The sequence below is a fragment of the Magallana gigas genome, chromosome 2 (assembly GCF_963853765.1).
Source record: "Magallana gigas chromosome 2, xbMagGiga1.1, whole genome shotgun sequence".
Lineage (NCBI taxonomy): Eukaryota > Metazoa > Mollusca > Bivalvia > Ostreida > Ostreidae > Magallana > Magallana gigas.
In genome coordinates, this window is record NC_088854.1 from 45075212 (window position 1) to 45197107 (window position 121896).

General features: G+C 33.0%; 11 protein-coding genes and 1 long non-coding RNA gene across 15 annotated transcripts in view; 7 read left to right on the top strand and 5 right to left on the bottom strand.

The window, feature by feature from the left end:
• Positions 1-3851, bottom strand: part of LOC105338676 (uncharacterized) — a 6253-nt gene extending 2402 nt beyond the window's left edge. Inside the window, exons 1-3 of the mRNA XM_011443900.4 lie at positions 3262-3851; positions 647-817; positions 399-519 (exon numbers count right to left, since the gene is read on the bottom strand). Coding sequence (XP_011442202.3) covers positions 399-519; positions 647-817; positions 3262-3782 — 813 coding nt within the window. The 5' untranslated portion in view covers positions 3783-3851. The remainder of the gene's footprint in view (positions 1-398; positions 520-646; positions 818-3261) is intronic.
• A 3110-nt stretch (positions 3852-6961) lies between these two features.
• LOC105338677 (ras-related protein Rab-30) lies at positions 6962-12765 on the bottom strand. Its single transcript, XM_011443901.4, has 5 exons — positions 12609-12765; positions 11190-11282; positions 10204-10287; positions 9262-9445; positions 6962-8268 (listed from the first exon to the last, which is right to left on the bottom strand). Exons 2-5 carry the CDS (start codon positions 11274-11276, stop codon positions 8015-8017), a joined length of 609 nt encoding a protein of 202 aa, XP_011442203.1. The 5' UTR covers positions 11277-11282; positions 12609-12765; the 3' UTR covers positions 6962-8014.
• A 187-nt stretch (positions 12766-12952) lies between these two features.
• LOC105338678 (pre-mRNA cleavage complex 2 protein Pcf11) lies at positions 12953-30102 on the top strand. Its single transcript, XM_011443903.4, has 16 exons — positions 12953-13231; positions 18242-18370; positions 21534-21716; positions 22000-22185; positions 22295-23628; positions 24392-26676; positions 26811-27080; positions 27360-27434; positions 27589-27722; positions 27818-27885; positions 28175-28358; positions 28467-28509; positions 28623-28744; positions 29312-29404; positions 29573-29608; positions 29699-30102. Exons 1-16 carry the CDS (start codon positions 13079-13081, stop codon positions 30053-30055), a joined length of 5652 nt encoding a protein of 1883 aa, XP_011442205.3. The 5' UTR covers positions 12953-13078; the 3' UTR covers positions 30056-30102.
• Positions 30103-31098: 996 nt separating this feature from the next.
• LOC105338680 (putative Ras-related protein Rab-33) lies at positions 31099-34533 on the bottom strand. Its single transcript, XM_011443904.4, has 2 exons — positions 34143-34533; positions 31099-33927 (listed from the first exon to the last, which is right to left on the bottom strand). Exons 1-2 carry the CDS (start codon positions 34377-34379, stop codon positions 33433-33435), a joined length of 732 nt encoding a protein of 243 aa, XP_011442206.2. The 5' UTR covers positions 34380-34533; the 3' UTR covers positions 31099-33432.
• A 199-nt stretch (positions 34534-34732) lies between these two features.
• Positions 34733-48778, top strand: LOC105338681 (N-alpha-acetyltransferase 15, NatA auxiliary subunit). The gene is made up of 22 exons (XM_011443905.4): positions 34733-34894; positions 35752-35836; positions 36041-36145; positions 36432-36520; positions 36662-36730; positions 37312-37446; positions 37556-37703; positions 38015-38134; positions 38475-38570; positions 38696-38802; positions 39045-39117; positions 39266-39435; positions 39652-39804; positions 39959-40087; positions 40283-40432; positions 40799-40862; positions 42054-42241; positions 42640-42748; positions 43731-43829; positions 44409-44552; positions 45357-45460; positions 45566-48778. The coding sequence occupies exons 1-22, from the start codon at positions 34838-34840 to the stop codon at positions 45728-45730; spliced, it is 2559 nt and encodes an 852-aa protein (XP_011442207.3). The 5' UTR covers positions 34733-34837; the 3' UTR covers positions 45731-48778.
• Positions 48779-51917: 3139 nt separating this feature from the next.
• LOC105338685 (malate synthase) lies at positions 51918-76426 on the bottom strand. Of its 2 annotated transcripts, none has more exons than XM_034445452.2 (15): positions 76288-76426; positions 69606-69717; positions 68628-68759; positions 68260-68475; positions 63865-63955; positions 61752-61828; positions 61516-61626; positions 58421-58480; positions 55724-55880; positions 55310-55514; positions 55124-55202; positions 54572-54664; positions 54415-54487; positions 54259-54326; positions 51918-53932 (listed from the first exon to the last, which is right to left on the bottom strand). In XM_034445452.2, the coding sequence occupies exons 2-15, from the start codon at positions 69711-69713 to the stop codon at positions 53627-53629; spliced, it is 1776 nt and encodes a 591-aa protein (XP_034301343.2). In that variant the 5' UTR covers positions 69714-69717; positions 76288-76426; the 3' UTR covers positions 51918-53626. The 2 variants fall into 2 exon arrangements, with proteins under 2 accessions (XP_034301343.2, XP_034301342.2); XM_034445451.2 differs by lacking the exon at positions 76288-76426 and adding an exon at positions 73306-73445.
• On the top strand, positions 65380-68408 carry LOC117681349 (uncharacterized). The gene is made up of 3 exons (XR_010709962.1): positions 65380-65983; positions 66918-67018; positions 68280-68408. It is a non-coding gene; the product is annotated as an uncharacterized lncRNA (long non-coding RNA).
• Positions 73417-79202, top strand: LOC105338682 (NTF2-related export protein 2). Of its 2 annotated transcripts, XM_011443907.4 has the most exons (4): positions 73417-73526; positions 74336-74422; positions 78206-78350; positions 78739-79202. In XM_011443907.4, exons 1-4 carry the CDS (start codon positions 73512-73514, stop codon positions 78894-78896), a joined length of 405 nt encoding a protein of 134 aa, XP_011442209.1. In that variant the 5' UTR covers positions 73417-73511; the 3' UTR covers positions 78897-79202. The 2 variants fall into 2 exon arrangements, with proteins under 2 accessions (XP_011442209.1, XP_011442208.3); XM_011443906.4 differs by lacking the exons at positions 78206-78350; positions 78739-79202 and adding an exon at positions 75142-77054 and having other exon boundaries at positions 73474-73526.
• Positions 79203-81127: 1925 nt separating this feature from the next.
• On the top strand, positions 81128-81999 carry LOC105322592 (putative deoxyribonuclease TATDN3). The gene has a single exon (XM_011421411.4). The coding sequence runs from the start codon at positions 81169-81171 to the stop codon at positions 81982-81984; it is 816 nt and encodes a 271-aa protein (XP_011419713.3). The 5' UTR covers positions 81128-81168; the 3' UTR covers positions 81985-81999.
• Positions 82000-84280: 2281 nt separating this feature from the next.
• On the top strand, positions 84281-85479 carry LOC105322591 (putative deoxyribonuclease TATDN3). Its single transcript, XM_011421410.4, has one exon. It carries the CDS (start codon positions 84468-84470, stop codon positions 85284-85286), a length of 819 nt encoding a protein of 272 aa, XP_011419712.3. The 5' UTR covers positions 84281-84467; the 3' UTR covers positions 85287-85479.
• A 1072-nt stretch (positions 85480-86551) lies between these two features.
• LOC105322589 (uncharacterized) lies at positions 86552-96393 on the top strand. 2 transcript variants are annotated; one of them, XM_011421406.4, is made up of 14 exons: positions 86552-86987; positions 87958-88099; positions 91402-91538; positions 91839-92593; positions 92697-92888; positions 92985-93095; positions 93240-93365; positions 93452-93621; positions 93736-93778; positions 93878-94038; positions 94126-94320; positions 94584-95529; positions 95646-95680; positions 96063-96393. In XM_011421406.4, the coding sequence occupies exons 3-14, from the start codon at positions 91454-91456 to the stop codon at positions 96148-96150; spliced, it is 2907 nt and encodes a 968-aa protein (XP_011419708.3). In that variant the 5' UTR covers positions 86552-86987; positions 87958-88099; positions 91402-91453; the 3' UTR covers positions 96151-96393. The 2 variants fall into 2 exon arrangements, with proteins under 2 accessions (XP_011419708.3, XP_011419707.3); XM_011421405.4 differs by lacking the exons at positions 86552-86987; positions 87958-88099 and adding an exon at positions 89077-89533.
• A 2029-nt stretch (positions 96394-98422) lies between these two features.
• LOC105322590 (uncharacterized) lies at positions 98423-120670 on the bottom strand. Its single transcript, XM_066071923.1, has 38 exons — positions 120580-120670; positions 119118-119315; positions 118964-119040; positions 118574-118670; positions 117533-117706; positions 114793-114920; positions 114488-114551; positions 113953-114129; positions 113553-113864; positions 113097-113321; positions 110582-110682; positions 110376-110460; positions 110137-110280; positions 109870-110052; positions 109664-109771; positions 108917-109303; positions 108714-108820; positions 108526-108607; positions 108272-108424; positions 107459-107653; positions 106552-106665; positions 106281-106337; positions 105327-105551; positions 103567-103667; positions 103359-103443; positions 103114-103257; positions 102841-103023; positions 102643-102750; positions 101571-101882; positions 101380-101486; positions 101169-101250; positions 100925-101077; positions 100598-100792; positions 100364-100477; positions 100199-100252; positions 99148-99204; positions 98844-98900; positions 98423-98520 (listed from the first exon to the last, which is right to left on the bottom strand). Exons 1-38 carry the CDS (start codon positions 120620-120622, stop codon positions 98423-98425), a joined length of 5286 nt encoding a protein of 1761 aa, XP_065927995.1. The 5' UTR covers positions 120623-120670.
• Between the last annotated feature and the right edge of the window lie 1226 nt (positions 120671-121896).

Sequence of the window (121896 nt, forward strand, 5' to 3'; positions counted from 1 at the left end):
TCTGCAGGTTTTAGTCTTAATACATGTACATGCAATTATATATAAATCTTTTACCTATGTTGAAATTTTCTCTTGCTTATCACTTAGTATATAAAGGTCAACATCTGAAAGTTGATTTGCATTAAATAAAATATTCCATGACACATCATCCATTCATCCATGAACATTTGGACAAAAAGGGTCTGAAGATATCTCAAAGTCTGGGAATGAAACCTGCTCTAAAAACTTATACTGCTCTTCAAACTCTTTCCTCATTTTTTATCCAGTAGTTAGAAATCATATTCAATATCTAAGGCCTGATTAGATGAGTGTATACCTAAGATAATCAACTTTATAAGTTGCAGCCTTCATTAACTTTTACATATACATGTAAATAGACCTGCACAGATGACAAATACCTCTGTAAGCATCAGAAGAACACGCCGCTGGAGTGGATTTGTACATGTGTATCTTATATCTGGACTGCCTGAAACCACTTTTGTCCCTATGATGAACCGCTTCACTACTTTGTTTCCCAGTCTACAATATATATCAGCAAACATCAAGAGTAAATAGATTTTATGATTTTCTAATTTTACAAAAATTTTCAATTATAATATTTTGGGCCAAGATATTGACTAAAATTCATACATTATGAAGTACTTACTCGGGTTCAAGAAAAAATATCCTAGAAAAGACCATGAACAGTTCTCGCAAGTGTAATTCTTTATCTTGTATTGCAAACCAACACTCGGTCATGCTCGAGTTCATCATTTCTAAAAACTTCTTGTAGTAGTTCAGAAAACTACGCACACTATAGGACCAAACAAAAAACATCCTGTAAAAGAAGAAATAAATCAACTTAGTATGTTAGTAGCATAGAAAAGGGATTTTGAATAGGAAGAAATCAAAGGGCCACTTAGTATATGGCATAAAAATAATTAATATGGCATCATATCCAGTTATTTTTCTACAGCAATTAGGTCCCAAATTTGGTCTTTTCCCTTTGCAATATTATATAAAACAGATATTTCCCAAATGAACCTTTGCCCCAATAATTCTAAATGCCAACAGAAAAAACATGCATTTTTTAATTTTATAAAGTAAAAGAAAAGAACTCTAAACACTTACAGTCAATAATAATTCAATGAAAAAAAGATGGAATTAGATCAAATCAATTTCATTTTAACATGTTTAAATTGTTACATGTACTTAATAGTTTATTTATAAATATCTTACTTCATTCTTACTAGTTTTTCCCAATATGACTGAAATTTCTGTGACTTTTTCCCAATTAAAAGAAGCACAGATCCCCTTTCAAAAACAAAGAATATCAAAATATCAGAATATTAAATTGATTTAATCTATTGAAGATACAGCCAGATCCCAAACTTTGACACTACTTTGGGGCACCTTTAAACTAATAATATACTATTGCTAACAAGTGTCAGCATCAATTCTTTTGAGGTCAGAAGTTTGTCCTCACATTTGAAATAAAAATATTATGGGTATATGCTTATAAATCACTTCCTGAACTTTAGATCTCTATTCTAATTTTTGTTTTTGAGAAGAATTTTTAATTAAGACATTCATCCTACTCGTACTGGTTTATCTCCCTTTCAATTTTGTTTTCCCTTTAACTGCATAACTATCTGACTCATCTTTTAGTTTCACTGTGTATACTGAGGAAATAACAGTTTTTACACACTGTCACACAATTAACACATCCTTTCATACCCTTGGGAGATTTATATTAAGGTTTAAGTCATTTAATTCTACAGCTTTTGTAAAACTGTTCATCAAAATTACTTGCAGCACTTTAATACTGTAATACGTGGGTTTAGAGTTATCGTTCTTTTTCCCTTACTCCCCTTGTGTTACTGAAATACTAAGCGCAATTTTTGAATGCTGTGTTGCAGATGATTTGTAGTTGAATACATGTATTCATTAATTAAACGGTACATCAATTACAACAACGTGTTGGTGATTGTTGGTGATTTGAATTGGCGACATGGTTGGTGCACGTGTTGGCGATTGCTACAGATTGGTGATGTGGTGAATAAGAAATGTCATTAAATAGCGCTTATTTCGACTTGGTAAACAAATCATACCTGCTAACCATAACTTAGTTATTCATATATTTCCCCATGCTGTTTTATTATCGATGGCATCCCATACCAAACGTAAATTCTCGTAAAATAGTTTTCCATGCACCGCATAAACATTGGTAACTCTGAACTTCCGGTTATGGGAGTTTGGTAAAAGTCACCAAAGTCAGTGACGTAGTTTTGGGTACTACGTCACTATTTACATTGGTGACAAGGAAGAGTATATATAGCAGGCGGATCTAACAGAGAGAGAGAACGAGCGGTAGGCTACAGAGTAAGCAGTAACCAGCAGAACTGAACAAAATGTAAGTTTGGGAACCAGTTATACACACCAAACATTTACGGAATATTAATTACTAAATCTATATACGTATGTTGGGTGCCAGTCGACATCCCCCACCCCCACCCCTTTTTTTAAATACACCCGTGTTATATTTATTTGCTGCTTTAATCATTTACCAACCATGAGTTCCAAGAGATATACCAGTTCATATTTATAATTATATTGCTGTTTAATCACAATTAAATTTCTATAACTTTTAAACCGTGTTTTACTTGATCCTTGGGCACGTTACAATACTATTAAAGTAATATTTACTTTTACAGGCAGACCACTTTGACTGCCAGCACTAGATACTACTGGTAGCTCTGTTATTGTTGGAGCACCTGACAAAAGAAAATTCAAGGGGTCATGTTTAAACCCTAGGCTCACACTCAGTGTCTGATTCGTCAATTAATTCAATGTGACTGCAAGTTTGAATCCTGGTCTATTCTCTTTTGAGAAGTGGACAGGCATAGCCTACATCCACTTCTCTTCGCAAGCCCTCATGTTTTGATTCTGGAAAACGTGTAAATGTCGGAACCAAAGACGGTTTACGCTTCGACCCATGTTTAGACTCCAGTTTCACTGAATTTTCGTAACAGACCTATTATTTCTATATTTTAAACATAAATACATCCATATATCACAAACAAATCACCACTAACCCGCTTTCAAATCATTTTCTCAACCTCTACATTCCGGGTTTAAATTATGAGATCACTCGCAATAATCGTGGATGTAGGCTATGCCTGTCCACTTCTCTAAAGAGAATAATCCTGGTCTAGTTGGACATGCTCTCAACCTTCATTTATTAATACAACTAACTAAGTAGCTAACTTCTGCAGTGCTTACGCTTTGTTGCGTTGTTCTTTCCCAAGTTCATTATCCTCTTCTTCCAATACATCATTTATAAATGCATCGAAGTTGCTTAGAATTTCTCGGACCTTTTTCATACTATCAGCTTGTTTATCTAAACTTTTCGATGCTTCATTTTCTGGTACCTCAAGAGAAAATGCAAGTCCTCTTTTGCTTAAAACATTCAGACTCGAATAAAAATCTGGCACTGTTTTTTCACACACATAATGTGCCTGAATTGTTTGTGTAAATTCGTCAATAGAAATTGGATTGTCTTCGAAGACTATTCCAAATTTATCAAGCGTTTTTGTGGTCCACTCTGACACAGATGGTACATGTTGCGTACTTTCACGTCTTGCACTGCAGCTTCCAGGTGAATTACTTGAACTTGAGTCTTGATGAAATGATGATGATGATGGTCTTTTCCTTTTGAATTTTGGAGGTTGACATAGATTACGATCATCATCATAATCAAAGTCATCGGAGTTATCAACGCAGAAATCATCTTTTGCCGCCATAATGTATTATCAGCATACCGTGCCCGATCCCAATAAGAATAAACGCACCTTTGCGCTCCCCGTCAAAATCAAAATTACAAACATTTTTAATCGAATTCCTGTAAAAGTTTTTAAACGGTATGCATTTTGTAGATTTTTAGTTTTCTAAAGCACTGATTAAAAATATATCTATTTTATTTTTACATTCTTTTTAAACGATAATTGTTTAAATGAAAATTGTTTATTTCTCTGTTTATAGATGCTATTAAAATGTCTCTTTTTTTAATTATTTTTTTTTTTTTACAATTTCATTGTTTATATTTTTATTATATTCATTTTAGCTAAAAATCACTATTCATTATATGTTTTTCAGCTGTTTAGCCGCATACATATTCATCCGCCTATTTTGCCCACCTTCTTTATTACAATGTGCTCTAATTAACAATCTAGATAAAAAAATCCAAAAAAAAAATTCAAAAAGAAATAGACATCTTTAATTACTAAGCCGAATCATCACACACTGAGTTTTGAACGATGACCGAATTGTTTGCATCAAACTATAGCAAGGTAAATCCAATTCAGCGTGAAACTGATTTGAACTTTTTCCACAACATATACCCAGCAATATAACTTGGAGCCATTTTAACAAGAGCTTGGACTTTGGGTAGTTGTGTCAAACAGAAACATGACATTTCTTTGCTGGCCACCATGGCTCTTTGAAATCAACAAGATTTGTCTGGCTCTTGAGCAAAGACTATGCAATCTGTGTATATTTCACTTGAAACCAGCATCATTTTCAACTTGTTCTGACGCAAGAAAAAGATAGTTACATCCTATCGAAAGTCGAAAGTCTTGTTAAAATGGCTCTAAATGAATTTATAAGCCCTTCGTGACAGCAAGGTAATACTGAATTTTTTTCTTCAATGTTTTATGTAGAAATGTACAACCCGTACGTGTTCAACAGGTTGTAGACAATATACCGTGCACAGAGTCAAATTTTGTCACTATCTTTGTAAACGATGAACCCTCTTTTCCCAAGGACTTACATGCGAACACTTTTTTAGATACATTAAAATCCTGATTTTCAGCAGAAGAATAGAAAGCATGAATCTCACTATGATTGAATGATGATTTCACAAAAACATTTTCATTCAGTAATTAAATTTATTACCAAGTTTTAGCATAAGGGAAAAAAACAATGGAAATGTTGAGTATTCTTAACAAATCAATATACAGCATACAATAACAGCACCACACTTACATATAATAAATCTGTGTACTCAAGCAAATAGACGATGTTGATTGATTTGGATTTCAGAATCTGCAATCTCAATTGTTTACATATAATTTTATAAGCGGATAATAACTACATGTACCATAAAACAAATGGTTATTGTGCACAAAAAATTTAAAAATGCAAATGTAATTAAAAAAAACAAAATATAAAACTTACAAACACTAAATTTAAGTTGATCTTAAGAAAATGGATGTAAAAGGCTGGTAATAAAGGGCTGGTAATAAAGCTGTAGATATTTGAAAAATACATGTAAATAAAATATAAACGAAGCCTCAATGGTCACCTTTACAACAGTGCAGATCTTACTGCGTAAATCACTGTCAGAACAATTTAACAACAATTATAAATTCTACACAATTAAATGCTTGAAAGTAGCGTAAAAATATTTAACTGCATTTACACTATAATGTTTCACATACTAAACTAGATCAGTGGAAACTTTACAATAATGGGAAAGGCTTGCTTTTTTTGACAATGCATAAATTTTTACATTCATTTGAAACTTATTTAGATTGTTTACTACCAGTACATGTAGTATTGAAGTTACATACATATGATCACCTCCATATCTTATGACAAACAATCTACGAGTATGAGTTGAGTAACTAAGTTGGTACATGTAGTATATCAAAAAAAATTTGGAGAACAGGGTGCTTTAAATAGTGCATGCAACCTGGGAACAAAAACTGTTCTCACTACAAAAAGTGACAAATAATTCCAAACCTGAGATGAAACGGCGTGGAAATCAGTTTCTCAATACTGTGTGTAGATAAATGTACATGTATTATAGAATTTATTGTAAGTTACTGTTTTACAGATTATGTAAATTTCTTTGACCCAAAACTAAACTATTTTATTAAAAGCTTTTATCCCTGTAAGTAAAGCACATGGCTCAGTGGTCATGGGCGTTAGGCCACTAACCTTAAGGTCACTGCTTCAAACCCCGCTGTGGTTGCTTGAATGTGTTGTGCACTTAGAGAAGGCACTTTATCTAAATTGTCTCAGACCACCAAGCTGAAATTGGGTACCGGCTTATGCTGGGGGTTAACCTGCGATGGACTGGTGTCCCATCCAGGGGGAGTCAATGACTCTCATCCGCTTAGCCCCACAGAAACTGGGGGATAAGCAGCAGCCTTATGCGCCTTTATGGCACAGAGAAGGATTTTTTCCCTGTATAGAAATGTTCTATATGACCCTGTACGAAAAAAGAAAACTTAATGCGCCATGGAGAACATAAATTACAGCTCATGTTTATCAACTGAAAACCAAGGATTGTTCCAACTACAAATATTTGCATGTTGCCTTCAAAAAGTATTTGTCTTGAAAACATAAAAAGTCAGATATTATGTTAGAAAGAGAGAAAAATAAAAAAGACACTTGGCACATCAAAACTAAAAACACTTGCTTTGACAGTAAACATATGTATGTAAATTTTAAGAAAAAAGCAATATTTTGAAATACTGATATAAATGGTTTCTTGACTAGAAGACAATAAACAAAAACCCTCACATCATATGATTAACAATGCAATTCACTTCATAATATTTCCTAGAAATAATGAACTATAAATATTTGATAAAAATAATCTCATACAACCCCATACAAATTCAAATAAAAATTTCCTTTATCCAAGACTAATTTTTTAAGAAAATGGCCTAATTACCAGTATTACGATCCTAAGGATTACATATCTCATAGAGGCAAATTTCACCTTGACCCCATGGTGTTACTGACCATGACCTTTTTGTTGATTTAATATTTTTTTTTATATAGAACCAATTTAATACAAATGACAAAGTATAAGTTGTGGATACACATAGACACAGACAGAATAAATCCCCTTGTTTACAACTTCAACTGGTTTGCCTTAAATTTAATATACACATCATAGGTATATACAAACAAGCCCATTCACACATACATGACTTCTAATGTGTCCATGAGAAAAGCTACAGTCATGCAATAGCATTGTGAAATGATTAACAGGTCAAAATCATTTGCAATTTCTAGTAGAGGAGTGAAGGGTGTGTGTGTGTGTGTGTGTGTGTGTGTGTGTAAGGGGTGGGGTGGGGGGGGGGGGGGGGTGGGGGTGATGAGATGGGGGTAGAGTAAAATCTATATATATTCAGTTCTTCAAAAATTCCTTACCATTAACATAATGATTGAACACATATCAAATGATGACACAGAATAAATGGCTGTACCAGACAAGAATGATGGCAACAAATGAAAGACAATAATCCATATAAATACCTTTGCACTGCAAAAGATATGGATGTACATGTTAACATATATATTTTATATACGGAGGTAAAGTAACAATTTATATTTTTAAAGCATCAATTTAAAAAACTTAGGAGCATGAATCATATCACATAAAATAATTCAAGTAATAGAATTATAAAAGCTGAACACTGCTCATAAATAGGCACCATCACAGTTACCGGTATATTTAAACCCTTCGACTTCACACCCATTGCACACCTGAAACTTGTGGCCAACATGTAGCATTCCTTACGTGGTCCTAGATTTTGTGCATTTATTTCTTGTTTTATGTGCATTTTTTGTTCGTAAATAATGTATTGACCTGTTTATTTGAAGTTATTATTCTCCTGGAATGGAAAAAGTGCATAAAAATTTGATAATTTCACCACGGCAGAGTGACACGGTGACGCAAGATTTCCGTCCACACAGGTGAGACCTCTGATCGGAATACTTTGAACTGTTAAGAGATCAGCAGCTTATATAGGGGTTGTATAGGGATAGCAGCGATGAAAGGTAAATATGGCGGACAATGCCTTTTACGAGCAGTGTTCAGCTTTAAACATGTCATCTCCTAAACACAGATCCATTCATTATTGCAATTCTGACATCTAATTCTGAAAGCCTTGCAAAAATTGTAATTGTCATTTGAAAAGTATGTGTATCAGCTAAAACAAAGATGTGTACACCATTCTTAGAATCTGAGACAGGTTGAACAGCTTGAGATTGTAGACGTGTTATGAGCCTTGAAATTGACGCCTTTGTCAGTTTCCAGTGCCTGCTGATGAGCCTGCTTCGTCAGTTCTGTGGCAATGTCATAAAACAAAGCATCCACATTTTCTGCTTCTTTTGCAGAGGTCTCAATGAATTTCATCTCATAGCGTTTGGCAAACTGTTCTCCAATATGTGATGGAATCTCTCTTCTGTTTATCTGATCTATTTTATTTCCTGCAAAGCAGATAGTTCAAATCAGTTGGCTTAAATGATTTAAAACAAGAGATGTTTGTGAAACACTTATGCCCCCCTCCCTTGGAAACATCCACAAAGAAAATGAACGTAAACTGCAAATATTTGGAATTTTACTAAGTCCAAGGGGCATAACTCTGTCGAAAATGGCTCTATCATACCCAAATTAAATTGACCTCTATATTATTAAGATAAACCTGTATACTAAATTTCATATCAATATATGCACTCTCTGCGACGAAAATGAGCGGAAACTGCAAATAACTGCATGAATTTTTCTACGTCAAAGAGCAATAACCTTGTCAAAAATTGCTCAATCGTACCCAATGTCAAACCTGACCTAGATAATATCATGATAAACCTGTATACCAAATTCCATTTCAAGATGTTCATCCCCTGCAAAGAAAATGAGCGGAAACTGCAAATAACTGGAATTTTTCTACGTCCAAGGGCCATAACTCTGTCGAAAATTGCTCGATTGTACCCAGTATCGAACTTGACCTAGATATTATCATGATAAACCTGTATACCAAATTTCATTTCGATATGTTCATCCTCTGTGAAGAAAATGAACGGAATCTGTTGGTAGACCGACCGACCGACAGACAGCAGCAAAGCAATATGCCCTCCCTTTTACGAAGGGGGGCATAACAAATGGTTGTATGGTTGTAGAGAGGACACCAATGAACCCCCTTCATATTTTTTCAGATATTAAATCATGACAATAAGTATGTACCTGTGCAGTTCAACATCTTTTCTTTGTTAAATAAAAAGACATGGTCCTGTTCTTGTATGCATACTTTTCAAGCAAAATGACAAGTAGGACTTCGTATAATTTATTGCTTTTATATCTTTTGGCAACAATTTTGGCCTGTTTCGGGCATATATAAGCCAGTTCAAAAATGTTTATACATTCTTATCCTTAAATGTACAAGATGGCTGCACATTCCCCTTAACTTCATGGCGAAAACTTACCCACTAGATAGCTGAACACTTTTGTATTGGCATACTTTTCTATTTCCTGTATCCAGTGGGGTATATTGTCAAAGGAAAGTTGACTACAAACATCATACACTAAGATAAGAGCGTTGGCTGAATGGTAGTAACTTTGTGTGATGGACCGAAATCGTTCTTGTCCAGCAGTGTCCCAGATCTGTAACTGATGGAAAATGAACAATTTGATTATCGGGTAAGTATATTATAATGCCAAAGAAATTTAATAATATACAGAATATGAACACAAGGTCATTTAATTTCTTCCCTCTGTTTTTAATTATATCATCTTAATTTATTTACATTATTATTTTAAAAATTGTAGACTGATTTTAACTTTGCTAAATGATGGTATACCATCGTTGGTGACCCACGTGTGATTCACATCGATTCTCTCCATGAGGACACCGTGTGGACTCAAGACCGTGGTTTGCGACAATGATGGTATACATGTACACAGTTTCATGATAAATTTAAACATAAAATGCATTGACTGGAATTTTAACAAATAAATCACCCATGTGGACAAACAAGTTACCACAGTCCATTTTCAGAATAAAAAAGAATGTACTATAATGTGAGCTCCAATTAGTACCAAAGTACATAGCTAGTACACAATAAGCCCATCTAGGTTCATGCAGTAACGATAAGCACCTGTGTCTCTTGTGTTATCAATAAATATTATGCCAGAATCATTTTTAAAGAATTTATCTTTATACTAGTATGTCAAATCAGCAGAGGCTAGTTGGCAGTCTCAGCATCAATCAACTTATTTAACATTTTAACAGAGTTTCCCTTTTTTAAAAGTCAATTCTTAGGAATCTTTAAATTGTAATTTCCGGTTTGAATTTTTATGCAGTGCTTTTAGCCTTTGTCTTTATTTACTTGGCTTGCCTATATATTGCTTTTGCATTAATTTGGTACCTTTATTTTTTCTCCATTAACTTCCACACTTTTAATCATGAAGTCCACACCAATTGTAGCCCCTTGTCCAGGTGGAAACAAGCCCTGAAAAATTACATCAAATTATACAAACATGGGCCAATCAAACATTTAATTTTTGTATGACCATGTTCTTGCATGCAAGGGATATCAAATCTTTGTCTAAATGTTGCAGGCAAGAAACTATGTAATATAAATCAATGTGATACTCATACTAGGGATAGTCTCTACATGTTAGATGATAGATAATTAAAGTAAATTAAAAAAAAAAAATTTGACAACAATTTTAAGTATCCACCGGTAAATCAATGTTGTCAACAATAATGTTGCTCAAACTACGGATTAGTGGTACAAAGAATGAAAGAAAAAATAGAGAGTTTATGCACAGCAAAGCTCGATCATTATAGAACTAGGAAACTTTCAAACAAGCCCTCCTGAAATTGCTGGCACAGCAGGAGAAATGGCTTACATGTATTGACCAACTTATTAGATCTTTAGGGACTGAAACTCATGATTATGCATCAACTGCAATGAGTTGGTGGGCAAAATTCCCGAATAGGGGCAATCGAAGTCACTTGAATACATTGTCGCAAACGGTATTCATGGCCAATATGTACAATCCTCTCCCATCTGAAGAGAGCTATGGACCGCCAGGACTGTGGCTTGTGACAGTGACTTGAATGTAGGTGTCAAAAAAATTCATTTTGACAGTAATATACCGAATTACTTTGCAAATAGTCAATTAAGTGAATTTTTTATTGGATAAACCTGTCTTTTATTTAGTATAAGGATAATGTATGCAATTACATAGAACTGGGGTGGGTGGTGGTGGTGGGGGGGGGGTGTGTGAAAATTTTACAGCTATACCTTAAAGACTACTTCTTTAACAAGAATATAAAGTTAAAGAATTCTTCATTCTTAGACTATCATGTATGCTGATGTTAATGATATTTTATGCTCTATTTTACCTGAGTAAACCTTCTGACTAAACACGTCTTTCCAACCCCTGCTTCTCCAATCAACACAACCTTGAACAAATACTTGTAGTCATCCATCTTCACCTGTATTATATACACAGATAGTTGTCAATAAAATCTGAATCGATAACAATCAGAGACAATTACCGGTATTACATGTAACAAGCATTTTTGTAACAAACAGGAAGAATAATACCAAATGTGTATTGTGTATGAATGGACCCTGGGGCAGCACAGTTTTTATAATGATTAGCAGATTAGCCAAATGATCTGTTAGACATTTACCCTAAAACCATAAATTGGTCACATTCACTCACACACAGTTCTTATACAAAATCTATAGTACACTCATTTATCGGTATGTCTCTAGTGTTCTTAATGGTTTTAATGTCCTCTTACATTAAACTAAATTAAAGTACGTATTATGAACTGAGTTATTTAGAAGAGGAGACGACATTAAATTACCAGTATCTTAATTTAACTGGTTAGTTTGTATCTATGCACTATAACTCAAAATTACATGCAGACCTATTGTAATTACCTTTGGAATAAAAATCTGTTTTGCTGCATAATTAGGGAATAAACATCAAGTCAAGTTATTCAGATTTTTTATCAAATACACTTGATTGTAGACTGTTAAACATGGATCAGCTGTTGATTATTCTATACTTATAATATATAAAAAATAAATGGTTACTGTCTTGAAATATAAGCTACATATGAGAGAATTATAGGCAAGAAAAGGTGACAGAGGGCAAGGCTTGCTGTTGCTGGGCCCTCTTCACTTTTTGACCCGAGTCCAAATATCATTTATAATTCAAGACATTTAATTATCATGTTTATCATGCAACATAACATCACATTTTGCGCCTCAAACAAGCTAATATTATTTTTATTTCAACAAATTTTGTTGCATCTCTGTAGTTGAACCCATGCATGACCCCATGGCGAAAACAATGCAAGAAAGATGGCGTCACAATGCATTCGAACATCGGTTAAATGCACAAGGCTATATTGGGGCATTGACCAAATTTAGCTTTGGTTTATTGGGTTAATACCTTTATTCAGTCAATGCAAGGGGTTACTAATTACATGTAGTTGCAGGATAAAATGAAATCTGTAGAGAGCATGGTCTTTTCTTTTTTTCAAAACTGGTTGTCTGCTGGGTAGAATTGCCATCAAGATTTAAATGATAGAGCCATGTTTATACAGCTGCATTAAACAGTTAATGGAAAGACTATAAACTTGGAAATGATGATATTTATATATAGGCAACTGTGCTCATATAAATTGTACTTGCAACTAGAAAATATAGAAAAATTATAATCTACGTCAATATAAATAAATGTGTAAATTACAGGAATACTTGACCATCAATCTAAACTATGTTATTTGTCTCTACTCTCTAACCTTTCATAGTATATGCTTTCACTGCTCTCGTCTGTTCATTCCGGGAAAATAATATTCTGGAATGGTTTTAAGTATTAGACAAAACCGGAAAATGATTGCGTATTAATACCGTTTGTTTTGTTTACATACAAGACTTATTAAAAGGCATTTGAGTGCTGTATGAATATAGTAGTGTCAGTAACATATATAATTTCACCCCTTTATTGTAACATACTATTTCATTTAGATCGAGTACGTGGAACTAGATTTTGAACAAGATTTATTCATTTGTTAAACTGATTTTGATTGGTGCGCATTATTTTTATTCAACCAATCAGTCAATCTTTTACAATGTATTAATTTAGGTCACACAGCCTGAGGACGGAAGACATTTTGAAACGGACAAAACTGTTATTGAAAAGTTGGGCGAGGACAAACCAGACAGATACAATGAAGTTTACGCACTAGATGGAATCAATCTGAGGAAAAAAATGGAGGAAGAGGTTATCCAAGAATACCGCTCCTCGCTGGAAGAGCTTACAGCTAACAGCAAACCACTGATCAACATGCTGACCATGCTTGCAGAGGACAACGAGCAATATGCACCTGAAATCGTTAAAGTCATTGAAACGCATTTACAACAGGTTTATTTAAATTTTATTTTTAATCGAGTATCAATTTAATGAATTTTATTTTGTTTTAATCCTCACAGCTTTATTCAGGGGTTTTCCGTTTACCTTGTACCTGGAATAAGATGGTGCCATATGGTGTTGCACTAGGGATTTCCTACAAATTTTACTCTCTATTCCGGGATCTGACAAAATGGGAATTTCGCGAGTACAATTTTTTTTTATTAACAAATTTCCAGTAAATGAATGCTTGAAATGTCAATTGTTCTCAAGTTATGTTTACTTTGTTAAAAGTTAGGTAAGGTAGCAGTCAAGTTTATTAGCCTTTCCTTTCAAAAAGGAAGAGAATATATTTGCATTACAGTTGAAGTAAATACAAATATTTAAATTAATGTCTGAAGGAAAACCCCTGTATACCCTAAATGGTAAAACCTGAACAATTCTTTATGCTAATGATTTAAAGTGTTTATTTATTTTTTGACTGTGTAAATTATTGAATGTACAGAATTAAATGTGACGAAGAGGAAGCGTCTGTCTTCTTTATAACCTTGCAAGTGTTGTAAGCATGTTTAAATGTAGGGCTGGAATGAGAGAAAAGTGGTAAAATTGCTAATAGCACTAAATTTTAAATTCTCTTTCCACTCAAAATTGATTTAAAAAAGATGTGTAGTAATTTTAATACTCTTCTCACTGAAATATATTATCATTTGAAGGGCTAAAGAAATGTTCATTTTGTACTGTCAAATGTACATCATAAAAAAAATTTATGCATTTATTGTTAAGCATAACAATCATGGCATTTGAAAATTTAAAACCAAATTGTTTTGATGAAGTTTCGAGTTTATTAAAGGCATGCTAGTAATTCTTGTGGCATCCGATTTAACAAGTTTCAACTATTGATATTTTTCGTCAACTGTTTATTGATACTGATTACTCAATATCTTTTATTTAGATATCATGTAAATTTAAATATGAGGATTGTTTTGATATTTTATTAGCCATTTTCAGCTCTATGAAAACATGCTTCACAGCACTAAATCATTCAAATACATCTTTTATCATACTTGTATTGTACTCTCAAAATGTATATTCTGTTTTCATTTACACTTTATGCAAATATTTGGCATTGTTTGCTTTGACATGTAGTGTTACAACAGCAACCATTGTTGAAAATTTTGTAAAGTTCATTGTGAAAATTCAGAAAAATGCCTTTTGTTAGTACAATAATTCATATTCAAATTAATGTACGTTTATAGTTAAACTCATTTCTTAATGCATTGACACCATGGATGGAAATAGTCTTTTGTAAAGACATCATTATAGCTGATTTTGATTGAATCAATCAAAAAGCAAGCAAACTGTTTTACTTGTGTTGGAAATTGAGACTGATTTTTGTATCGGTATGTTTCTCATATGTACCGGTAGATATATCTCATTATTTTTTTTATCATGTGTCTCTCATAAAAAAGGATTCACCAAAAATATTTTGGCTGTCCATTAAATGGAAATGCTGTTAAAATGTGAAAAATAATATTTTATGAAAAAATTCTTTCAGCCACTTTTAAAAATTGTTTGTTTTCCCTCTCTTGGCCGCCTCGTAAAAAAGATTTTTTTATTAACACCCAGCACATACCAGTAAATGTTTTTAGAAGGTGTAAGCCAATATATTTTGTGTTTGATTAAAACTGTTTCAACTTGACTTTTTCACAAAGCTTGGAATAAGATATGTATAAATGCCAAGTCTGGAGGCGAAAAACAAATAATTTTTAAAAAGTGGTCTAACGTACGAGACATGATTTACGTAATGTGGTTTGCTGAGGTGTAAATTTACACATAGCTTCGGGTCTGGTTACACCATTCAAAATGGATGCCAGTTCTTATGTCAGATGGAGAAAGGAGAATACTTGTTGAAGAAAATACAAAAAAGTATATAACCCCCATTAATTTCAAACATTTTTGCAAAACCCCCCAAAATAGAAAAATTTAAAAACGCCTACAACCTCACATTATTCAGCCTTCAAGATTTTACTCCGTCTAGATTTGCAAAATTATCCATCATGGGATATTTCACATGCTTCCGGGGAAAAACATTGTTTAGATCTTGATGTTATGAATGATATTTATAAGGTTGTAATTACTGGGCTGCAGCTTATGGGTTAGCACCTAATTCCTAACTGATTCCAGTTGATTACTCAATTGTTTTAATCCAGGAATAGTATTATGGGGATGTTATGGACAGAAAATTAAAAACTTGCTATTATAATAGAACCCTTTTGATGTTAAATAGAAAGAATACCCTAAAATCTTAAGAGATTTTCTCTTTTGATATCTAAACAGCAAAGGCAAATATTTTCTGATGAACATCTGTCACAAAGAGAGGTCTTACTTAGGAATTAATTAAAGAAGTAACAATGATACTTTAATAAACAGGTTAATTGTCTAGCTATGACACTGATCTCTAGTTTCCCCCTAATTTTTTTTTCAAACTTTGACATTGATCTGTCATAAAATAAAACTACCTGTGTATTAATGCGTATATAAAGAGGGGAAAAATGTGACTGCACCGATTTATGTCAACCGACTTTTTTGGAATTTAATTTTTACTTATCCTTAAAAATTCATGAACATTAAAATACACAGTGTTATAACCCTCTTGCCACGGCAGTTTTAAATGCTCTCTAAAACCTGCAATAAACGGCCATTTGTGACTTGTTCGCTTCATCAGAGAATTTGAAGAGAAGTTGGTTGGAACATGTACTGAAAACCTTTATAATAAATGAGTGAATCAATCTTTGGAGTTTCATTTACAAAAGAGGAAAGGCATTTGCTGAACATGCATTTTGGTGATATACCTTAATCTGCAGTTCAAGGATGTGTTGAGTTTGTTTCCAGTTTGATGTGTATCTTTGTATATTGAAAACAGATATATTGTTGAATTTGTAAAGTTTTAAACCTACTGATTCATATTGTGTTATTAAAGTGACAAGGGATTGTGTAAAGTTTGATGTTTTGAACCCAATTGTAATGCTGTATACGTAATCAGTTCTACAATCAAGATCTGTTTGAAATATAAAAGGATTATCGTCATATAAATGTTCCTTGTTCAAGGAACATCCCTGTCATTTCATATATACTGGTATACATGTATGCTTATGATTAGGAACTAAAAAAATGTTACCAATGGCCTGGATGTTTGTCTTTAGTTAAAATAGTTAAAGAAATGAATGAGAAAAAAAAAATCAAATGTACTGTGGTTTCATTAATATTCAAGGGTATCAATTTTCGTGGATATAGTGAAAATCACAGTTTCAAGGATACGTAAATTCGTGGCCAATGACCCTATCAATACTAAATGTTAATAGAAATTGCACTTCAATGAACATTTAATTTCGTGGATCAACTTAACAACAAAATCCACGAAAACTGGTATTCAACGAATATTGATAAAACCACGGTATCTGGTGAAATGAACATGGTGAATTTGTACATGAATCACAGGTTTATGATGGTACAAGTTAAACGCATTAAAAGTTGAGAACATAAGTTTATAGGTAAATTTTTTTTTTCTATTGGAACAGAACATGTTACTTTTTGGAAGTGTAAAAAACAAAAACAAAGGATGTGATGAACCAATTAGCAATGCATCGAGAATGCAAATATATGTAGTTCTACCGACAAGGAATGGAAATGTGCAAAAATATGTGCAATTGTATTAAAATTTGAGAATACATGTACCGGTACTATGCACAATTGAATCATTAGAATTTATGGTGAATTTATTCTTAAATATTTTTTTGGGTGTTTTTATGGATTTTGTTAGTACCCCTCATGATGATTTTTCATCCTCAATGAATTATAAAATAATCTTTATATATTTTGTAACAAGATACCTAATCAACAAAAAGCTTTGCGTCTAAAACCATTTGGGGATTCAAACACAGAATCTTCATGGCCGCCACAAATTCAAATGATTCAACTGTGCATTAAAAATTTACCCGGTATGTGGGATTCCAGCATAGAATCATCATATCAAGATCTAAAAATGAAAACTCTGATACACAGTAAACTAAAAAGAAAATTTCTAAAAGGGTGATGTGAAAACTTCTCTCAACAGTGGCTACAGCGCGGTAGTAATTCTGTTTGAGAAGAAAAAAAACAAGGTTTCTAACCTAAATGAAAAAGGTGAAATAAATTGTGTTTCGATGACTGAACCATTAAAGACTTCCATGAACTACGGAAGATAAGTCTTGGTTTTCTTTTCGTAATTTTTACTATTAGAATTTTATTCACGGTAATGATTGTTGCACCTTTGGAGAACATTCAGTTTTTTCAACACACTATTTAAAATATTAATTCCGCAGTCTGATCGAAGATTATTCAGTTCGAAAATAATTTTTTTTTAAATTCAAAATTATTTCAGCAAAACAATTTCAAAGCCAAAAACAAAAAATCCATCTCAAGTGATGGTAGTTGTAATACAAGTACAATTTTCAATGAATTGCAAGTCATAAATGAAAGGTTTTCTATGAAAATGGTTGAAAAAAGAAATTATGCCAAGGGAATTGCTTTATTCCCAACATTGGTATAAAGTATGCGTTTTGTGAAAACTGTTATCTTTACATGATAACATCAAATCATGAATAAATGTCATAAGTCAATGATGGACAGAAGAGAGAAGGAAAATGGAATGGCAAGAATGGTTAACAGATGAACACTGGTGAAGAAGAGAAGACGAGAGATACTAGACTTGTTCCTGTTATCAATGCAGTGAAGAAATGAAGAATATGACTTTTAATTATGAATTCATGATTATATTAGCACATACATTTGTTTTCTTTGTGTAATTGTTATATAAATGTCTCAAAAATGTTTTCTATTTCACATTTTATGTTTTAATGTTGTATGAAATGCTATTTTTATGTTGTGACTTTTACTCTCATGTTTTGCAGATCTCCTCAAGGCTATGGATGGTTGAAGTTAAAAGACTTGTGTGATGAAACATGTTTTCTTATTTTCTAATTCCAGGCTGAGGCTGCGAAGAAGCTACCGACTCTGTACTTAATTGACTCCATAATCAAGAATCTCCCCAAATCATCGTACCCTTCTTTATTTGCTCAAAACATTGTACAGACATTCTGTGCAACTTTTGAAAAGGTTAGCATTGAAAACTTGGTGAAAGCTTTTGAGAGTTTAATAGATATTGTTATACATGTATTGTTTGTTTGTACACCACAAAATCTGTGACCCTGATGAAGAAGATGCAGCTTGGTTGATGGAAAGAAAATTAATTTTATTGCAGGCCTGCTTGAATTTGATTCAATATTTGGATGTATTGATAAATTGTTTGTATAAAAAGATTAAGGAACATAAATTAATTGAGCCAAAAAAAGAGCAAGAAAGGAACATTAAAAAAAAGATGAGAAAACAGCTTGTAGCTGAAGCTTCTTTATTGCAATTGTGTGTATTCTTTAGAAGTTAGTTGGTTATTGCATGTACACATTGAGAGGTGAAGCAGGTCAGAGGTACATGCTTACCCTGGCTTGCAAAAGGAGAAGGAAAAACCTTTAAAGTAAACAGACTGATTTAGATGAACAAAACAGCTGGGGACAATTCTGATGCTGGGCCAGTTACAGACTCAGTAATTGCAGTTGTACAGTATTGTACAAAAGCAATTAAAGAAGTTGGATTTATATTTGATTGTTTAATTTGTAAAGTGTTTGCTTAGAAATTAGGATTGATCAGTAATTATTTTATATATAAAATATATAAATATATACATCTATGTGTATAATTTATGACAAGATATACTGTGTATCGTTAGTTTTGAAACCTGTCCTAAAATTCCATTAAATCTGTCTTATATTCTTGTAACATATCCCTCAGAAGATTATGAAATTCAGAGCAGGAAAAAAGCTGCAGGGTGGTTCAGAAATAATTGAGAAAAAATGGTATCAAAAATCTTCGGTCCACTTCTGAGAAGTCTTTTACTGGTCCAGCACCAGAAAAATTGACTTTTAATTGTTTTGTAAAATTGTTGCATCGAGTATGCATTGATAACAGATAAGAAAATATTTTGCTGTTCTCCTTGGTAAATACTGGTAATCAAATATGATTAGAACTTAATTAATCTGAATAAAATGAGAACCTTTGATCTGTTCATCTATAATGCTACATATTTATAGCAATTTGTTTGAGCAGATTATAGGATTGAGTTTTAATCAGATTGAAGTTGACACAATGCTGCATAATAATATTGGTTATCTTTTTTACTAACATTGATTTTTCGAAATACCTCTTTCTAATCTCTGTCTCCATTTGAGAAAACATGTATGCAGAACGAGGTTTAAATCCATATGCATATGGAAAATTATTTATGTAATTACAATGTACAGGAGATCTCCTGTATTTGTAATCTGTGTAGGGGGCATGAAGGGAGGATACAATATCACTTTAATATGGTACCATAACACCTGTATGTCCACTGCCGTCTTTTTTATGGAATCTTAATAAAAATTAAAATTCAAGATGTTATCACAATTTTAAAATATTCCAATTGTAAAAATTTCCACTTAAAAGTCATTTGAAATTTGTAATGAAGAAGTTAGTGGAAAGATCGAATTCAGTTTAAAACTCATGGATTTTGGATGAAAACAAATGTATGTAAAGTTAAAATTTTATTTTGAAAAACAGTGAGTCATAAAATGAATGTGTCCAATACCTCCTTTAATTGAAAATGCGGTTACAGGCAATAGAGTGTTAATTTTTAATACTTTTATTTCTTAAATGTAAAAAAGAAATTTAAATTAAATGAAAACTACTTGGTGTCTTGATGGGAGAATGTAATTGCCTCAAACTGATATTCCTATGTTTTTTCTGAACATGCGAACTATATTCTTTCATTGCATTAAAGCCCCTTTCATGCATAAATGTGTTTCTTATATAGAATACATATACCGGGTAGTAGATGTGTGATTTTGAGAAAAGTTTGTCGTTCATGCAAGAAATATTGCAGTCCAAGTAGAAAATTGCAGTAGAAGCAGAAATGTTCTTTGGGAACTAAATTTTTACATGTAAAAATCAGAACATAAAATCTCAAGTGATATTTTCATTTGGTGATATGTATGGTGTGGTTATTTTTTAAACAAGGAAATTATGTTCCAAAGAAACTATGATCAGAATTCTAAGTTATTATATCCCCACAAAACTTTATGCTTCTATTGTAAAAAGAGGGTTGGCAATTATAACAAAAAAAAAGTTGATTATTTTTTTTTGGGGGGGGGGGATCAGAAAATAGAACATAACTAAAGTTGCGTAGTGTAAAGAGGATGTTGTGGATAGAGAAACAGCTTGGGTGAAAGCTCTTGCACCAATATTCACTGTAAGAAAAATGGTTGGAAATGCTTGTGGTGAGGTCATCAGAATAGGCACCTGGAGTTAGATTAACTCCTGCTAATGAATTTAATTAAGGAATATGAATTCTATATACATGTAAATGTATAATGTAATTGGAGTGCTAAAGAATAGGGTTGGTGAAATTGTTAGAAGGTTCAGAAAGTTGTAGAAACATTTCAATATACCGGTATGTCTTATAAATAGATAGAAAAAGGCTAGAGATGACCAAAAGAATGAATATGCTGTGTATATGTAATGCACATACCAGCCAAAAATATATAATATTATAACAGTACATGTATATAACTTCCTGGTTAGCTGAACTCCCTTCATGTGCTTTCAGCTATTACTAATTTGAAAATGTTTAGTTAATTTAAATTCTTTCCTTTTGTCGGAAAATATGAAAAAAAAAAAATGATAGATGCTTTGTTCATTGATTTGAATTTCCAAAATTTACCTTTCCACTATATGCAATTAATCCAAGAAGCTATAGATCATGCCTGATTGGTTAATATCATTTGCAATTTATATAAACCGTACATAAAATGAGGACTCCCTGAATTTTGTGGAAATCGGCAATGTAGTCAATCTGCATTTCACAGGCTCTCGAAACGAATTAGAGGAGATGAATGGTAAAAAAGGACTCTAAAAATATATTGTAATTTTAATGATGTTATCTATCTGGATGTTTGCAATCTCTTTGAGACCTTGAGGATGGAAAACACAACCTTGAATCTCATTAAAATTAATCATAGGATATTTTTTCATATCTGGAAATTTACTAAAAAAAATCACATGAAGAACTGCATGATTTCTTGAAACCTTCTTTATTCCTCGTTATTAAACTCAATCATGGATATACTAAACACTTCTAAAATTTAGATCATTGTTTTACATGCGGACAATTTCTACCTCAATACAATAGGTTGATGAGAAGACGAGGCAATCCATGTACAAAGTCCGACAAACGTGGGGTGAAATATTTAAAAACCGAAAATTGTATGCCATAGATGTACGAGTAAATCACATGGATCCTGCCTGGCCAATTACAGCAGTCGCAGAAACGGATAAAAGCAACATATTTGTCAATCCTAAGTTCATTGCAAAGGTATAAATTGCATGGGTGGAACTGGGGTTTGCATATTTTGAAAAATCAGAATAAATTTCATTTGTTAAATGATTCCACAGTTCTAAGAAATACCTGATCACATTTTGATAATGCAATTTTGTCAATATGTTACATATTAATTAATGGCCTACGCATAATGAGAAAATAAATAACCAGCTATTTTGAATAATTAAAAAAAAAACCTAAACACAGAGAAGGGAAATTAAAATGTGGAGTGAAACCAACTGTCTTCTGTACAAATCTTTGGTGTTTATCCCAATAGAAGGAAGAGGAATCACTGCTACCTGAGCTTCCGGTTGTACCTGAAGTAGATGAGGAAACGTTGATGAGACAGCAGTTAATTGCAAAGAAAGCAGAATTATTAAAAATTCAGCAACAAAAACTTGAAATGGAGCTGAGGGAACTTGAAGAGGCCACACAACGCACATCTCAACAAAAGGGTCATAAGGTGAATACAGTCCCTAATCTTGAAGGAATTCAAACAAAAAGTCCTGAAGAAGTAATTTTCTTCTTTGTTATGTTTGTGTAAAATATATGAATTTAATGATGTGTTATAGGTAGCAAAAGTTGAGGATAGTTTATTAAGTGGAATGGGCTCCGTGAACACTACAATGACCACCATGACGAGTCGAGATCCCAGAACCAATCGTGACCCAAGAACTGCACGTGATCCACGATTACGAGATCCCAGGCTTCAGAACAAACCATCTCCTGTCAGCAATGCAGCTTCTTTTCCACCCATGTCGCAGATTGCATCATCAGCTATACCAGGAATTCCTGGACCAGAGACTTTGATGTCCTTTCATGGTATGCCTCCTCATATGATGCCAGGCATGCTGTCTCAACCCCCGCCTGGACTTTTTCCCCCAACTGTTATGAGTCAACTTCCCCCAGGAATGCCACCTACCTCTTCTATGCCATTCTCGATACCCTCTAGTCAGCCTCCACATGCTCAAAAAATATTTAGTGAAAACTTAAGCAATCAAGGATTCGGTGACAGAGTACTGCCAACAGTGCCTCAAATTGGTGATGATTCTGAAAAGGAAAAGTCTGTTGAACATCAAAGACAGTCTTTAGAAAAGGGAACTTTGAGAAGTGAACTTGAAAGACGAGCAAAAGAAAATGAAAATGAAGTCAAGCAAAAAAGTGATAGTGATTCTCATAAACAAAAAACTAAAGAATCTAAAAGCAAGGAGTCATCTAGTAGCAAAGACAGAAGAAGTGCCGAAAGTAGAAACAGGGATTCAAAGGAAAGGGCTAAGGATTCCAGATCTAGGCGAGGAAGTCCGCGCCATGATAGGGGAAGTAGCAAAGAATCCAGGGGTAGGGATGATGAAAAGAAAAAAATCCATGTGGATGAGGATGCAAAGAAAACTGAAGAGGATAGAAAAAGAGGCTCGAAAACAAAATCCAGATCAACTAAAAGCAGGACTGAGGAAGATTCTGACAGCAAGGATTCAAGGAGGGAAAAAGACAAATCACCTCTTTTGAAGGAAAGATCAAGATCACCTGTTTCAAGAAAGCACCATTCCTCTAAGGAGAAGAAGTCTCCAAAGAAAACTGAAGTAATTGAGAAAGTGGAAGTGAAGAAAGAAGTGTCTCCTGAACCAATAGAATCCGAAGATAAATTGGATGTTGAAAAGAAGCCCGGATTGTTTGAATCAGGGTACAAAATTCCTAAAAAGGAAGTTGCAGCAGAAGATAAAGATGACTTGGATGAGCGACAACAGAAGACCAATGGAAATGGCAGAGACCCTAAATTAGTGAAAGTCAATTCCAAACGAGACCTCAGTGAGTTGGGAGAAAATGCAGGGAAGACTGGAGAGGAGCATGAAGGGCCCAGCAAAAAACCACGCCTGGAGGAGAAACCCAAACTGGATAATGAACTAAGGTAACTGAACCTCCACTGTTCTTCTATTTTAATTTATAATTCAATATTTTGTAAATGATGTGAAAGTGATGTGTGTCATACTGATATTGAATACTTGTTCCTTTGTTGCAACTTTTAGCTTCACGTAAGTAATTTCATGGATTAACACTTTTTCATTTCTTCAATTGTTAGTTTCGTTTTGATATTTTTTTTCTTGTTTATATTTTCACTTTATTTGAAAGAAAAAACGAAGAGAGAAATATTCTAAGTTGAAGCCCCTTTTGAAATCCACTTGATATTGTGTTTTTGGTTCCTTTTAGTTGCTTTTGAAAATGATTTAAAAATTTATCAATAACTAAGTGTTTTGTTCTTCAATTTATTGATTATTCAGTGAATTTCATAAATGCTACATTTGTAGCCACAGTTTATAAAACTTTTATGTAAATGTTTTTTGAGTGGCAAATAGAAATACAAATGCATAAAAATCTACCACATTAGTGAACTTGTCTGATTTTGGCCTTGCCTTGCATGCATATACAAGAAAATCTCAGACTTTTGAAGGATCATTATGTTGTGCATTTTAAAGGAACAAGGTTAGAAAGTTAAAGCAGTATGAGCTGTATTTTTTAGAATTTCCTTTTGGTGCAAAAACCTACCAGTGTGCTAAGTCTGCATGTAACTTATACTTTTATCATAAATAAGAATTGAAAAAATCAGTAATATTTGTATTTTGTATTTTTTATTATATTTTATGTTTTATGTTTATGCTATATTTTATTTGCAGTGCGTTGTTTGGAAGCGAGGACCAGGATTACAGGGGCTTGATGGATGTTGATCAGAGAAAACCAGATACTCCCAAACAGAAAGGATGGGCTCAGTATAGACACGACCACCCAGGGGAGTTTTCTTATGAGATAGAGCATGAGAAGAGGGACATGGATCACAGAAGTCCCCTCGACATGGACCACAGAAGAGATGTAGATTTTCGTAGTAAGAAGAGTGATGTAGACCTACGGAGTGTTAGTGAATCTTCCAAAAATATGGACATTCCAAATGCTCTCTCCATAGAAAACAGAGAACATATTCTTGAACAGATCGAAAAGCGTAGAAAATCTGGAGAATTAACATATGAAAAGCACCAAGAACTTCTGAAAGATTTGTCTAGGCTGGATGTATTGCAAAAGATTCAGCAAGAGAGGGAAAAGTTGAAAGAGAGGGATTCTGATTTTCAGTCAGGAGCTCCAAATGAATGGCAAACAAAATCAAAAGAAAATGTACCATGGCCACCTCACAGTAAAGATAAGCCACCAGTGGAGAAAGAGGAATCAAATTTCACAGAAAAATGGCAAGAGAATCGCAGACCTCCTCCTAGAGATTACAACATTGAAGATAGAGAATATCGGTCTCCTAGAAGTGACTTTGATAATGATTCAAGAGACAGGTTTCCACCACCATTTAAAAGAGAAAGGCCTGCTCCACCTGAGGGCCCACACCAAAGGTTTGATGGCCCACCTGATGAACGGAGACCTCCTATGGATGTTGATAGAGGGGGAAACATGCATGGACCCCCACAAAGGATGGGAAGACCAGGCCAGGGTGATGAGCGATATCCTCCCTCTGATTGGCAAGGGCCTCCTGATAGAGACTTTAATAGAGAGGCTTGGGACTATGATGGAAGAGGTCCTCCTCCTCCTGGAAGGCCACCTCCAGAATTTGGAGGTCCCCCATTCACAGACTTTGATGGTCGAGGACCTAGGAGGGGAATGGGACCAAGAGGTAGAGGAACTAGAGGTCGCAACTCCCCTGTTTATCGAGGAGGACCTATGGATGAAGAATTTCCAGCTTATGATAAGGACAATCGTAGACCAGATGACAGATTTCCTCCCAGAGGGGCATGGCATGGTGGTAGAGGGTGGGATAGAGGCCGTAGGGGAGGTCCGCGAGGTGACTTTGCAGGACGTGGTGGAATGTACCATGGACCTCGAGGCCCACCCCCTCCTTGTGACATGGATGACAGAAACTTTGATAACAGACCTCCAGAATTCATGAATAAACCAAGACCTCCTATGCGACCCTTCCCTAACATGAAAGACTCTCGTTGGGCAAATCTCAGCAACTTTCTTAGGTCTGATGACACTGAGGAGTTTGTGATTGATGGTAAACCCTTTCATATCAAAGTTGGTGCTCCTCCAAGAAAGGTTAGATTTGGAAAAGGCCAGATTGAAATATTTGCTGATCCCAATCAGAGATGTATTCTTGTGGATGGACAGAAAGTGTATACTTTTGGAGATTATGTTCGAGAAGTTAAATTGCCAGGAGAAGGAACAGGAAGAACTTTCAAAGTATTTTATCATGGGGCAGCAAGACAACTTTGGATTGATGGAGTACTACATGAACTGAGATTAGATGCTCCACCAAAGATAATATCAATCAAAGACAAAGAACATACTATTAGAATTGATGGCAGAGATGGCATGATTTTATTAGACAATAAAGAGCTCGGGGTTTTTGGAGGTCCTCCTAGATTTGTGTTCATCGCAGGAAATCGCTGTGAGCTTAGATTTGAACCACCGCCAAGGCAAATACTCATTGATGGCAATTTATGTGAACTAAAACTGGACAGGAAAATTCCTTGTGTGATGATTGAGGGTGTGCCACATGGCATTCGCTTTGATGGTCCACCCAGGGAGATAATTGTAAATAACATTCCTCATATTGTTCCAATGGATAGAGCTGTCAAGATACGTATTGGCAACAGACCACACAATATTGCTTTTGGTGGCCCTGCTCATGAATTGATTTTTGATGGCAAGTGGTACGAGGTGAAATTTGATGGCCCTCCTAAAATCATTGTTGTTGGAAATCGACAAGTGGAAATTCAGCTTAAGGGAAATTCACCCGATGTTAAAATCTTAGAGCCGATTGAGGATCCACAGCTAATGTTGCCAGTGAACAATGTTGGATTTGGACCAAATGGAATGCAAGGACCAAGAATGAGACCCCCTGGTCCTGGAAACTTCCCTCCTGATATGCCCAATATGATGAATAGAGGACCCAACAGACCCATGGGTAATTATATATTTTTATAGTCAAGTTTATTTATAATTATGAAGTTCAAGGTGTGCACAGTCTGTAATGTTTTAATACAAATATAGTGCATGTATAAATCTAAGATTTCATTGGTCTGATTTTAAATTTTGCAGGACCTATGGGACCTGGACCTATGGGAAGCCAAAGACCTTCAATGATGGATGGTCCAGCAGGACCAAATCAACCAATGGGTAACCTACCAATGATGCAGCCACCCACTTCAATGATGCCAAGCCAGCCTCAGCCAAGCATGATGATGGGACCTGGAGCCAACCCTCCAATGATAAGCCAGGGATTCCCAATGGCGCAAACCACGTCAATGATGCCCTCTCAGAGTATGACCACAGGTGGAATGCTGGAGATGATGACTGGTCCTATCACAAGTATGTACTTCTTGAAAATGATAATTGAAAGGTTTTAAAATCAAAATCATTTTAAAAAAATTAATTATGTATATCTTTCCATAAGAGATTGATACGTGTACATATAAGAGGTACATTTTAATTACAGTAGTTGAAAAGTAAGAGAGAAAATTGAAAAAATCAATTATATAGTCATTCATGTTGTTTTGGGGATTATTTTGTCATTATTAAATGTATTCTGCACTCCTAATTACTAATGTCGAAATTTTTCATGAATTAATGGTGAGTGTCTTTTTGTAGGTGTTCCAGTAGCTGATGTTAATCTAACCACTAGTCAACCATTCTCAATCCCAGGCTTTAGTGCTCCAGCACCAGGTAATGGCCTGTCATCAAAAATTAAATCAAACAGCAATGATTGCCTATTTCTAATGAATGCAATATTATAGTGATAATACATACCGTATATTATCTGCCAACACAACTCTAAGAAATATTGTAGAGTAATTAGATGTTTCACATTCTTTTGCAGCTACAAGTTCAGCACCACTGGATATCAGCTCCCTGTTGGATAGACTGTTACAGACAGGTATAATATCCAAACCAGAGAAGAGAGCCGAGGAGCCTGTGGCTGAGGCAAGCAGTGTCAGCAGCACACCAGTTCCTGTGAGTATCAGCCACTGACAATTATTTGTTTTTACTCCAGATTCCTTGACTGTTATAAATTGATCAATTGTGTCTCTTTTGTTTTCGATATCTAGGAGTTTAAAAAAGAGAAGATTGATGTGGTTCCTGACTTGTTGGATCTTAAGACAGACAGCTTGAAAAAGTATGTGTTGCATTTCCTTTAAAACAAGTTATTGTTTAACCATTTACAATATAAATGATATTGACGAGATTCTTCAATCTTCATTCCATTTAGCCTAAGAAGCCTTGATGGTATACAATCACAAGTCCTTACCATAATCTTCAAACTAATAAAATTACTTCACTTATCACAAATGCCATGTTAGCACAGTATATTCCACATCACATTAAAAAGAAAACTCGATTTATTCAGAGGCTGAATAAGGTAAAAATACTTAATGAGTAAAGTAACATTTTCTGCTTAATTGTAGGCAATACAAAGGTGTGTTCCAGAGAATGTACAGTGGTATCCAATGCACGTCGTGTGGAATGCGCTTCACCTCAAGCCAGACGGAGCGGTACAGGGAACATCTGGATTGGCATTTTCGTCAAAACCAGCGAGAAAAAGATGGTGCTCGAATTATGTTACACAGGAAATGGTTCTACTCACTGGATGTAAGCATGTTTTACAAAGTTAAAGAATGGATATTTATATATATAACTCCTTAACATTAAGTTTTCTTGTATTTCCTGCGTTACTTATTTTGTATTATTGCAATTTAGGAATGGATTGATTATGAGGAGATTGACGAGTCTGAAGATAAGGGTAAGTGAAAACATCTTTGTTTTGCCCTGGTACTTGCATTTTCATTTGTATACAGATATATTAGCAATGGTGATTGAATGTTGAATAATGATCTTGAATTCTTTGTATTGTAGGTAAAAGTAGTGTGTTTGAACAGAGTAAACCTGGAACAACAGCTGAAGTTCCTACTGTCAAAATCAACATTCCAGAAAACGACGACATTCTCAGGTGTCCTGCAGCGTCAGACGGTGAAAATGTAAGTCACTTTGTTTGTATAAACCTTCTGTAAATTCCAGGAAGTACAATGTCAATCTCCTTGTACTTTGGTATTTAGAGAGAATAAGGGACATAGTTGTAATAGAGACAGCCTGTACAATGAACCCTTGATTTTAAAAGAGTTCAAGGAAGTTATTCGTCACGCTCCATGCAGTTCGTAATGTTAAGAGAATGAAGTCAAATTTTCCTGTTTGTCCAGAAAGAGTGCCCAGGTGTTTACTTAATAAATTTCCAACAGTGGGTAAAATTTAATTTGTAGAGGTTTTATTGAGGTTAAGGAAAAGGGAAATCAACAGTTAAGATGAGATTACCAAAAAATAGATTGCAGCTATAGTTACAGCTCCATTTCCTGAAACGTGTTATGTTTTAAAAACCTGAGGTGGCTGTTATATTTTATCGCTTTCTCTTAACCAAAAACTTGCAAGTTTAGGAATGATTTTGTATACATGTATAACACAATTAAATTTTTCATGCTGCATTAAGTCTAGAAAAAACAAAAAGTGAATACATAGATGTATTTTACAGCTCTGATACAATTTAATTTCAGGTTTGTGATATTTGTGGAGATCCGTTTGATCAATACTGGGATGAGGAGGCAGAGGAATGGCATCTGAAGGATGCAGTTCGAGCAGAGGGCAAGGTCAGTCAAATATTTAGTCTTCTATACTGCAGATATCATCTTGTATATTGATACTGGTAATTAGTTCCAAGTCTAGATGATACATAAACATAAATTGCATACAGACTGTCCAGTAAAATGCAGACTTAGAAGCACACTTCAAGGTTTTTCTCTTCTTATTTTTTGCAGACTTACCATCCAGTTTGTTATGAAGATGAGAAAGAGGTAAATGTTTCATATATTACATTATTTTGAAAGTTGCTGCCAAATTTTTTGGTGATTGATCTCAGTATAGTATCTTCTCTGTGTTTTTAGGGCAGCATCTTGGAACCAAGTCCAACACCTACTCCGAAGACAGCAGAAAACAATCCCCTCATTATGCAAATAAAAAAAGAACTTGGTCAGATCCCTGCAGATACAGTGATTCAGTACCAAGAGGACATGATTGTGAAACCGAAAGTGAAAATAGAGCCAATGGAAGAGGAAACTGTCGCAGAGACCCCTGAAAAAACAGAGACTAAAGAAACTGTCGTTGATACACCCGTTGTAAAACAGGAAGAAGTGGACGTCAAGCCAGAGATAAAGGAGGCAGATACTCAACCAGACCCAGTTCCTCAGGAGACTGTAACTCCAGTTACTGTAAAAGAGGAAGTTTCAGAGGATAATTCTTGATTTTAATGTGATTCTATATCAGTTGTATAAGGGCTTTCAATGAAATGCATGTGTTATCAGGGATAAGTTAATACATGTAGAACATGTACATAGATTTGGATGAATGATAGAGGTTGTAAGGTAGTGTGTGAATGCTTTTAAGAAGCTTATTTGTAATTCAAAATATTTATTTGGTAGTTTTATAAGACTACAAGTGAAGTGCTTCGAATTCAATGCACCTTTTTGAAAGTGGGCCATTGAATGTTATTTATTTTGATTTCTCTGATTGTTTCTGAAGGTAACAGTTGATTTTGAAAGGTAGTGCTTACTAATTTCTATTCTCTTCATATGAAACACTTAGATCACCATTCACCATAATACTTGAAGATATTCTTCCAGGTATTGTAAAAATTATAGCTTCATTTTACCATTTCATAGAGTAAATAGTCATCAATTTTCAAAATTTGTTACTAAATTGTATATTTTATGAAATGTCTCATTCCAACTTGATGCCCACAATATTGTTATTGTTTAAAGATTCTGTTATACATGTGTATCCTAATATGACACTGTTCAGTGACTTAAATAAAATTGAAAAAAAAATAAATAAAAAACTTGATTGCTTTTTGCATAGACCATAAAAAAAAGGGCCATGGGCCGTGTATCTAACCGGAGTGCTCTCGATGAAGTTAATTACATGTATATCCTCCTGCATATTATGCAAATGTAGCTCTTTAAGAGATCATCGATTTTACAGATTGAAAAACTAATAAACAGAGCACAATATGCCCTGAAGCAAACAAAGTCAACATAGCAAAATTTGAATGGTTTTTCAGAGAACAATTTCTTATATAAATCTCTAAGCTGAAATTGTGGTAACTGGGAGGATGCAAGATTTTCAAATTCATATTTTAATGGTATAAAAATGTTGTTCTTGCTTATTGTTCAACCAGTTTATTCCTATGTTGGCTTTTTCCAGACACCAATGGTGAGGGGTCTTAAAGAGCAGTGCCATAATATGTAGCAAAGTAGTTCCAGGGAAGAATAAAAAATAACTAACTCTGTTAAAAGTATCCCACTTTAATTGAATTGAAATATTCACAACATTAAATGAGGAGTATTTAATGACAGAATAATATTTTGTATGGAATCTTGTCCACCATCAATATAAACAAGTGTGTCATTAGTATGAATGTAATGAAAAGCATGAATTTTTTTCCCACATATTTTAAAAAAACTTACAAATAGTGGTTTGACAATAAGAACACATACAATGTTCGTACCATTAACACCATAGTCTTGTCTTGTATAAGTAAAGAAGAGCAAAGGGATAATTAATTTACATTACAAATAATAATTGTCTTAAAGAAATGTTCATGACATTAGCAAGCTTGCAGAGCTTTAATATGAAATTGAATGAATTCTTTGATTTACTTTGTTTACTCAAATATACATACATAATTCTGCTTGTCTAAATTATAATCGTGTAGAACCTGCAGATTTCTATCCACAACAAGAGTTAAATTTGTATTCTGACAATTGTCATTATTATCTAGAAGACAAAGTTATAGGACGTTCGGGGCTATAATGAATATATTGCACAATTAATGGAATGAATGTCCATACGACTGCATTCATTGCAATATTGATTTCCAATGTCACTAAAATTCAGAAACCATTCATCGATGCCATGACTTACTATAAAGCGTTCATCATCAGTGTTCATTCATACATTCATTGTGTCTTTCTCTTAGCAGCTATGCCATTCTAGCTGCTTGCCTACATTTAAAAAAAATGATGACCATGTACAGAAAATCTTTAACTTCATTTTTCTTAAAAGAAAAATAAATTATTGAATACTTTTATCAAAATTCTGGGGTAATAAACATGTGTAGCACTATTGAATCTGCTCCATTCATAACATATGACTTTGACTGCACTTCAAATGAACAAATCTAGACAATTAGATCTTGTATCCATTCAAATAATTATTGACCTTTTCCAACAAGCTACAGACATTTTTTTCTCTTTAACATCCCCCATTTCTAGATTCCTGGCACAAACAAAATAGATGCAATCGCCTTACAGTGTATATGTAATAGTAAACACTACAGCAATAAGTGAAAGACAATGTGGAAAATGACTGATTAAATAAAATAAATAATACAAACATTGAACAACAATTTAACATGTGTCTAGAAAGACCATGTTTCTAAATATACATGTAGTATACTTAACCTTACATAACAGTCCATATACCTCAAAATTATCATCTAATCTAATAATATAACTTGAAAATGGAACAATATTGCCAAACAATGTAGCTTACTAATTAAGGAAAAAAAAGTTTACACTACATAAAAACAAATCTGCCAATTACCGGTACATCTAAACATTTAATACTGTTAAAGCAGATTTAATAATCATTCACTGAGCATTAAATTTGTTTATTTGTTAGATAATATTAACATTAACAAAATTAAATCATCAACAAAACAAGTACATGTTTTTATGTTTCTTTAAGTACAGTTATTTTAAACAAGAAAATCAAAACTATTTAAGTTTATAGATCAATGAAATATATCCACACAATAATTTCTGCTTTAACAGTATTATGAATATGATATTTTTAGTAATACAGTACAATATTGCAAGTTTTTGCAAGCACAATTGAATTTCATGTCAAAATGTACACAAAAACCCCACTACATTGGAATTGAAAATAAATTTTTAAGATTATAGAAGCAATAAGCAAAAACATAATGCATGTTTAATTGAATATTTTGCATACAATATAGATCATGTATTCAATGCCTAGTAAGGACCAACCTACATTATTGTGTAGATGTTAGATTTAACATTAATTAATAAATCTTAATTAAAACTCCATTTTAGCTAAGTAGACAGATATGAACAATTTTGACAGCTGTTACGTGAAACCATAAATGAAAAATCAAAATTCCTATAAACAAACAGCCTGAGTGACTTTGTACCAGGAAATGCAAGGATCTAATTTGATATTCAAAATTTTCCTTATGTCCTTGTTAATACTGTTTTCTATGTTTCTTTACCATAACAATACTGCCTCGTACCAATATGATTAAGTTTTCAGATTTAGAACAGATGGCAACTACTATGCAATTGGCAAAATCAAGGCTGTTGTTATTAGTTGCAAATGTGACAACCCTAAAATTTGATAGGTGGATCGATTAAGTTTAACTTGTTGACTATTCAAGGTCTAAACACAATTTCATTCTTAAACATTTTAAAGACTATTGAGTGAAAAAAAACAACATGTTGAGCCTAGATCATTTCTCTGTATTTATGTATAAACTGAACTTGGCTCCAAATACAATGATCTTATACCTTAACATTTGTAACATGCATGAACAGTAAATTTAACACGAACACTGGTCTTGTTTGTCCTCTGTACTCATTTTCTGTAAACCCCGAGACTCAGGAGACTTTCCAACTGTCACCACCTGGACATTATTTGGGTAACCACCTGGACCAACAAACGGAGACATCATTGGCTTGCTGTTCTTCAACTTGTGAGCAAGAGTCAAAAATATAGCATCAATATGGTTGGCTTTTTCTTCATCTTTTGCTGATGTCTCAAATAATGGCATGGTATGAGAATCAGCAAATTTCTGGGCCAGGTTTGTGTTTACTGCAACCTTGTCTGTCATGTCACACTTATTTCCAACTAGAATGCGAGGAATTTCTAGGTTTAAGTTGTGTCTGTCACATTCTTCAATCCAGCCAGGCATGTTCTCAAAGGAAGACATTTTCGTGACATCGTATACAAACACCACAGCGTGGACATTTCTGTAGTAGTGCTGCACCATGGATTTTCTGAATCTCTCTTGTCCAGCAGTATCCCAAAGCTGCAACTGGAAGTCAAATAAGAAATCAATATCTTGTGAGAGAAAAGAATTAGAATGTTTATCAGCTAGCAGAATAACCAATACACCGTTTTCATTTAATATAAAAAAATTATTCATATCATCATTATCATCTCAGTTTTAACAACATATGTTGTTGGTGCAAAATCAAATGTATAGCCTAGAATTGTTTTAATGGATGTTGCCAATTATAGATAGCCTACCTTTATTTGTTCACCGTCCACGTCAACAGTTCTTTCTCTAAAATCCACCCCAATAGTTGCTTCTGTTTTATCTGGAAATTTCCCCGTGCAGAATCTGTATGTTAGACACGTTTTTCCAACATTGGAGTCTCCGATTACAATAATCTTGAAGATTCGTCTCTGTGTCTGCTTTTCTATGACAGTGACAGAAGGGTCTTTACTTGGAGAATTTGACGCACTGTGAGTTTCTGACATCATGTTTTTCTGTTAGTATTAAAATAACTTAATTGAACAATAATTAATGTCACAGTAAAGAATATGACATCATCAAGTATGTCCTCCCCTAGCCCAACAGTTTGTCGACCACTTGCCAGCTGATTTGTTTTTGTCAGAATTAAAATCCATGTCTTATAAATGTTTGAATTCTTATATCTACAGTCATGTTTTCTAAAACGTTTCTTTGACATTTTTTAAATTAACAAAGAAAATAGTTAAGTTTAGATTTGATTACATAGATTGATTTTCTTGAATATAAACAAAAACTTATTTGAAAACAAAATTATAATTATCTTAATTTTAATATAAAAACAGTGAATGCGAGACGATAACGAGACTTGCTTCCTCCATATTGAAATTTTCCACCTCGTGGTTTGATTTGTTGATTCCATGGGAATTGTTGCCCTCGGCAATAATTGATACCCAAAATTGTTACCAAAATGCCAACAAGCAACCCTCTACCACCCAAAGAAAATGCTCTGTTCAAAAGAATCTTGGTATGTTGTGTAAAATTACATTTGCATCGACTTTTATTTGGGGGTTGGGCTTTCCAAATGCATGTCGACCTCAAGCACCTGTATAACAATTGCACAAAGAATGCATGTGCTCTCTTTGACAGTAATTGTTACAATAAAAGATTTTATGTTATGTTTGGGTAGGTTTAAAGTTTGAGAATCCTTTGTTTCGTGCAACATAGATGTTTATGTGGATTTAACTTGTAGGACAGATCAGACATACAGAATTCAGTCATAAGTTGATAGATATTGGCTTACATGTTTTTGTAGCATTCTTCACAGTAAATTGAATATCATACATTTGGCACTGATCATCAATGTGTTATGAATGAAATTGTACTGAAAGGAACTCTCTCTCTCATAATATCTTTCCAATAAATAATTACAAATAGAATTGGTTATGAAAGGTATCTTGTTTTTCGTATTATTTAATTTGTCCAATAAAAAAATCAATTACATATCACTAAACAGAACTCTTAATCTGCTTTCACAAAGGAAGTTTACCAGGGCTTAGTTTTTTTTACTGATTAACTAACCAGTTCATCACAATTGTTTGATCTCCAATACACACCTTAGGAAAGATTCACTAACTCCTTTCTGATTATAGAATAAAATATGTATGGTGATATTCACAGAGCAAACTTTAAAAAAAATGTTAGAGGATAATTTCTGAAAAATTCATGTTTAAACAATGAAAAAGGAGAAATGTATCACAACACAGTTTTTGTCCAATGATCAATACTTAGTTTATCCATTCACTAAACAAGTAAATGAACACTCAAGTTTTTATTAATAAATTCATTTTTTATTTCAATCTTTGTATTCTTTTCACTTTTCAGAAATGCTATGAACAGAAACAGTACAAGAATGGGTTAAAATTTGCAAAGCAGATTTTAGGAAATTCAAAATTTGCAGAACATGGAGGTAATTAAATTATGCAATTTATGAATAAGTTGAACCCTTAATTAGGCTTTATATCAGTGAAGACAGGCATCAATTGTGTTATCTTTTTACTAGAGGGAACGTGATTGGAAAAAAAAATTCTTATGCATACTGCCAATTTTTTTTTTTTTTTTATTTGCATGTTTTAATGTGCAAGTTAGATTTTATGAATTTTGTTATTTTCAGAAACTCTGGCAATGAAGGGTCTTACCCTAAATTGTCTGGGGAAAAAGGAAGAAGCTTATGAACATGTGCGTAGAGGATTGCGAAATGATCTGAAAAGTCATGTCTGTATCCTTTGCATCTAAAATATTTTATATTTTACTGAATGTGCATAAAACATGTTTTTAGTACTGTTTAACATGAACTTGTTTTCACAAACAGGGTCTATTTATAAACAGGAAACTGATGATTTCCTCTCATTTTGTTGTAAATGTACAATTTGCAACTTGGAAATTGCATGACATTTATACATACTAATAGTACAAGAGTTTCTTATAACATAAAAAACATGTTTTGTTGAATTTAAATTGTTTTTAAACAAATCCCTGAATCAGTTCCTTGACAGTACAAACAGGTTGGCATGTGTATGGACTACTCCAGCGATCGGATAGAAAGTATGACGAAGCAATCAAGGCATATCGGAATGCTCTCAGATGGGACAAAGTAAGAAATTGATTTATTCTTAGGAAGGATGCTTGATTTGTTTTAAGTTATTTTTGAAAAATGTCAATATATACAGTTTACAATTAAAATATTGTTCAAGATTCAATAATTTTAAAATGAAAATGGTTTGAACTCTTGTAGGATAATCTTCAGATTTTGAGAGATCTCTCTTTGCTTCAAATACAAATGAGAGATCTGGAGGGATATAGGGTAGGTATTGATTACTGGTAAATCTTGTGAGATATTATCATGAGAGACACTGGACTGTAAATGATGCATACAATGGATCCTACTGACCAATCAAGGGGAGGGATTACTCACCCATACAGCCCCTGATTGTCATGGTGATGAATTTCTCTGATACACAGTGGTGTTTACTGGTTAGATTGATGTGATGAGTCTGTCTTACACAGATAGTTGATAAATGTTGTGCTTGTTGATCAGGCTTGTTTTTCATTGAGAGGATTATTGGTTTTAGACGGATTTCAAATTTAAGTCCTCTCTTTTACTCTCTAACACTGTATGCCTGACTGTAAAAGATAACCTTACAAATGATAATTTGGAAGAATATTTTCCTCTAATACATTTACTTCATTTTGGTGATTGTATTTAGGTAAATCATACTGTGTGTGGAGAAAAAGAGCCTATTATCTTTTCTCTGTCTCATATTGTTTATGCCTTAAAAATGCAAACAAAATTTAGCATGTTTAGAGTATTGAATTATGTGAAATCAAATCTTCTCCCCAAAACCTCAGAGTCATTTTGTTGAAATGAGAATCATTGTTTTGTAGGAGACTCGTTATCAGCTGTTGGTGCTTCGACCTGGACAGAGAGCCTCGTGGATTGGGTATGCCATGGCTTACCATTTGTTAGAAGACTACGACATGGCACTCAATGTTCTGGAGGAGTTTCGAAAAACACAAATGGTAAGGACTATTTTTACAAGAATGTAAGAAGATGTTTGAATGAATTTATTTTTCTAAGAATAAAAGAAATGCCTGGTGTGAATGTATTCTATCTGATTATATTCATCAGCCCAAGAGCCTGGACTATGAACACAGTGAACTGCTGATGTACCAGAACTTAATTATGAGGGAGGCTGGAATGATCGATGAAGCCATTAACCATCTGCAAAGATATGACAAACAAATTGTTGATAGACTGGCTGTAGAAGAAACGAAAGGTATTAAATGCTGCTGAGGTCTTTGAGGTTTTGATTCACTTTGTAATTCAGTCACAAGAAATTTTTGAAAGAAATTTGAAATTTTAATAAGTTTTTGATAAGGTTTTCAGAATTTGAAACAAAAATGAATGAGTCCGTCAACAATTACAAGGTATAATTTCTTATGGAAAAGAGGACTTGTATTTTAGTAAACCTCTACTCTGCCCAACTTGGTACATGTAAACTGTAACTGAATGTTTATTCTTTGATTATTCAATGTTGTTTGATACCAGCAAAAGTATGTAATACTGCATATTGTTCCTTTTGAATAGCTGAGTTGCTGCTACAGAAAGAAAAGACTGGCTTAGCAGGAGATGTTTACCGAGGTCTGATCAATCGAAATCCTGAAAACTGGGCCTATTATACTGGTCTGGAGGAAGCCACTAAACCAAGTGAGTGATAACTTACACAGGCAGTTGGACCCTGCATTCGTTTCAACATTAAATTGTCTTGTGAATATCATGCAAAAAAGACCACTTACATGAATTTCACATGAGAAAATTTTATTCTGAGATTTATGATTTGTGCATAACTTCATAAGGCATGATATTGTATAAACTAGTACAACTTTTTTCATTGAAAATACACTTCCTAATATGAGTTGAGTTAGATTTTGTCTATTGTATTACAACAATTATTTTTCCATTTCCATTTTTGACATGCATAAAGCATAAGAGTGTTTTCTTTCAGTCAAGCTTTAATCAACCATGGTTTTTATATATGAATTTTCAGGTTCAGAGGAAGATCGTTTGAAACTCTACAAAGATATAGAACAATTATTTCCTAGGGCTTCTGCTCCTCGTCGACTTCCACTCAACTTTGCGGAAGGTAAAACACTGTGCAAACACCAAACAGTTTAAGAAGATGTCTTCATTGGTTACTGGTACTGTACATCTCCATTAACCCATTAAATAATTGGGTTTTTTTTGTTCATGTTGCATGTAAAATTTTAGGTAGTGCATTCAGGAGCTTGGCAGACACTTTTCTGAGAAGAGCTTTACAGAAAGGCGTACCTCCACTTTTTATTACACTGAAAAGGTTATACAAAGATCCAAAAAAGGTGAGGAATAAATTAATTCAAACTGTTTGTAAATGTGAGATTTGGAATAGGTGTCAGATATGCATATTTACTGTTGATCTTTCATACCCTCAAGTGTTAATTGAAAAACTGCATGTACAATTATAGTTCTTAAATTGTGTAGTTTATTTTAGATGCTCAATACATTTTTAAGGGTATTTTATATTTTTCTACATTTTAAGACGTTTTGCATGAATTCATTTTAAGAAATTTTCATTTTGCAGATTGAGATTATTGAAGATTTAGTGTTGGGATATGTCAACTGTTTAAAACAGTGCGGAAAGTTTGATAGCTCAGGTAAGCCCTAATTTGATGCATAGTAAATCTATTTCTTGAGTGTATTGAAAACATTTAAAATGATGAAGAAATGCAGTTATTATAGAAACTTTTTTTATTAAAAAGTCTTCTGCCTCTCCTATGAACTTTACACCAATTTCTTTCACAGACACTGCAGAAGTAGAACCCCCCACAACCATTCTGTGGGTCTACTACTTCCTAGCATCCCACTACGACTACAAACAAGAAACGCTAAAAGCGCTAGAGTATGTCAACCTGGCTCTAGATCATACACCACTCTTAATAGAGCTCTATGTACTCAAAGCTAAGATCTACAAGGTAAAGAGACTAAACTCAAGTTGAAAGAGACAATATCTATGAATACTCTGTGAAGTCAGTGGTTTGAATTGTGAAAATGATAGTTGTTTTTATTGCTCATTTCTGTATACTCAAAGCTTAGATCATCAAAGTAAAAAGGCATGCACACAGGATATCTATGAACTCTCCGAAAAATATACAGTTTGAATCATGAAACTGATTATTTGTGTTTTACAGCATGCGGGTGATGTTGAGGAGGCTGTTCGGCTGATGGATGAGGCTCAGTCCCTCGACACAGCTGATCGCTACATTAATTCCAAGTGTGCCAAGTACATGCTGAAGGGAAACCTAGTTCAAGAAGCTGCTGATATGTGTTCCAAATTTACAAGGGTAAATAGATGTCATTTATAAGTTCATTTAATAGAAGAACATGCATAATTATGGATCAAGTGAAGAACATGCATAATTATGGATCAAGTTGTATAACAAGAGTTGCGTGACTTTGACTTCATTCAATGTGACTTTTCTTTCACCCTCTTCTTAGGAAGGTGTGCCTGCTGTCGACAATTTAAATGAAATGCAGTGCATGTGGTTTCAAACAGAAGCTGCAGAGGCATATAAAAGAATGGGCAAGTGGGGAGAAGCTCTCAAAAAGTGCCATGAAATAGACAGAGTATGTTATAATCTAAATATTTATATTCTGATGATAATTTACACATTCAAATGTAAAATGGTATTTATATTGTTTTTCTTAAGCACAATTTTAGTGTGTCATATCTCATTCAAATGTAAATGTGTATGGATTTGAATGGGGAAAAAAACCTTTTGTATTTGGACAATACCATTTATAAAGTGAATTTGATTTTAGCATTTCACAGAAATTATAGAAGACCAGTTCGATTTCCACACATACTGCATGAGGAAGATGACATTAAGAGCATACATTGGTCTTCTGCGATTGGAGGACAAACTCAGAAACCATCAGTTCTACTTTAAGGCAGCTATGACAGCAATTGAAGTAATTTAATATTTCAAAATATTTTTTTAAAAGTTCTAAATATTTTCAGAGATAAATGGCTAAGGACATGTTTTGTTTGCTATATTATACCCAGTCCATTTTAACGTCACTCTCAGTTGTTAAGCTTTACACAATTCAGACTATTTGACAAAGCTGGACAATATCTTTATTGCAAAATGGATCAGTAGGTCAAAGGTCAGGTTTTGATAATAGATTTCAATACATGTCCCAGGGTTCAGTTGATTTGATACAGAGTTCATGAGTATTCAACATCTTTATTTTTGTAATAGGTAGTCTGATAATGTTTAAAAAATGGAGATTTTGTGTTGAATCTTTTGAACAAAAAAAAATAATTTCCTGTTTCAGATTTATTTACATCTACATGATCATCCATTATCAGATAGTGATCAAGATAAAAACCAAGATACGGGTAAGTAATGGAGAAAAACATTCTGACCTGGAAAATGTTACCTTTTGAACTTGTTTTGAGGAGCGCAAATCCCCAATCCTATTACATGTATATTTGATCATGATGTGTGTGCACATATGTTAATTAGGGCCCCGCAAGGATTTGCGTGTGCCCTATAGTAATCACTCTGTCCGTCCGTCCTTCTGTCTGTCCGTCTGTCACTCCTCCGTCCACAAATTTTCTGTTTTTGTCTAATAACTTTTTTTATGGTTGCCCTATAGTAATCACTCTGTCCGTCCGTCCTTCTGTCTGTCCGTCTGTCACTCTTCCGTCCACTCTTCCGTCCACAAATTTTCTGTTTTTGTCTAATAACTTTTTTTATGGTTGCCCAATCAAGTTCAAATTTGGTATGGTAGTTCAGTATGCAGAAATACATATTTTGATGCTAAGTTTGGTTCTCTATGTCTTCTGGTTTGGAGCTGGGGTGGTGGGGTAGATTCCTTAACTATGCATAAGAATGAATTGGCAAAGAGAGATAACTGCTTAGAATGTTACCATTCCTGTATACTTGCAGGCTGTGCAATATTTGTCCTTTGGGATTAATTAACCTTCCACAGGAAGAAAATCCTAAGCTTTATCTTTATCTGTCACATTGAGATTAATTACTGCACTGCCTGTGTCTGCAAATGAACTATGTTTTGAAGTTAGGGTCAATTTTGAATGATGTGTAGTATTGTGTACATTCTTTGAAATATGGATTTAAAATATAATATTCATACTTTATTTTGGTTAAAATACCGTACACAATGATTTATGATAATTTTATTGAATTCTAAAATCAAGATATATATCAAGATATCCCTTTTCACTATTTTATTTTTTAATTATTTTTTATTTTATTTTTTTCTGCCTTAATGCTGTTAATTTTAACAGGTAACCGGATAATAACCCCATTCTGTCATTTCGGAAAAAAAATCTTATTGTAAATTTAGAAGAAAAGGATGAGAGAGCAGAACAATTAATCCCCTGGGATTAATTATCTTGCCTGCTGCAGAGAATTTAGAGGCTTATCTCTATCTGTCATATGAAGATTAATGAACACCTTTGTCTGCAACTGATGTATTTTTGTAGAGTTTTATAACAAAGAGTTTTGTAACTAATTGTTTAGAATAAACTGATTGGGATTAAAAACAATGCATCTATCCAATTTAGAGAATTTATCACCAAGCGAGCTTAAAAAACTTCGAAACAAACAAAGGAAAGCTGCCAAAAAAGCCCAACAGGCTCAGGAGAAACAGAAAGCTGAACATGACAAGAAAGAGGCGGCAGTGAAGAAACAGGGGGACGGTGAGCTGGATGGTCCAAAGGAGGAGGAGTTGCTCCCCGAAAAACTAGCCAGGGTAAGTTTGTAGGGAACTCATTTCATTGATGACAAACTATAATGTAAAAGTTTACAATCAATTAATTTTCAATTCATTCTTAACTTTTATAATTCATTATTCGGTGATTTTTTTCTTCATTATATGATGTGATTTGTATCTTTAAAAATACCACGGAATATAATGTGAATTTTTGACCTTATAATCTGTATAGAAAATTTAAAAAAGAAAGTTGGTAGGGAATTATGTATCAACATGTACACATACACACAGTTTTTTGTGCAACTTTGATTAATTTTCCCACTTTTCTACATGAGTACATGTATAAAATTTTCCTTTTAAACATATAGTCACGATTGATGCATGAATAAATGCCTATGTTAGAACATTGGTTGTTTGATGGGGTTATAATTTTGCAGCCTGAAGAACCCCTGGAACAGTGCATCCGATTCTTAAAACCATTGCAGACGTTTACCAGTGATAGAATAGAAACACATGTGTCTGCTTATGAAATCTACAGTAGGAAAGGTGAGTGAAAAAGGAAAGGAAAATTACTGTAACTTCATGATCTGAACATGGTCCAATCAATATAAGAGTCAAAGTTCTTACAATATTACTTTAAAAGGACGGTATGATTTACATGGGCGGTATCAAATAACATTTGAAACTTCATAAAGCGAGAGTATCTTATATGACATCAGAGAAGTTGAAGATTATCATATATAAAGTTAAACAGCAATCGAACTTGGTGCTTAAAAGTAATGATGTTTGCAGATATAAACCAAAACAACATCAAGAGAAATGGTTTAATTGATTAATCATACTCAAACTCTTTGATTGTTGTTAAATATACATTGAGGAGAAACGTATGTTTGTCGTATATCGTCATTATTAAGGCGTACAAATGGTCGATGGTTTTTTTAGCAGTGTCTATGTAAAGCAATAACATTTAAATGCATAACTGAACACAAAGTAATCAAGTTAAATAAAATCATAATAATTACTAATCCTCATGCACTTGAAATCACCCTGTGAAGTCTGACACAAGACAGGTGCATGCTTCTGACACCGGAAATTGTTAAACAAACATTGACCACGCGCCGAGTCAACAGGTGATTGCTTACGTAATGGCGAATACACTGGCGATATTTAAACTTGTTTGATACAAGGAATAGTGTTGAGAGATGATAAATATTACAATACATAGAAACAAAACTATGAATAAGGGATTTCTGACACTCCTTTCATTACTCCTGTTGTATCAAGAATCATAGCTTGAAAAAATGAGGTCTTATATACAATATGCATCCCCCCCCCCCCCCACTTTTGATCAAAGTGCGTGTTATACACACGACTTTACGGTATGCTGTTTGAGTTGTTTAGAACTCTAGAATGAATGACTGTTTTTGGTTTTAAGGGGTTGGTAGAGTTAGTATAGACTTATCAACATTATTTACAGTTGTTTTAAGTGTGAATTTCTGATGAGTTAACCATTCGTTATTTTTATCAGGTAAACCTTTACTGATGTTGCAAGCTTTGAAGAGGGGCTGTCAAATCAACAAAGATCACCCACAGATACATGTGTGCAAGACACGTTTCCTTTTAACAAGTAAGATTTTTTAAATCATTATCATCCCTTACTTATCATTTTTAAAACATTTTAATAGCTGTTAGTGTAAAGTGTAACAAATGGAAAAATGCATGCGTTTAAAAGAATGTTTATCTGAGTAAAATTCAAAAATTTTCTTGGATCTATTACAGTGGTTGAATGAGACACATTGCAAGTTATAGAGGTTACTGTATACAGGGAAATATTCACCCATGTTTTATTTTTGCCCCTTTCGCCCTTGTTGTTGACTATGTCTTTGAAAATGCCCATCAGCTTGTTTTAATGCAATATTTAAACTATAAGATTTCATTGCAACTTTTTCAAATTTATTTTAATAGCCAGGCCATTTTTGACGGTTTTCTTATCTGTAGTTTAAATAAGTTTCAAAAAAAATTACATGTACATTATTTGTAAATGTGGTTTCATCAATATTCGTTAGCATGATTAATGTCAGTTTTTATGGATTTAATGAAAATCACAGTTTCAAGGATATATAACATTTAGTTTTTGATGGAACCATTGCCATGGATTTCTCATATGTTCAGTTTTACCCTAAAGATGACTTTTCCTATTTTTTAGTGAACAAAAAAGGAGAAGTTTCAGAAAGCGTTCAAAAAGTATTAAAACAAGAAATGGATAAGCTTTATTTTGGTAAAGATGCCAAGACTCTCAACAGCGAGTTCATGGACCGCAATAACAACTCAATTCTACATAGATTAGCAGGTTTGTCAAGAAGCATTGGGTTTATGGCAAAGATATGTTAATTGCAGTTAGCCATAGAATGTGAAAAGTGTTAATTTCCTGTCATAATGATTATTTCTGACAAAACAATCCCTTAAGTAAACAAGAACTGTGCAGGATGAATCAGATGCAGATGTTCCTAAGCTGATGTGAATAAACTGAAAATACCTGTACATAGTAGGAAAACGACAACTTTTCAAAAGCCAGTGAAAGTTAATGTATGTAAATTTTCAATGAAATTATGACAGGATTATTTTCTTGGGAGAAATGTCAAAGATGAAGCAAATTATAGAGTTTATTTCCCCGTCAACTTGTTTCAGAGGGGATTTAGCATGGCTAACAGTGAATATGGGTGTTGTTATATGTTGTTAGTGTACAAATTATACACATGTACACATTTACTTCTTAAGCATTGTAAAAGGTCAAACCCTATGAACATTCAAAGTTATTAGTGAAGTGTTATTTGAAATAATAAATATAATCCATTAATGTACAACTCAAATTTTATATGGAAGTTACCGTAACAATGCAACACAATTAACAAGTGAACTTGCTTAGGTGTATTGATGTTGATTGAGAAAAGACCAAATTCTAAATGTATGATAGAAAAACGTGAGGTTGTGAAGTGCTTGTACAATGCGATGCTTTTCAATCGAAAAATATTTCCTGTCACAAGGAGAGGCCCCACTTGAAGAATCTGAATACCTTCCATGATGTTGTCTGTCCGAGTAGAATTAATTTCCATGTACTTGCACAGATAAATTAATTGGTGTGTATTCTGTCTAGGTGCTAGGATTATGTACGAGTTGGATCCCACACCAGAAGTTCAGAAGAAAAGTTTAGAAATTGCCACAAGTCTTTCAGAGTCCTACACAGGAATCACCAGATTGGTACAAAATTTTTGTTTGGTCTTATTTGAAATTTCATCTTTTCCTAATAAAGAAACTTGGTTCTACATTGAATAAATTCTATTAAATTTCCATTTGAAATTGCAGAACTGTATTGAGGTACTAGAGGCGATTTGTCGAGGAGATTTTGGATCTTGTGTGTCAGTGGCTCAGGACTACCAGACAAAGTGTCACAGACTGTTCCCTTTGTGTCCCTCCTTCATCATCCCGGCAAATAGTCATCTGGACCAGATCCTTGCCAACGGCTCATAGCAGACTGATGTTTCTCCGTCTGTCTCATTGTGAACAAGCTCGCTGTCATGTGATAGGAACAGTGTCAATCTGTCTGTGACTGCACTATTTATGGAACAGTGGTTCTCCTTAAAACCCTGAGATAGACAGGAACGGGAGTGATATTTTCTCATCTATACAGCTGTGTGCTTTGTCACTGCAACATGAAAAAAAATCTCCTCATTTGTTCCTGATCAATTTTCAGCAAAAGTGTACACAAATATTTTTCTCACTATTAAAACAGTCCTGGAAACATTGTTCTATTCAAGTTAGAAAAGAGAGAGAGAGAGAGAGAGAGAGAGAGAGAGAGAGAGAGAGAGAGAGAGAGAGTGTGTGTCTTGCAGTGATTTTATTTGTCAGAGAATATCACAATATAATCAAAACACTTAAGCAGGGGTGTGCAATTACCATCGCCCGACGCCCGGGGCTACCGATTTTAGAGGTCGGGCTAGCAAAAACATTAACTGTGGTAGCCCGTCGGGCTAGTAAATCATAACCAGAGTTGGCAAAATATGCCAGTAAATTTGCAGTGTCCTAGTAGGAAAAGTGTATCGTCATTGTTATCACTGAGGCATGATATCTGCTCCTTTTAAGTCATGATAGCCTAAAAATTTCTTAAGCATTTTTTTCTCGTGCTACATTCTTCTGAGAAAAACAATCTGCTGTAAGTTTCACACTTTGAAGTTTTACCGACAGTGTTGACCTGACCAGTGGCTAGACGAGATAGTCACGCCTCACTGCTCATGGCTTCCGTAGTTACCTGTGCAGCTGTTTCAAGTGACATCAGTGTAAAATGATTCCTTTTTCTTTGATATGTATTCATTGGCTTTTTTTAATATATTTTTTTTTACAGAGAGAGAGAGAGAGAGATGCATTACAGAGAAATAAATTTCTGCACTAACTATTCTCATGAACACATTTTAAAGTGACCTGCTTGGTGAATTAAAAAAAAATCATATTTTGCATATCATTATTTGTGCATTTTCCATTATTTTAAATTAAAATTTACCATTACTTAATTAATTGCATAGGTGTATTTTGTAAATGGAAATTAAACAGGATAAAATGCATGCACACATAGATAGTTGCAGTGATTTTATAGAGTCTGTTCACATTCACAATGTTATGTTTGGGTTTTATTATATAAACGGTACCCAAACCAATTTTGTAACTAAAATGTGAGAGATCAATGAAGTTGAATATTTTTGAACTAGTCTACCACAGAAAACATGCAAGTAATAAATATTTCGTATATTAATAATTATATACATGTACTAGTATCATACAGGGTTTTTTATAAAATGAAATGTCGACATGTCCGAAATAGTCTGGCTAGTAACTTTGAATCTTGGGCTAGTAACTTTGGTACTCCCACTAGCCCCTGGGCTAGTGGCCAAATTTTGTAATTGCACACCCCTGTTAAGGCATGTTAACCTCTTTGATATGCCTTGAAAACAATCCTAAGTTTCTTGGGCCAGAAATTTTGAACACTTGGTTTTCCTCAAAGATTTCAAATAGAAGACCAAATTATTCCTTTATTAAATGTCAATAAAATTGATAATTAAAGGAGTATCAGCAGTGCCCATGAAACTTGATTTTCTTTTTTTTTTGGCCATAATTAGCTTGTCTGTATGCAAAATAGTTAAAGTGAATGCTTGATATCCATTGAAAGAGATAACTTTTTGTCATGATAAGTTTATGTAAAGTGTTTGAAATTTTTTCATTTTATTCTTGAATGATTTTCAGTATCATAAATTTTTTTTTCTTTTTTTAAAAACCATGTTCAACAAAGATATCAATTGATACAGACACTTTATAGTAACAGCTTTTGATAAATAATTATTTTAAATTCTTCCATACTTTTTTTTTAGTTCAAAAAATTCTCTCAAAAGTATCAAAGACTGCAAATAGGCATTCCTTATTCCATCATATCTTATGATAAACATGAAAGTGTATAGTTAATTATGCAGAATTGCAGATATAATGATGCAAATATGTGAAGCATTTTTAGCTTGTTTAGTAAGTTGGAGAAAACCATTTTTACAGCTGTTTTTAAGTGTTTTCTTCTATTATCAAAGTCAACAAAATTGTTTTGTGTATTTATATACATGTAGCTTGTGGATTACAAAGTCCATATGATGTCCATTTTCTATAGGCAATGTATCTGTTCTTGTTTTTTTTTTTTTTATACATGTACCATGTCTATAGTATTGTTTGTCCTTATTTCTAAAAGTTTCCTCAGTATTTCTTGTGTGAGTGCTTCAGAATTTTTATCCATTTCTTGATGCTTCTGAATTAAACCATTTGCTTGTTGTTTAAAAAATTTACATATATCTAACAATGCTGGCAATATATGCATTAATGATTATCAAACAAATGTGCAAAAAACAGTGCCACATGTTCTCCTAGTGCATTTACTCTGAATATTTTGTGATTTAAAAATAAATGTCGTGTATCTTGCCTGATGAGCAATCGGCAAGATCATCAGTCTATAACTTGGAGTAATTAAAATAATTCCCCACCGTTTACTGTGATAATTATTACATTAAATGTATGTTTAAAATCCGTTATAAGTTTTTCTAATTCCTTAAGTGTAATGACAGTAACAAAAGAATATTTTTCCTCCCACTTCCAATTTTTTTTTTTTATACAGTTTTGGCTTCTCTGCAAATGATCAGTTTTGTAGCATGTGTACGGGTGCATTGATTTTTCATTTTATTTTTTCATAAGAAGTACTGTATGTATACCTGTGTCATGGGAAATTCAACAATAAACATGGTTTTGTTTCCATGAATACATTTCGAAAATGGTAGTGAACAAAAAATGAAACTAGGAAAAAAAACAGTGAGCTGCGAGTGTACAAGTAGCATGATTAGCTCCTGTGTGTTGGTGAGTGTTAACTACACATATGTAGTGTGACATAGTCTGTTGATTGAATATTTTACATGTATGTGGGAATGAAGCATGGTTTGGACGAGTGGATGCATTGATAAGAATTTTCCACATGAAATAAATTTATTTCTTAATTTATTACCATGTTTGTTATATTATATGCTGGCATTTTCTCTTCTAGCACTATAAGGTACATGGAAGAATTAAAGCAAGAATTTTGCTAAAAATTTAAATATGGTGTTGATAGTAATTTTATAAAATGAAAAAGAATTGGAAAAAACACAATCATATACATGTATAAGCAAACTCAATTATTATCTTATTTATTTCATCCTTGAATAAATGGCTAATCATCATTTATCTAATTTAACGTAGCTCGCGGGTTTGCTGACGTCACAATAGGAATCGACGTAAAGAGTTGACCGTCATAGTAAACTCATATTTTTATTTTAAAATGACAAATGAGATATTTAGAAGTTTAAGGAGGCTGATTTGGGTTTTTTTGCGGAAAAACTACAATAGCAAAACTCTTTATTTTTTAACCATATGTAATTTAAACCAACTCTAGTTTATATGCGAAGGTTCATGAAAATCGACCGTCTGGTTCTTTTAAGGGACCATCTCAAAATAGAGGTACATTTACTATAGGAATGTATAGGAAACTGTCATTTTCCTCACATCAAAGCAGTTTTAAAAAATACTACAATAGCTTTTTTTCTCAAATTGTTATATATGATAAGTAATATCATTTCCTACCTTATATGTAAAAAACACAAAATTCTACCGTCTGGTTTTTAGTGGGGGCCATCTCAAAATATTAAAATGCACCAAATTTTGCTATATATTTGGATCATCACGAATGATGATTGGTATAATGGATTCATTCCAAAAATGAGGAAAATATCCTCGAGGATAGCATCATTCTGTATATAAAATTTCAACAGCGTACAATTTTTACTTTTTCTTTTATGTTATTTCTTATAACGTACTCCTACAAAGCTTCATTTTATCATAACGTCATAAAAGCGCGATGGCAATGCTCCCCTACCGCACAACGTAAAAATCGTGTTAAAAATAAAAATTTCCTTTAAAAATCTAAATATTTTTATCTGTATTTTGTTTATTGTGTTCAATTTTATAAATGATATCGAAAAAAATTCATAAGAAGTATAAAACAACTGTATTATATTAGAATGCGCAAAAACATGCGCAATGCAAACTAAAGTCGGCCTCCTTAAAAGAAAATATTTTAAAAAGCTTATATGCGGTTTATGACTGTTTATACAAAGATTTATAATATCAAGTGTTGAAAATTTAAAGATGTCACTTACATTGTCACATTCTGTTCTATAAAGATAAAGAATGAGTGTGAGTTAGAACTCTTCCATTTAAAGTCATGTTTTAAAATAGAATGTATGCATTAACTTCGCTTTTTTTTTCAATTATAACTTCCGTAATCTGTACTACCGATTAAATTCTTAAATTTCTTTTGGATTGAGATAACTGTTTTATTCGATTACTTACTTACAATGTCAGTAGTTGCCTGGCATTTTATTTTTGCATTGATTGACTCAGAGTTTCATAAAAACAAAAATTGCAATTTTCTGTATCTTTACAGCCTTACATTAATTGGATTTGATAACATTAACAATAATGTCTAATAAGCATTTACATGTTCTAAAATGCGTTAAACAGCTAGTCTTGTCAATAAATGCATTTCAATTTTGGTGTTCTAAGAATTAAGGAAATGATGACGTCAGGCTAACGTCGTAATGAAAATATAAGGTTTTGAGAAATCTTTTAAATCTTAAAAGTTTTTTTGCGAAAAATTGGTCGAGAACACATACTGATATTTTTTTATAAATTGATTCATAATTATCTCCTCTGTTTTTGTGTTGAGTATGATTAATTTCGTCTGAATCGTTTAAAAGTTTGGAGCATAGTTTTGTAATGCGTTTCTCGGCTAAAATGTGCATTTTACTATATATTTCATTGAAATGGCGTTGCTTGATTTTATTAATGACACTGTATTTGAAACACGATAACATTATTACCGCACAGACGAATCTTAAATAAATTTTAGAAATAAAACTATAAAACCTATGGATCACGTGGACAAATTTTCAAGGTAGGTTTTCTCACAAGCAGATAAACCCGCGAGCTACCTTAAATTTGCGTAATGGACAGGTAAGCAAAATTCAATGTATCATTTTCACCATAGATTGGTCTACTGATAAGGGAAATAACTCTCTGGGATGGATAGTTAATTAGCAATTCATCGCAAAAAAGCATGATTTGAAAACACCGAGATAAACAACTTTAAATTAGGTTCCTGTTTCATCAATCTGTGTTAGGTTAGGTGTATACTATTCTTTGTGTAATAACTGAATAGAAGATAGTTGCCAGCTTGATGAAAAGAGGGCCTGCATACCCATATATTGACGTAATGTATCTCTATAACCATCTTGCCCATATACCCATTCATTGTATGTATCAATGGGTTTATTCTTCCATTTAAATATTCTGTTCTTGTCAATCAATAAGGAATTTCCAAGGTATCATTATAATTTTGCCAGAGAGTGCTGCCTTACTTCGCATGCACATCGAACACGCGTTGTTCATAGAGTGCATAACGTTTGCATCTTTATGAAAACCCTAGTGGCACTACATCCAACACAGTAGATAAATGATGGTAAATCCAAGAAAGGAACTACGTAACATCCTTTCCATCGGTTTCTACAAAAACACTCAATTTTAAAATCGGTTTCTACAAAAACACTCGATTTTAAAAACCCATCTGCCCCAGAATGTGGTTTGCGCATGTGCAAAGTTATAACATATAAAGAAAAACATTCTACAATTATCGAGGATTTTTGAAATACATGTACCTGGATTTCAGTCTGTCTTGTTTCATCGTTCATTGGATATTCCTTACCAGTATTTGTCAAATTATTTTTGTTAAAAAGGCGTTTCTTCAAGTCTTTTCGTCCAATGTAACGTGTTTGAGTGAGTGAAATACCTGAATGCAGTGAAGCATGAAAAGTGCTATTTTTTCGGCCTTATATAGCGGATGTGTAGCGATGAGCAGAACAATAGAAATTGACATGTAATATGGCAGTAGTTGGGAGATGAAAGGGAAATATTGCATATTTATGAATTCATGTCAGCTTTAAATAATTCACAACTAAGAAGTACATGTACATATAATTAAAGCTGTAACAGTGCCTATTTATGAGTGTTTTTCAGCTTTAATGTACAAAATAATCAAGAAAAGGACTAAGATTTAATGGAATTTTAATAGAAAACTATACATATCACAGTACATGATAAAAGATAAAAAATAGTTATATAATATGCACTAAAATTATGGAGATTTTTTTGGAACATATTTCAAACAAATACATGGGTGTAAAAATTGCATCACAATTTCTTTTGAATTTTTTAGTCTTCGAGGTAATAGTCTAAACACAAATGTTTACAAATGAAAAATATTGTTTTACAATTTTAACAACAGCCCAAAGTTAAAATCATAATCAAAGAATGCCAATTTTTTTTTTACAAAAATAAAACTTTTAGGTAATTAAAACATTGTACAAAATCATTTATGAACAGGGCAGTTTTCATAAGTACTCAAAACGCGATTCATTTCTTTATCACAAAAAATTGCATTCAAATCAAATTGTTTACACATACAAAAGAATCTCCCATTCCCCCCCCCCCCCCCCCCCCCCCCTCAAAATTCGGCCTATTCATAATATAGTGACATTAATACAAGGCGAATGGGTTACATATTGTGATTTGAAAGTAACCTCCTCATTTTTACAATTTCAAAGTCTATTGAAAATTGATTTTTGGTAACAAAATAATCTTATATAACCAGTACACATGTATCTTAGTAATAAATCATTCAAATCATCAGTAAAGATTTTAAAAAAGATATAAGGCTAATGCTGTTCTAAATATCCACAAAAAAATATTTATGGCACAAAATATCAGATGTATTAAGGAGGCACATATTGGTCAACAATTTAACAATCAGATCTACCGGTACCTAAAATTTTGAGATATGATTTATTACATATACTGGTAAACCATTATTAACAAAAGAAAAAATCCATAAATTTTGACTTTAAAATTTGGGTATTTTCCTATAATTTTATATAGAGCTCTTCTACTAAAGGAGATCAATATGGTGTAAAAATGGCCATGACCATTGAGCCCTCTTAATGCTAGCATCAACAGACACAAGAAATATTCATACACATATTTCATCATCTTTAAGTTTTCACATTGAAACCTTTCTATATACTGGTAAACACAGATTGTTACAGGCAGTTCATAAGTTACGGTACATAAGCTGATGAATTATCTTTGATCACTAATTAAAATGTGTTCGTTTATAAAAATTACCTATGCAATAATCATCATTTTCATAACAGGATTTGCCTTGTAAAAAAATAATGGAATGTTTATTTTTTTCATCCTATCAAACATTAGAACAAGATTCTTTGATACCCATAACAAACAATTCATAATCAACTGTGAATTTACCTCCAGAGGTGCAAGCATAATTAGTAGAGAATGATATGAAGCACGCTTTGCTATAAAAAATATATGACTCAATTAGCAATATACCGGTAGATGCATTTTTTCTGCAATGATCGTACACTAACTGTTTATCGTTAGCTCTCATGAACAAAAAATACAAAACAAAATTAAACAGTACTGGTATATTATTATCATTACATCTCTTATCTTTAATCATCATATAGTGATCAGCAATAGTAAATCATCTGTATTGTAGATCAGTACATATTGCATTGAAAATACTACCAAAATTTCCTATTATAGATGGCACACCTCAACCGATTCATACTTCATCTAATGATGTAGGCCATTAATAAATCAACCAAGGTTTGCTAAATTATGAAAATTTGAAAACTTTAGCGGTGACTAGGCAACAACAAAAATTAACAGAAATCTGCATTATAAATGAGATTCCACTGCTGACATGCTCAAGAAAGAGAAGGCAGACTGGCTCTTCAAAAACGTGTGGTCCAGATTTAGATAAGTGGTAATAAACTCGGGAAAATCGAGTTTGGAGATGATCTCCTGGAACATCTGTGCGGCACTCAGCAGCCTCTGTCGGTCCTTGTCGGTCACTATGTGTCGGGTCTCCTTGGACCAGAATCTTTCCTGCACTGTCTCTAATATCAGACTCTTCACCATTGCCATGGTAACCGGCTTGCCATTATCTTCTAGGACTGCGCCAAATCTAATCCACTGCCAAATCTTAACACAATGAAACAATAATTCAAGTTTACAGAGGAATTATCTGGTTTCTTAATGTTTTTAAGGCTTATTCATTATACGACTTAAAAATATGTTGAAGTTAAAATTAATTTCCTTATTCATTATAGGTCAAATTATATATATATACCAGAATGACAAACTACCTGTTATAAATAGTATTTTGGAAGGAAAAATTCAATAAAAGGGATATGGAATTGGTGGTCTAAAAAAGCATTGGTCTCGATACCATGATCATTGACTTTTTCTCTAAAAAATGTACTACTAGTATACGTTTTTCACATATCCTTATGAATCGTTGTTCCTACCTGTGATCGGGATATCTCAGCAGTTGCCGAGTCTTCTACGGCACCTTTGAAATAGTAATGGCCTACACCTATTGAAAAGAACAACAAAAAAATAATTATACTTATCAATACACAAGTTTAATCACATATTCAAATCAATGATAAAACTGCACACACCTCTTAACCATGCTTCAATAAAAAGAATTCCTACAGCAATATTATGTCTTAGACCATCATGAGTAACACCACCCTACAAAATGAAATTGAGAAGTTTAAGAATCAACCAGAATGTAACTCTCTGTAATATCATAATTTTTATTGTTATGACACTTACTGAAGGCATTAATAACAAGTCTTTATTAGTGACCTTGACCTCCGACCTTAACTTGGAATACTGATTTTCTGAAGAGGTGAGTCTTTTCCACAACTGTAAAAAAGAGAAATTGTTTGAGTTTAATGGTTCTTTTAATTCATTTTTTCACCCACTCACCCATGATAATACAAAATAAAGAAAATAACATCAGAGATGTTTGAAAAGGTTTGATCTAATATAATACAACTCCATGGTAACAAATTGTTTGTAAGCAATGAAAATAATTAATGAATTAACCATCTTAGATCTGCCTTAAATTTAAAATACATGTATAATTTGTTAAGCTATTAACTAGTATTTCATACTTTAAATTTTGGTGTTTTCATATAATTTTATACAGAGCTCTTCTTCTGAAGGAGATCAATTCTGTCTAAAAGTGGCCACGGCCATTGAGCCCTTTTAATACAGAGCTATACTGGCATCAACAATATACCTCTGTATGAGTTAAAATACTCTTGTTTTTATAGAATTCTACCTAAAACTGGGTATTTTCATAACCATTTGATGGACTACCTGCTGAGATGGTTGAACCAAACGAACATCATAAACCATGAAGCCATCCACTCCTGCCTCTATCTCCTTCTGTTTAGCCCTGTCCATAAAATCACATAGTAAATTACACGTCAACTAAATGTTCTACATTTGTGTCATTCATGTACAACTAATTATCACAATACAAAAGTATCAGTTCTACATTACCTCAAAACTTTGTCTTGAATTTCCTGATATTTTGAGTAATTTTCTGTAGACATTTTAGGAAGTAGTAGAGCTGCCATTCCTCCTGTTGCATGGCAACCACGTTGATGGCAAGTCTGTACCACTAAATCCATGTAGCTTTTTAGAAAATGGCGGTCCATGGAAACATATTTATTTCTATCGGGTAAAAGAAAGTCTCGACGGTGTCCTGCAAATAAAAATATTGTTTCATGTCAATAAAACAGTATGTCAGATGTTTATCACATTAAGAAATATTTTATATATAATTTTATTCATTATTCAGAAAGTATGATTTATTGATTATCAGTATTTATGATAATATAAATCGCACCAGGTTTTATCGAACAATCTATCATGATAATGTACTTGTTGATTATATACATTTGTAAACTTTACCAAATTTGTTGATGAAAGAGGCGGAATAATCCCAGATCCCACAGTTAAGTCCCAAAGAATGATCTTTCAGTGCATAGAGGATTTCATGCATTTCAAAAGAGGCTAGTACATTCTCAATTAACACGCAAGCTTTCACACATCCATGTGGCAATTTAAGCTGTAAACAAAATGAAAATCTTAATACATGTACTAACTTCAATCTTGTAATTTATTACAATTTTGCCATTTGATACTGACTGCTTACATTAAGAAAAATTAGTAGTTTCATATGCATTTCATGCAATTATCTTTTGTACATAAGTTTACTAGTTAATTCAACTGTAAAAGTACAGTTTTATTCTGATACAATGCGTGGTTATTCATAAGTCAAGATCATGCAATAATTTCATCAAATACACATACGAATTTGCTTTGGAGATTAGACAAATTACAGACACCTGATGGCCTGAGAAAATATGAAACAAAGACTTTTTAATATGGGAAATAAATTATCAACAGCCCATAAAACTAGAAATGTGAAAAAAGATGGCCAAGGATTAGCCATTAAGGAAGCCAAAAATGTCCCTCACTCCAGTGGAACCCACAGTGAAAAAGACCAAGGAGAAGGCAAAAGTACACCTAATGAAGGAACCTTCTCACAGAGATGGAGAAAAGGGGATCTCAGTGGTATCAGCTGGAAAAGCTAGCGCAAGACTGGACAAAGGGGGAAGGGTGTTGTCACAAAAGCCTTTGTTCCTCCCAGAAGTAAAATTAAGGTTCAAGTAAGCAAGCAGGCAAGCAGGAGATTGAGTCATCCTCTGCACCTACGACTGAACCAAGCAGGAGATTGAGTCATCCTCTGCACCTACGACTGAACCAAGCTGGAGATTGAGTCATCCTCTGCACCTACGACTGAACCAAGCTCGTTAACACCTTCAACACGTCAAATTCAACTTAATTTACAGCATGTTCAATAGCACATAATTATTATTTGATGACATTAAAAAGTAGACAGTTTTGTTTGATGGAAGAGCACTGTATAGTCTCTCACATCTGCTGTTATTTTTCATACGTTGACTGTTGAACTTTTGAACTTCCAGTTATAAGGTTTGCTAGCAAGATGAGACTGGAAATTGTTCATAGTATAAACTAGCTTGTACAAGTTTTTGAGGATTTAGAATGTGCAAGTCAGTGTATTGTTTGACCAGCTTGTTTTTTTCAATATCACTGTAATTAATTTATAAAGAGTTTTTCTTTTTCAGTTCTTAATGTTTACTATAAGTTGCTGAATATCATATGGTTTAGAAGGAAAGAAAAAGGTTAAGAGACCCTCTTCCTGTTATCAGTTAAATAACCTAGCTGTATCTTTATTTAATCCAAACACCCACCCCCATTCTTAAAGACGGTAAATTAGATTCACTAGTATCCAGAATTTCTGATTTATGCATATTTTTTCTAGGTGGGTTAAGTGTCTCAATAATAGAAAATGTGGATGTACCTTCATAACGCACTTTGTGTGTAAAAAAAAAATTTCGTAGTGCATTAACTTAGTCTCAAATTTAACACACTTTGAAATTTTTTCAAAGTGCCTTGATTTGGTCCCAAAATTGACGCACTAAAATTTTTTTTTCAAAGTGGGTAATATTTTCATAGTGCGTTGCCACACACCAACATGCCTATGTCAATATTTCATACATCAGCTGTCTCTAAACTATGGAAGCAAGTAATATCTTGTTACAAACAGTGAAAAACGTCAGGATTAAATCTTTGACATCATACCAATTTTGCTGCAATATTAAATGATTCAGATGTTGATAAGGAACTCTGTAGAGAGTAAATACAACTATTATCTACGCATCTTTATCAAAACTAGACTTTGACCCGTGCGTGCACGAGTTGACATTGCATATCGGACATTTACGAAATAGATACATCCAAAGGGGCCAAGCCCGTTTTAACGGATTCTAATGTACAAGGATTCTAAGGGATTCTAATATTTTTCAGAGAGAGAGGAGAGAGAGATGTTAAAAGTTAAAATGCTTCACAGAATGACAACGCATGAATAAAAGAAAGACTGCATGACTTAGACACACTCTGAAAGTCAGCGAGATGTGTAATAGTAAAAGGAGTGGAGTGTCTAAGCATTACAGACTGAACAAAGGTCACCTTGTTCAACATCAGGAACATTACCATAAACCCCAGAAGATCTAGACCACTGAACTAGAATCATTCTTGTACATGCACAGTTTGTATACATTTAAAAATTGTGACTCGAGATCTGCGCGTGAATTTATAATACTTCATTTTCTGAGGTTCGTTGGCGTGTTTAAGAGAAAGTCTGAGGCAAGTAAAGTTACGATATCTACCGGTATTGTAATTTGCCTGAAAAATTCAATGGTACTAATTTTTTCTCAGTTTAGTGGAAATAAGATTAATCAGTCCAAAACTAGGAAAATTAAGTTACGATATCTGTCGTTATTTGCCTGAAAAATTCAATGGTACTAATTTTTTTCACAGAAATTGAGTGGAAATAAGATTAATCAGTCCAAAACTAGCACAATTTTTTATGTGCCGAAAATTTTAACTTTTTAACACTTATGGAACTAAAGCTCCCAGATCGTTCATCTGAAGCTACAGACCTGCAGCTACAAGAGAACCTGTGAAAACAGGTATTCTTTCAAACTAATGTTACTTTCCAATTATTCCAAAATTCCATACCTTTTTCTCCGTCCAACTGAAAACAGCATCCCACAATGCAGCTTCTTTACTGCTCTCTAACTACAAATAAAAAAAAATCTTGTAATTTCATTTATTCTTATGATTCAAAACTTTTCTCAAGCTTCAAAATACACCACATATTATACTATTTTCTATTTATTTCATCCATATCATAATTTGTATGGCTCTCAAGTGAGAATTAATAATGAATATTTTTATAAAGGACTTCATCATATGTCTTGTTAGCCACTGTGTGCAATTTATCGTGACTTATCTGATGTTTGGAATTTCCTGATGATGATACCATAATACTGAACAATTAGAATAATGGGACTTTACAACATATTCCAGTAACAACAGTATAATAGAAAAAAAAATCTTTTGGGAAAGGGGAAGGAAGAGATCCATGGGCCACATTGCTCACCTGGGCATCATAGAGACCTTATAAAATCAGCTTTATTGAGTCATATACAAACAAGAGATGTTTGTGAAACACTTATGCCCCCCTCCCTTGGAAACATCCACAAAGAAAATGAATGTAATCTGCAAATAATACGAATTTTTCAAAGTTCAAGGGGCATAATTCTGTCAAAAATTGCACAATCGTACTGAATATCGAACTTGACCTAAATATCATCATAATTAATCTGTATATCAAATTTCATTTCAATATGTGCAACTTCTGCGAAGAAAATGAACAAAAATTGCAAATAAATAGAATTTTTCTACTTCCAAGGGCCATATAAATATAACTCTGTCGAAAATTGCTCGATCGTACCCAAAAGATTTTGACCTAAATATTATCATGATTAATCTGTATACCAAATTTCATTTCAATATGTTCATCCTCTTCAGAAAATGAACAAAAATTGTTGGTGGACCGAACGACATACCGACAGACAGCAGCAAAGTAATATGCCATCCCTTCTTTGAAGGAGGGCATAAAATATCTACCAGTGTTGTATAATAGATCCTGTATGAAAAAAAAATTCCCCTGCATGTTCTTATGTTCATCATCGAACCCCTTTGAAACAGGATGATTTTAAAGTCATATCACATATTGAGCATTGCAGTTCTCGAGAAGATCTTAAAGGGAAAGGTCAGGTAAAAAAAAATTCTAGTGAAATAGATATACTAAAGTTTGTATTTAACACCCACCATATACCTTATCCCAATATCTCATCTTAAGCCGTAAATCTTGGTTTAATTATCTGGTGAGTGTTAAATCTCCCGCAAGGGCATGGAGGCTGCCATGATAGCATCTCTGTGACGTCAGCATACCACTTCGGTAACTTGACCCACACATTGTATAACAAAATTCTGGAAGAATGGCGCAAGAAAATGTATTTGGGATAGAACCATATGCATTTGAACCTGAATATACGGAAGAACTTGAAAATCTTGCTAATGATAATAACCCATCAAGTCCAATTATTCCAATATTAGAGGAATGGTGTTCCTGTGGACAATGCGAGGTGATGCCCACTGTGGAGGAATGCATGTGTTAAAAACAGTGCGATTATACAGTTGGGAATATGGGAGATATAGGTTGCATAACTGACCAATTTTTTTACATCGTGGAAAAAAATTAAGAGATTCTGCCACATGATTTCTCTCAAAACAATCTGGGGTGAAATGATCTTCACAGACAAGCTTTTTAGTATTGAAAACATAAGTTTCAAAACACAACTTTCCATTCTTTAAATTAGTAATCCATTGTTTGCATCTTTGTTTTGATGCAGCATCTTTGGCAAGGTTTGGTATCACAAAAAAACTTTTTTTGCATTCTCCTTGCTTATTTGTGCAATTAAAGGCTTGACAAGCAGGCATATTTACACACACATAACTGTTAAACTTTCCTAGGCACTGACCACATGGGTGAACTGATAAGAACTCTGAATGGGGTATGCTGACATCACAGGGCATTTGGAAGTTATCGGGATGCTGCGATAAAACCCGAAGATAAGCCACACAATATTTAACTCTAAACAGTGAAGAGCATCAAAATGGCAGCTCCCATGATTTTGTCAAACTTTGATATTTAATCAGTGATAATTGCTTAATTGGGATTATGTTAAGTGAAATATAATTGTTGACATCATTTTTATGGTAAATATAATTATTTCAACTCTTCTTTATTTTTGCCTGACCTTTCCCTTTAAACAGCTGTTTATATATGATTACCTACGTACATCAAACTTTGAATTCCTTGTGAGGCCCAAGAATTGTCTAAGGGCCATAGTCTAAACAATATTTAAGAATCAAAATATATGTCAAAATGCTTGCATATTAGTAAAACCATATCCCGTATAATGACATTTGACTTTCTGTAAATAATTGAAATGTTTTCCTTTATAATATTCACAGGAGCCCCTACCCCATGTGGCCCCACCTTACTCCTGAAGATTATGAGCTTGACAAATTTTCATCTACACTGTCTGAACTGACTTTTTTAGGCAGATTGTGTTTTAGAAGATGTTTTTTCCCTATATATATCCCTATGTATTAATTTGACCCCTTTCTATTATAGCCCCACCCTACCCGCAGCAATCAAGATTTGAACAAACTTGAATCTTCCCTATCTGAGGATGCTTCCACACAACCTACAGCTTTTCTAGCTAATTTGATTCAGAGAGGAAAATATTTAAAGAATTATTTACTCTATATATTCCTATGTAAAAATTTGACCCCCTATTTTGGCCTCACCCTACTCATGGGGATCATTATTTGATGAAGCTTGAATATACCCCACCTGAGGATGCTTCCACACAAGTTACAGCTTTTCTAGCTGACCAGTTTCAGTAAAGAAATTTTAAAGATTACCTCTATACATTACGAGAGGTAAAATGTAAAATTTGACCATTTTGGCAACACCCTACATTAAGAGCCCCTACCCTATACACTATATGTCACTGAGTGTTTTGGGAGACATGAAATTTAAAATTTTGATAGAAAGAGACTAAGAAGATAGATTGAGAGACTCAGGTGATCTAAAAAGACAAATATATACATCATTAGGTAAAATGTAATCTTGAAAGTGTTTTCAAGAAAAATGACAAAATTTTGCAAAATCAGAGACTTTTAGACTGACTTACTTTTGAAAGGTAAAAAAAGGGTCCACTTTCCTTCTCCAACAAAATACTAGCATTATGAAACATGAGAAGGCCAAAGTCAAATAACGGGCCTGGAACCTCTTTGCCGTTCACCTACAGAAATTATGGTTATGTCCATATCAAATATATAACAAAGCATCTCTCTCTCTCTCTCTCTCTCTCTCTCTCTCTCTCTCTCTCTGCATAAGTTGAAAATCAAGTTTTAATTCAACACATACCATCAAGTTATGTTCCACCATGTTCCATGCTCTGGGTCTAAGCATCAGTACAGGAGCATCCTGGATGTTTGGAACGCCTTGTTTTTGATAAAAGAAGAAATAAGGGGCCCATGGGCCACATTGCTCACCTAAGCAATGGCAGCCATAATATGATCAGATTCATAAAGTCAAATACAAAATAGCTAGACAATGTAGTATAACAGATCCTGTATGAAAAAAAATTTAAGTTTTCCCTCCAGATAATCTATTGTTCTATTACATGTATTCTATCATTGAGTCCCTTTTGTCAGAGGACGTATGTACAGTCATATCACAATTTAAGCATTGAATTTCTCAAGAAGATCTAAATCAAATAGAATATAAACCCACATCAAACATGTGAAGCCCAAGAACTGTCCAGGAACCAAAGTCTAAACAATGTTAAAGAATTAACAGAATGTCAAAATGCTTGCATTTGGTGTCTGAGAAGACGATTTTTAAAGATTTCTATTGGACAGAAGGACACTGGACAAAAAGTAATCAAAAAAACTTGCTTGAGTTTTCAGCTCTGGTGAGCTAAAAATTGATACCACATTGTAGTTTTTAAGTCTATTTAATAGATGTTTTCTTCATAGCATTAATTGTACACATTATTATGCATAAATTGTGTTTGGTATCTGAACTAGGCAGAGTTGGGGTCAATTACTTTGAAAAGTAATTAATTACTTTCAAATACATTGACAATTTTATCAATTACTTGCAATTACAATTACATCGATTTTTTAAAATGTAATTAATTACTCTCAATTACTTTGATAAATGTAATTAATTACATTTCAAATACTTTAGTTTTATTTTTTTAAATCTTGAGAACATATACATATATTAACGGCATTAAGATATACAGAGCTTTATGTAAGGTTATATTTTTAAAGGTTGTACAGTTCAGTTCAGATCAGATTTCTTGAAAATTTCTAGAAAATTTTTTTTTAACATTAAATTCATTAAGTACCATTGAGTTCATTTTTGGTTCTGAATAATATTTTCTCTATAGTGAATTAATTTTTATTCACATATTAAAACTATGTTTATTCAGAAAGTACAACTTCCGGCAGTACAGCATATCAGTATACAAATAAAAATTGCTATAATTCACAAGAAAGAGATATTTTGACTCCCTTAAGTCTAAAATCAATGGGGGTTCCTGGGTATTAGAGGAGTTCACACCTCCACAAAATTAGATCTTTACCTATTGCCCTGGGCAGTGTGTTATGCTGTATAAACATATGAAAAATTATGGGACATTTAATTATTGTATAAACAAAAGTCCATGCCAAACATGTATAAAATCTATTTATCATTATAAGACACCGATTTTATATTTTAAACTTGGAAAAAAAGTAATTGAGATGTAATTGAAAAGTAATTGAAAATACACAATATTTTTGGAATGTATTTTTAAAAATACATTCAATTACTTGTAATTGAAGACAGGCTCAATTACAAATTACTTTCAATTACTTTGAAAAATGTAATTAATTACACTCAATTACAAATACTTTTTTCAATTACCCCATCCCTGGAACTCGGTATGCTAGCACACGTATTGAAAATGTTTGAATCATTTCTTTCTATTTAGTGATCATACAAAATTCCTACAAGCATGCAATGCAAGCTACTGGTACTTTGTTTTTCATCTTATATGTACCATATTCCTCTGATATGGGAGATTTATTTACTCTCACATAAATAAGTAATTATCATTAATATTTATGAATGGGCCTCGTCACATATTGACCAAAAACAGCTGAATCACATCATAATGAAAACGATCTTCAAATATGTTTTGACTAATTACATTTAAAATCTTATCTTCACATACCCATATACAGATATAGAGATTGCAATGAGGACATGAACAACAATACAATGAAAAAATTATACCTAAATCTTAAGACTCTAACATAAGTCTATACCTTAACTTAACCAGCTTCATGACATGTATCAAACTACACTCTTAAAATCCTTAAGTCTTTACTATCTACCTTAACTGAATTTATCTTAATACATGTATTAAGTTACATTATTTACCTCCGATACATGTTCATGTATTAATTAAGCTACATTATTGTACCTGGTAAGGTGTTGTGTACCGCTCGGTAAACATTATGTAACCCTTGGAGCTGGTTGGTCCAGGTTGGACAATGGCCATCATCAAAGTCAGTCTGGTAAAAATATTAAAAATGTCATGTACTGGTACTGATAATTAAGTACATATAATTCAACCTCTATAAATCATCATTCTTTGATAAGATTTTATTTTTTCCTTCAAACAACAAAGACATTTTCAAATTTAGTTGGAATATCTCAAAATTGGTAAAAAAAAAAATAAATCAATAGAATCAAATCCCCCCTCCCATCCCCCCCCCCTTTAAAAAAGTAATTTATTTATTGATAACCCGGTAAGTTTTATGGTTTTCATGGAACTCTTTTTAAGATTAATTGCTATGTGAATCAAAAGATCAACAGGCTATCAGGCAGCTGAATATTATCAAGTTGAATGAAGTTTTTAGATACAGTTACCGTACACTTGGTACATGTATTACATAGAAATCTTGAAAGCCATGGGAACATGTATGTCAAAGTGATCTGGAATTCTTAAATATTTACTGAGTCCAAATTGATGTGTTTTTAGCTCAGTATCAAGAACCCTTCGATTTGCTGCAGTTCTGATATACTGCAATTTTGAAAAACTTCAATCTTAATTTTCAATTACAGGTACTGTACTATTAAGAGCAAAAAAGGGAATGATCGAAATAAAAAAAAATTCTGTCCCAAATACACAATAACCTTTGCCTGTTGGGAGTTATTCATAAAACGTGGCACAAATTTAATCAAATAAGGTGAACTTATGCTTTCTCATGCCTTTTGGTTTTGTACCATCATTAATGACAAATTCAACTTTTTAAAAATTTACCGCTAATTACCAAATCGTCAGCCAAAATGGTAACTATGTCAGTTAAACGGATAATAGATGTCACTGTACTCTTAATATCTTAAAACTGTGGATTGTCATGCACTTTGATAAGGAAACTATGAAAAGTTTAACTCAATGAAAGTGCATATAGGTACTTCTGTTCTTGCTGCAAAATTTGGGTTGATCAGTCTTGAAACTTCTTGTAACAATAAAAAAAAAATGTGGCCAACATATTTAAAAACACCTGAATTCATTATATAAAAATGACTCAGTTGTTGTTTAATAGAATAGTTCTACATTGTCAGAAACAGTGATTTGTACTCTAACATATTAAAATCAACAGTTCAGACTGATTCAATACAACCCCCCCCCCCCCCCCCCCAAAAAAAAAAAAAAAACCAGCATCAAAAAACCAAATGCAGTATGTGAAGTTGAAACGACTTGAGAATACCATAGCACTAGAACCTCATCATGATCAAAGGAGAAATAGAGAAATGACGTCAGAGTTAAACTTTCTAACATACTTTCCATGTGTATTTCATAATGATTAAAAAAAATATCTATGTAATTTCCTACTTAAACACTTGAATTTACCAGTAGATATCCTCAAATATTGTGCAACTACATAGATACATCATTTATGATTGGATAGGGTTTGGAGCATTCTGAACAATCCTAACTTTTACTAAAAAAAGGATTATTTCAAGAAAAGGACATATAATCTAATCTTAAAACTTCCATGCACACCAAAGGATATAAAATTCTATTATATCCAAACACATGTAATTTCAGGCTTGTTTTGTTTCAGTGGTTTCAATCCTTTTATATAACATTAACATGATAAAATTAACACAATACAATTTTGACATCTGCAAGCAACTCTTCGAAGCACCAGTAATATTACATTCAGTGATAATAGGATGGTATATACATGTATGGGCTTCGCTGATGACAGAGATAATTCTGCTAACACTGTTAATGCAACCCTTTGGTAGGTTTTGGATGATGTCTTCCATTATTGGGTGTAAACAATTTGGACATGTCAGTCAAGTGTCTGAGGACTGGCCGCTCAGTAGGATCCCGAACAAACTGTGAGACTTGCAGACAAATGACATTTAAAACACCTGTTTTGAAATCGAAATACCTACCAGGTGACAATTATTAGTTAGCAATTAATAATCAACTTCAGTTTCTATGGTAACTTTTGTGTAATAAAATGACTATAAATTGAAGCCATTTACCTGGAACACCTCAGTTTGAACCCAGGAATCTCCAGGTATGTTGTTTCTCATCACTTTCATGTGAAAATATCTCTTATATTTTGTAGTTAATTTTTATAATACCATATCACATTTTTCAAAAAAAAAAGATTAAATCTAAATTCCTAGCTATCATAAAACCATGATAATGTTCGATTCAACTTTATGATGATATTATCCATCATTTTCAAACCTAAATGGGAGGTGGATGAGGGTGGGTGGTGAGTTTTGTGTGGTTCACGTTTTTTAATTACACCCTTTAAGGAGGCTGGATGGTCAACAAATTTTTTTTTCTGGATGATCAACAAATTAACCATCAGATCTAACTAGAATTTTAAGGTATGATAGGTTTGGCTATAAATTATTATTTAGTAAAGAAAAAATCCATAAAATTAATCTTTTAAATTTGGGTATTTTCTATATTTTTATATAGAGCTCTTCTTCTAGAGAAGATCAATAGAGTCTAAAAATGGCCACAACCATTGAGCCTTCTTAAAGGGTTTTCCACCATTGTAATTTGTAATAATTTTCACACTGTAAATTGATCTAAAATGTGTTTTAAACAAATTCTCGGGCTTATTTAAAGGGTATATAAAAATTTAACTCTAATTAATCCATATTCATTTGTTGATTTTCCATTTAAAAAAACCAACTCCTTACTAAAGCTTCAGATCGCCAGTAAAATATATCTTTTGGTTTTGTTTCACTCCAAAATCCATGAAATATTATAGAAATATTTTTCATGCATGGAAAGCCTGAAAGAAATATTTTTCACTCTATCAAAATGTGAAACAGAATATATTTATTGTATTCACTATAATTTAGAAGATGCCGAATTTTGATATTATGACTATATCATGGCTTTAAATGTTTTTTTAAATTTTGCAGGGTGAGAATTCTTAGTCATTTTGACAATATCATGTCAACTTTATATGTTTTTAAACTTTGCAGGGTTAGAACCCAAGATTAATGATGTTACCAGGCAAAGGAGCTGAGCATCTGGTTCACTCAGCTGATCCCACTTGAACAGCCAGGATAATAACATGGGAAATGTAAGAACACTATTGATGCCTGTAACAGTCACTGTTGTTTAAATTTTCTTGAATGAAACGGGAAAGGGGAAGGGCAGTAAGACTACCAGTAATGAAACTTGCTTGATATGGGGAGAGTAATACATTATATTTAATAACTTAAAGTTGGACTGAGAGGGGGAGAGGAAAGGAGGGGGAGAGGAGGGGAGGGGGGTGATTCTGTGAAGTGTCCACTATGTTTACCAGGGAGTATTTTAATTCCCATTACTCTTCCATATCATAAAAAAAGATGCATTGGTATAACTTAAATTTGGAAAAGAAATAATTTTATGATTGTAAAGTAAAGTTCCTTTTGATAATCTGCATTTTGCATTAATCATAGCGTAGCCAGTAACTAGTCCCGTCACCTTATGTGAGAGTTTACACACTGCGACCATTTGGTAACCATAGAAGGTGTGCTCCTGTGTCTGTTGTTCAGAGTGTTGTTTCAAACATTTACCAAAGCTAATTTTGATAACTTTGGTAAATGTATGTGCATTGTGGCTGAATGAGCAAGAATAAAAGGGATAAGATGCTAGCAATACTAAATAATACTTTACCCAAATGTTCCCTAGATTAACATGTTGTAAAGTTATATGTTAATTAAATGTTATCCCCGATATTGAAGAGTCCAACACCTATTTCTGAAGAGTACATGTTGTAGCTGTGTAGTTCCAGTCATCAAAGACCTTATTTGGGGACACTGAGATCAGCCTGATGTGGTTTTGTAAGATGGTCATTGTGTGACAGAAATCCAATGACAATCTAACAATACCCATCATGCCATTCATGAACAACCAATTTGTTTTGTCTCTCTTAACATGTTGCCACAGGATGTTTGGTGTAAAAATGATGTCTTATCAGTCAAAAATAAACATGATAAGCATTGCTTACACCATTAAAATTGTGGTATTTTTCTCCAAAATTCACTGTTCCTCATGAACATAAAAAAAGTTCACATTTTTTCTTAAATGTGTAAAATTATTTGTTCGTCTTTTACCTTTATTGCACTACATGTACATGTATATTTAAAGTCAACCCTCTACTGTATTTTGGTATCGATTTCATACTTTCAAAACCAACATAACAACTTGAGTATTGCTAAGAGATATATTTACCGGTACTTGAATAATAATATTTAGTTGACTAGTTCACTTACATTTAGTTGCGTATCTTCTATGATTTTTACCGATGTTGATTATTGTTACGGTATATTTTCTAACCTGTATTCCTTGTGCTGAAGATTTCAGTGCTGCAACAAAGTGGGACGTGTTGCTAGGAGACACATCACCAAGGTCAACATGGCGACACTGAAGCCTTCTGGGAACAGGAGAGACAGTCCAACTTGACTGTCGAATGTGAGCAGTGCTTGGATCAAAATCAGGAAGAGTGTCAGACTGTTTCAACTCTAGTTTTCTCCATTCTCTCGCTTGTAGCACCTTAGAGAAAATGTCAAAGGATTCCACCACATCTTTACAGAGACCAAATATTTAAAACAATTAGCTATAAAAAATTGCATGTCCATGTCTGTTTGATAAAAAAAATTACAACTTGTTTATAATAGAAACAGTTAATAAAATAGATTGTTCACCTGTGTGACTTTCTCATCAAATTCTTGAACAAGTTCTGAGAGAAACTGAACTGCTTTTGGAGTCAGCAATGTTCTGTAGGCTTCCTCACAGTTAACCAGGGGGTCTGCTACCTCTGTGTTCGAGATCCCCATCTACATGTACAATCACAATTCATAAACATGATAAAGGGTCAGCGAAAAAAAGCAACTTTTTAAAAACAGTCAATCATATGCTTTATTAAATCATCTGTCCATTAAAAACTTTTCAGGAGAACTACAGTTCTGCAGCTATGTTGAGGTTAAAAACCAATGAAATGTATCAAGGTTACTGTATACAAGACTATATGTACAATGTACAACAATAAACTTTGCCTGCATTCCTTACAATTTGTAAATACAACTGAAAACATAATCTTTGATTTCTGCAAACATTGCAGTTGCAATGATATTGAGTACTGTAAACGTATTACATTTGGCTGTGTATTCTATTTGGCGTTTTTTGGCGGAAAACGCCGTCCGCTAAATCAAGTACATCGCCAAATGTAAAATAAATAAGTCGATAAATAGATACAATCAGAAATGCTCTAAATCAAATCCACGTTAACTTGTTAAAAAATCATATTTCGCTAAATATTGTACACGCTAAATATACCTGGTAATACGTTTACAGTACCTTTTTTATATCAAAGCCTAAAAACTATAGGAGATTCATACTGAAAAAATTGGGTGTCAAAAAATGTGATTAAAATTTAAAATGCAATTATAAGTGACCGTGGGGTTGATCAAATCCTTTATAGTCAAATTTCGTTATCTCGAACTAGATTGGGGTGTTGAAAAACTTCGAGATATCCGAGTATTCGAGGCTAAAATACTTAAAAATAGGTGGTTAGGACTTAAAAATCACTTCGACATATCCATTGTATTCCAGATATCTGTGTTCGAGATATCGAAGTTCAACTGTATACTATCACAAACCAGGAGGGATCCAATATTGCTTACCTTTCTAAGTTCTTGATGCAAGTAAAAGGATTCTCCTTTCAATGAACAAGACTTTGGTTGAATTTCAGCAGCAGACATTTTTCGCTGTGTGTTAAGAAAACTCTCCATTTTACTATGAAAAGAAAAAAAAAATTCTGTCTTTATACCTGCCATAAACATGCTGCAATTTCTAAATTGAATAGTGTAAAGGCTGAAAACAGTACCTGCTGTGTAAATCTAAAACAAAATACCACATTACAGTGAAACACGGTTATAGCGAACACGCTTATAATGAATTGACGCTTACAGTGAAGTAAATTTCATTCCCCAAGTCTCTATTTCATGTTGTAAATTTGACGGATATAACGAATTACGTTTATAACGAAGTTAAATTGGCCGTCCCTGGGACTTCGTTATAAGCGTGTTTTACTGTAATAATTTTTAATGCGAAAAATAGGAATAAATAAACATTCAATGCAAAAACTTATACATAAAAATGTTTGCCAAGTAGTTTAATTGACTTTATAACCTACGGATAAAAGATAAACAAATCTGTCCAATTTTGTACAAAATAACAAAATATTTCCTTTAGACTGACAGGTAAATTTCAATATTCAATAAAATCAATGTATCATATACACTTTTTGTTCGCCATGCAGGAAGTATCTTACAGGGCTTTAAAGCTTGATTACATGTTGACAGTTAGAATACAAATACATGTACTGTATTTCTGATTACATAAGAGGAAGGATGTACATTACAAATAATCTCTTCTGTACATTGCATGTTTTCTCCTGTTCAGCTTTCTTGTTAAAAGACCAAAAGATTTTCACTGCCATATTTTATGCACATATTTAAGGTTTTAATTGCAATGTTAATTTAATATATTTGCAAAATACTGTTTTTCCTAATACCGTTTATCTGGTAATTTTTGCGATGATCTAATTTTCGCTTTTTTGCGATCTCTTTTAAATCACAAATAACTGAATACGCATAAATTATATCTTGTAACATTTTCTATAAGAAACTTTTTAAATCGTAAAAAATGACTGAAGCAAATTAATCTGATTTCTGCAAATTTTGTGACAAGTGAAAAAAACCTGATAGACGCAATGTAATAACAAGGCCCATGGGCATTAACAGTCACCTGAATAAAACACAACCCTGGGAAGGATCAATAGAAATACATGTACTAATTACAATACCATTCCCTTTATTATTATATGGCAGATATGAAGCATGGACGAAAAGATGTTTGGTAAATTGACAGATCTAAACAGTATTCCAGATTTTGGCAATATGTGATATATTAGAGGAAGGAGATTATATGATAACCATTTGAGGCACTGTCACAGTATCAGATTGGTCATAATGCACTAATAAAAAATAACCGGTAATAAGTTTGTGTGGATCGAGCTTCTAAAAAGTAATCAATTTACCAACTGAAAAAAAAATGAAGTGGAGGTGGAGAGGTATGGAATATAATATGCCTCTTATATAGGTACTTAGTTGTTCAGTACTTAAATCATTTATTCTTTCTATGAAACAAGAGTTGGGAATTATACGGGGGTAATTTTTAAATAAAAAATGCATCTCACAGTAAATAACCTTAATCCCCTCAATCCATGAATAAGAGTATAAATCTGTCCACTTCAATCTCATTATAATAATATGTTAATTTATTTACAATGTACTATAGAATTAGTGAGAGATACAACGTAACTATAGGTGTCTTTGCAGTAATTTTGCACCCAATTACTAATTTTTATCCCAAAACAAGCACGGAAAAAACAAATTGGATTTTAGAAACTGTTTAAATGACTGCTTGAAAAAAAATATGAAATCAACCAGTATTCTATTGAAAGTAAAGTAAGGTCAACTACTTAAAGTCCAAAATCAACACAAATATTGATGACAAAAAATGAGCATTAGTAAGCCTTCCTACAATAGGCATTGTAAAGGGGTAAGAGAAATAATGACAGATCACACTGCATTCAATCCTACTCCCCCCTCCCCCCTGAATATCTAGTAAGGTGCTGTACCATTGCTGAGCTATTTGACACAAGTGATCCACCCGGTTTGATTGACCCTCACATTATTTCTCCCTACCCTATATTTTTGTGCTGTGACTAGCCCCTGGAACTGACAGGTTGACTCCGGATCCTACAAGGGAAAGAACCTCAGATGTTGATCATGGAGAGGTGAAATCATTTAAGGGGAGAAATGTGAAGGTCAGATCATTTGATCACCGGCACCAGAGAGCTCAACTGGTTCAGCAACTGATAACAGATTTTGGGGGCCTGAATTTAAAGTTCGATTCCCAGTATGATGTGTCATTATTTCTCCCATCCTCTTACATTATTAATTAATTTCTCCTTTGTTATTTTCTGCTTTTAAATCTGACCATCCGTTCAAAATATCATTCATCTAATGCTAATTTAAATTTGGGTTAATTATGTTTAGATAATCATATTACACCTGTACATAACTCATTTGATATACGGCATGTTGACATATAGTGTTAATTTTATGATAGAAGCAAAAGTTTTATAAGATTATCTTTAAGAGAGACATAATTAAATAACAGAGATTGGCAATTAACTGCGCCATTAACGTGTTTTGTTGTTGAATAATAGTACGGGACCAACCTTACTTTGTGAACTACATTATAGTTGATAGTATATGCACCCTCTGTGAAGAAAATGAATGGAAACTGCAAATAACTGAAATTTTTCTATGTCCAAGAGCCATAACTCTGTCGAAAATTGCTCAATCGTATCGAATATCGAACTTGACCTAGATATTATTATGATAAACCTGTATACCAAATTTCTTTTCAAATATGTTCATCCTCTGCGAAGAAAATGAGTGGAAACTGCAAATAACTGGTATTTTTCTTCTACCAAGGGCCATAACTCTGTCGAAAATTGCTCGATCGTACCCAATATCGAACTTGACCTAGATATTATCATGATAAACCTGTATACCAAATTTCATTTCAATAAGTTCATCCTCTGCCAAGAAAATGAACGGAAACTCTTGGTGGCTTGACCGACCGACAGACAGCAACAAAGCAATATGCCCTCCCTTCTTCGAAACGGGGCATAATAATGTGTTAGCCTAAAAGTCGATTATAGAAATTCTTAATCCAAGTGAAAATTTTAAGTTATTAAACTTAAAATTTTATAAGAGAGGATAACTCTTTCATTACCGATAACTCTAGTTTATGAAAAGCGGAGGCGGATTGAGTTTTATACCATGAATATATTAATTGAAATGAAAAGGTAACATAACCAATTACCTACACTAAAACCACAATAAGAATGTAAATCTTATGGATGTTTTTACGGAATAAATGAATATATGCTTGTTGACACCGAAAATGACAGAAATGGAAATGTGTGCTGAATGTATATAATTGAAGTAAGAATGTACATTAAATGTCATTGTGAAAACTTCTGACACATTTGACGTTAACGTCAACAACGTCGAACTTATTTACTTCGCAAAGTAAATAACAGGATAATGCCCTCAAATGTTCCTATTTTTCCAATTTTACCAGTCTTGCTCAAGTGCCAAAAAGTGCTGTGAGAGCCGTGTATTAACCTGTTTACTGATAGGCCTATACCGGTATTTTGGGTCTTGTCAGTCCCTATACATTAAACTACTAAACAGCAACCTAGCTTGCACAGCGTTTATAATAAAGAAATCAATTGCTTACCATAATTTGTGCTCTTGGTCTTCTAGAATGTTTCAATTCTTTACGCCACCCTCTTTTTATTATAGGACCCTAGTTTACATAATGATTGCCTCAAAAACAAATAACGTGGCCTCGAGGTATGGTCATAGAAAGTGTGTCAATATTCTAATCATTGAGTACGCCTTTTTTAACTTCATTAAAGAAGATCTAGTTTCACAACAACTAACATGCCACCCACTGAGGTAGGAGAGTTGCGTGATTTAACATCTAGTTTTGTGATGATTTTATGTAAATTTAAACATATATTGACATACACATAATTAAAAGACAATCTTTAAAGTGTGTTTATGCGTTTTAATGCCACAAACTACAGCTATATTCTTAAGCATTGAAGCAGTCAGCCATGTCAATATGGAACAGAGTATATGTAATATTTCATTGTCTGACGACGTTATACTGCTCTTAATCAATTATAAGAGGAAATTTAAAAAAACTCCTTTTTTATTTGTATTTTGGTGTTTATCAGATTATGAAGATCTATACAGTATGTAACTTGAATTTCCTCTGTTGCTAAGCTAGAGTTCTGTTGGTATTGTTAAGAGTCCCATTGACCATTGACAACTATTCTCTAATTGTTATCAATTTTCATTCATTTGGTTAATATATCAAATGTAAAAGAAGCATAACCTAATAAAGTAGATATAGAGATCGGACTGATCCTTGGATCTGCTCACCTAAGATCGTTTCTAAGCATATTTAATGTTCTAAATTTAATTGGCCTAGAGTGACCATATATATTTGATTTAAAAACTGGGAATAATAAGTTATCACAAAACTAATATTTTAAAAAAGGACGGAGATAGCAGTGAATATTTTTTCACTAAAACCCATGTACAAAATATATACCGGTATTTAATATTCAAGTTATTTAAAAGCCTTTTTAAAATGTGAATTGGACATTACATGTATTATTTGCTCAGGCAAGTTATGTGATGCACGAGCATCCTTGTTTACCATATTCCATATTTCTAAATAATTGTTTTCCCCACAGGATCTTGCAGCTAAAATTGACCAAGCCTCTGAGGCAGGAGAGCAGTTTGCCAAACTATATTATGAGACATATGACAAAAAGAGACATGTAAGTTAATCAAAAGTTACCAAAATATTACTCAATGTAAGTTTACACGAACATATGGTATTTGGTAAGATAATTGCAGGTCAGTTGTTTGGTTCTCTATGTTTTACATTTAAGAGTTAGGAAAAGGAAAATTATAAAGGTAGAATATATGTAAATATATGTACATGTGTATATATTTTTAAATGTCACTAACATGCTATTGTAAGTTAATTGCTACCTATGTCATACTGATCTGAAATAAAATTTTAAGTTTAATAACTTGAAATTTGATAAATCTTGTAGACACATCTTTGCTAGCCAAGGGTTTTTGGTCCACTTCATTCCCTACATTAAACTATCACTTCGCTTATGGGGGGCAAAGTGGACCGAAAACCCTTGGCTAGCAAAGATGGTAGACAAAGTTCACTACATTTTACATTGTGCACAATGTTAAGTAAATTATCTCCTTGACAAGAGTAAGTGCGGTATATGTGTGATCTAAAATGAAATCTCTTGAAAATCTGCCAAACACCACTCCACAAATTCTGTTCTTCAGTTTGAATGTTGTAGAGAATGGTTGTGTTATATAGAATGTAGTTGATTAATACTGTGAACTTTTGTTTTACTTTTATTGTAATATATTTAATAATTTTTTTTAATAAATTCGTACCAGTACTTCCAAATAATGTGCTTGTATTTTCTGCTTTGAGATATTTACAAAATATCTTTGATTTTGGCAGGAAAAATTGGCCAAAAGCTAAATCCTGTCACCAAAACATCTTTAATCATTCAAGAGCATGATCGCAATGGTGGTAGAATCTCCGGATATCATTCAGAAATTTTACATGGCAGCAGTTAATCGCGATCTGTCAAAATTAGAAGAATGTGTACTTGTTGATGGTGTGGATGTTAATTATATATTCACTGAACCCTACATTTCCTCACATCACTCTGGGGGTACAGCGTTACATATTGTTGCAGAAAAGGGACATACTGCCGTTATAGAGGATATGCTAATGTTGGGAGCCAATCTCTGTTTTGAAAATAAATCTGGTGATTCTGCCATGCACATTGCCTGTAAACATGGAAATAGTCAAGCTGTTCTTAGCTTTTTGAAAAGTAATCACATGTCCAAAAATCTTCAAAACAACCATGGTATAACTCCCTTGATGCGTGCAATTTTTCGCTATGAGACAGCGTTCAAGGGGAAATATATTGAGATAATCAAGTCTCTGATAGAGTTTGGTTGTGATGTAAATCTTGCTCCAGAGCATTCTAAAACAACACCCCTCCACATGGCAGCAGAGAAATGGGATCCTGTTGTGTCTGAACTACTTATAAAGGCAGGCGCCCATGTAAATGCTAAAGATCTTAAAGGTTCTACTCCCCTGTTCACTGCTGTATCACGACCAAGAATTAGCTCAGAAGTTGTTAAAGTTCTTGTCAAGGCTGGTGCTCTTGTATGTGATGTCAATTCAAATGGAAGAAGTCCTTTGCATATAACAGTGTCAAAAAATGATGATCTTAGTGTTTTTCATTTACTAGAAGGCGGAGCAAATCCTAACGTTTCTGACAATGGGGGTTTAACTCCCCTTGTTATTGCAGTGCATGAAAACAATACAAAGATTGTTTCTCATTTACTCACATATGGAGCAGATGTGAATTATATGCCCAGAGAGCAGAACAGTCTGGGAAAAGGTTTACAGGAAGAAAAATTAAGTATCTTGGGTATTGCTGTGTCAAATGAAAATTTGAAAATTTGTCAACTGCTTCTTCAAGAAGACGGTGATATTTTGAAGAACAGCTTAAGAGGAAGGAATTTACTGTCTATGGCTGCTAGAAAAGAGAATATGAAGTTGGTTAAACTTTTTCTGCAACTGAATTACCCATCAGAGTCTCTTCCAGAGATGTTTCCAAGCAGTCACCTGAGTTCCAAAGCTGCTGATATTTTCCTGTTGCTTCTAAAGTGGGCGACTTATCCGGATGTTTACGAGTTTGAGGATTGCTTATTAAAGTTGGATGACCTTGACAATGACTCAGTGTTTCATAAGAGAAAAGCACAACAACTGTTTTATAGTGCAAAGTCACTGCGGGATATATGTTGCATCCATATAAGGAAGCTATTAGGGTTAAACATTCACAAAAAGCTACAGATGTTGATGGATGAGGGGCATATAGCTAGAGCACATGCTGACTTACTATTGCTAACACAGGAGCTTTATTAAATATTTAACTGCATTGGATAGGGTATTTCATTTATCACTGCATCTATAACAATCCAATCAATCAATGTAAAGTGGTTTTTAAGTATATTCAGTGCCTATTTTATCAATAAAGACATGTCATTGCCTTTGTCTGCTAGTCTTCATACTGGTGTTAATATGGCTAGACAACCTGATGATTTTAATTATCTGTGATCTCTTAAATTCCTTTACATATTTTTATTACAATTATGTGATTTGTATACGGTATATTTTTAAAAAATGTGATAACTTTTTATTTATGATACATGTATTTGTGAATTTGATATTGTTATGACCAATACTGGTGATTCTTTTTTCCGGCTTATAGACATAAATAATTGAGAGAATGATGAAGATGAAAACAATGTACCTGGTACATGTACGGTACTTATTAAAACTGTTGCAATAAATGTCTTGCTTCTTGCTTTTATTTGACATTTTTAAAAACACTAAGGATTTTAAAATTCCCCAAATTAAAATTTTTCCATATATGATGCCATTTTGTGTGACTTAATGCATGTTCAGCAGAGCGAGACTCGCGATTGCTCGCCAAAATTTGTGTTGCGTATATAGGGAATTTTGGCGAGCTCGTTGCACTCGCCTCTGCACTACAAAATTAAATTATAAAGAATAAACATTACATTAACATACCTGTAAATAAACTACGGTATTAGGCTGGAAAAAATGTGGACAGGGAATTCAATTACCTGATATATTAATTTTTGTACTTTAAATACAATTATAGTGGTGTTAATTTAAGAAGCATTTTATTCAATTTATATATATATAAATACATTGAAAAGGAGAAAATATGCCTACATATTTCTCTCCTAACTTTACGCCAATTTTAAAATTTGAGATGATTCAAACATTTATGGTTTAAATTATTGATTTGCATATTAAAAAGATGGAGTATCCATTTACCGTATACATGTATTTGGGATTTGTATCATTACCGGGTACTTTCAGGGCATGGTAGGTATATTTCACCAATCCAATTAATACAGATGTTCTGTTATTTGTGTTAAGAAACAAGTACAGTAAAACACGGTTATAGCGAACACGCTTATAATGAATTGACGCTTACAGCGAAGTGAATTTCATTCCCCAAGTCTCTATTTCATGTTGTAAACTTTACGGATATAACGAATTACGCTTATAATGAAGTTAAATTGGCCGTCCCTGGGACTTCGTTATAAGCGTGTTTTACTGTACTGACAACACTGTACAAGTTTTTCCCCTTAGAATGTTGAAATAAACTAGACTACAGCTTGCTTATGACATTTTAATTATGTACACAACTGCACAGAACAAAATTAATGAGATATGTAGTCACAATTTTCATGAGAGTCGGACTAAACTTCACATATTTATATTTAGATATTTAATCATATGATGGCTTAAAGTTATATAAATATAAGTAATAAGGAATCATTCTTTGAATATTATAAGGTCGGTCGGGGCGAGATCAAATCTATCATAAAGCCCATAGGGCTTTATTGGATTTCATCATGCCCCAAGTCTGACTGAACTTCACGACTGTTTTTATCTTTGGTTTCAGATGCTTAACAAGCTATACCTGGATACAGCAACAATGGTGTGGAATGGAAACGGACTGTCGGGATTAGAGAATATCCAGAAATACCTGGAGGGACTACCTGTCACAGAACACAGGATGGAATCCTTGGACTGTCAACCTATCTCAGGTATGCAGAAAAACTGAAAAATACATTATCATGGGGCAGTTGGTTAAATCTGCTCTAGTATCTGAAAATTTTGGTGCAGATTCAGCATTTACTGTAAACGTATATACATGTATATGAATAGTCACATTCAAGAATACGCTAATTCAAATCCCCGCCAACTTGTTCAAAAACTAATTTTCGCCAAATACCGTACACACCAAATATAATACGTTTACAGTATATGTAGGTTCGGTGCATAGGTTATTGGGGACCACCAATTTCTTGGAAATTTAGAAGTGGGAGTACAAGTTAATAAACTTAAAAATGTCATTGACACAGTGCAGCATAGCTTTAAATACATTGGCATTTGACATTTTACTTGTCATGCAATTATTTTTTTAATTTTCAGACAAAGTATCAGGAGGCCAGTTCTCAATCATCGTGAAAACTTACGGAACTGTGAAATATCAGAACAGGAAATCAAAGACCTTCCACCAGAACTTCATGCTGACATCGCAGAACAATGTATGGAAGGTGGTCAGTGATAGCTTCAGGTTTCAGGACTGACAGTGATCACAGAATACTGACTGGTATTACAGGCAGATTGACACTGCGGTCTCATGTATAGGAATCGGTCATTTGGGGATTTTAAAAGTGGAAGAGTCCTTCTGTATTGTCAGCTAGCTTTTAGAATTTCCCAATGGAATATGGAGCTTGTTGTAGGCGATGAAAAGTCAGAAGATTTCATTGAAGAGTGTACAGAAATTAATTGTATGAGGAGATTCGGATGGAGCCCTGTCTATTGTAGAAATGTAAATACATGGATATTGTTTTATAGTGAATTTTATTGAAATAAAGTTATTTTACAAAACATTCATTCTTAAAGTTGAAATTTAAAGTTGATTAAAAAGTAGATGTTTATTTAATGGAAACATTTTGTGCTTTACTTGTATGTAACCTCAAAGTAAATTCAAACTCTGTATACTAGTACATGTACTAGTATGTGTAATAAAGTATAAAAATTCAAAGTATAAAAAGATGTAAACCAGAAATTTATCGAAGACAAATCATAAAACTATGATTATCAGATTTTTTGTTTCACATTTGTTATCAGAGTTTTCAGCCAATAAACTCTAGTTATCTGTCATTTATGTTCAAAACTATATTAACATACGTAAACTATAGCTAGTTATTGTAAACAATACATGTAGTTTTAAGATTAACTTTTTGATATTTTTTGTTGTTGATATTTTGATATATTTATAACATCCCCCCCCCCCCCCCCCCGCAAACGAAGTTTGGGGGGTATATAGGAATCACCTTGTCTGTCCATCTGTCTGTCTGTGCAATTTAATTTGTGTCGGGTCCACATCTTTCTTATGTAGAAACATTGGAAGTTCTTGCTTCACACAAAGATTGCTTATGACCTAAGGGTGTGTCATGACCTTGAACTAAGGTCATTCGGGCAAGGTCAAGGTCACTGGCAGGAAAAGTGCAACATTTGTGTCCGGTCCATATCTTTCTTGTGGAGAAACATTGGAAGTTCTTACTTCACACAAAGATTGCTTATGACCTATGGGTGTGTCATGACCTTGACCCAATTGAGGAAGTTCAAGGTCATTGTTTAAAAAATGCTTAACCTCTATCTGTGCCATGTTTTGTATAAATGGAAATAATTAGAAGCTAAAATTGACACAAAGCTTGCTTGTCTCAGGCCACATAAAATTATTGTTTAGATTCTCATCCCCGTCTCTCTGAAAATGGTCTGCTCCGATGTATTTTGTATTTTTTTTTTCCAAAAAAAAAAAAATGTGGAAAAAAAAAATTTCGTAAAAAAATCGGGCTCAGTATTCCAATCATTCAAAATGTTTTTAAATATTAAATGGCTGCTTGACGTGGATTTTCGTTTGATTCGAGTCATGTTTGTTGACAAAAGGATGCAAATGTCCCCGTGCATTAACAGTTTACTTGAAATAAAGTGGAGTTTAAAGAATAGAAATTGGTTTGTGTACTATTATTAGCATTAACAGTTTAAAAAAAATATAGATTACTTTAAACTTCTGCACCCCCTCCTGTGACCTCTCATTCTAACTAAAAACTGCTATCTGCGATATACACATGCATATTCTAGCTAGGTCGCCTCTACGTATGCTATGGACTATGTTAATTTCAAGATATTCATTTTTTTATTTGGTATTCAACACCAAAATCCACGATTGTTTATCCCTCTCTTAATTACTCAAGAGGACAACGTACGGTTCTTGTAAAGGATATTTTTTAGACACCCACCCAATTTCCAACTATACTTTTCAATTTCCTTATTTTCAATTCCATTTTTTACACCGTCCCATAAAAGTGGGGATGGGGGGGGGGGGGGGAGACAACTCCATGTTAATTCAATTTTTTGTATAAGAAAAATTTTGCTGCGCATAAAATTGGGGCTGCACCCCCCCCCCCCCCCCGATGCTACGTGCCTGGCTCTGGAGAAGAGGTAGAAAATCATATATTTTTATAAAACAAAGTTTATGGACGGAGAGACAGACAGACGGACGGGCAGGAGGAGGCTGGGCCAATAGTGACCAGAGCTCGATGAGCTAAATACTAGTTATGACAACTTGCATGTGTTCATTATTCTTGTAAAACTGTTTGTACACGACATTAAAAAAATTATTGACATATTAGGCTACACTTAAATAGTTACTCGCAATATGGAGGCAACATCTCATAGATTGTCACTTGCCGGAATTACATCGTAGATTTATACAGATTTTTTTTTACTCTGCTCGTTAAATATCCGGTGTATTTTGGTCTGGACAAACGCTACGTGTTGACGTTTAAGATGGAATTCAACGGTTTTATAGATTGTCATAATCATCTCGCAGATCCAATGTTTACTGATGACATTCACAATGTAGTGGATAATGCTAGAGAAGCTGGCGTTGTGGCCGCTTTGGTTTGTGCCGAAACTCCGTCAGATATACCAAAGGTTCTACGCTTATGTGAAACGTTTCCCGACATACTGTTGCCTTGTTTGGGCATTCATCCAGTACAGAAAAACGCAGATGACATTGAGAGATGCGTCACTCTACATGATTTTGAGATGGCAGTTTCAGAGATAGAGAAACATGCTCACAAAATATGTGCTATAGGAGAGGTGGGCTTGGATTTTCAGCCTCGAATTACACCTGGTGCTGAACACAAAGAAGCCCAAAGGGCCGTGCTAAAGGCCCAAGTAGAACTGGCTGCGAAATATGATTTACCATTAAATGTGCATTCAAGATCTGCAGGTAGACCGACAATAGCGGCTTTGAAAGAATTTGGTGCCAAAAACGTTTTACTGCATGCTTTCGATGGGCGACCTAGCATAGCAATGGAGGGTGTAAAAGAAGGATATTTCTTTTCTATTCCACCTTCAATTGTACGTAGTGAACAGAAGGGGAAACTAATCAAACAGCTGCCGATGGAACATATTCTCCTGGAAACTGACAGTCCTGCGTTAAGTCCAGTGAAAGGTGAACGGAATGTGCCTTCAAATGTACAAATATCTTGTGACTACATAGCGAAAGAGAAAGGGCTGACAGTGCAAGAAGTAAAAAGAATCACAACAGAGAATGCTTTGAAATTATTTCCAAAGCTAAAAGAATTACTAAAATAAAATTTTGACAAAATGGGTCGTGCAAATTTTAATGGGTCAGTGTTAAAGGGACTTGGACACGATTTGAGATAAAAAAAAATTATTTTTTATTTTTTATGTATAAAATGGTTCACTTGCGCATTTTAAATGATTGACCAAAATATTGAATGTTATAGTCAAGTTACAAGTGAGATACAGAGGTGAGAAATCATTGTAATGTAAACAAAGCTTGAGTCTTATGGTTGTTTACAAAAAATATAATGAAGAGAATTACCATTTCGTAGAGAAAATGACTTGTAAAGAACAATTTAAACTAATTCAATATCTTCATAAATACTATTTATATCAACAAAAGAAAGTTATATTTTATTGAAACTTACACCAATACAACTCATATGTAAACAATGACAATAATCAAACTTTTACAAAACAAAGAATTATGAAATCTGTATCTTGCTTATAACTTGATATTTGACTTTCAAATTGTAACATAGCATTATTAACTTCTATGTTTATCATTATACACATTGAAATTGGAAAAATAATGCATGTATTTGAAAATTTTAAGCCAAATCGTGTCTAAGTCCCTTTAATTGATAAATGAGTTTGAACTGTACATGTACCTTTACGTAATATTAAAACCCGTCTATATAAACGAATGAAAACTCCAGAATCAAAGGTACACATTTTTTAACTATAGATTTAAAGAAACTATGAAAGGATTAAATTATAATGTGTTTGCAAAGGAACAATTTGAAATCAACTTCTGATCGCAGGCACAGGGGGAGGGGGTGCAAACTTTTATTGAAAACCGTATTTAATTTATTTAATACAACGCAAAAACAATATTGGGGAAGTGTATACATGTATTTCGTACATGTATTTCAACTCCAATTAATCAAAAGATAGGCACCCCAACCCATTAACGGATTAGGTTATAAGTATTTTCCGTAGCTCGACCATTCCCTTTCAAAAAACGGCGCAACTTGCCTGCAGTCCATTCTACAATTCTATTAATTTATGCCCTTATTACATGTAGATATCGGGCACGCAGCATCGTTTTTGATAGGGGGCAGGCTCATCCAAAAAATCTTGGCAAGCAAAAAAAAAAAGAAAAAAAAAGAGGCATATCGAAAGTGCTGTGATTCATGTGTGCTTGATTTCTATTCCGATTAAATTGTTAGTATGAATAATTTACGGAATTAACTTATAATAGTTCTATTTTCTGCAGACTGTGCACGAAACACGAAGCTATATTTCAAATCATTGTATTTTCTTTAGTTTAAAAACAAATCATTACACATGTAGTTTGTTGTTTTTTTTAAAAATAACATTCATACTGCAGTTTGTTGAAAACACCAACAATGCCCATTAAAAATACCGAATTGTCCATTATAGCACCATGAATAGTTTAATTTATTATATATCATCAATTTTACAAGTGTTTTCTTTCCCAAAGTTCGTACCTAACAGCGTAGCGCAGTGGATTAGAGCGTAAACTACGAATCCGTAGATCACGAGTTGAAATCTTGCTGTAGCTTTTATAATAGTTACCTTACCAAAAAATCTTAAAACATATTTGTTGGTGAAATATTCTAAAATTTAAAAAATCTAAACCGGTAAGATTATTTTGATTATTATGTACTTTTATCCACATTAATATCGACAGGTGTCCCATACCACAATAAAGTTATTTTGAATTCAGGATTTTTTGGGAACTGCTATAGATTTATTTTCAAATTCATTTGTAGTGGATAATCTCATAGTTTAACTCTAAAATTTAACATGACACACCCTTCTCTATATCAGAAACCCTCGCAAGGAATTATAAATATTAGAATAAACCCTTGATTGCCACGAGACATTTTGTCAAAGAAATGGTCATTCCTCACTGCATTTTATTTGTAAACAAATTAATATAAGACTCGAGCTTTATTGTATAACAATGAATCTTCAACTCTGTATCTCTCATGAATTGACTTGTAAAATTCAAACTTAAGTTTGATTAATCATTCAAATGCACAAGTAAACCATTTTATACAACCAAAAAAAAAAAAATGAAAAAAAAATTCAGTGATTTCAAATCGTGTCTAGGTACAGGAATTTTCAATGCAGACTGAGAGATTGCAACAATTCTAAATGGGTGTTTTAAAACAGCTGGTAGTATTTTGTACACGGTACAGATATGCTGGAATTCGCCTTATTTTCGAGTCACATCTTTATTTTATAAAAACTTCATAGTCATATAAATAAGGATAATGACATTTAATTATGTACAACAACACCTTAAAACTAAACAAATATTGAAGATGTTAGAAACGTTCATCAACTTGACTACTATGAAGAATTCGCCGGAGAAAAATCCATTTGGTTTTAACTCTTATGCACAATAATTGAAAATCCGGTAGTGAGTTGGCATAACAACATTTCAAGTAAAAAACAAAAATAAGGGAAAAGTATTAACGAGGTGCATACTTTTTAATTTAATTGATTTAAGCTCAAAGATGGATTGTGAAAATGTAGGATTTGTTGACTGTCATACACATCTTGCAGATTCAATGTTCGAACATGACATCCAAACCGTGGTTGAAAATGCAAAGAGAGCTGGAGTAGCAGCCGTCCTTGTGTGTACAGTGACTCCGTCTGACTTTCCCTTAGTGCTGCGACTGTGTGATCAGTATCCTGATGTACTGGTCCCTTGTTTAGGTATCCACCCTGTCCAGAAAGATTCTAATGGTGAACAAAGGTGTGTCAGCCAAGAAGACCTAGATAAAGTTTTAACAGAGATGGAGCAGTATGCCGATAGAATATGTGCTATAGGGGAAGTGGGTTTGGACTTTCAGCCACGTATTACTGCGGAAAGCATTCACAAGGATACTCAGAGAAACGTTTTAAAAACGCAGGTTGAACTGGCAAATAAGTATGACCTTCCACTAAATGTACACTCACGATCTGCGGGTAAACCCACTATAGCAGCTTTAAAAGAATTTGGTGCTAAATCTGTTCTCCTGCATGCGTTTGATGGAAGACCAAGTACTGCGATGGAGGGAGTGAAAGAAGGATATTTCTTTTCAATTCCGCCCTCGATTGTAAGAAGTGATCAGTTAAAACTTGTCAAGCAGTTGCCAATGGAGAACATCGTGTTGGAGACTGATTGTCCTGGGTTGGGTCCAGTGAAAGGAGAGAGAAATGAACCTGCTAATGTACAGATATCTTGTGATTACATCGCCAAAGTAAAAAACATGACTCCTCAAGATGTCAAGAGAATAACCACGCAAAATGCCCTAAAACTGTTTCCCAAACTCATGAAAATCTTAAAATAGAATCATTTACCTTACTGAAATCAAGAATTATTATTTGTTCTTATTCCTATTATTTAAATTTCAGTAATATAGTAGTCTTTATTGCACAATAAAACTGTTCTAGAAAATTTAAACAAGTATTTATGAAGTTATATGTTTATCATGTTTATGTTCCAATTATTCAAATTTTAGAAATCAATTTCATTAGCGTATTTACTATTGATAAAATTAAAGAAGTATAAAAACAAACAACAAACTTTTTTTTTTGCTAAGATTGAAAAAGAAAAGTTAAGCCTATTTATGTATGAAAAGCGTCTTTAGAAAACAGACTTCATCTAAACTTCAACGGCAACAAATAAGACATTTATGATTTTAAAACATTCAAATGACATATTATTTGATAATAAATTTAGAATATTACAAGACACCAATGAACTAACTTTAGTGATTCTACCGAATTATGACTTGAAACGTGACATGCAAACAGCTTATAAAATATATAGAGAATGGCCATTTTATCACTTTTTTCTGTTTAGAAGTACTATGTTACATGTTTTGCCTTACAAAAAAAAAGTGTGTGGTAATGCTCGGGCTATAACTCGGGTAATACATTTTGAAAAAAAATTACTGCTTTCTCTAAACACGATAAAGGGCAGATAATTATTTTCCAATAGACAAAGTGCGAATGATTGAATTTTTGCTGTTCTAAATTTTAATCATTTAGAATATATTAATTAATTTTCCTAAACTGTTTATGGAAACATCATTTTAAAATAAAAATCTAAATTTCATTCCAGGATTTTTTTTTCAACAACTTTTGTAGGTTTTTCTCAGGCGATGATGCATGTTATTTTTGTTTAGAGAGAGAAAGATAATATAAATTGTTATTTAAAAGCTTTCACACAAATATTTATGAATCATTCATCAAAGAATGTTATGCTTTCATCTTTTCACATCAGCTACGCTCTTAAAGCGATGTTTTAATTTCAGTTATGAAACTTTTGTTCTCTTCATACAATCTTTATAAAGAAATCAATTTGAACGCCGTATTTATTTTTCTTAGTCGTGTGTAGAATTAAGAAATTCCAAAGCAGCTAGGAATCATGGCGTTTCTAAGATCTTAGCTAACAAGATCACAATTTATATTAATATACGAGAAATTTAATTTACTCTGACACTTTTCAAGACCTCTTATTAACCTTACAAATTGAAAAATACCCCTTCTATCAAGTCTTTCTGACGCAAAACTTTTATTACTATTTCGTTATTTGCACACTGCCACAGTTGAATGACATGAATTGCAAGTTATCGCGGCGCCATCTCCACAATATAGGGTGTAATTAGAACAATTTTGTCACAAGGCCCAGTTGAATTTCAATATCAAATTGCCCCAAAAGAATTGAAAGAAAAAAACCCAAATTGCAACTTCGATGTTTGATCCGCATGGGAAAGCGAACTGCAGTGAATTAGTGGCCTGTGACGAACAAGTTATTTGACAAGATGGGGGAAATGATGCTTATTGAAGCGTCCAATTACTTACTGTGGGCTATTTTTGTGTAGATGGTTAAACTGCCGTGTCGGGGCATTTATTGCTGAAACACGGAATGTAAAGTTAAAATGCAGATAGTATCAGCAGCGCTTTCTCCCCGTGTACACGAGCGACCCACTGCAGCGTGCGCGCAGAGATTGGACTACTGTTAGAGTGTGCCTCTATATATAAAGGTAGGACTATATCTATGATGTGTATAATATACTGTACGTTTTACTAATTGGTCAGAGACAGGCAGGCTGGCTGGCTTGTTTTCGGCCATTTTATGACTTCAGTGCGTATATTAACTGATGGAAAGTCAAGTGCGTTTTACACATGAATTGTAACTTGTGTACTGTTTTTTGACAGTTGCCTTTTTTTCTGGTAGAAATTAATGTTGCTGTATCACTTAAAATTCCCTTAAAATGTGTACCGAATCGCAATTCAGTCCTCTCTTCGTGACTTAGATCAGATTTGTTCTTTATGGAGGAGAGATATGGGTCGGGTTAGTGATTGAAAAGTAACACTAACGTAGTATAAGACCTTCCAAGGACTAATACGTTTGATCACACTTTGCAGAAGGTTTGATCAAAAGGTGATAGGTAACAACCCGCAGACTTAGAACTTTCTCAATTCAATTCACACATTCAGATCATAGCAAGAATTGTTCCCATTTAAATCTCTGTTTACCTTTTTCATTACTTACGGTCCCAGGAGAATTAAAATCCAATTTATAATGACAAATCGGACTGTAGGGATTTTAATTGGATTAGGGACTGTTATTATATCAGGGTTACTTACTAAGTAAACATCCAGCACTTGTGAAGCTTACACAGATAAATCTGAGAGAACGGACCACAAAGCCCCCTAAATTCCCGTGTCTTAGACTTATTGACCGCCCAACAAAAAGCCAGATTCCAGTAGAATAATTTTTTCCTTTATTTTCCTTGATTAAATTAAAATCTTTTGATATCAATGTATAAAGAATGTAATGCTAGCCCGGATAACAATGGCGCTCTGCCACGACCCTGCCGCTCTATCGATTCAGTCTGATTTGGAGTTAAAGCTTCCCTGCCATCGTTATTGTTGAGTGTCGGTAATAATAATGACAATATTCCCCGCTCACAATGACAGAAGTTAAAGTATTCAACTATATTCTTACAGAGAGAATACTGTTTCCCTGTGTGCAGTAGTGAATGTTTCAACTCGCCGGCAGCCGATGAGGGGGGAGACTAAGGATAAATACTGTGTACACAAACCAGGGATGTGGCGCTAATACCTGAGAATCGATACCCAGTTTGTACAGGTATTTACTTCATAATCAAGCACTGTTCCTCAAATTTTCAGATAGCACCTATCTATAATCAATATTTACGAGACGTGTGTGATTTAATAGTTTCAAAATGCAAACAGAGCTGTATATGTTCGATATTTAACCATTAGAGAATTTGACTCCAAAACGACTGCTGTTTTTTCCAGTGATGCCTCTACCGTTAAGGCCATGTATAATTCATCTTTTATTTATCGGTTGCAGTCGCATTGGATTTCGATCGGTGTTCGATTATCGCACACTTGTCAAAATATCAAATTTCAACACTGTAGGTAGGGAATACACTACATAGCAGTTTATCATTCGACTCTTTGAAAACATTCGAAAGCAAAACAACAAATACACGAAAGAAGACTAAAATTATCACTTTTATCGAACCTACCTGATGCATTTACATGTACCCTTATACACATACAAGGTATATACATGTATGCCAATAACCTACAGGTAGGACCAATTTGCTCAAAAGTAATATCACAACCAACAATCACGATGCAATTTCCTGCAATTGGTTTGCGGCTTCTGAATTGGTTTTCTTTTATAACTCTTTCATTTTTGAAAATCTAATTTAAATCTGCTAACTAAAATGGCAGGCAGTTTCACCATCAGTTATTTCAAATGCTCGATCTCCATCAGCTTATCATGCGTAGGGATAATGATTTTAATGATGGCGCCCTGACCCACAGAATGAAAGAGAAAACAATGAAGTACTAAATCATGAAAAAGACACATTATCCACACGTCAAAATGATGGGATTTACCTTTTACATATACAAAAGAGAAGGCTGGTCTAAGATAATATAGCACACAATGTGGCCTATTTTTGTGGTCATAAATTATACGCTTGGTACTAGGACGGAATGACGGCCTAATATGCATATTTAATGTCCCAAGCCTTGATGTGCAACACTATAACTACCGCGCATAATTAAAGATCACTCACAGGCTGAAAAAAAGGAATTAATAAACATCCTTGAGCAATCAGAATTTAAATGACTGTCCGCGATTTTAAATGATATACAGTCCCGGAGTTGGATCAGGGAGTTTTCTGTCACTTCTTGCCGTGGCTTTTAATCCCCTGTTCGGTGCTTTGCCCCCTCTGTTAGGGTGGTCCCGATGGTCAGTGTTCCACGGGTCTTGTTTGTTCAGGGCTGTTATCAGCCACTTACGAGCGACAGAAGTGGATATAATTTGTACCGAATGATATACGTTTTCTGATTTTGGAGTATGGGATATCTTGGTGGTAAAGAGCCCCCGTTAATTCTGTGGTAGATTGTTTTTTTGGACTGGAGGAATGTGTGCCCCTTCTCTCTCCCGTGTTCTTCAGTTTCTCTGTTCTTCGGATAACAGAAATACCCCTATTCCTCTGTATCAGGACCGGAAGCGATGGGATTCGGAAGACACTCTTTAGTAAGTTGGTGACATCATTACTAAACATTATTTGGAAATATATGACACAAAAATAAGGTTTTTTAATGTACTTTTAGTTATAGGCGCAAAACAGCTTAATCTGATTTCAAAACTTAGCAAGCCGTCGTTGCTTATATCATTAATATCAGATGATCTATGAATAGGGAAAGTAAAGTTTAAACTGCAAAATTACATACGAAATAGCTAAAACTGCAATAGAAAAAAACCCAACCAGAACTATGTTTATACCTTTAATGAATCTGTGTCATTATTTATGGCCATCTGATGTTTGAGTTAGTGTTCATATGTTTGCAAAGGCACTGCTAGAGTAGCAAGTTGGAAATGTCTTTGAAACCAATATTTATTTTGTCTACAAAAGAGCCTATTGAGTCTATAATGTATTCAATGATTCTATGTACACACTCCCGTTTTGGTGAAGTATATATTCGCCGTAGGCTTGAATGATTGAGGGCTCGAGTTATTGTCTTGTGGTTTGTTCTAGCTCCCAAGCCGGCCCAAACAGAGCTTCCTGTTCATCTAAAACTCGCCATTAACTATTAAAGCTCATAACACCGCATGAAAAGAGAAATTTTCCGTGAAACTGATCGCACTTCATTTTTCAATAGCCAAGATTGATTCGTCTTTGGTTTTTCTAAATGTCAGTATTGCCGGGCGAGTGGTTTGTGATGGTGGGAATTCTCCGTTTTTATCTTGTTTATTCAGGCTTTAGTCAGGACGGAAGATGGCCACCGGTTTTATCTGACATATCAAATCCCCTCAGTTTTTGAAGAAGTCCTTAATTTAAATCTCAGTACAAAATGAAGATTCCTCTTCATTAAAAGTTTGATGAATCACTAAGCTGGTGAATAGAGACCCGGATCAATCACATTCCTTCTGCTTAAGGAACACTTAATTTAAGCGTGTTGGAGGCAAACAATTAAACCCCCCGTTTTTATCAAGATGTGAGAAGTGTAATTCAACCTCTCTTTTGAAAAAAAGTATATAAACCGTAAAATGCGGACTGAGAAGAAAAGAATGAGTAATTACAAAACTGCATTTCATTTGAACTCGGGTAATTTATCAAGTTTTCTCTCTCAGTAATACATTATTTTTATCAAGGATTTCCCTATCGCCTGAATCGTTTTTCCTTTTAGTTATTATACATCGCGTGCAAGTGCCATTAATGCAATTGTAGAGTACACAAGGCCACTAAAGGGGTACGATAAATGCTCAGTGGGTAAATGAGCACAATTTGTAAAGCGACCAAAATAACTTAAAAAAAAAGAGAGACGCACTCTGAATGTGAGCCTATCAAGATGTATATTGATTTGGAATTAAATAGAAGATAAATATGCACAAGTCAAGAAAAAAATATTGGCATGACAAAAGCATTTCAATTTTTCAGTAGGCAATTTATTGAATCGCATGTCAATGCAACGGTTAAGATGCCTTTTCAACACCACTTTACTTCTTACGTGTATATGTCTATCTCTCGTAACACCTCGAGAGTTTTACAAGCCTATCCCAGTCAGGTTTGAAATTGCCAGATAAACAAAGACGCGAAGGCGTGAAAGGGAATATTCACTGTTTTAAAGCCTTAAAAACACAAATTTACAAAAGATCATAACATTAGACTGACTCTCTCTCTCTCTCTCTCTCTCTCTCTCTCTCTCTCTCTCTCATACGCACTCCCGTATTTTGTAAAACACTAGTATATTTTAAACTAATATTGTTATCATATCATCATGACATATGCCATAAATTTAACGCATATGTTTAAAAATTATTGGGTACTTTGTTGACCATCCAACCTCCTGAACTATCGCATATCTATGGATTGATTTGAGATATGTTCTCTTCCACTTCAGCCTATTACACACGTCCCTGTCCAGTCGGAGCTCCTTGGCAGATACCAGCAGTATGGACACGATGTTTGCTCCATCTCTAAATGAGCTTACCCTGAATCAGTACTACACGCCCGAGGATAATCCGGAGGCCATGTTTGGTAATCTTCAGACATATTCACTGCTCAGACCAAAGATATTTTAGGCTCCTGCGTAATCATCTAAATGAGCTATTTTTGTTAATGCATTATGAGTGGTATAAATGGATTTACATGTAATTCTTTATTGCTTAATGTGGTTGTTTTGAAATTCATCTTTACTTTTTGATAAAATGATGTACAGAATAGAATACCAAAGTACTGAACTAAATATATACCTCCCCCTTTATTGGTTGTATCTGAACCACAAAATGTAGTGTTCTTTTTCTTGCTTCCATTAACGACTGCCGCGTCTTATTTCAGACATGTTGACGATCCAGACCATCAGAGACCGTTACCAAGACGACGAGGAAGATGAAACGTCAGACATTACTACGATGACAGAACAAGACTTCGAAAACTTCGTCCGGGAATTCCCCATTGATGACAGCATTTCGGAGTGCTTTGCTTCTGCGGATCTACCCGAGGATGTGCCAAACGAAGTCACAGAATCCGTAGTAGATTTGTCTGAAACTAATTCTCAGGGTCGTCAAAGTAAACTCAAGAAAAAGCACAGAACAAACCACGAAGAAACTATACTCAGTGATGAAGACTCAAAGTCAAGTGACTCCAAGCGGTCAAAACTTATTTCCAATTTATTTGGAAAGAAAAATAAAAACAAAGAAGGATATAAGGCGCTTAAGCAGAGCGATACACACGAGCAAAGAAAAAATATTACTGACTCCATCATTGATGCTTGTGAAAACATAACAAAATCCTATGAAAACGACAATTCTCAAAATTCTGGTGCATCCACAATGAAAGCAAGTAAACATAAAGCAAAGAAATCGCGGGAAAGTGATGACAATGGTGTTAAAAAACAAACTACTGATGAGTTGCAAAGCAATCTTAACTCACGGAAACTTCCCCCTGTTCCAAAAGTTGACATCGATTACCCCTCTGATGATTTGAGAAAAGGGAAACAAAAAGCACACGAAAAACCGGAAATGACGACGACCGGCAGTTTACTCCGCTGCGTTGATGTGAAGGAAATGTTATGCTTGAATGACCAGCAACTGGTAAGTATAAAATTTATTGATTTATACGCTGTGATACATTTATATCCATATTTGCATATAATCAAATAAATTTACATGCACGATCTAATGATTCTCTTCTCAGATCGAAATAATGAAAGCTCTCTCTATTGAGGGGCCACAAACTTCTTTAAGAAAGACAGTTTCTACTCGTGATGCGACGGGAATGACCCTTTTGCAACGCTGTGTTCTTTCTGACCGAACCAACGTTGTAGATTTCATCCTCGAAACGGACCCCACTCTCTTAGACGCCAAAATAATGGTGTTTGCAGTGCAGGTAGAAAATGAAGTATATGATGCAATGTTTGAAAAATAGGTAAATTTTATAACAAATCAGTGAACAAGTACTGAATGAAAATGTCTTTTTCCACAGCATGGCAAGACTGATTGTGTTCGAGATCTGCTGGAAAGACGAAGTATGGATGGGACTCTGAACCCGGAATTGATTGGAGAACTTCTTGCTCTTTGCTCTAAGAATGGACAGGTGTGTGTTAAATAAGGAAACTAATTTTCCAAGAAGCGTCGTGCAAACTTTTATAGCACTGTTGAATTGGTATAATATTGATATTTAAAACGTACAACCTTCTCTTGAGATCAATCATTAAGTTTTAAACATTTTGTATTGCAGCCTGACGTTCTGGAAACTATTATACCCTACCTCGAGACCGACCCGCCATCTTGTCTTCCATATGACGAGTCGGGCAACACGGCAGCACATCTTGCAGCGCAGGAAGGACATCTTCATTGTTTGCAGGCAAGGCATCAAAATAAACCCATTTCCCTCATGGAATCTTTTTAACTAGTATAATGCTAGGTTTAACGATGTTAATTTTTTTGCAGATTCTTCTAGACAACGGATTTGATGTCTGGACAGCAAACAAACAGAACAAGAGCGCGCTTAGTTTAGCTCTGGAAAACGGACACATGTCGGTATACAAACATCTCCTGCTGTATCAGACATGTCAGTGTCTTCTGACAGAGGCAACGAGACACAAAATGGCAAATCTAAGGCAAGGATCGTCCATTGAAGTCTGAAACAAATGATTTTCTTTATAAGCTGACAGTATTATTATGTATTCGATATGCAATAGAAATTCAAATTAAATTCTAACTTTTTTTTGCAGATATACGTCTGAAAGAACAACTAATCACATTACCTTAGAACAGGTATACTAGTATTTGATATTTATTATTAAGCTTTAGTTGTTGGTGCTTTTAGAAATGATGCATTAAAAAGGATAAAATGTTTTCCCACTCTCTTTTCAGCTGGAACAGCAGTTGGCAAAATATCAATTCCAGTTTAATGACGTCATGCGTAATATGATCGATGCGCAAGAGACCATTTTACAGACAGTCGACAATCTTTACAAAGACACAAAACGGTTAATTCAAAAAGTTGAAGACCCAAATAGCACAGATAAACTAAAGTAAGTTTAAACCACATATTCTCCTTTGTTTCAGTCTGATTATCTCAATACAATGAAAAATTATGATTTTTATTTCCCCCTTTTCAGATTGAAATTGGAAAAATTGAAAGCAGAAGCTGATCAGCTACAAGATTTGTTTGACTTTTCACCGCTGGCAAATACTAATGATCTGTTGACCAGGGTTTTATTGGAGTTTAGGAAAGTTGTTTTATCATCCGAGGAGGATGAACAAGTCAGGGAGGCTGCCATTAATATGCCTCCCGACACAAAGGAACTACTCAGGTATCACCACACTTTATAGCGAAGACAAAATGTTTTAACGCGTATTTGTCTCAAGTGGAAATGTGCTTGAAGTGTTCATATTTTGAATAAAAGAGAACAAAAAGTTAATTAAAATATTCATATCACATTCATTTTTGATACTCGCTATCCACATGTAAAGTCTTAATATGAAATATAAAACAATTTTCCGATCATGTCTCGCATGTGCTGATTTTTCAAAGTACAATATACATGTATATAAAAGTTTTTTCTTAACTTTCAAGTTCGATGTTACGGAATTCTGCAATGGTCTGCGGTCAAAACAGTGAAGTGAACATTGAGCAAATTCTAACCTGTCAAGTGCAGAACTTATTACAAATGTTGTCAGACTGTAAGCGCCCAGTATCAAAGAGCACCAGCACTGTGTCGTCACGATCTGGAAACAACAGATACCAGTTCACACAACCCGTCTACCACAACCCAAAACTAGAACAGCTTCTGATGGGAAGTTCTGAAAACGGTGACAATATGGAGAAAACAAACGAAACCTCTTTACAATTCATGGATTCAAGTTCTAACATAATTTTTGCGCAAGATTCTTCGTTGCAACACGGTCCTCATTTTTCAGGAGCAAGTGTTAATGAAGAGTCTGACTTGCCGATCCTTGAAAGTCCCAGTGTGACGGATTCTGTGTGTTCGACTGTAGTGACGTCAGGTATTATAGGAACGGATAAAACTGATTGGACGTCACGACTTGGTACGATAACATGTGACACAAGTGATACGGAATCTGATTGGTGGAATGCTTCACATGACAAGTCAAGGAGTGGATACACCGAGTCGCACGAGGAAGAGGAAGAGGACGACGAAGATGATGACGTGGGTTTTGTGACTAGCATTCGTTTAAATTTAGAAAACGAAGATTTACCAGACGATTTACTGCGTGAACACAGACTTGCCAAACATCTGCAGTCAATCGAAAAATTAAAACACAATAAAGGAGATTTCGTTGAGAGAGTGATATCCGCCAGCGGGCGTAGGGTCGGTAGATGGTTGGATTCTTCATGTATGAACGAAGTAAAGGCATCGAACGTGGATAAAGGACAAAATTCAGGGAAAAATAAAAGACACGGTATTCAACTGTTTAGCCCTGATCCACAGAAGGATATGGTTTCTAGTCAGTCCAATCTGGACAACAGGAGGCGTAGATGGGATGAAATGTCAGTCACGGTCAGTGCTGTCAGCTTAATGTATTACATATACAGATAAAGTAATGCAATTGTGAATAGTTTGATAACAATGTACAAAAGGACTGCTTTTGAATATTTGTTTCTTTCTTTTATTAGGATGATGAAGGAAACAAAGGAAATTCACGACCTTGGTAGGTTGAGTTCTTTTAAATATAAAAGTAATAAAAACATGATTATGAATAACTTTTATTCAGAGTTTAAAATACAAACAAATTGCATATATCTCGCACACTCGTAAATATTTTGTAATACTGTATAAATCAAAGACACAGTACAACTTTTATAAAATTCTTTTGCTCAATTAATGAAAAGCACAAGCATAAGTAACATTTATCACATTTCCTGGTTTACAAACATAAAATTGCACAAGCTCCACCAAAGTATGGAGACTATAACAGACAACAAACGACTAAATGCTATTGTGTTTATAGTGTACTAGAATACCGGTATCATACAATTGATTGTTTCTGGAGATGAAGTAAAGCTTTTTAGAGATTGCTTATTCTTTTATAGGTATGAAATGTCTGATGATGAGGAGAGTGTAGTTCATGCATGGAAGTCAGATGACGAGGATAACCAATCACAGGTGTACAGAATCTAATCACGTGCATCTCAAGGAGTCATGGCCACTTACATTGGCAACAGAGATTGAATTTGAAAAAAAAAATCATTCAGACGAGATAATCTATTAAGAGATTCAAAGCAATTGACTGTTCAGGGAAAAAGGCATTTGTATACTCTCTCCGTGTTGATCTTCGTAATCATCAAATGCATAATGTGCCATATCATTGAATTTTAAAGATTGTTAAATTATCAGGTAGACACGTTTTGTAATAAATATTATACATAGCCAAGGTCTTGCGTTGTATTACAGCATACGAAATTGAAGCTTGGATTATTTTTAAAATAATATTTGAATGAATTTATAAAGAACTTAAGTCATTTTCTTTCATAACCATTAATAATTTTAGAAAATAAATGTACAACAAATCAGATGTCAAAACTAATGAATTTTGTACCTGTCTTGGCATTATCACAGTTTGCTTTACAATAATTAAAGCTGCTTGGTCCGATTTTATATCAAATTTTATGCACGCTTTTAAACGATGGCCATGATTAGTATATGTATAATAAAGACATTGCAGTAGTTTTACCCGTCAATTATGCCAAATTTCAATGAAGAAAAATACGTACAAAATTTGCTAACAAAACAAACGACATTAAAAGGTACCGCGTTATTTCGCCTCATGTTAAATTTCACCCCTGACGACGAGACGGGTATGGTTGTATTACGAATTTTACATCGCTTTAAATAAAGGTCGAAATGATCAGACAAATTACAAATAAACATGTGTACGTTTTCTTCGCGAATATTTCCAAAGCCTGCTTTCTTTACAATGGATGCATAGCATGCGGGTTGAATAACCCCAATCATTCGGGGGACGAAACCAAGCGGTTTCCTTTTCTAAACATTCCCGTGATGCATTTTGGTTTGTTTTTTCGTTTGCCCAAAGAGAAATTATTTTTATTTACTTTGAATATTTCTAACTTTGAAAGGAGACTGATTCTGCTGGTGTAAATAGGAGAAAGTCCATATCTTTCTAAGATAAATGATTTGTATGAAAAAAATTTTGATACTGTAATTACAAAAAAATCGGACCAAGCAGCTTTAAGTTAATTCAAAACAAGATAATCCATTGGATACAGATGTACATTTATAATGTAGTAACAATGAAACATCGGGAAAAATAGAAAGGGGTTGTAAAATATATTTTAAAACAAATGCAGATAAAACTAATTTTTAGAGAGAATCCCTACAATTCACTAAAGTCGGTCCTTTCCTCCCTATTTCTTTGAGTAAAAGTAGTTTCATTCCACTTTATTGGTTGTCTACATCCCGGCCAATTATTGGAATTCTTTTTGTCGCCACCATCTAGATCTGTTGTTCGTCTATCACTGTATAAATCCATTCCTGTCAAATTATCCTCACTATAACTGTTCTTTTGTAAATTATCTTCGTCTCTGTCACCATGATGATCTGATTCTTGCTCACCGTAAGCGAATGTTTTTGGAATGGTTTCGTCACTGTTTCTTTGAATGTTTATAGCACGTCGATTTTCCGGACTGTATGCATTTTCTAAGTTGGTTTGGAGGACGTCCCCCTCACATTGATCATATGCTCTAAGGACGACGTTATTTGCATTTGAACAGGTTCCGCCCGTGTTACTCTCAACATCTTCTGCCGTTACACCGTTGTCTCGAGGAGTATCTCCATTTTGTTCATAGCTAAAAAAATATTTAATCAATTTATTTATTGCAATGCACATACGAAATGATTTTAATATCATCAACATCGATAATGCATTAATGTACGAACACCATTACTTTACGTTTCCACAATGTGGATGTAACACCATGACAGTAGAAATAAATCTAAACCTGTCTATAACTTTTGAAATTATAAATAGCTTCTTTTTACAAAATAAGATATTTTGTTAGTTAGATTACATTCAGTATAGAGATTAAAATTTGCTAAATGTGTCAGTCAAAAAAAAGGTTAAAATTTTTGTCACTTGCCTGAATAAGTCCAAATTAATGTTGTCGTTTTCTAGCGATGTTCGATAGTTTTCACTTGACGTATCATTTGTATCATTAATCTCCCCAAATTCTCTTCCTCGTGTCCTATATTTGAAGCAACTTAATTATCACGGTACAGACACATAAAATAAACCATCACAGCAAAATGTAACGTCATTAAATATCATGCTTGTGAAAAATATCAAAATTTGAAGATGCTATAGAAGTAATTTAATTATTCATTAAACTTTAGAGTATACCTTCAATATTTATAATGATGCACTAATTCAAAACACTCACCATCGTTTAAGGCCCAATTTGATAAATGAAACTACCACTAATACTAAAACAACAATAGCACCACAGGACGATCCTATATACAGCGGAAGATTCTCTGTAAAATAACAATAGTGTCAGGTGAGATAAATTCTTTTGAAAAACCCATATACATAATCATGCGAACAAAATTTAAAACGGTCGATTGTAAAACATAATGAAGAAAAGGGGTAGATAAGGTTTTGAACTTAGCTTTGCTACAAGTAAAATAATCTTTCAGAACGACTTTATTCTTAAACTTAACTCATGATCGCATGCCAAGTGAATCCTTTTTTATGTAATGTAAACATCAAGCTTTGTACGCTTATACGTGTATATTTTAAAAAATTGTTCACGTCAACAAATTAAATTGGTGGAAAGTTGATTGAATAAATCACCCACCCGCCTGAGATTCATTTGAGTTTGATTGGGTTGTGGTGACATTTCTTCTATCTGTACCTGTAATATGAATACATATGTACAAGTTACTATTATATATCAATGTAATAAACATTCTACTTTCCGAGAAAGTAACAATGATCAGAATAACATTTGATTAACAGTGAAATACAAGTATTTTTCTTTTCAAAAGAATACTAGTATATTATAAAAATGATATCTATAATTAAGTATTTGGATTATTTTAAAATTAATTGAAAAAAAACCTAGCATTTTACTCCATTTACTACCATGATATGTTACTCACCCACTTCAGATATAGTTGAATTTTTTGGAATTTGTGTGACATTTTCACTATTTTTATCTGTAATTTAAATGAAGATGTTTATTTTTATACAGTATGTGACCAAGTTCGCAATTCACATGCTTCTTGGAGTTTTAGACCTACAAATTACGTTTACTGGTTCAGAATATACCAGATAGGATACGCTATATCTGACATTATTGTTATAGGCCACAGGTGCTTGTGGACAGGACCGTACACTACAACCCCCCCCCTCCCTCTTTTCCAATTCTTTTTCTATATTTAAAAAAAAATATTTAATATCATTAACAACCCCTTGTATATGTCTCAAATCGAAAAACCAGAATAATCACGACTCTGTGGCATTTTATATTGACACTCGTTTCCCTTATATATAAAAAGAAAGCTCTCTTTTAATATATAGGGGAGACGAGTGGCAATATAAAATGCCACAGAGTCGTGATAGTTCTGTTATTTTTCGACATATATAAGGGGTTGTTAATAATAATAAATTAAAGAAAAATAATAAAATATATAGACTAAAAATTGGAAAGGGGGTGGGGGCGGCTGGGTAGTGCACGGTGCACGGTGCACGGTCCTGTCCACAAGCACATGTGTTATAGGCAACAAGAATTCAGATCGTTCTCGTCCTTAGGCTGATTAAATGATATGTGTACTGCGTAACAAAATGGATCATAACATTTCATGCATGCTTACTTTACTTCCACGTCAAAGTTATAATTGTTATAGAGAGTCTAGATGACTATCTATGTTTAAACACACGACTTGAAGACACTCAACTTACGATAGGTAGAACTAGCAATGTCTTTCAATTTTTCAAAATTTTGTGGTGAGAAAATTTTATATAAACATAATGTGATTATGAACTGAAAAGGAAAAGTTGCTGAGGTTTAAACCCTGCATGCCATGGTATATTGCAATGAATAATGGGTATCGGGTCGATTGGAAGATGTTCATAGTGAAATACGAGATCATTTTTCTTGTGCCTGAAAGTTGTTTGAAACAAGATTAATGTAGTAAATACTTCACTCACCTGCGGATATTGTTGACATAATTGGCATTTCTGTGATATATTCACCATTTCCATCTATAATATAGATACAGTTGTAACTGTTGTTTATAGTAAAATATGATCTGGAGTGAAAATTAAGTGGGTTAGTTTTTTCAGAAGAAATAATTTATTTTTTTAAAAACTTACTTATGAAACATAACGCAGAGTTCTTTTTACTACATGATCGGCTTTCTAGAGTACCATTGCACCCTAAAATTCTACAAAATGGTCGTTTAAATTTCTTTAAATGCTCCTGAGAATCTGAAAGAAAATCAATCAAACCATCAGGCCCTAAAATTCATTTATTTGAATCTGTTCTAAAACCGAAAGAATAAATTTGCATAACAAAAACTATATTTAAATCGAAATCAGGTTATGTACCGTTTATTTTTCTCCAGATATATTCTCTAAATATTCCAGTCCAGATTGTTTCCGTTTTCATTGATTTCAAGGCTTTTGAAAGTAGGGCTGGGCTGTAGTCTCTTGGGTTAAAAATGGTCGCAGAAAGGTTTGAACATCCGTCTACAGCTTCACGATAAGTTGCATTTGCCAGATAGATGTATTCAACACTATTATCTGTAGAAAAGAAGTTTAACTGTTTTACTTAACGTTTTTTGCATTTGATCAATTGTTTTGATGTCATTGTTTGATGATTGTTGAACAAAGAAAGATACATAGTGTATCACAGTATAAACAAAATATGCATACCATGAAAGTATTGACAGATCACATGATGTTTTTCCTCACATGTTCTTCCTATGAATGTGTAACTCATTGGGAATATCTCAAAATTAATGCTGGCTACAACACATTGCTTATCTGCATATTCCAAATCCTCTGCATCTATTTCAACATCTTTAACTACAAGAAAGAAAAAAAAGAAATGGTAATTTCATTTACGAAGTATTTTGTACCTCTAAGTAATTGCACCTAAAACTGACTTGATTCTTACTTGTGCTATACACTGCAACTGTTGCATTTTCTGAGTAATCGGGTAAATTTTTCTGATCTGGTAGACAGTGGCATTTATTGTTCTGTAAAAATATTAATTATTATTCTTTTAGAAAATCACATTCAATAAATAATAATATAAATTATCGCTAAGTATTGTTGATTTTATTACATGTATTTGTTGCTAAATATTGTTGCGTATATGTTCTCACCAGTGATACAAAGTTAGGAAAGTCTGCGCATCGATTTGAACATTCATAAGCTTTTTCAGGATTTGTTGTTGGAATGAAGAAATTGTTATGAAATCCACCAATATACCCTGTAGCATTTGGTAAATAATTGAAGATAATGACGAAATAAAAAATAGTTTGAGTCAAAAACTGTTTTTAAGAAATTTGTTTACCTGTGTGCATAATCCAATTACTGACAAATAATCCAGAATTTGTCCACGTTTCTTCCAAACTTTTGTTTTTCAGCATTTGTGTTACATTTGTAGCTTCCATTTCAGGCAAGTCATTGCTCCAAAGACTGCCATGGCTCTGTTGGCACTGAACAGCAGCATCACTATAGTTTTGATCTTGTATCACCTTGATTATATAATCTACATGTATCACATGACTTTCAGTGGAGGCTGTCGTTAAAGCGAGACTGGTGGTAGTTGTTGGAGCCGCGGTAGTGGTAGTAGTAGTAGTGGAAGTGGTTGTAGTGACCTTTTCTACAATAAAAGGGGACATAAAGACAAGGAATCTACTTTATATGATCAAGAGTTGAAAATAAATCATTTACACTCAACGTTCGACACCTAAATCAACTACCAGTATTTGTTTATCTGTTTCAGTTTTGATTTGTTTTAAAATTTAAGACTCTTAAAGCTTACATAATGGGAAATATACACCTAATGTAAATAATTAAACAATAGAATGCGTTCTTTGATGATTCATGTGGGATATAAATGTAGCGATTTTTGCAGAAAAAATGAACACAACCAGCTAACGCGGGTTCTCTATTTTTCTGCAATGTCGCTATTTTCATATCCCGCACAAATCACCAAAAATAGCATTTAATTGTTTAATTATCTACATTCGGTGTATATTTCCCCTTATGTAAGCTTAAAATCTGTGACGTTCAATTTTCAATAAAACATAAGTTAACATTATCACGCGCTTTGAATAAATTAATTCTTGTACGATAAAATGAAACTTCCATTGCATTTTTATATGTACTTTTCAAAACTATCTCAGAAAATTTTCCCGGCACAGTTTTTAGCACTATATTTCTGACTGCGGAAGCGCACTAAATAAAATATTCAATGGCTGTTCCATCAATTATCGTCGGTCCTATGATACTCCAGGCCGTGCAGACTAATTATCAACGCTAACGCATCGTATCAACCTGGACAGCCTAGTGTCTTATACGACCGACGAGTTTAAAAAATAAGCATTCAATGCAAATTGATACATATAAGAATTCTTTACCTTTTACACAAATGGAATAAGTTTTTTCTGTACAATCTGTCGTAATAATTGTACCGTTTAAAAACATCTTTCTGCAGTATCCACCATCAGAAGCCCTATCTCGACAATCTTTAAAAAAAAAAAAATTATATAGTTTTAACTTATCATTTCTTCTTTGAGTTTGAAGTTAATGACAACAATATTCTATTCAAATCGAACCTTTCCTTCTCAGATAATTTTTTCTGGTTATTGGTGTCCAGTACATTCCATTTGCCACCCTACTATTGTATAGATGTAGATTGGAAAAAGAGGAAGCTAACGTGGCACCTTTATCGTTACAAAACGTTTTCGAATCTGTGAAATTCAACAGCGTATGACTGGTAAAGTATAGAGAATCATTTGCTACAAAAAAAAAAGATTAAATGAGTTATGAAAATATATGAAGGTAAGTTCTGTTTAGATGAAGATAAATTATCAATAAATTTATATTACCTCTTAGGCATAATGCTTTTAAAGATTCCTCACAATCTTTCATAGAAAGCAGATAGGAAACAGGGAAGACATCTGTATTTATTACAAGTTGTACACAATCTACACCAACGGAAGGAGCAGTCGCTTCTAGTACATCTCCTTCCTCTTTAAATAAAATACAAGATTGTCATAATTCGTATGTAAAGAAAAATGATTATCAACAAAAGTAAAAATAAGACCTTCCAAACTGTAATTGAAATACTTACTTGATGAGTACAGAACAATTGTATGGTTTTCTAAGCTATCAGATCCATTATAAAACAAACTTGATATGTTGACACATCTGTTATTCTGTAAAATTTATTAAAATGCGTTTGAAATTCAAAGCAGAAATTTTATCAATTATTTAGAAGAATTTATTACCAACATTTCCATGTACCTTTTAGAAATGTAATTTCATAAAAAAGTATTTACCATCATTCCGAAGTACCAACACTTCCGACACAATATCGCACAGTCATAGATATCCGTAACTTTCGACAAAGAAACATTCTGGAAATTAACTGAAAACGTCCCTGAAATTAAAGTAGTTTGCCAAAAGTGTAAATTAACAAAAACAAATCATTAGTGACAAATTGTTTAAAACATTTATTTGTTCTAACCAAGTAGGTACAAAACGTTGTTTCAATGGTCATTTAACTATACTATTTGGTTGTGGCGTCGATTATCAATTTTCACGCTGTTTCCAGGCTGATTTTACACTGTTGTAACAACGTTGAAACAACACAATGCCACATCAGTGATTGAGTTAAAGGAAATAAATAATGTGGAGTTCACGCTGATTTTCATTTTAAAAGAAGCGTCCGTGCTTTAATCTTGGATGGCAATGAAAAAACATGGACACGAATACAACTTGAGATTACAATTTTTGGAACCTTTTACCAAACGATTGTACATGGTACTTAAAATGAACTGAAAATCAGCAATCTCACTGCTTTGATTTTACAAATTCGGAATAACCTCGAGAATCAGTAATATTTAATTATGATATATTTTGCTCGAAACTGACAAGTTCTGACAAACATTTAAAACTGTTTTTCTGCCTTTGACTTTCCGCTAAATCACAAACTATTGACAAGCATCCCATGTCCATTGACTGGACGAATACGTGTTGAAATCTGTACAATTTAAGTTTTTAAAGCGGATGGTAAGTGTCAGAAGAATCTTAGCATAGTTGTGGGCATTGTCAGCAGATGTCAAACATCATAGAAAATACCTGCTTTTGTTTCTTTGACTGATTTGGAATTTAGAAAATTCTGAATGAATTTAAAAACATCCCGATTTCAAATAACTTTCCAGTTGTAATGAATAATTTTGATCTGGGGGCATTTTTCAACACCGAGTATTGAAACCAAATGTGTTTGAATTAAGATCCTTAAAATTGTTGGTGGTAAATTTGTTGCATCGTGAAATTGGTTTCTTCGGTTCTAAAACAACTCCATATTAAAAGTATATCAATGTTAACAGATTAACAGGTTTTCTTTTCTTCAAAAGAATTCTACATCATGGCACCTTCAGTAAACGGCTGGGGATTCATTTTTTCAACTTTATTCGTGCTTATGTATGTAGTTTTTCTTAAAAACAGTAAGACCAAATGTAATCGTTTAAACCACTTTATTAATTCAAATACAACTTTTGTTTACTTTCCTTCTCTGTAAAGCTTTTAATTTTATGGTGTCATACACTGTTTAATCAACGTTTACGTTAGCACATGACTTGTTTTATTTCCCTAAGACATAATGTTGCATTTCTTATACTGTACATCTAAGTGATTTTTTGGGGTATATCATTTTACCTTTGGAGTAAATTAAATAAGGATTATACATTTATACATAAGCAGGTATTAAACACTTTAACTATGAATATGGACGATATATGATATTCTCTTGAAAAATGTCGTGGCGTGATTTGCTTGCTTGGTACATGTAACAACTAAAGGTAAATTTTAATCATTTACAAAAATATAACATAAATGTATATTCAACGTCAGAAATCAACAAAAAATCAATGACCAATATAAGACACGGACATCGAATAAAGTCGACGTAATCAAACATTTTTTCTCTGACACTTTTGAATTGATATGCAACATTGTTTTGACACTTTAAAATTGTCGTTAAAAGTTTTATCATTTTAAAAATGTCATATATTTTTGTCATATATCAATAACAGACCTGCAGGTACAATCCAGGCTCCTGGGAACACTCTATAATTCAAGTAAATTTCAGTGAAATTTTGAGCATTCATTTCTTCAATTATATTGAAGTCGTTCTCGTCATTTTGGATTTCCTTGTCGTACAATGTATTTGACTTCAGACAGCAATCACTTGACGAATCAAACCAGTTCTTTTTATTCTTGTCTTCCAGGATTTCTTCCGTTGTTGTATGTACAGCTGTACCTGAATAACACTTTAAAATTTGAAGTGACTGTATGTTTATTGATACTCCAGTAAGGATATGTTCAAGTGTGATATATTTTTTATATAATTCTCATCTTTCTCTCTTTCTTTATAAGAATCGACAATGGTATAGCCACTAAATTATGAGAAAAACACATTTTAAATCAAAAGGTCTATATACATTTGTATGTTTATATACATATATTTTATTGTTTAACAGTTGTGAATGGAAAAAAAAGAAATTATACAAAAATCAGAATAACCGTTAAAGGCATTTGAAATAAAAGTCGTTGTCGCCTACAAGCCGAATGAATGATTTATTTGTATACATGATAAAGTCAATCACAACATTTCGTGTCTGTTAAGTCTCAGTTATAATCCATACAGAGAATCTAGATGACAAAATATGTTAAAACACTCGAGTCTTAGACAATCAAGTTATGATAACTAGAACTAGCCATGTATTTCTCTTTGTGAAAAATAATTTTATAGCAGGATAGAAATCTAATATAAGAATGATGTGACTATATAAATCTAATTTAAAATTTTAAAACCGAAAAGCCGAATTTTGAAAACGTTTTCACTACGCGACTTATAGTATTTAATGATGTTTTTGTTAATATCTATCATTATGTATTTAACATGTGGATCGGGGCAGTTGATCTTTGTTCATGTTAATATCCAAATTCCGTTTTTATTTTTCGAAACATTTTTGGATACGTTACCCACCCACTTGAGATAATGTTGAAGTTGTAGGAATTCGTGTGAAATTTTCATATTCTTTATCTGTAATAAAAATAAATATGTTTATATCTATATGTGTTAAAGTTGCAATTCATGTATTAATTTAAGTTTCAGAAATACATTCAACTGTTTATTGGTTCAGAATATATCAAATACAAGATAGTTCAAACGAAAATAACGATCATTAAAATAACGTTTAATTAACAGCAAGCTATTTTTCTATTAAAATAATAATGTGTTTATTTCGAACATTTACTTATGAAGCACAACGCTGAATTCCTTTCACTACATAATCGACTTTCTAGGGTACCATTGCACCCTAAAACTCTACAAAATGGTCGTTCGAATTTCTCCAGATGCTCCTGGAAATCTGAAAGAATTCAAATCATCATGAATTAAATTACAAATTTTTGACTTTGTAGTAAAATTGAAAGCATCAATCTGCATATCGTCAGTATTAAATGAAATCTTACGAGGCCGAGTTGTTTTTTGGCGAAAAATACAGTAGGATAACTTTATTTCTATATCATTTGTTATATACACTAACATAAGTATTCCTGCTAAGTTCCTTGAAAATCTATCGTTTTGTTAATTTAAGGGACCATCACAAAATACACTTGCACTAACTATAGGATTGTTAAGGAAATAGTAATTGTTCGCACTTTGAAGCCGATAATAATTTAGTTTCAACATATAGTTACATGTGTTTGGTGACACATTATCTACATTTATTAAAAAACACCCACTTAATTCTTCCGTCTGTTATTTAAAAAGGACCCTTTTATGTTTTTAAAATGCATCAAATTTTGCTATTTCATAATGTACATTAAAATTTCGAGAATATGTTAAAAAAATAACAATAGCATAAAGTAGCATATTTCTGTGTAAATTGTCGAAGGCGTTTTATTATACATTTTCTCTTTGTAAATTCTTAAGAACTACTCATACAGAGCTTTAGTTCATAATAACGTCATAATGAATAATGATAAAGTTCGCCTACCGAACGACGGAAAATTTACCATATTTTAGTTTATCATTAATTTTGTTTAGTTCAATTCATTAACATAAATGGTGAAAAAAAATCATTTTTAAAAGGTGTAAAAACACTGTAAATACAATGTTAACCTAAGTCAGCTACATTAAGTTTAAATCGGGATAAATACCATTTATTTTTCTCCAGATAAATTCTCTAAATATATCAGTCCATATTGTCTCGGTTTTCCTTGATTTCAGCACTTTTGAAAGAAGGCCTGGGTTGTAGTCTCTTGGGTTGAAAATCTTCGCAGATAGGTTTGCACACCTGTCTGCAGCTTCATGGTAAGTTGCATTAGGCAGGAATATGTATCTAAGAACATTATCTGTAAAAATATATGACTTATCTTCAACTTTGTTTAATTTTCTTTTCATTTAATCAAAGTATCAATTATTTGCAGAGTTAACCTTTGACTCAAAAAATCTTCAATCATATTATCGTTTTATCAGACCAAAACAGTAACAAGTTTTGTAGTTATTGTAGATATAAAAAATGTTTTATCATCATACAATCTGAGAACCAAATGAAGAATCTAAAGTAAATAAATTTATTTCTTTACGCTTTTGACTTCGTTTATTTCCGTTAGTATTCGTATTATCTGGTTTACTTCAATACTGGTTATTTCATGCATGACCGCTTTCGCTCTCAGTATAAATAGATTTCCCGGGGAGTATTCGATTAATGCGACGTTCGTTACAAAGCAGTATAGGCTGTCTTTGGTCTTCCCTACCCGCCCTGACCCAAATATGTTTTTTGAGATTAACTAATATTTTGTGTTGCCATTTATTTGTATGTAGAATGGATATTAAAAATGCAATTTTGTAACGAACGCACCAATCCTAAAAAAATCTGTTTTTGTTTTTCAACAAATTAGTCAAGAAAATATTTATTTTCGGAGGAGTGAAACGAGGGAGAAAATAAAAATATAAAAAGATATGCATACCATGAACGTTTTGACAGATCACATGATGGGTTTCATTACAAGCTGTTCCTTTGAATGTATAACTCATTGGAAATGTCTCAAAATCAATGCTGGCTACAACACATTGCCTTCCTTCGTTTTCCAGCTCCTTGGCTTCTATATGGACATCTTTTACTACAACAAAAATATAATAAATTTAGAATATATTTATACAAATAAGTATTTGAACTAAAATTGATGTTACATTCTTAAAACTGAACTGACTTGTTCCTTACTTGTACTATACATCACAGCTGTTGTATTTTCTGAGTATTCAGATACATTTTTCTGATCTAATAAACAGTGGCATTTATTTTTCTGCAATAAGATAATGACTTTCCTTTTAAAATAAAACATTCAATGAGTTAAAAAAAAAATGAACGATACGAAATTATTTATTTGCGTAAGCAACAGATGTTCTCACCAGCGATTTAAAGTTAGGGAAGTCCACGCATTGATTGGCACATTCATAAACTGCCACGGGATTTATTGCAAGGTTAAGGAAATTGTGTTGAAGTCCACCGCTATATCCTGATAAACGTTTGTCAACTAGGTGAATTTCATTTCTAACTTCACACAAAACAATTAATATAAGTACTTTTAAACATTTTAAAGAAAAATATTTACCTGTTTGCATTATCCAATGACTAAAGTATAATCTATAATTGGTCCAAGTTTCTTTCAAACCTTTGTTTTGCAAAATTTGTGACACATTTGTATCTTCCATATCAGTTAAATCATAACTCCAAACACTGCCATAGTTTTGTTGGCACTGAAAACCAGCCTCAATACAATTTTGATCTTGTATCACCTTAACTATATAGTCTACATGTATCACATGACTTTCAGAGGACCCTGTTGTTAAATCAAGGCTGGTGGTGGTGGGTGGAGTCGTATTACGGGTAGTAATAGAAGTGGTAGTAGTATTTATAATAATATTCATAGTAAAATTCATAGTAAAATTAGTCGTATCAGTGGTAGTAATAGTATCAGTAGTTGTTGTCTCCTCCTTTTCTAAAATGAATGAAAATAAAACAAGTATCAAGTTGATTATCTCACAATATGAATCAATAATAATGGTAGATTGGTTAATTTGAATTATAGTTATTCGCCTTAATTGACTTCTTTTTACTTGTTTGTATTCTTTAAAATTGAGTTGATAATTATATTTATTGCTAGGTTTTTAATGCAACTAATCATCTTGAAAACATTGGCAAAAAGACTGGTAAAACAGTTTCAGAAGCATTTGATTTACAGGATAAAATATATCAAAGATCCTGCAAGTGTTCATCTTGTTTAGATGACGCATTTATAGTTTGTTAAAACCTCTATAAAACATTTCCAAGCGATGTATTTCATACAATTTTACTATACCTTTTATACAAATGGAATATGTCTTTTCTGTACAATATGTAGTGACAATTGCACCATTTGAAAACATCTTTCTGCAGTATCCACCATGATCTGTCTCATCTTGACAATCTTTAAGAGAAAAATGGATGATATAACTTCTAATTATCACTTAACATTAGGAGAAAGTATTTGAAAAAAATACCAGCACTATTCAAATTGAACAGAACCTTTCCTTCTCTGTTGATTTTTTCTGGTTATTGGTGTCCAGTACGTTCCATTTGCTGTCTTACTACTGTATAGATGCTGATTGGAAAAAGAGGACGCTAAAGTGGCACCTTTATCTTTACAAAACATGTTCGAGTCTGTGAAATTTAACGGCGTTTGACTTGTGAAGTAGAAAGAATCATTTGCTACAAAAAGAAAAAAAGAAATACATGTATGCCATGAATGATGCAAGATTTATTAATTCTTATTTTAATAACAAAAATACATACCTCTTAGGCATAATGGTTGTAGCAATTCCTTGCAATCTTTCACAGAAAGCATATATGAGACAGGGAAAACATCTGTATTAATAGAGACTTGTACACAATTGACACCAACGGAAGGAGCGGTCGTTTCTAATATATTTCCACTCTCTAAAAATACAATACAATGGTATAAAAAAGGATATTATTAATATTTTTATTATCAGTTTCAAAGGACAATAAACAGTTTGTTGATCAATACTTACTTGAAAAATACAGATCAATCGTATGTTTACTTGCGCTCTCAGCTGCATGATAAAACAAACTGGATATGTTGAAACAACTGTTGTTCTGTAAAAATTGTACAATTTTATTTGATTGAAATCAACATTGCATTCTACATGTGTTTATATAATTCATAAAAATTGCGAGGGAATTTTGCAAAATGTCAATACAATATAATCATATTTACCATCATTCCGAAATACCAACACTTCCGACATAGTATTGCACAATCATAAATATCAGTAACTTCGGACAAAGAATCATTCAGGTTATAAATTGTGTACGTGCCTGAAAAGTTAATTAGTTAAAGTAAAAATATAGATCAATAATTCCTTTAACTAAAGTAATAAACATTTATTGGTTCTAATCCAGGAACAAAACATTATTTCAAAGAAGATTCGCGATTGATAAGACGATACATATTTATAATAGAGAAGTAACATTTTTGGACATTTCAGAAAGCCAACTATCTAACGAATTATAGAATATAATCTTATAATTGGTAACGCAATGAGCGGGAATTAAAAAAAGGTCACATATTCTAACTGAGGAGGCAGAACGGCCTCATGTTTAATGGTTATACTTTTTACAAGGGTATGCTACTAATAAGGCAAATATCCATGGAATATGATAAAAAGTAACTATTTTTCAGCTTGATCAAAATCAACATGCGCTTTAGATTTAATGGTGTTATAAACAATGTCTTGATTTTTTTTTAAGAAACACGGAATCAAAATTTGAAGCTGTACCTATGGAATCAGTGTATGTTTCAGCCAGACATGGGCACATTACTCAAAAATGTAATCAATTAGTAATTGATTACAAAGGGGAATTTTGTGTAATTGATTATTAATCGATTACACTCATTTTTGTCCAGTAATCGATTGTAATCGCTTACTTTATAACATGCAATCGATTAATAATCAAATACTAAAAAAAATTCATTAAAATTAATGTGCATGGTACCTCTTTTGAACATATGTATCATATTTTAAAACTCTTTAAGTTAATTTGGTTTTAGAGTTAAAGGGGTATTTTCATTATGAATGATATGAAAATTTGAGACTTCATATTTCAATCTTCATAAGATAACATTTTATAATTTCTACTGCTTATTCAAATGCCAAATTATAAGCAATTATATAGTCAGAGCTCTGTCATATAAATTATGTAAACAAGGGTTTTTTCTTGGAAGTTAACGAGTTTAGATGAAATATTGGCCTTGCGTCTTTATCCATCTTAATTATTCTGTTGTTATTGATAATATCTCGAGAATTGGAATTTGGTTAGAATTTTATAATTTTGAAAATATCATTGGCAATATGCAAAGAACTTTGAGGAAACCTTGCTTCATGATTTGAATGAATTGTGTTTGGAGCTTGTAATAATCATTGTTCCGATTTTTAAAATAGATCCTTCTTGGGGCTATCCTAATTGTTATCTAATCATTAGGGTAGTCACACCTCATTCACTGCTTTATGGATTCCTTACCCGACTAGGACAAACACACTTAGTGACACTTACATACCCTTTTGTTTCTTTCTCTGGCAAAATAGACACAAAATTTAATCTCTCTCTCTCTCTCTCTCTCTCTCTCTCTCTCCGATAATGGTCAGTAGCTAAGTGTTTTTTCTATGCTAAACTTTGTTAAATAATAAAAGATTCTGCAAGAAAGTGTGAAAAACAGAGTGAATTGATGATTTGATTATATACTCAATGACATGTGAACCAGTATTTATATTTTAAGTGAAAATGGAATGTCATAAAAATGAATATAAACAATTTTATTCAATGACTTGTATTATAAACACACCTGAAGAATATATTTTCATACAATATGTGCATCACAATATTTTTGTCATTTATGTAAAGAGTAATCGAAAGTAATTGAAAAAGTAACTATAATTACATTGAACTTTTTAGCTGCAGTCGATTAAATTACGATTACAAGTAATCGAAAACCTCTTCGATTACAGATTACTATAAATTTCTTGAAAAGAGTAATCATTACAATCGATTACGATTACTCGCGATCGATTACGATTACCCCATGCCTGGTTTCAGCTTCAAGTTCAACATTTAATGCTCGAATTTAAACCGAAAGCTTACATTTATGCCAAAATAGCTCTGTTTTTGGCCAGATGAGCGTATAAGCAAGCTGTTGGTCTATTTACACGAACAATGTATTGCATGTTTTATCCAATTGAATTTTTAAGAATGTGTCGATTTTACAGCAATGAAAAAATGATGATACATTAGTAAATATTAGACACCAGAGCTGTGGATTAGGACGAGGGACAAGTCAAATAGAAAATTAATCAGTCGTCTTTAAATCTTTTGAAAATAAAAGGAAGGTAACGGTTGAAATATGTCTTGATATGTGATTTCCTTGCACGGTCACCAGGTAAATTTGTTTTATGAAGAAACTTAATTTTTTAAACGTAAATTTATCGTAAAAATCAAACAAATGAATCAACATAGAAAGTTGACATATAACAAACATTAGAATTCGAGAAAATCAAAGTTGAAATACTCATTTGCAGAAAAATTGAAACAAAATCGATGCATGTGACTCTCGGAAAGATATCTATTTTTTGTTTTATAATTCAACATACTTGTGGAAAATATTTAGTTTTCGTTTTATAGTTCAACAAACTAAAGGAAAGATATTTAGTTTTCGTTTTATATTTTAACAAACTAACCTGCAGGTACAATCCAGGGTCCTTTATACACTTTATTATTCAAGAATATTTCAGAGAAATTTTGGGCATTCATGCTTTGAATTATGTCGAAGGTGTCCTCGTCATTTTGGATTTCCTTATCATACAATATTTTTGACTTTAGACAGCAATCCCTTGACGAATCAAACCAGTTCTTTTTATTCTTGTCTTCAATGGTTTCTTCTGTTGTTGTATGCAAATCAGTACCTAAAAACCATTCTTTAAAATTAGGCAATTCTACTAGTTTTCACAGAATAATTGTTGCATTCCATATGAAGAAAAATAAACCCAAAGTACACTTCGATGGTACTCTCCCGGAGAATTCTGTGGTTCTGAATTCTCAAATGTAATAAATTCATCCAATCATTCAAATTCTCATGTAGTCTTAAAAATAAATTTATACTTTTCGCCCCAATACACATCTAAGAAACAACCTACTCTCAGTAGAATATGTTGTCTGTGATCCTTGATGGTGCATATCCGTCCCTGTTGCACTCGATGTGAGAATGCTACAGTTGCTAGAAAAAATATTCATTTTGCAAGACAATGGATTCCAGGTCTTTCTTTCAATTACTCCAGTCCACACCGATATATTTTCTGCTGTGAATTGCGTGAAGGTTAAAATATTTTCTAAAGCTCCTGACTGAAAGTCTTCAGGTAAAAACAAATGAGCAGATTCCTTTTTACAGTAGTGCCAACTCTCCATGAAATTTGTTTCATTGTCAGAAAATATGTATTTGATCTTTTTATCTGTGGAATGAAAAAGTGCTATATACATGAATAGGTAAATATGATGGGTATTAAAGTTAGAACTTATAAAAGATTTAAGTTAAAATACCTGTAACTTTCTGGCAAATTATTGCAAAAGATTCGTTACAGTACGTAGTGTGAACTGTGAAGGTGATTGGTCTAATTTCCATCTTTAGGTTGGCTACAACACATAGGTCTTCTCCCAAAGTATTAAGAGTGTCTCCCTGAAGGTCAGGGTCAGCATTGATCTCGTATATATGTTGACCTGCCAAAATTTGTATTATTTTTCATATACAACGTTTGAAAACAATAAGCATATAAAATCAAAGTTATAATTGGTTGAGAAACAAATAAACAAAAGAATCTTTGGACAATTTGCCAACTCTCGTAACTAACCACCATCAATCTTAATACAATACAGTAAGTACAATGCATGCACATCAATTCTAAATATATATGAACAGATTTATAAGAAACAAATCATAATTATTTATAAGAGAAATCAAAATCGGAGTGGCCTCTATCTGGTCAATAGTGTTTCATAAGGATAACTGTAAGATTAATTATTTCGAAATTTCAGTAAAAAGATCCCCTTCCCCTCTATTTGCTTGTTATCTGTTTACCTGTCTCTTTGTCAATCTGTATAGAAGGTTCTGCATTTCCTCTTTCACATTTGCATTTCAAATCCTTCGAATGAATTAAAAATGATATCGTTATACTTCACATATAAGATGATAGCATATTCATAAAAAAAAGTTTAGGCATACAAAAGTCAATTTTTTTTAAACGAATATAAGTCGACTATTCTATAGATGGAATAAATATTTCAGCTAAATGTACGCTATTCGTATACTGATTTTATCAAATATTTAACACTGTGTAAGATGTTAATCTCAAATTGCCCATAAGATTTACGAAAAAATCCTACCTGTTCTGTAAATGTTACGTGAAAAAACTGATATGCGTCACACTCCTGAGCACAGTTATAAGCTTTCAATAGTTTTTCAAAGAGTAAATGCGATGAGTTTAATCTAGTAGGTAAAGCTAGCCCAAAATCTACAATGAATAATGAATATGTTATATTGATATTTTTTACTACATTTTGAACGAACCATGACCCATAGACCCTAGTATACAAGCTTAAATTTATATACCTTTATTTCGTTGTTAATAAAAGTTTTGTGTTTTTAACAACCTTAGCAGCCAAATGCTTGACTTAGCTTTCATCACATGGACAGTTCAATGTTTTATATCATCATCATTGTCACCATCGTTGTTTTGACATTCTTTTTACTTATATTACTCTCTACAGAGTCACAAGAGTAACACAAGTAAAATAAGTTGACTTGGTGAAAAAAATTCAAATGAAGAATAAATATATGCTCTAGAGAATAGAATAGAAATAAAAAAAAAGGTTTGAATGGTGTTTTGTTTTTAAATTCTTAAGTATAGACCCCATAGTGATTTGAAGGTAATACGAGGCCAATGTTAACAAAACATGTTGTGAGAGAAAACTGTCAAAAATTGTGTTTCAAGGGCCCAAATCCTTCATTTTAAGATATTCAGTAAAAGCATCTAAATAGAATATATTAAAAGTGTTTTCACAATACGATCGCTTACTTATAAATGAGTTGCAAAATGTATATATGAAGTAGAGAAAGACTTTTGTTTAGATTAAAATGAATTGCTACAACTTATATAACTAGCATTAGTTGTGAAGATATTATAAAACACCATAGACTTGAGATTCTTCTATGACATCAGAATCATACATATCGGGGAGCCCATAAAAACGTAGAATACAAAAAAATTTAGTAAAAACGTCTTTTCGAGATAAAAATAATACATTTTGCAATACAAAAATGTAAATTTGGTTTGATTTGCGCAATGCATGCCATTTTTTGATTTCTTTTTTATTCGATGAATAATTCTCAAGGCAATGCCATATGTAACTCATGTAGGTGTTCGTTTTAGCTTGAATAAAAATATGGTTATATTTTGGGTTTTTAAATCGTAATTATTTCATTCATTTCATATTGAACAGAAAAGTTTTCCTTTTTGATTTACATTTATTGAACATGAAATAATATACGGACATGAAAAATTGTACCTATACACGTTGTTTTGAACATTCTTAGTATTAGAGGTATCGTTAGATTTCCTTAATTTTATTCTAAATTATTATGGCTTGCAATATCTATGACAAATATATGTAATTAAAATCATTAGATAGCCCTGAAGATGCATATTGTGATGAATCTTATTATTTGCAAGCTTGTCCTACTTCTATTTTGTAGTCTTCTCATCAACATTTCAAATTAACGATGAAATTGACTTCTTCAAGATTTTCATTTGATGCTACATGTATAAAATCATTGTGATACAGGGATACTTAAAGTATCTTTTTAACACTATTTTCTCAATTAGATTCTTTGGTTAATGTATTGATTGACCATTTTATAACTAAATTTTTAAAATGAAACATTACGGAACTTGTACGATATCTATATCCTTGGGTCATTTATCAAACAAATTAACCTTTTCCTATAGAAAACTAGAAACGGGATAATGAACCAATTTGGTTTACCGGGCACTTGTTACCAATTGTTGCCTTTAATATTCGACAAGAATGCTAAAAAAGTAACGAAGTATTGTTATAACACGGTGCTCTGATTTTTTAATCGAATTTCTCTTTGTAAATGTAATTTTCCTTTAAATGCAATTGAAACACCTCATATCAGCAGATATACTGCTATATTTGTACCTACCCGATATCATTTAAATTGTGCAGTGAATTTTTACCAATTTAAACTTTTATTTGTCTAATTGTGCACAGTAGGGGTCCGAGGAGCACTTGATATAATCTAGAGATTTAACATGTAACCCTGATTTAGGTTCCTATCAACAGGTAAATGTTTCAAAGCAATAACGTTTTAAGAATTTGAATTAAGCAGCATGAAAAATGTTTTGAAGACTTATTTTAAACAGAGTTGAATCACGTTCTTTAATTGCCTTAACAATTCCCAAAAATAAGCATTGAAGCTCTCTGAAATTGGGATATTCAAATCTTTACTTGATAAATAAAAGTAATAATGAATTACACAATAACACAATTAGCATATCGAACACGTCCAGCCATGAACAGTATCGTCAAATCTTAATGACTAACATCGCATTCGGTTGGTAAAACGTTGTCGATTTGCACTTTGAACATAATCAATCCCCTTTTAGACACTACTTTATTATCGACTTTTATGAATCATACCATGTGGTCATTCCATTGTAGTCACCCACTGTGCGTAAGAAATGCAATCAATAAAAAATAAATTGCAGAGTGTTATCTTATCTAAATTTATGAAGCTTACGTAACACATTTCAGCAATTTTGATTGACCCTGGCTATATTAATTGTAGGACTGACGTTCCTTCAAAGCATCCCAAAGAACGGTATAACGACACAAAGAGACAAAATATAACGAAAGGTATGGGTTAATACTCTTATCGTGCCGATGGAAAAAAGTCCAATTTATCATTGCCCTGAATAAAAGGATTTTCATCCGTGTACTTTTTGTAAAAATTGCGTCAAATTGAAAATATCTTGAGCAACACCACTAAAACTAAAATATGTTAAACAAAACATACAGGGTAATAATGCATTGCTGCACATACCTTTACTATTTGTAGAATTCTTTATCGAGCAAACATGCTGAACAAACAGAATATTGGCGGCATTCGATGAATGATCACATCCTTCTAAATCTTTCAGTTTAATATGGGATACATTATCGTGCCTACACATGTCTCCAATCCATGTTCCACTTTCAAGATTTTCAACTAAACCATCTGTAGCATAAAACAAATTTTAAAACACACCAAAATCCGAAATGAAAAAAAACCCTCAAGTAATTAGAAGGAGAACAGATAAAATATCACTGTATTCAACTAAACATCTTAAATTATAATCCTTAATCTTAAGAAACTCTTACAATGAATCTTTAACATTTAAGAAAATTTGGATAAATGAAACCTTAAGCCTTGACCCTTTTTGTAAAAATATGCACATGTATAACGATCAAACAATCCTTTATCATTATGTTTCAGTTTTTAAAGTTTAATTGTTTTGCATCAAAAATTTATTTCATGCAATTTTTCTCTGTTTAAGAAGAACATATTATATAATAACAAACAATCACTTTATCAATATTAATTAATGATGATATCATGACGATCTTGCCCAAACCTTTGAAAATGTATATTACTTGTATTACTGAAACCTATTAACCTTCTTTCATTATCATCTTCTGTTATTTTCTAAGCAACCCCTTACCCAAAATTACCCCTTTACAAGTACTCAACACAAAAACTTCTAATACTTAAATATAAAATATTTAAGACATCATTATTTTAAAAAAAAACCAAGCGAACAAAGCCCTTTAGATTGAATCAATGAGTTTTTCAGCTGACAAATGATATAACACATGAAAATTATTTATCAAATAGAAATAGTCTATTTCATTAAAAACAATTAAATTTTAAAATATTTTTTTCATTTTCTTTCTTCAAAACGTGCAAAAAGTTAGAGATTATTTAATCTAAAAAGTGTCAATTTTGCATTTGACATTTTGATAAGATACGTATAAGAGTTTAGTGTTATGTACTACTTAAAATGTTTGATAAAAAAGAGGATATCCTGACTCCTTGTGCCGTTACCTATAGAGAAGACGTAACTAAACAAGACAATGTCAGACGTCGTGGGGATATTATCACACCCTATCTGCCACGTTTCCGGTGAAGCCTCGATGTTGGTCTGATCCAAAAAGTATGTGTAATCATTACAACATTTTGAAGCAACACAGTTTGTTAAACAAGTACATTAGTGAAAAATTGAATAAATCTATGTCAACGAAAAAATGAGAAAAATATTAAAATTCAATTTATTTTGAATAATGTTTTGTAATAAAGCACTGCACATTTTGGTTTGTTATATGAAATTTGAAAAGCCTTTTGTAGATCATCAGGTTTTAGCAGAAATATTTTAATTAAACATATTTTGGGGAAAACAATGTCATAACGATGCTTGACATGTATTCTCTTTCTTACCAAAGAGTTCCTAATGCAGGTTTGACAGAGATCAAACATCTCCCTTAGGTAAACACCAACTACTTCTCCATAGGAAACTGCAAATACAGAAGTTATTTCTTAGTAGAACAATTACAAGAATAAGAAAATCGATTTCACATTTATTTAATCTTACCAGATTCTACGTACGAAATACAGCTCTGGAGAGGATGCTCAAAGGTATTATTGCTAGTATCACTATACATATCCGGAAGAGGGATACTACCACTACTATATTTTGTTTGAATCCACAAAGTTTTGTTAGCAATCAAATACTGTTCTTCTTGTAACAAAGCGAAACCATTTCCAATTAGAGTGCAAGTAAAAACTAAAACTAAAAAAAAGAGAACATGAATAAGTATACTTTGAGACTAATGGAAAAAAGGAGAAAGAATATCAGGGAAATGAATTAAACGTGTTGTTATTAATGCAGTGTTTAACCAATGTAACTTATAACTAATTTTGCCGCAATTTTTTTTTAAAGAACAATGTATGAACTGTAAAGGAGCTTCCGTAAGTGTTTTCTTAGATAGAGGTGATTAATTGTGGGTTTATGAAGTTTTGGCCAAGGATCTTTTGTTAACCGCACTTTTTTTCTTCAAAAACTACAATGATGATTTGTAAAATTCAATATGTACAAATGTGTGAATAAAGTTTAAGTTCTGAAAAAAGAAAGAAAGAAAGTTAAATAAAGAGAGAGATAGATAGACAGATATTGCAATTAATTTGATTACGGTATATTTACACACTACGTATAATTCTATCTATTTCTTACGGAAATTTGCTGTATTTTACAGCTATATATAACTTGACAGACTGAAATAAACAGATCCACTTAAAACCAGTGTACCGATCGGTCGAAACCTTCACAGCACTTTAAGAAAAATCACGGACTGCACATAAAAAATCTCGATGATGTCAGACTCAAATTCCCATAGACGGTTTGGCTATTTCTTTTATCTAACTTACTGATGTACATCTCACCCTATTCCGGATATATTGAAATTCAGGAGACCATGCAAATTATTTCAATATATCCGTATTTCAATATAAGCGAAGTTGACTGACGTGAAGCCGTATCCTTAATAAACAATACACTTGCTAATCACTCTTTAATTCTTTGGCAATTGACATTTGCTACATTTTATCTGATATACATATATGTACCTGATTTGATATTAATATAATTATTGGGAAGAAGAAATAATGACGGGAAGGCCAAATGATAGAGCAGATACATAATTATTATCTGAAACACGTACAACTACATTCCTTATTTTCACCAATTTGATAAACTACGTGAACTTTTGGGAACCACTGATTATAAGATAGATATGGATCGATAACGAAACAAACATCGACAAAAATCTCGTCAAAAAGTGTACTCTTTCAATCTTTTTAGATATAACAGATTAACTTACAATGTTTAGTCAATGTCAAATATTCCACAGCATGATTTTAGAGTATTCTTGGATTTTAAAATATTCCTATAGTCGTGGTTTTGATTGTCAGAAAAGTTACAAAGTATTGATTGTTAGAAAAATTACAAGGATATACTAATATTTTTACATGTTACAATAAAAATAAATTGTATTTACCTGATGTAGTAAAACATGTTTTCCCAAATTTGTGATAATTCATTTTTCTGCACGTTGTGATATTCGCTGAGCGCAGGTAGTGTAAAGTTTGACCAGGTTCTTAATCTTATCAGAGAGAAAAAAGCAATCGATAATTCACGCCCATTGAAATATTTTTATCGTGATGAAAATAACGTTTAGTGTTTCTGATTTTAGAAAAAGGTGGTTCAGTCGTTTTTGTTTGTTTTTCTTTTTGGTAATTTTTTTTTATAAATAAAACCATGTATTTAAACCCAAGAAAACATTGGTTACACTCACCTGATATTTAATATAAAAATCGTATTTCAAATCAGTATTTCTTAAAAACAATGAAATACACATCAGGATTTTTTATGCGACAAAAGTAATGAATCGTGTGGAAATTTTTAGCCATTGCAAATGGTCGGTTTTGTATTTAGGAAATTATAATATCAAGAGTGATACAAAACAATAAAATTAAAATCGAAGTTATTACAAAAAGAAAATGATTATTTTTCAAAGATAACAAAAGTGTCAGACTGGGTTCAAAGGACAGCTTTTTATTATCTTGAAGCAGTAGAGGTGTAAATCAATTATAGACAAGAGGTTCTTCCGGGTTCACAACCGATCCTGCGACATGCCTAAGGATAGTAAAGGTGTATGGAACACCTGTGATTTATGTCCTTTCGTAATTGAACATTTTGAATGTTGAGATAACCATTAAGTGTTAGATTTAAACTATTTCTAAATTCTGACATTACACCGTTTGTTAACATTAAATCAGTGGACATATTCACATACGGCAAGGGTATCACTGGAAAATCCAAGAATTTTAATCTTGAGCATTTAAAAGTCCTTTTTGTTTTCTGCTCACCTGAGCCAAAATGCCTTTAAAAAATAGTCAAAACGTTTTATAGTTTGACGTACGGATCGAAACCTTTCCACATTTTATTTCAATCTTTCTTGAAAAAAAACTGGCCATTTTTAAGTGAGTAGAGGTCTGGATTCAAGTTTGGTCAAATGAAAGGATATGGATTTTTAAGGATTAGATGATAAAATTTAAGAAATTAGACTGCGGATGTTTTTAATACCAATGCACAAGAAATATTAATATCAGTAAGAAAGATTCACTAACGACCTCTGAACTAATAATACATTTAACGCAAGAGATGGCATACATATAAAGAGGAAAGCAAAGAACATTTTCCTAAAGAGTCACACACCCTTAATATTTAAAATGTTCTAGCAAGTATTGTTTAGGTTCACATTTGTTGAACCCGTGACTTGAAGTAAAACAAAAACTGTATTATTTGTTCTGTT

Excerpts from the sequence above, each read along its gene's own strand:
- LOC105338677 (XM_011443901.4), bottom strand. The coding sequence starts at position 11,276 with ATGGATGACTACAAGTATTTGTTCAAGGTTGTGTTGATTGGAGAAGCA. Across the intron at positions 9,446-10,203 it reads TTAATGGAGAAAAAATAAAG|TTACAGATCTGGGACACTGC; the intron begins GTACCAAATTAA and ends ATTTTCCATCAG. Across the intron at positions 8,269-9,261 it reads AGTGTTCAGCTATCTAGTGG|GAAATAAAATAGATCAGATA; the intron begins GTAAGTTTTCGC and ends TCTGCTTTGCAG.
- LOC105338678 (XM_011443903.4), top strand. The coding sequence starts at position 13,079 with ATGGAGGAAGAGGTTATCCAAGAATACCGCTCCTCGCTGGAAGAGCTT. Across the intron at positions 23,629-24,391 it reads AAACTGGATAATGAACTAAG|TGCGTTGTTTGGAAGCGAGG; the intron begins GTAACTGAACCT and ends TTTTATTTGCAG. Across the intron at positions 27,435-27,588 it reads CTTTAGTGCTCCAGCACCAG|CTACAAGTTCAGCACCACTG; the intron begins GTAATGGCCTGT and ends ATTCTTTTGCAG.
- LOC105338680 (XM_011443904.4), bottom strand. The coding sequence starts at position 34,379 with ATGATGTCAGAAACTCACAGTGCGTCAAATTCTCCAAGTAAAGACCCT. Across the intron at positions 33,928-34,142 it reads TGGACGGTGAACAAATAAAG|TTGCAGCTTTGGGATACTGC; the intron begins GTAGGCTATCTA and ends TTTGACTTCCAG.
- LOC105338681 (XM_011443905.4), top strand. The coding sequence starts at position 34,838 with ATGCCAACAAGCAACCCTCTACCACCCAAAGAAAATGCTCTGTTCAAA. Across the intron at positions 40,088-40,282 it reads AGTGCCATGAAATAGACAGA|CATTTCACAGAAATTATAGA; the intron begins GTATGTTATAAT and ends ATTTGATTTTAG. Across the intron at positions 44,553-45,356 it reads AATTCTACATAGATTAGCAG|GTGCTAGGATTATGTACGAG; the intron begins GTTTGTCAAGAA and ends TATTCTGTCTAG.
- LOC105338685 (XM_034445452.2), bottom strand. The coding sequence starts at position 69,713 with ATGGAGAGTTTTCTTAACACACAGCGAAAAATGTCTGCTGCTGAAATT. Across the intron at positions 58,481-61,515 it reads CCTTTTTTTACCTTTCAAAA|TTAGAGAGCAGTAAAGAAGC; the intron begins GTAAGTCAGTCT and ends TTTTATTTGTAG. Across the intron at positions 54,665-55,123 it reads TGGTTCAACCATCTCAGCAG|TTGTGGAAAAGACTCACCTC; the intron begins GTAGTCCATCAA and ends TCTTTTTTACAG.
- LOC105338682 (XM_011443906.4), top strand. The coding sequence starts at position 75,199 with ATGATCGCAATGGTGGTAGAATCTCCGGATATCATTCAGAAATTTTAC.
- LOC105322592 (XM_011421411.4), top strand. The coding sequence starts at position 81,169 with ATGGAATTCAACGGTTTTATAGATTGTCATAATCATCTCGCAGATCCA.
- LOC105322591 (XM_011421410.4), top strand. The coding sequence starts at position 84,468 with ATGGATTGTGAAAATGTAGGATTTGTTGACTGTCATACACATCTTGCA.
- LOC105322589 (XM_011421405.4), top strand. The coding sequence starts at position 89,418 with ATGTGTGCCCCTTCTCTCTCCCGTGTTCTTCAGTTTCTCTGTTCTTCG. Across the intron at positions 89,534-91,401 it reads GATTCGGAAGACACTCTTTA|CCTATTACACACGTCCCTGT; the intron begins GTAAGTTGGTGA and ends CTTCCACTTCAG. Across the intron at positions 94,039-94,125 it reads AATAGCACAGATAAACTAAA|ATTGAAATTGGAAAAATTGA; the intron begins GTAAGTTTAAAC and ends CCCCCTTTTCAG.
- LOC105322590 (XM_066071923.1), bottom strand. The coding sequence starts at position 120,622 with ATGAATTATCACAAATTTGGGAAAACATGTTTTACTACATCAG. Across the intron at positions 110,683-113,096 it reads ACCCTGGATTGTACCTGCAG|GCACGTACACAATTTATAAC; the intron begins GTTAGTTTGTTA and ends TTAACTTTTCAG. Across the intron at positions 101,487-101,570 it reads TAATTGGATTATGCACACAG|GGTATATTGGTGGATTTCAT; the intron begins GTAAACAAATTT and ends CAAATGCTACAG.